The sequence below is a fragment of the Trachurus trachurus genome, assembly GCF_905171665.1.
Source record: "Trachurus trachurus genome assembly, chromosome: 3".
NCBI classification, from domain to species: Eukaryota; Metazoa; Chordata; class Actinopteri; order Carangiformes; family Carangidae; genus Trachurus; species Trachurus trachurus.
The window spans coordinates 26660785-26802670 of record NC_139893.1 but is presented as its reverse complement, the minus strand read 5'-3'; the positions used below and the strand labels follow the sequence as shown (position 1 = coordinate 26802670).

Here is a 141886-nt window from a genome sequence, read left to right as displayed (position 1 = left end):
TCTCTGCTGCTCCATCGGCTCAAGGTCGTTGGCCTCGACTCAACAGCAGCCATACGTCTGCTGCTGAAGGTTAAAGTTACCAACCACCACCCCCCCCCCCCCCCCCCCCCCCCCCCTCCTCTCCATAGCTCCTTGCATCCTCCTCTGGCTTCTCATGACCTTCTTTACGTCTTCATCTCTTTCTCTGCCTTTTGCCTCCTCCTCACCTCCTTTTGTGCCTCCTCGTTCCTCATCTGTGAAATCACAGCTCTGTGTTTCTTTGTTTGGTAAAACACATATTTTGATTGGACCAACACTAAAATCAAAAGTACTACAAAACCTACACTCAAGGAGCAAAACATCAGACCAGATTTGCACCACTATAAGCACAATGTCAGCCTCACATCTTTTGCAAAGCACACAGTGGATAAACACAACCATCAGGTGTACAGACACATGACTGCTTAATTGTAGACACACAAATCATGTTTAGGCACTATAAAAATGCAGCAGGTGAGTTAACCTGTCTTCAACCAAAACGTAAGGAGTCAGAAGAAGAGGAAGAGTGAGGATGAGAGGAGTAATCCACAGAGGAGAAAGTTGTATATTCATCAGATTTTTTTTTCTTAAGAAACTGCAGGCCATGGTGGGGACAATAAGCCCTCCACCGGTTTCTGACCTCACCTGCACATTGCTTTTATTTTTTTATAATACAGTATTTTATGTTGACCTGTGTTATGCACTCCACTGTAGTAGCATGTAAACTAATAATGTAATGTAAATAATAATAATTTTATTTATAAAGCACTTATCAAAACAATGTTACAAAGTGAAGTGAAGTGGTTCTACAGTAATTCTGAAAACTCCTCGTTACAGGTTCTGATTAGAAGAGTTGTCACTGAGATTCATCTATTTTGTTTTTTGATACTCTGTGTGTCCAGGGTCAGAATAAGGATCAGGATCTGCATCAGGGCCGATTTTTTATTTTATTTATTTTTTCAAGGTTTAGCATGTACTTTTACCCTTTCTTTTCTCACCACACACAAGATCTAGGGTAAAATGCACGAGGAAACGGGTAAAATCACGCCATGCAAACAAGTGGTATTTTTGTTTGTGTTGCAAAGGTTGAGAACAGATATGATTACATGAAGAACTTCTTTTTTTTCAGGGCCTTTATTTACGTTGAGTTGATAGACAATCAGCCTGACACATGTGGACAGATGTTCAGGCCTCCACAGGTTCTTTGCTTTTAACCAGCGTCCAGGAACAGGGTCCTACATCACATAACTCTCGCTCTATTTCTCCCTGCATGTCCATCCACTATCCAGTGTCACCTGGAAACATGTTTGTTATGTTGTACCAGTCTCTCGTCTGGTTCTGTTTTCCCGACCACTGAATCACTGTATTCCCCCGAACAGACACACCCACAGCTGCACTGAGTCAGAGCACAGCCCAGCCAATCAGAGAGCTGCAGATTAGCAGCTGCAGGTTTCCACAGGAAGTGAACATTTAAACCAAAGACAGTTTAGAAAAGTATCTTTGTTTAAACACTGCAGGCCTCACCCACAGTTCGTCATTCCACTCCTCTGACCGACTCTGGATCAGTTCCTCACGCAGTCACAGGTCAGTTCATCTTCTGTGTCAGTTGTCTGCTGCTTCACTTATCCCTCCTCATCTTCACTCACTCATCACATCCATTGATCATTAACTGATGACTGACTGAGGGCTGATCAATGGCTGACAACCGACTGATGACTGATTGATTATTGAATGATGACTCGCTGCGGTGACAGGTGCAGCAGAGCATTCAGGCCTCTAGACGTCGTCCTTTCGTCTCTCTGACTCTTAGAGATTCTGAGGCCTTTGATTATTAATCTTTTCTTGATTCTTTCGTCTATTGCTCGTCTTTTGTGTCCTCAGGTAAGACGTCCTCTCTTCTGCAGCTGATTGGATGCATTTTCTTTGAGACTTTAAGAAGTGAACTCTCTTTATTCACTTTCACTTTACCTGAAATGACCTGAGATGAAGAAGAGCTGACGCCTCAGTTGTTGCAGCTTCTTCTTCTTCTTCTTCTTGTTCTTCTTCTCCTTGATCGTCTTCTTCTTCTTCTTGTTCTTCTTCTCTGTCCGCGGGTCACGGCGCAGCAGCGTTTCACCTCCTCAGCCCTGAATGTCGTCATGGACTGATAACGACGAGATGCCTGAAATATTAAAGAGACGACGCTGCTGCTCACAAACTCATGACTAAAGCATTAAGAGCTGCTTCTGATCTGCCTCTGCAGGTCTGAGGCAACACACTGCAACCTCTCTCTCTCTCACACACACACACACACACACACACACACACACACACACACACACACACACACACACACACACACACACACACACACACACACACATTGTAACAAGAACATGAGGAGGAGGAGAGGAAGAAGGAGGGAGGATAAAAAAGAGGATAAAAGCTGCAGAGAAGGTGAACTGAAGTGGAGGAGTGAGAGGAGGACAAAGTGAGGAAGAAAAATAACTAATAAGTAGAAAAGAGAGAGAAGGTGGGAAAATAAATTAAGGAGATGGACAAGGAAGGAAATGTGTATATTATGATTAAACCCTCCCCAAATCAGTTGAAGGCAAAGCTTCTCTCGATCTCTCTCTTCACTGAATTCTGATTTAAATCGCAAAACCTTTATTGACAGTGACAAACGGCAGCTGACTGCGTCTCTGTCAGGATGAGGAAAGCAGGAGGACCCAAACGCAGGAGCAAACACAGGTAGGTACTTGCAAACTGATGTTTAATACTTAACAGACAGGAACAGAACACCATGACAACAAACAATAATCCGACAAGGAATTGAAAGACACACAAGACTAAATACAACAGAACTAATCAAAGTAACAAGCAACAGGTGAGGAGACAGGAGGGCAAAGAAACCTGATTGGTGGAGACACACAAGGAGCAGGGCGGGGCTGACGAGGTGAAACACAGGACAGGTGTGCAAGGAAAATGAGGAGGGAAAACACAGGAAGTAACACTAGAACAAAATGCACAAGAACAGAACTACAAAATAAAACAGGAACTGAAGAAAACAAAACAACAGAAAACCGAGCCACTAAATGGCGGTAGACCCAAGGCCATGACAGTCTCAGTCTGACCCTGGTTCTGATCCTCACACTCTCTGGTTAGCTCCAGGTTGGAGGTCAAGAGGTTGTGAGAGGGACTGTTTCTTCCTCCTTGTAGTAGTAGTAGTAGTAAACCTTTATTTTACCAGGCAAGAATTGCTAAGAATACATTCTTATTAAGGCAATGGCCTGGTAGGAGGTGAAAGACCTCCTAAGGGGAAGGGAGAGGGGGAGTAACATTAAAATATAGACAATAAAAGCACATACAACAACAGTGACACAAAAGAAGAAAGAATAAAGACATAATGCAATGACATACCACAGAATGACAGTTAGTTTGACGTACAGTGACATACAGCAAGTTAAGTAAGGACAGAGACACTAAAAGTAAAAACAGTGATACTAGACAACCATAAATGAGACAGTAACAAAACAACAACAGTAACAGACGGTGTTAGTGAGGTTAGTGAGGTGACAGGATCAGAGAGAGTTTTGGCTGGGACAGCTGCAGGTATACTTTATGGATTTAGTTATGACATGTTTGAAGGAGTTGACAGAGGTAAGAGTTTGTAACTGTAAGGATTTTTGGAGTTGATTCCAGCTGTCGGCGGCAGCAACCTGGAAGGAGGAACGGCCCAGGGAAGAGTGTGTCCTTGGGGCATTTAACAGAATGAGAGGGTCTTTTTCTCTGAAGCAACATCATGACACCTGATGTAGCAGATATTCTAGCGGTTAAAGACCCCCTCCCATGAAAATCGTGTTTTTTGTGCTTTTCACATGTTCCTGTGGCATTTTTCTTGTGTTAGAGGACATATCAGCAGAAAAGGAAGTGAAAAATTGCATTTCTGAGTTTTTCTGCCTTCAAATTGCTGTGAACCAATGGCAGACGCAAACTGGCAGTTTCAGGGAGACTGGAGCTGACGTGTCACAGCTCCAGGGGAGGGCACTAGTGCTACAAGCTCCCGCCCCGCTCTGTATCTGGCTCAGAGGTGAAAGGCTTGGCAGCTTGGTGTAGCTGTCAAGATATAACAGGTATAGCTCACCTGGTACAGCAGCTTACACCATGAGCAAGGACTATATTCCAGTCTGGGATTGAATCCCAGTGTGCAGTTTTACGCTAAACGCGCTGAATCGGTAATTGTACAGTGTCCAGCTGTCAACGAGCGGGGGGGTGGCTGGGCGGGTGCAGAGCAGCGCAGTCTCCGCCCACCCTCCAGAGGTGCATTGCTAATGAGCTGTTGGTGCTGTGCAGAAGGAGAGCCCTGGGAAATGGCACGGGTTTTGTGATTTTGGCTAAAAACTTCATAATCACAATTTAAAGACCATAGAAAATGTTTTAAAATAACCAAAAAGGGTCGCGGGAGGGGGACTTTAAGAGATGCAGGTTCATCAACACACCCAAAGGTTAATATATAAACGATTAAAGCTGGTCAGCGTCCTGATCAGCTGATCCATGGCCTCTGGAATCATCTGGATGTGCTGCAGCTACATGCTGAACCCTGGTTGACCTTGGCTTTACCTCTGACCTCTCAGTGCCATTGGGTTATAAAGCAGGTCAATGTAGAGCTGAGAGATTACTTCTTCATGACTTGTCTCACACTGTTCGCCTCCACCACTTATATTAACCCTATGAGCCCAAATCAGCTTACAAACCAGTTGACCCCTGTGTAACTCCTCTGAGTCCAGGTTAAGGTGCAGAGTTCTTGGAAATCACTCGCTGTGTGCTACCTTTAATCTGACTGCAGCAGTCATATGCTCACACTGGAGCTGTGAAAATGTCACCTACACAAACATGCCACTGTGGATTTCCCATCAGCCCCTGCAATCACATGCTCATTTCCCTCACTTTTACTGCAGATTAAGATGGTGGAGGGGATAATCACAGATCAGGCGGCTCCTTGTTACTCAGCATCATATGGAGAACATACACAACCAAGTAATCAGTGGAGGAATGGCAACACTTACACTATCATCATCATCATCATCATTTAACAGCACAGTCATGCAGTTACAATAAAACCTGTGATTGACACAGTGATTTACAATGTAATTTATGTAATTTACTGTGACTTACAGTGTTATTTACAATTTGATTTACTGTGATTTATAATGTGGTTTACAGTGTGATTTACAACTGGGAGACGCTGTGATAACTGAGATGCAGTCTTTAACATTCATTCACAACGTGACAGTTTGTGCTTAAATTGATATTTCAGTGTTTTTGAATTGCTAAAATACTAAATTCCCTTGTCTGACCCAAATCCCCAGTGGCCTAAACCCATTTATTGAATCCATCACTTTTGGGGTGAATCCATAAACAATTTTCAGCAGTTAGACACAAGTTGCAAATCTCATATCACCTATTTGCAAAACTCTAAACACAATTGTCACTCACTAAAACACATTGTGCACTGTGATGTACTGTGATGTATAATGGTAAACACAGGTATAGTAAGTGTGAACAGTTTTGCTGATGATGAGATGAAACCAGACCAAGTCAGAGTGCTCAGGTCGTTGAAGTAGAATTTTGATATACTGTATATATAAAGAGAAAGAGAGAGATTGATAGATTTTTTTTTTTTTTTTTGATTGGCTTGTTTATGATCTAAAAACAGAGTTTGATTTCGACTTTGACCACAGATAAAACTTTTTTGAGGTTTGTGTTTGGTTTTACAAGAAGAGTCAGAGGTTCAGTGAAAGTACTTTTTATTAGTTTTGTGTTCACAGTTTTGATAAAAGCATAGGAGCTTTCAAGAAATGTGTGTTACAGTTTTGAAACCTTGAAACCTTCCATCCTTATCTCTAAACTGTAAACACAAAACCCAATTTTCAAGTTACATTCATACAGTTTTTCTCAATTGCTAAGACACATTTCTTGAAAGCTGCTCTCCTTTTCTCTAAACTGTGAACACAAAACCCAATTTTCAAGCTACATTCACAAAACCTCGGACTCTTCTTGCAAAACCAAACTTTCACCTCAAAACAGTAAAATCTGTACCCAAAACTGAACTATGTTGTCAAATCGTGCTCCGAGTCAATCAAAATTAAAAACACTACTGAGCAGTCACTAAACACTACCTAGAAAAATAGAAAACACAATGCTCAGCACATGAAGCTGTAGAAATAAATGTCTACCGTTCACTGTAGGCTAAATGCATGTTGCAAAACAAAAAACCTGCATTTAGCACTTCTCTCCTTCCCTTTCTTTCACCCTCCTCCCTCCCTCCCCAAATCCATTTCATCCCCTTTTCCTTCCTTCTTCTTTTTTCTTCCCAGTTCATCCCTGCTTCCCTCGTCCTCTCTTCTTTCACCCTGTTGTCTCTCATCTTCTCCTCTTCCTCTCCCTCCATAAATGCATGTTGCAAAACAAAAAACCTGTGCATTTAGCACTTGTATGCAGTAGGCCTACATAAAAAATAAAGTACAAAAATATACAAATTAGAAGTGCATTACTCAGCCACAGCATTGCAGTATTTCTCTGTACTGGCTCAGGCCACAGGACTTCATCCTGAACTGGTTGTATATACTGTATGTGCCCTCACATCTTTAGCCACAAGTGTGATCAATTTTGAGTTGTTGTGTTCAACCGGTGAAACCTGTGCTTTAGTTGTGTTTGACTTTTGCCACCTGTGCTCAGCATTATGCAACACAGGTGCATCACAATGAAAATGTGTTGGTAAGTTGTGTCTAAACAGGTGAAAAGTGCTGATGGTTTTGCCAAAAGAGTGACTGATTCAATCAGTGGGTTCAAGCAAATGAGAATTTGGTTCAGACAACAGGGTTTAGTGTTTTAGCAATTGAGAGAAACTGTAAAACCTCTGACTCTTCCTGCAAAACCAAACTATTGCCTCAAAACAGTTCAAACATTGTTGTCAGATCAGACCCTGAGTCAATCAAAATGGAAAACACCACTAAACAGTCGTTACACAACATAGAAAAAAGGAAAACACAATGATCCTATCATAAAGCTGTATAAATAATTTTCATTGTTCACAATAGGAAAATGCACTTTGCAAAACAAAACAAAAATCCTGTTTAGCACTTCTACTAAAAAAAAATAAAAATATAAACAGGAATCACATTAAAACTACAAAAGTGCATATGTAGCGGATGTGCACTCACTCCACCCATAAAAGACGTGCTAACCAACCCGCCAAGTGGTTGTCAACCTCTTGGCGAAGAGGTTAGTATCGTCGCCTCCGGTGTGGGAGGTCGTGGGATCGAACCCCACCTAGGGCAGGCCGTGAGAAACACAACGCAGAGGGCCAGATCGACATCGGCTACACATACAGTATCTACTGTACAATTATTCGTCTACAGCATCATGTCGACGTGCTGGGTCAGGCCACAGGACTTACTTACTCTGCCTCTGCCTCTCTGATTGTTTCTATCCATAATGAAACTTCAACAACCAGGCTCCCTGGACTGGCTCATATTGGTTTCTTCACATCATTAGCCACAAGTGTGATCAATTTTGAGTTGCTGTGTTTAAGTTGTGACACCTGTGCTTTAATTGAGTTTCACTTTTGCTACCTGTGCTTACCATTATGCAACACACGTGTATCACAGTGCAACATGTGTTTTAGTGGGTGAGAATATGTTTGCAAGTTGTGTCTAACTGGTGAAAAGGTTCTTGAAAATTGGGTGGCCAATTCAATAAATGGGTTCAGGGCACTGAGCATTTGGCTCAGACACTAGGGTTTTATTTAGTGTTTTAGGGGCGGCAGTGGCGGCAATGGCTCAAGTGGTAGAGCGGGTCGTCCAATGATCAGAGGGTTGGCGGTTCGAATCCCGCTCTGTCCCGGTTGCTGCCGTAGTGTCCTTGGGCAAGACACCTTACCCACCTTGCTCCTGATGGGTCGTGGTTAGCGCCTTGCATGGCAGCTTCCGCCATCAGTGTGTGAATGTGTGTGTGAATGGGTGAATGCAATGTACTGTAAAGCGCTTTGGGTATCGTTCAGGTATAGTAAAGCGCTATATAAATACAGACCATTTACCATTTAGCAATTGAGAAAAACTGTAACAGTTGTGATTGTCTTTTTGATTACAGTTTTTCTCAGTTTTTAAAACACTAATTCCTGTTGTGTGAATCAGATGCTCAGTCGTCTAAACTCATTCACTAAATCAAACATCCTTTTGACAAAACCATAAACAATCTTTACTGTAACTAGTAAGAATATTTGCAGACCTAAGTCATTCTTTTTGCAAAACTCACATTTGTCATCTGTTAAACACAATGACTCACATTTGATTACTCTTGTTTCTCATGATGAGACAACCAATATAAACCAGTTCAGAGTGCAAGAAGGCGAAGAGCAGTCATTTCTGATGACATTCGGACTACTGTCATAGATTGTGTCCTTGTGCATGGCATGACAATAAGGGGGCAGGCCAAAGGGTTCAATCAAACATTAGTACAGTAGATTCTCTGTGTCCACCATAATCCAGAGACAAGGGAACCATGCCATACAGGGGTGGAAGGACACCTTTGTCCACACCCCAGCAGGAGGACACTGTAGTCTAGATGGTCAATCAAAACAACTAAGTGTAGGGCAAACATAGCTGAAGCTCAATGACTGCGTGATCAATTGTGTACAGTCTTTTCTCACCCTTTACAGTGCATTATAGGCAGTAGACTTTCATTTGTATTCATTTATTCAGGATGGAACATTCTTTTTTCACAGTACTTATAACTATAGTTTATAGTTTAAAAGAAACAACACCAAAAAAACCCTCAAGCACGATTGTGAAAACAGGGCCCGGTTTTTCAAACACTACACCCAATATCTCAAATCTTTTGCAAAATGGAACACTTACTACTCTTTACACACTAATCTGTAAAAAACACAATTGTGTTACCATATTGAAACACACACATTTACAGTTTTGCTCAATTGCTAAAACACAACCCTGTTGTCTGAGCCAAATGCTCAATGCCATGAATTAATTTATTAAATTGGTCGCCCGTTTTGCAGAACCTTTTCATCTACTAGTTAGACACAACTTGCAAACATATGCTCACCCACTAAAACACATTTTGCACTTGTGTTGCATGATGGTAACCACAGGTAGCAAAGGTGAAACTCAATTACAGTTTTTCTAAATTGCTAAATTACTTAAAACTAATTTCTGTTTGTGAATCTGTTGCTCAGTTGTCTAAACTTGTTTACTGAATTGAACATCCTTTTGACAAAACCATAAACTATCTTCACCTAGTAAAACACTATTTCAGTCGTTCCTTTAGCAAAACTCTAAACACAATTCTCATACAATAAAACACAGTTGTCACTGTGATGCACTTGTGATGCATAATGGTAACAACAAGTGGAAAAACATGAACATAAATAAAACACACGTGTCATCCGTCAAACACAACGACTCAAAATTGATCACACTTGTTTCTCATGATGTGAAAACCAATAGTATAAACCACTGTATTACTGTCATGTTCTTGTGTATGGCATGACAACATTACATTACAGATATTTTGCACATTCACTTTGTGTAGAATTGCCATACTGAAGTGGGAGGACACCTCTGTTCACACCCAAGCAGGAGAACATTGTAGTTGAGATGGTCCATCAAAACAATGCCATTACGCTATGCGAAGTGTAAATAGGACAAATGTAGTTTGTGATTTTTTTGCATATAGGCTGTAGCCTTGTATTTCAGAATGATGATGAACATTTTTTTTTTCACAGTATCTGTTTATGTTTGATCCAAAATCTGTTAAATCCACAGAGTTGTGAAATCTTTTTTTTTTCTTTAGTTTTGGAGACAGAAAATGCATGTGCAATATTGTAGTGTGATCAGCAAACACTTCTCCATGAGCTACATGCCCTGAACACTGTGTTTTCCATTTTTTGGTGTAGTGTGTAATGAATGCTCAGCAGTGTTTCTATTTTGACCGATTAGAGCAATATCTGACAACACTGTTCGGTTATGAGCACAGGTAAAACTATTTGAGGCGATGGTTTGATTTTGCAAAAAGAATCTGAGGTTTTGTGAATGTAGTGTGAGAAAAGAGTTCTGTGTTTACAATTCTGAGAAAAGGACAGGAGGATTCGAAAAATGTGTTTCAACAATTGTGAAAAACTGTAAAGCACAGGTGTCACAACTTAAACACAGCAACTCAAAATTGATCACACTTGTGGCTAATAATGTGAAGAAACCAATATGAGCCAGTCCAGGGAGCCTGGTTGTTGAAGTTTCATTATGGATAGAAACAATCAGAGAGGCAGAGGCAGAGTAAGTAAGTCCTGCGGCCTGACCCAGCACGTCGACATGTTGAATAATTGCACAGTAGATACTGTATGCACTTTTGTAATTCTAATATGTGATATATTTTTTTAGTAGAAGTGCTAAACAGGATTTTTGTTTTGTTTTGCAAAATGCATTTACCTATGTGAACAATGAAAATTATTTCTACAGTTTTATGATATGATCATTGTGTTTTCGTTTTTTCTCTGTTGTGTGTAACGACTGTTCAGTGGTGTTTTTTGTTTTGGTTGACTCGGGGATCTGACAACAATGTTTGGTTTTGAGCACTGTTTGAACTTTTGAAGCAATAGTTTGCTTTTGCAGGAAGAGTCAGAGGTTTTGTGAATGTAGTTTGAAAACTGAGTTTCGTGTTTACAGTTTAGAGAAAAGGATGGAAGGTTTCAAGAATAAACAATCACTAATGTAGTAGGACATGGTTATTAGTTACAGTGATACAATACAGTAATAGATAACAATCAGGGACTGAGTCCCTGGTTTATGATGAGAACAGATGAATCCGTGTTAAGGACTTGGTTGGACAGTGTTGATAGTTTTATTGATCAGGTCCTGCTCAGTTTGTTTTACTGTGAATCTCAGTGGAATCGGCTATAATGAGCAGACAGCGACACCTGGTGGTCACAGAGGTGTGTGTGTATGTGTGTGTGTGTGTGTGTGTGGGGGGGGGGGGGGGGGGGTTAACTCTCTTATATAATGTTCATCACCCTACACCACCTCATTTTACCATCAGTGCTTCATACTGTACATATCTTTATTTTTTTTAGCATGTTTATAGGAGCCCCCCACCTCCTTCCCGTCTGCTCAGCACAAATCAAACCGCACCCTGCTGATGTCATGATGATGTCATCAAGTCAGTTGAACAACACAGACATCAACACCTCGTTTTCATATTATCTTTCCCCCTAGATGAAGCAGCCATGGCTCCAGCCCGGCTGCGTTTCGGCTCCGTTCCGGCTGTGGTCCGGTTCTGTCACGGCTCTTCCCCGGAGTGCTGCTCTGGCTTCGCTATGGCTCTGTCCCTGCCTGGTCCTGGCTCCTTCCTGGTGCTGCTCTAACTTGGATATGGTTTTGTACTGGCTCGGTCCAGGGTCCATCTTCCTGGCTCAGACCCCTCCCCTTTCCTGAGCTGATCCAGCTCTTTGCAGGTTCAGTTGGTTTAAACCCCCTGAAGTTCAGTAGAAGCTCATCTTACAGAGAGTGAGAGGCTCAGTGTTTTCTGTTGCAGTTGGGGGGGGGGTCTCAGATTTGGATCTTTGTGCTGAGCAGTGAGGTTTTATAGATCACTTGGGGGGGGGGTCAGTGATTCCAAGTTCAAAGAAAACAAATGACAAACCGTTGTGAGCTTTGGGCAGAAACTGGATCTCTGACACTTTAGCTCCTTTGAGTCTTAGGCAGAGTTTTATGGGCCAGTGAGGTCACGACCCATCACAGTCCATACCAACATTGTCATGTGTGGAGCCTTTCCTGAAGCTGAAACACCTCAGGAGCTTCAAAGTCTCCTGAAGATACAATCAGAAATACTCAACTGTGTCTGAGTCAGATCCAACTCACTCACTGATACAAAAATTAAATAATAGAAAATATGATCAAAAACGAAAACAATAATCTTACAGGTGAATTGGCACCTGTGTGAACCAGAGGACTTGCTAGACTAGATGAGATTGCTCCACTGTCCTCGTCTTAATGGGTCCAAATGAGATGTGATCAATTCAGGTTCAGGTGTATGACTGGTTTCCTTTAGTGGGTCAGACATCTTATAGTTTTGTTTTATATTCCAAATCTGTGTTATAATTTCTTATTGCTGGTCTGCAGTGTTTTATTTGTGTGTCTTTATTTTTTCATTGATTTTATTTTTGCAATTAGTGAGGAAATTTAGCTCCTCCTTCATGTAGGCTATTAATTAGTCGGCCATATAACATTACATTACTTTCATATATAAAATATAATGTTTAAAAAATGCATTATCATTGTAACACAAAAATATAGTAGGATAATTGAAGGTATATTAAAGCAGAATTAAGCGATCCGGTCGTTTTGGCTAACTTCTTGTCAGCCGATGGAGTTAGCAGTCCCCGCCCTCGTCCCTACATCACCGCATGCACGCGCATAGACCAGAGCGGCATTTTTATGCAAATGAGAATGACTGATGCATCCTGGGTAATTTAGGGGCAGCACCCTGCATTTTTAAATTGCACTCAGTGGCTTTTTGTGTTTTGATGGAGCGTAGACTAACAATCAATTTGAATGTTTTATTTTTTGTTTCTTTTGTAGCACTATGTCTCATAATTATTTTGACACCCTCTTTGAAACCCACCGTTCACGCTATCTTGAAGAATTACAATTAATATAATTAATGCTCATTTAGCCTCCCACAATGATCAATGGCCGCACACAGTAGCCATAAATTTCTTACCCAGACATCTACACGTATTTGGTTGAATCACCGGGTAGGTTTTGGCTAAGTGTTGTGTGTAAATAGCCTGTTAATAGCCAACTTTTAGTTAGTTAGTTTGTCAAGCCAGTTAGGCTGAACTTTTCAATGGAGGGATGCCGGGCGCTGCCCCATTTTTTTTTTCATGGGCTGTTTATTGAGTTATTTAAGACACTGCTAACGGCTAACGGTTAGCCCAGCTAACGTTAATCTAAAATGTAATGAATGGAGTGTCATGGCGACACCCAGCGTCTTTCTCCGGAAAGTGGTGGATTACCCAGGATGCATCAGTCATTCTCATTTGCATAAAAATGCCACTCTGGGCTATCCCTTGGCTGCACACACAGAGAGGACCGCCCCTTTATGCCGCTCTCTCTCCTCATTGGATAAAGGTTGTAGGATTCTCCTCGGCTTACAGCAGAGCAGAGTGACTGACAGACCCGTGTTTCGGACCAAACACTTGCTGTCGGAAGATATAACTATTTAAGACTTATATTAACACAAACAGTCCGACACTTGCTGACACTTGCTGTCGGACCAAACACTTGCTGTCGGAAGATATAACTATTTAAGACTTATATTAACACAAACAGTCCGCTTACTTCTGCTTTAAGAGTAATTAGGAGCATACTAGTCCCTGAACTCGGCAGGACCTCACCTTTCAACCATGGATGTATTATATATTATCTTTCAACCATTACAGTCTATGCTTTCAACTCACCCACTCAGTTGGTGGCTGGTGGCTGGTCGTGGCCCTGCCGCCCCCTGCTGGACACAGTCCGCTCACACAGCTGCTGCGGTCTGAAGGTCTGAAGGCTGCTCTGGGGCAGGGGCGGGGTCAGACCCACTGACCAATCACAGCCGGCCTGGAGCGTTACCAAGGAGACGGCGTACAGGGCTGGGAGACGGTGGACGGCAGCAACAGCTAAGCTAACAGGCTAACAAGCTGGCTGATGGACAGCTGTGTCGCCAGCGGCCGTAAATTATTTAAAATGATCAATCCACGTAAAAAATTAACCGTCACGGCCCGTGTCTGAGTCACGGCTCTCGGTCACCGTTTAATCGTCTGTCGGCGCTGGGGCTCTCATGGCGGCGGCGGAGTCCGGCTGACGAAGCTAAAGCTAGACGCGGTGGCTAGTCCGCTAATCAGTCAGCAGACCGAGTCGTTACCGTGCTGTCAGCCGGTGAAGGGATCCTGTGGTCGGTGAGCAGAGAGCCAGCTCCTCTGTGGCTGCAGCCGAGATGGATGTGAGTTAACAGCTGGACTGGGACGCGCTGACCCGGGGCTGTGGCTCTCTGGACGGAGTCTGGGTGTTGAGTCGAGCCGAGCCGAGCCGTTCCCTCCAGTAGCGACAGCAGCGGCAGATCGTGGTCGTGAGACCGGGGTACGGCGGGGCTGCACGCCGCCGGTCAGGCCCGGACTCGGGGATGAATGAAATGCAGCGGAGCGCACGGCCCGTTAACCCGAGCTAACCAGGTGAGCTGCCTCTTACACCTGCTCAGATGTGAAGTGCTGTGAGTCACCCCTGTAGTCTCCTCATATTGAACTTCATGTTATTAACCACAGAGTTAATTGATTACCCATTTCCTACCCAAATCAGTCATTGTTTGATCTATAACACGAAAAACTGTAATTATCCCGTTATTCACATATAATCAGTTCCCACTCACCCTCTCCGGTGTTTGAGGAGTCACCACAGACCTTGAGAAACTGATAGTCTTGGTTCCAATGAGAAATAACGTGAAGGATCAATTGATGATGAGAGCCGATAAGTGAATCAGCCAGCTGCCCTGACCTGGACCATGGGCATGGCGCCGCTGCTGCTGTTGTCAACTCTGAGGTGAACACAGAGCAGACCTCTGGTGTTGTGTGTGTTAGTCAGCAGGATGGACGTGTGCAGTAGGAACCCGAACCGCACAGCGCCGGTGGGCGAGGACGGCCCCCAGCGAGCCGACGTGCCGCTATGCTCCCGGACCAACGGCTGGAGCTGGCCCCCACACCCCTTCCAGCTGCTGGCCTGGCTGCTCTACGTCTACTTCGCTGTCACCGGCTTCGGCGTGCTGGTCCCCCTGCTGCCCACTCACTGGATCCCTGCAGGCTACATCGTATCCTTTAGACTGATGGGACCAGCAGGACCCCCAGAGGACAGAGGACAGAGGACAGGGTCTGTGACACTGTCGTAGACAGAGGGAGGGTCTGGTGGTACTGTATGTGTGGTTGAAAAGGTGTGAAGATGTAGATGATGTTGATAGGTGTCACAGAAAGTCTGGTGGGTTGGACCTGTGGGCTGACTGGTGGGTTAGTGGACTGTTGACACACTGACTGCAGCTGACTTTATCCTCCCAAGTGTTTGTGTTTGAGTCCTGACCTGTGTATCAGTGCACTGGCATCACGTTTGTGTGTCACCTGTGCGTTCACCTGTTGGCCGTGTCCATCGACCCGGCCGACTACAACGTCAGGACCAAGAGCTTCAGAGGTCCTGTGCCTGTGTTCGACCGCTCCAAACACGCACATGTCATCGAGAACTGCCACTGCTACCTGTGTCAGGTGGACGTGTGAGTCAGCCACACCCACACACACATACTGAATACACACTCAACACATCACACTCAGCTCAGAGTTAGTTTTTTACCAAACCAGTGACTGACTTGACTGAAGCTTTGACAGTGAGAGCGTCCAGGTGTTTTTACCTGGAGCTCTGTTACTTTGCACCTGAGGGAATGTGAGCTGTTTAGAGACACATCTCAGAGGAGGACAGAGTTGCACACACACGCACGCACACACACACACACACACACACACACACACACACACACACACACACACACACACACACACACACACACACACACACACACACACACAGTGTCTTGAGCTTGGAGTCCCAGGGTTGATGTTGTCAGATGCTGTCCTTGCTGCATTGGAGGGTTGAGGGAGCATAATATGCAAGTAGTCTGTGTGAGTGTTGTGGAGCTGCCGACTCCATGTGATCTACTACATGATGTTAATAATGAAAGGAGGGGGGGGGGGTGAATCTCAGAAAAACAGGTCAGTGGGCTGCACCTCCCCCACCCACCACAAGAAGTGGGTCAGAGGAGCCAACACACACTGACTCACATACTACATTACCCATGCACCTCAGCAGCTTTTCAACAGATACAATGTTAATAAATACTGACCTGTGTGTGTGTGTGTGTGTTTCAGAGGACCGAAGTCAAAGCACTGCAGTGCGTGTAATAAGTGTGTTGCTAACTTTGATCATCACTGTCGGTGGCTCAACAACTGTGTGGGCAGCAGGAACTACAAGTGAGTTACATGCTACAAATGTGTTCACACACACACAAACAGACACACATACATATTGTTGTGTGTTCTCACTTGATCTGCTCCAACCCCCCACCCTCCTCTACATCTACCTGAGCAGCTAACACTGGGTGGCTGGGCCTCATTCCTGCAGGAGACAAAGAGTTCACAGATGATTTACATAATATAGATCTATAGAATTAGTATATACATACGGTACATATAAATACATCTTTTCACCAGTCTCTTCCTGTCAACACAGTTGCAGTACCTTCACTGTCCAGCAGAGGCCGGGCTGGTTCTGCTGCAACTGCACATTCACATCACTGAACATCTGTAACAACTCAGTTAGTAGTACTCAGTGTAGAACTAGTCATGTGTAGAACTAGTAATATTGTGTTTCCTCACCACAGGTTGTTCCTCCACAGTGTGGTCTCAGCTCTGGTTGGGGTCTGTCTGGTTCTGGTCATCTCCTCTTATGTCTTTATCGAGTTCTTTCTGGACCCGTCCAAACTCCGCACTGACAAACACTTCCTGGGTGAGCCCCGACCTCTGCTTCTGATCAGTGTGGTGACAGTGAAGTCTGATATAATCAGGTGCAAAGCAGCTGAAGGTACAGCAGACCGTGTTCATGTTGAAGTCCCTCTCTCTGCCTGTGTGTGTCCTCAGTGAGGAATGAGACCGGTGTGTGGTTCGTCTTCCTCCCCGTGGCTCCGGTCCGATCAGCAGCAGCTGTGATTCCTGGTGTGGCTGCTGTCACCATGGCGCTGGGTCTGCTGTCCTCAGGGCTGCTCAGTCACCTGCTCTGCTTCCACATCTACCTGAGTACGCCCAGCCTACACCTGTCAGCTCAGCTTCACCTGTCTGTCTGTTAACCTGTCTTTTTACCTGTCTGTCTGTTCACCTGTCTGTGTTCATCTGTCTGTGTATTTACACTCTGTGGAAATGTGTGTGTGTGTGTGTGTGTGTGTGTGTGTGTGTGTGTGTGTGTGTGTGTGTGTGTGTACAGTGTGGAACAGACTCAGTACCTACGAGTACATCGTGAGGCAGCGCCATCGTCACGACCACAGGACCTCAAGGAAGCCAGGACCAGTGAAGGAGATTGCAGTTTCTTCAGTTGTCAAGGTAACAGATGCCTCTGAGACTGGATTGGAGACGGGTGGGGGGGGGGGATTGGTGGTGGGGTGTGAAACCTGGTCCTGAGTGTCTGTTTCGTCCCTGTTAGGATATGGACTACTCGGGGACTCTGGGCTACACCAACCCTCAGCTGGATGTGGAGGAACCTACCACTGTCTCTCTGCAGGGGGAGGCAGAGTAAGTGCCCCCCACCCTCCCTGGTCCTGATGGTCTGATCCGTATTGCAGAGTCCAGCCCTGCTGTGATTGGCTTAGGCCAACTGACCGGGTCCCGACACGTCTTAGTAAACAGTCGTTTCATAACAGTGAGGCTGGACCTCCGTCGCCACGGAGATGGTTCTCTGTGCTGTAAACAACATGTACAAAATGAAATTCTTTGGCTATGACTTCCAGGAAGCAAACAAAGTGTGTATTGTGTGTGTGTGTGTGTGTGTGTGTGTGTGTGTGTGTGTGTGTGTGTGTGTGTGTGTGTGTGTGTGTGTGTGTGTGTGTGTGTGTGTGTGTGTGTGTGTGTGTGTGTGTGTGTGTGTGTGTGTGTGTGTGTGTGTGCGAGGGGGTGTATTAGTCTAACAGAAGGTCTTCATAAATAACTCCAGTGAACCAGAGACTGTATTTACACAGCAACCTCACAGCAACCGAGGGGGGGAGGAGGGGGTTCTCTGTAGATCTGCACTGTCCCAGAACCTGAACCAGAACCAGAACCAGAACCAGAACCAGAACCATAACCAGAGCCAAAACCTGAGCAGTGCTCCTGGATCATCACAAAGAACAACAAACACATTAACACAGTTTCCATTGATCTGTTGATGTCTGTGATCTTACTAAAACCTAATAATCAATTGATAAATGACAGTATTGACCCCGTTCACTATATAACAGTGAGATTACAGACAGATTACAGTGACACCTACTGTCCAGAAAAGGCATGTTACAGTTTTTCTGAATTGCTGAAACAATTGTCTAAATTCATTCACTGAATTGCACAGGTAAAACTATTTTGAGGCGATGGTTTGGTTTTGCAAAAAGAATCTGAGGTTTTGTGAATGTAGTGTGAGAAAAGAGTTTTGTGTTTAAAATTCTGAGAAAAGGACAGGAGTATTCGAAAAATTGTGAAAAACTGTAATACACTGAGACGTCTTTCACTGAGCCAGTCACAGTTATTCATATTTTCGTGTGTGTGTGTGTGTGTGTAAGGTTCTTGGCTAACGGCAGAGTGAGGACTGTGACGAGTCCCGTTCCTGAGGAAGAAGGTCCACCCACCATCTCTGCAGAGCTGAAACCAGCAGCCCACACACACCGACGTACACAGGTACACACACACTGATACACACACGCATGGTACACACACAGACACTGATGCACACAGTTACACGTACACATGTAAAGCTCATTGTCGTGTTTTCACAGAAAAAGAGGAGAAAAGTTCATAAAGTTCCAGCAGAGGTGATAAGAGAGCGCTGCCCGAGTGCAGTCCCGCCCCCAGGTACACACACACACACACACACACACACACACACACACACACACACACAAGGGGTCTCATTCATGAAACGTGAGCAGCACAAATTTGTCGAAGCACTCATAGAATAGAAACGTATCGGCTCCGCCGCCGTGCCGGAGCAGAGCCACCGCTGTTCCGCATCCAGTGGAATTTGCCCGTTACTCTCCCTCTTTCGTTTTTTAGTCTCCTCAGACAAAACTTTTAATTTCTTTGGTTTTCTTGCTGCTTCTGCCATGATAGTGGTAATCTCACATCAGCGTTCGCATCGACTTCCGTGTTTTTAACGAATGGGGAAAGGGGGAAGTGACTTCTGCCGTAAAGCAGTCGGCACATTTGTAGTTTTTTGTGTGGAGGGGTTCCTACCATCTACCTCGAAGCTGCTTAGTGCCAGTGAAGGCGATACCGACCCCCCCAGGCCATGACAGAGGTGTCATTCAACCTGTTCTAAGTCGATGTACCATCACAAAAGTTCTGAAAATATTATATGAAGGTTGAAAAGTTACTAAGTGTTGGTTTAAACATGATAAATAATTAGAAATATTTGGAGAGGGACAGGTTTTAGGGATTGGACACGCGCATACGCATTAAGGCTCCATCTAATGATGACAGTAAGCTGATATATGATATCAACCGGAAAAACTTTCATTCCATAAATGTGCAGCTGATTTGCAGTGTGTGTTGTTGCTGTGTACATACGCTTGGTGGACGCACTTCTTCCTGTGCAATAGCGCAGTTGGCACTGGTTTGGATGGAGTTGTGAGAGACGGCTGGTTCAAACTGTCTGTACAACTTCATGTGTTGATGCAGCGATGCTTCTCTGCAGCAGACAGCTGAGACTGAAGAAGAGCTTCCTCTTCCTGTTTTTCAATTCAGTGGTTTTTTAAATCGAGGACACTTTATTCACGACACGTGTTACTTCCCTCCACGCCATGGGTTGGTCTTCATGATCTTACACACATGCTTACGATCAAATCTGAGATTCCCGCACCGTTCATGAATCCGGAGTAGGGTTTTATGTGCAAATCTACACACAGATTTGCTAACGTTTCATGAATGAGACCCAAGAAGAGCAACTGAGCTGTTAGCAGCAGGCTGACTGGATCAGAGGACTGCAGCTCTCTGTCAAAGGAAGGTGTAGCTGTGGTAACAGATAGCAGGTGTGAACTCAGTCAGTACGTTTACATGCAGAGCTTAATCGAGCTATGCTCAAAATTCGATTTTGGCGTCAAGTCGGACTTCTGTCCTTGTCTCAATATACATGCAACTGAGAAAACCGAATAACTGATGGGTCCGCCCCCTCATGCGCCGTCACCTGTTGCTTCAGCGGGTTAATACGCCCCCTGTCCTGTTGACTTTTCTGTCACCTCGTAAAAAACTGAATATAAACAACTTAGTAAGCTTATTAATAAATTCTCAACTGCAGTTCCCGACCAGACGCGCCAGTCTGGGCCGGATTCGCGCTGAGAATAGGATACGGGCTCTCTCTCTCTCTCTCTCTCTCTCTCTCTCTCTCTCTCTCTCTCTCTCTCTCTCTCTAATAAAACAATCTGGCTGGTTGCGCTGTGTTAAATGCATTGAATCGGCGCTGACGTTGGGTTTTTTCTTTACTTTGCCGGGTTTGGGCGGCTTCTCTGCTCCACTTGGTGCCGTCTCTACGGTTCTGGAGCTTGCGCACATGCATTGTCCAGTTATACTCCGACTAAGGTGTTTACATGACGGAGAAAATCGAATTCCAATCGCATTGTCTGGGTGTCTTAATCGGAGTTCTCCAACTCCGATTTCAGTCGGACTAAGGTGTTTACATGCACTTCAGTTGTCCAGTTATAGTCGGATTAAGGCAATAATTCGTTTTTTTTCAAGTGTCATGTAAACGTACTGAGTGACTCACCTGTCCTCAGGTCAGTCTGTCACCGTAGGACATCTGCCCCCCACTCCTTCTTCTGAAGGGTTTACAGAGGTGTGTGTGTGTTGTCATCCTCCTGCAGAACCTGGCAGTCTGTCCTCTGTGTCTCTGGGTCAGCGACTTCCTTTCCCAGCATTCCCTCTGAGGGCCTCCCTGCCCCCCCTTGGCCCCCCTCCGGGCCCGGTCCTGGCCGCAGCCCCCCCTGCTGAGTACCACTCGGACTCTGCTGAGTCTCTGGAGGAGATCCCGGTTGCGCTGGCCAAGCTGGGCTCTTCGTCCTCTGCTGCTGCCGGAGATGTCTCCTCTTCTTCAAACAGAGCACCCCCAGCCTTCCCCCTGCCCTCCCCCCAACCCAGGACTAAAAGGAAGGCCCCCACCACCCGTGCAAATAAGAGCTCAGCGGAGCTGAGGTTTGAGATGGCGTCCATCCAGCCGCCCTCTGTGTTTGTCAGTCGGGCCAGCGGAGAGGAAGTCCTCAGTCTGGGCAGGAGACCAGCCGGGTCCAGACCTGGCTCCAGACCCACCTCAAGGCCCGGTTCAAGGCCAGGGTCCAGACCTGGGTCTCGTGCATCTCTTGGCTCGGGTGCAGCCTCATGGATGGAGCGATGACCTGACTTTTATCTTTCTACAGAAACGTACAACTGTCTTTAAATCACCCACTTGTATTTAGAAGGATTTTTTTATCTTGGACTTTTACTTTTTAATTCTGATGCCAAAGGTGACTTCCTGTCTGTGCACAATCTTTATATCTGAGGGACATTTGTTACCTAAACTATGTCAGCTGTTACTTTGTTTCTCTGTTGCTGTGGCAACACCATGCCCCCCACGACACCACCACCACCACCACCATCACCACAACACACACGAACGCACACACCAGGAGAAGCTCCTCTGCATACACAAGAACCAAGACAGAATCTTAAATACATAAATCAATAAATGCCAGTGATCAAACTTTGAATGAATAAATTAAGAAAAGTCACATTTCACCAAAAACTTTAATTTATTTATATTTTTTTTATGTCACTATTTTTTAGAGAGCTCCTCCTCACTCTGTCTGAGCAGTGCATTAATCTCCATGATAAGCTAAGCTAGGCTAAGACAACCAGCTGAGTGAACGAGGTGTCTTGTTGTTTTTCTTCTGTTTTTTTCACCTATTGCTGATTTTACCTGTTTGACAATAAACAAAGAAAACGGATCAGTTTCCTAGTCATCTGTCTCCACCTGCTGGACCTGGTCCCAGTTCTGGTCCCAGTCCTTGTTCCAGTCCCGGTGATGTGCTGGTCCTGGTCTTGGTCTTGGTCCCAGTCCTGGTCCAGGTTCTGGTCCTGGTGATGGCCGTAGTCCTGGTCCTGGAGAACTGTTACTGGTTCTGGGGGATGGGGGGGTCCTGGTTGAAGTTCAGTTTTATCAATATGGGTTATATGAATCCCTGCTGAGTTACCATGGCAACATGCTGGTGAAGAAGTCTGCTCCGGACCAGGCTATCTGTCAAGTTTAGTTGTGTGTCAAAAAATGTCTGCTAGGTAGAAACTCATCAAATACAACTACAAGTGAGAACAAAAATTCGCATTAACAGAGTTCTTTCTGTCTTCGAGTGGTTGTAAAACGGTCAAACAAAAAGAGAGAGACCCACACCTGTACAGACCGAGACACTGACAGACACCTGACTCTACTGAGACTAATTCAGCTAAACTCACATCTCCAAAGACAAAAACAAGACTGATGGACCACAGAAAAATATGTACGTTATCTTATGTCCTGTAATATATAAAAATCTAATAAAATGTAATAGCCAATGAAGCACCCTGAGTTGTTGTTAAACTCTCCAGTAAATCACATATTTATTCAGATTCATCTTCTCAGGCTAATGAGTAGCAAAAATATATATTTCAGGTCAGATCATAAGACACTGCAGACATAGGGCCAACAGTAAAATAACAAAAGGCTACAAAGGCAATATAATCTCTTGGGGGTCCATATATTCTGACTGGCTGAACATGAAGAACTGGGGGCAGCTGCTTCTTATATTCCCACTGCAGAGAAAGCTCCAAGTGTGGATAAACTGACATTACATCTAGAGTCTTAACATCACATTCTCACTAGAAAAACCATAAAAAGTTTATAAAACGAGTGTATACTGCTGGGAAAATGGAGATGTATGAGTCATGATGTAGAACTAACAGTGGCTGTGTAGCCTTTGGAAAACCAAGCCAACTCTTAGAAGTTTCTTTTTTAGGTGATAATATCTTATCTGATCTTGTTCCTTATACAGCTCCATCAGAACCATTTCCTCAGCTGCTAAAATGTATCTCTCTCTGACTCATTTGATCATTTTTTCGTTCATCCTTTCATTTGGAATTCTCATATACTACCTCCGGTCCGTGCACAAAGTGAGACTATGCAAGTGAGATCAAGAGCAAGTCTGGACTGCGTTAGTGGAACGACTGGAGGCTTAATTTGGAGATGGTGCTAGTTTAAACCTTGCTTTTTAAGGTGAGCTTGGCTTTCTTTAGCAACGCTGATGGAATACGTCCTGGTCCTGGTCCTGGTCCTGGTCCTGGTCCTGGTCCTGGACCCGCAGGCCAACCCACAGACCATGGACCTGGACTATTTCCAGCAGTGGATTAATCCATGTTTGGTAATGTGTGTGTGTGTGTGTGTGTGTGTGTGTGTGTGTGTGTGTGTGTGTGTGTGTGTGTGTGTGTGTGTGTGTGTGTGTGTGTGTGTGTGTGTGTGTGTGTGTGTGTGTGTGTGTGTGCGCGCAGTGCATGTGCGTTCTACTTGTCTGTTCTTTTCCATGGTGCAGCTCAGTCAAATCTTTGTTAATTGATCAGTTCATTAGATGACTTCACAGCTGGGATGAGCTGCTGCAGCATGTGGAGACAAATTAAACCTAATAAATCAAATTGATCATCAGGCTTTTATTTTGACAGGCTGATAATATCTGTGTGTGTGTGTGTGTGTGTGTGTGTGTGTGTGTGTGTGTGTGTGTGTGTGTGTGTGTGTGTGTGTGTGTGTGTGTGTGTGTGTTGTTGTTGTTGTAGTATGTCATCATCCCTCCACAATGTGAGGTGGGGTTGCCTCAGCAACAGGCCACGACAACATCATAACAGTATCAATCAAAAGGAGTGGCAATGAGAAGCATGCCCCCCCAACCCCCACCCCGCCTCCAACCACACACACAGACACACACAGTCAACATTTCAACGGAGCAGCTCTCCCTATGTTTGCATATATTTAACATGTTTTGATTGGTCACACACATGCACATGAACTTAGCAGTGTTGAGCAGTGTCAAAGGTCAAACACCTTTGGTGACGGGTGACCTCAGGTATCGTTAGCTAGTGAGCTAACAGTCTTGAGGATGACCTCTGTGTGAGTCTACAAGAAATCCACTAATCCACTAGAAACGCTGTGAGTTCAGCAGCACGCTAACCATTAGCAACTAGCAGTTCCTCTCCTGACCACTAGAGTGTCTCCTGCAGTGAGTCAGTGTTTACATCCTGGTACAAACACAGTTTTGATCTCAGCTAATTATAGAACTCATTTATTAACCATTGAAGGTATGGACTGAGGACGGGGCCACTTTGACTGACAGCAGCTTGAGTAGATGCACTAAATCTCAGCTCCACAAGCCACACCTCTGTTAACAAGTTTGGATTTGCTGGATAAAGGGCTGGAGTCAGACACAAGGTAACTTAGGGTCAGGGCAGGGGTTAGGGTAACCTTACGTGAACCCTGACTCCTGTTTCTCAGAGTCAGCACCTGCAGGAGTAGCGTCAGGGTGGGACTCAGGGTGGGAGTGTCAGTGTGAGGCTGCGAAGTAACCAGTGTGAACCAGCAGATCTGTTTGTTGGCTCTGGTCATGTGACTCCGTCCTGATTGCTCTGCTCTCTGGGGACAGCCCCACCCCGCCCTAGCTCAACAACATGATGTCATCCTCAAGTCCTCCCACACTGACAGCTGCTTCCTGCCGACACAACCGCTGACATGAGGTCATTTCCTGCTGCAGACACACACACACACACACACACTAAGATGATCATTGTTCTTAACCTCAGAAACAAGACAAGCTGTTTACCCTCAAACTTTGTGTGTGTGTGTGTCTGTGTGCATGTGTCCATATGTGTGGGTGTGGGTGTTTTCACAAAGGTCGTCATGGTGATGGGTTGGGACTGTTTGTTCTGCAGACTGAACAACAGAGTTTTTGTCTGATCGGAGCAGCATCGCAGGTGAGCTCTGTTGCACCTGTGGCCACGCCCAGGTGTGATGTCACAGTGAAGTGGAGCACGCTGTGACATCACTGGGGCCAGGTGGGGGTCTGCTGGTTTAGGTCCGACCTGCAGAAACACGGTGGGGGCCTCTGACCTCTGACCCCCAACTCCAGGAGCCCACAGGAGCATGCATGGGCGCCCTGCTCCTGTCAGCCTCCTCCTCCTCCTCCCTCCTCCCAGTGTTTTATTGCCCTCCCCTGATGTTGGACAAGATGTCGTCATGGCGACGGGGTAAACAGACGATAACAAGCCCTCGGCACTCTGAGCTCATTTGAATCGTGCAGCGGCCGCTCAGGGTCAGAAGACGGGAGACAGAGAAGAAGAAGAGACAGACAGAGGAGAAAAAGAGGGTGACAGAGAAGAAGAGACGGACGTAGGAGAAGAGAAGACGGACGGAGGACAGAGGACAGACAGGTAGGACGCAAATTCAAGAACTAAATCAGTCAAGTGGACCAACGTCATGCTGGTCCACAGGAGGAGGAGGGTGTAATTGATCATATAATCTCTAAATGCATATGATGATGATGATGATGATGACATGAGTACTTTATAATAATAACTGTTTTTATTGTAGTTGATCAACTTTATGACTCTGTCTATAAAATGTCTGATGATCATGAGTCAAACGATGCAAAACTTAGATATAAAAGTTTATGCATGATGTACTCACAGCTCACTATATGTCCATATTATGAACACAATCGCATTTTAAGATTAATGAGAAAAACATATAAATATGCAGATTTCATATCTGTTCAATAACCTGGAGAGCAGTGCACATCAACATGTACAATTCTCATATGTTATAAACAGGACACTGCATTTACACTTGCCTCTTTGTGTGTGAGCATGCATGTGTGTGTGAGAGTCATGCACATGCACCTATTGATTAACGAGTTGACTTATCAGAGAATAAGCTGATTGGTTCAATTTGTTATTTAAGGGTAATTTAAGGACAGTCAGTAAGTCTAGGTCTCAGTGTTTGCAACAAACACAAGACTGTGTGTCTATGTTGGTGTTTTGGGACCAATGCATTATGGCCTATGTGGCATTGTTCACAAGCTGAAACCTATGGAAGCAGCAAAGACATGACTTACTTGTCATGTCTTTGCTGGTGTCGGTCTTTCCTCTGAGCTCTGGTCCTTTCTCGACTACGCTGTCTTCTTCTCTTCCTCCCACAACTTCTCCTTCCTCTGCCATGACGAGCACACTGAGAATAATGAACTAGCTGGCTTCTTATAGGCAGAGGTGTTGATGTTGGTGTGTGACATGTTAACATGAAGCCATATGTGTTTTTGTAAGAGAGTGCTGGGCAGGCAACCAAAGTTATCAGCAATACCAGGCCATCTGTGTCAGTCGTATGGGCCATTCTCTCTGTTACAAGACAATGACACTTCTAAATTATTTTGAAACTTTATCACTTTAAGGTGAAATAATTAACTTTAATTAAGCTATGAAACAATGACAACGACTAGAACACTCTTAAATCACTGATGGTGCATTATCTAAGTAGAGTACTGTGATCTTCCAGCTACCTGCTGGTCTGGTTTCATCAGCTCCTTCCTCACTTCCTGCTTCAGGTATCTTCCATCATGGCGACGAATACAGACATGGAGCAGCTTCTGGACACGTTCAAAAAGTTCGCCATCCACGGTGATTCCAAGGCAACAGGGGACGGGCTTAACGGGAAGAACTGGGCCAAACTGTGTAAAGACTGTAGAGTGATTGACGGCAAGAATGTCACCGGCACGGACGTGGACATCATGTTCTCTAAAGTCAAGTCAGTCTCACACACACACACAGGGACACACACACACAGGGACACACACACACACTAATAACAATAAGAGTTATGTGTCACTGTATGTGTATGTACAGGCAGAAGACGTCCCGTCACATCTCCTACGAGGAGTTCCTCAAGGCCCTGGAAGACTTGGCTCCAAAGAGGTTCAAGGGCCAAAGTAAAGAGGAGGCAGTGCGCTCCATCATCGGCCTGGTGGAGGGGGCGGAGCCAGCCAATGCGGGCGTGACGGTGAGAGGAGGAGGGACTTATTAAAATGTCCTCACTTCACTCAATGTCGTCACCTGTCTCACCTGTCTTCTGCTGTCCTCTCTGCCCTCAATGACCCCACCTGTCCTCACTGTCTTACCTGTCTTATTACTACCCTCATTGTCCTCACTGTCCTCACCTGGTTGATTAACTTCCTGTCATCTGTGTCTGTCTCCATCAGAAAGTGGCAAAGACAGCAGCCGTGGACCGACTCACTGACACGTCCCGTTACACAGGCTCACACAAGGAGCGCTTCGATGAGAGCGGGCGGGGCCGTGGCCGTGGGGGACGGGAGGAGCTTGTGGAGAAGACCGGCTACGTGGGGTCGTACAAGAACGCTGGGACGTATGACACCAAGATGAAGGCTGACAAATAAGGAGGGGGTCGTACAGCTCCTACAGCACTTATTCTGGATCAAACCTTGAACTTTGAACACTCTGTGTGTGTGTGTGTGTGTGTGTGTGTGTGTGTGTGTGTGTGTGTGTGTGTGTGTGTGTGTGTGTGTGTGTGTGTGTGTGTGTGTGTGTGTGTGTGTGTGTGTGTGTGTGTGTGTGTGTGTGTGTGTGTGTGTGTGCGTGTGGATATGACAGAAGTGATGCAGAATTGAGTGGTGGTCCAGTCCGGCCTGGTCTTGTTTAGACACTTGTATAAAATATTTTCCTATAAAAATCTACAACCTGACAGATTGTTTGAGTCACTCCAAAATAAAGTGAGAGAAAAATTATTAACAGAGACGTGATCATACATGATGTGATCCTGGAGAAGTGACCTCATTTGCAGCTGCGATGAGGTCACTTAACTGTCTCAGCGAGAAACGTGTCACATAAAATTTTATTTATACATTAGTGGAAATTATAACTGGTTTATAACTACTGCTCCGGACGTCAACATATAAATACATGTTAGTGTGTAGAACATGCTGCACTCCGTCACGTGACCTTTGGGTCACATGACTCTGCAGCAACTTCTGGATCCATGTTGTTCCTTCTTTCTGTGGTGACTGTTGAAGCTCTGTGGCTGCAGCTGAAACTGGAAGTGATATCATCATCAACCCAATAAAGACCAAAACAAAAGTTTGTGTTATGTCTCTGTTGCTCTGGTTCCACCGCAGGAACCTTGGAGATATATACAGTTTCAACCAGAGGTTACACAGTTTAGAAAAAGACAAACACACACACACACCTTTTCTCTTCTTCAGGTCTGACAGTGAAGTTGAAGGAAACCTTAGGGCAATAAGGATCCAATTTTTTTATATTTGTAAATTGTCAGAATAATGACAGAAATAATTTTTAGAGAATTTTTTGGTAACCCTTTAATTAACAGGCCGTTGCTTACGTGATAATGTCAAGAAATAGCCAAGAAATAACAATTAATTGCGTAGTTATGTCAAGAAATAGCCTAAAAATAACGGTCAATTTCATAGTAATGTCATGTTTTTCATAAAGGCAAAAGATTACCTATGCTTTTCATGCTTTGATTTTTTTGGGAAAGGCCAGAATTTTCCCCCCCAAAGTCCTTACAATTGACTGTTGTTTCTGGCCTATTTCTACTCAATCAATCATTATTTCTACATTCTACATTTCTATGAAATTGACCGTTATTTCCACACTATTTCTAGACATTATGGCGCAATTAATTGTTATTTCTTGGCTATTCCTTGACATTATCACGTAATTAATGGCCTGTAAATTAAAGGGTTACCAATTTTTTTTTAATGATTTCCATCATAGTCAGACATTTACACACACACACACACACACACACACACACACACACACACACACACACACACACACACACACACACACACACACACACACACACACACACACACACACACACACACACACACACACACACACACACAGTGTCAACTTGACCCTTCAAACAAATTTAAAGCATTTCATAAGACATGTTTTTGTTTTTTTACTTTCCTGCAGGGTTTTACTTTTCCTGCAGGGTACACTTGGTTAGTATTTGGTAAAGCCTTCCACAAGTTTTTCACAATATCTTGTTGGAAATTTGCCCATTTTCCTCCTGACACAACAGGTGGAGCTGAGTCAAGTTTGTCGGCTGTTTTGCTTGCCTTTCATTGCCACCCACAAATCTTCTATAGGATTGAGGTTGGGGCTTTGTGATGGCAAAACAGGAGATACAACACAGATGATCCGACAGAGGACAATGGACAACACAGAGGTTAAATACACAACTAGAAACCAGGCACAGGTGGGGGAGTCAACACAGGTGAGGCACATTAGGTAATCACAGCAGGGCGCACACAGGAAGACAGGACACTGACTTCAAAATAAAACAGGAAATCAAGACACAGACCATGACAATCAAAAGCTTCCAAAGCCAAAACAACACAATGTGGAATTCTCCAAACTGTTTAACGTCACAGTCAATGTAAAACACTTACAGTAGCCTATGTGTATGTAAACTTCTGGTTGCAACTGTATTTATATACTGTATATTATACAGTATTATATACAGTATAATACAGCATGAATTACAGTGTAAACATTTTTATATATACGTTTATTACACCAGTTTATTGCTTTGTGTGCAGGCACCTTCTTCGTCCGTCCAAACTGATGCAGAGAGAAACTTTCTAACTTCATCAATATCAGCTCAGAGTTGAGATTCACTAGTGTCACAAACCCTGAAAGTCACTAATGGAGTGTTCACAACTGGTCAAATATTTGTAATTGATTGGTGAACTATTAGAAATAACTACTCTCTCTTTCTCTCAATTTTTTTTTTCAATTTAAATTTGCTTTATTGGCATGACTGTGATATACAATATTGCCAAAGCTCTCTCTCTCTCCCTCTCTCTTCATATCAGTGTCCATAAGGAGTTTTCAAAGGGTCTAACCAGACCTGTGGTAGATGAGACTGGACGTCTGGTCAGGACTCTCTCAATGACTCGGTCAAACTCCTGAGCAAGTGGTTTGATGACCAGCACCTCCAGGCAACATGTGTGTGATATTGAACTACAAGCTGCCTCTGATGTGTCATAAGTCTGTGACAGTTTTGTGTCAGTGGTGAATGTGAGTATGCAGGCAAGTTTATTTAGCCCATTTTTCTAGTTTGTCTCAAAGGGTTTTACACAGCAACATAACAACATCCTCTGCCCTAAGACCCTCACACGGAAAACTCCCAAGAAAACCCTCAACTGGGTGAAAAACAGGAGAATCCTCAGGGTGAGCAATGTAAGAGGGATCCCCCGTGCAATAGAGTGAAGCATGATGAGTGGTCACTGAAGCAAGCCCTGTATGAATGCAGCTCAGTCATCCTAATCCCTGAGCTCCCCCTCCTCCTCCTCCTCCTCCTCCTCGTCCTCCTCCGTCACAAGTCTGAGCTGCTCTGAACTTCACCTGCAACAGCAATGTCTGTACAACCCTCAACCTTACATTGAATGTAGAAGTGATGTCAGTGAGGATGTGACGCCCACAGGTTTGGATCCTCTTGTTGCTCCACAGTGGATCAAAGCTGCAAAGACTGTTGATGGTCAGAGGTGACTGATGATTAACTCCTTACATGACCAGTCAGCACCATCTAGTGGACACATGGTAGAGCTGACAGGGTTCCTGCCTAAGGTCTCTCTCTCTACTACTGTATACAGAGCTAGTGTGTGGACAGCTGGACAGACTGTCTCAGGAGGACATGGTTTAGGTTTTCCAGGTCTCTTGGGTATGATTGTGTGGTGTTTGCTGGGTCTTGTACCCAACAAACATCACTCATGTGATGTGTCTTGAGAACATGTTGTCCAGAGCATCTCGTAGCAACACAACACTCATGGTAGGCTACTGACAAAGCACAACAAGGTTTGACCCACATTGACTTTATTTTTAAAAATGTAGCTCCTGTGATTTGCATTACACTGTGATTAATCGTGCAGCTCTCATTTATATGACTGAAGAAACAACACGGTCTGTGTCAGCTGTGTGTGTGTGCGATGTGTGCTCTGATGCGTGTCTCATCACTTGCTTAATGTTTCTCCACCGTCTGAAGAGGATGACCCACCACATTCAGCAGATGGCCAATCACACAGCAGCATCTCAACAGGTGTTCAGTACCTGGTTGCATGCACATGCGATGCCAGCAGGTGGAGCCCTGCCCCTGGAGTGAGTTCTGGAGGCAGTGTGTCCTAAAGTGGATTTACCTTCAATCACCATTTATTAAATCTGCATCCATTAAAGAGCCCTGCCCCCCCATCCTCAGAAGCATCCACTAATCCTGATTACAGAGGGAGGACGGGGTCTCTGTCTGCCACATCCCACCCAGAGAGACGCCTGAACGCATCAAAGACCAAAGGCTGCGGGATCACAAGAGACATAGAAGACAGAGGGGAGGACGCAGAGGAGACAGGACAGAGGAGGAGGACGAGGATGAAGGTGGAGGACAGCTGAACTTTGTCAACATGGACAACAGAGGGAGGAGAGGGACAAACGGATCCTTCAAACACTCGTCCATCAAACGCAGTGCATCATCTGGATCACAGAGGGTAAGACTCACCTGAGACTGAGACTCATGTGACTGAGACTTAGACGTATCTGCATTTAAGGGGTGTGCCATTTCTAAGTAACAAAATAGCCTTTAACACTTGGTTTTGAGGGCTACTAAAATTAGGAGTTGAGCTTGAGGGTTGAGAGAGGAATTGGAATTCACCCTCAGACTCTGAGACTCAGCTGAAAACTGAGCCCAGAAAAATGACAACCCTGTCTAAGTCTGCTCAGACTCAAGTCGACTCAAGTGTCTCAGACTTTAGTCTCTCAAACGTCCTCCTCCTCTGATCATGTGACCTGATCAGGGGACTTCAGGTGAGAACATGACAATTGTTGAGTTTTCATGTGCCAGTGTCTCAGTGGGGGAGGGGTTATCTTCATCATCCTCACCACAGCTCCTGCTGTCATTAAACACATCTGTGATGAGCCTTAGTCTGCGCCGTGGTAAATACACTAATAAACTGTGAGTGACAGATTAAACGCTCTGGGTGGGGTGTGGGGGGGATTATCAGTGTTGTAAATGAGATTAATGTTGTTTAACAGGAACTTTCACACTGAGCTGTGACATCACTGACAGGACAGTTGTGGACCTCTACACAGTACTGTGTACTTTTACTACGCACTACTTTATACGTCTACTGCACACTACTGTGTACTGTGTAATGTTACTTCTTGTGTTATATGTACAATGTATGATGTTAATGTGTACTTCTCTTCACTACGGGGTGTTTCTATTACAAGCTACACATACACCTCGCTCAACAGTGAGAAAATAGGTGGAATTTAAACTCAGCTCTGTTCATCACCTCTCATGTGAACGGCTAAGGTCAGTGACTGATGATGATGATGATGATGATGATGATGATGATGATGATGATGATGATGATGATGATGATGATGATGATGATGATGATGATGATGATGATGGTAGTTCATCGTTCATGTGAAACAGACAATAAACCCAGGGATCATGTAATGTTCACATGTTAATCCTCCTTCATCCAAAGTGCAGGAATTTATCAAAGTGCTTCAGAGAACACACACACACACACACACACACACACACACACACACACACACACACACACACACACACACACACACACACACACACACACACATTAACACATACACAAAGTCATTAGTGGTGTATGGATTGAAACACAGAAAGTAGATTTCAGGGTCTTGTTTGTGTGTGTGTGGCCCCTGCAGGATTAGAGTGTAAGAGGATTGGATGCATAAAGAAATGGAAAGCTCCACTCTCCCAGTAATTAGCCAGATCTGCACACACGTGAACATTTTGATGTTTCAGCCGCTTGTGGCCTGAAAAAGACCAAAGAAGAAGAAAGAAACAATGACAGCAGCAGCTGCTCTCACGTATCATCATCAGTCTGTATCATTCTGTCACTGTCTTCTCAAGAGATCTACTGACACGCTGTTGAAACATCATCAGACCGATCAGTGAACCAGATCCTGCTGCAGTGTGTCTCACTAGAATATCTTCCTCATGAAGATCAATCCTCACCCCTGACCTCTGACCTCTCTGCAGGCTGCTCTTCACTTCCTTACTTCCTGTTTCCTCAGGTCCACAGAGTCTGGATTGAGAGGACGTTCAACAAGAGAGAATGTGTCCAGATCATCCCCAGCAAAGATGCCAGCAGGTTAGGCCTGCCTCACTGATACATGGAGAGTCAACAGTGACTCCCCCTCCTCACCTGAGACCTGACGGCTATGAGACGTGGCAGCCTGTGGACCTGTGATGTCTAAATCGTCTTCTCTGTTGTTGTTCAGGTGCAGCTGTGGTCAGCTGCTGACACAGCACACCGCCGTCCCCCCAGGAGCCAAAGAGGAGGGGGCCCCGCTGGTCCAACTGGAGGTCCAACCTGCTGAGAAGTGGACCCCCCTCAAACATACCCAGACCTCCCCCACTGACGCCTATGGGGTCATTGAGTTCCAGGGAGGGGGGCACATCAACAAGGCAATGGTACCAAACACACGCATCTACTGTGATGGTTTGTCGTGAGATTCATCCATGTCACTGTAAACAGCTCCCACCCTCTTGCTCCACCTCCTCTTCTTCCTCCTCCTCCTCCTCCTGCAGTACATCAGGGTCTCCTATGACTCAAAGCCGGACTCCCTGCTTCACCTCATGGTGAAGGACTGGCAGCTGGAGCTCCCCACACTCCTCATCTCTGTCCATGGAGGTCTGCAGAACTTCGACCTGCCACCCAAACTGAAGCAGGTGTTTGGAAAAGGTCTGATCAAAGCTGCTGTGACAACCGGAGCCTGGATCTTCACTGGAGGAGTCAGCACAGGTACCATAGTCAGCCGTGGATCCAGATCCAGATCAGTCCTACCCACTGGTCCTGACCCTGTTGGGCCTCTGTCTTTCAGGAGTGATCCGCCATGTTGGAGATGCTCTGAAAGATCATTCGTCCAAGTCCAGGGGGAAAGTCTGTGCCATAGGCATCGCACCGTGGGGAATCATCGAGAACAAAGAGGACCTGATTGGGAGAGACGTAAGTCCAGTTTAAACCAGGCCAAACTGGACTGAAGCAGACTCAACCAGGCCAATCTGTATTACAATGAGGACTGTGTTCTTCTCGTTCTTCAGTCCAGACTTACCGGTGGTTTGTAAAACAGTAACTTGTTCCTCCCACCTCTGATTCCAACAATCTCATGTGTTTCAGGTGACTCGGCCCTATCAGACCATGTCAAACCCACTCTGCAAGCTTGCGGTCCTGAACAGCAGCCACTCCCACTTCATTCTGTCTGATAACGGGACCAGTGGGAAGTATGGCGCTGAGGTCCGCCTCCGCCGGCAGCTGGAGAAACACATCGCCCTGCAGAAGATCAACACACGTGAGTCATGTGACCTGTTTACATCAAACCTGAGCAGTTTGCGGCAATACCAAATACATTCATCCTCAAAAGTTCTGATCCAGGTCCAGATTCAGGCTCATCAGTTTTGGACTCACCAATCATGACACGTCATGTGACCTGTGGGTTTCCCTTTGTCATCCTGTGCCTGGAGCTGAGTGTGAGGCAGAGACGGCAAAGGGCGGCTCAGCTGTCACCTTTACTGCAGCCACGAGGAGCACAGCTTAACACAGCCCCACCTGCTTTCAGTCTTTATGCTAAACATCCTCCTTCCCGTTTTTGTGCCAAGCTAGGTTCACACTTTGCTCTGCTCCCAGTTTTTAAGCAAAGCCAGGCTAATGTTCCCACATGTTTGTTTGTCTTTGTGCTAAGTTAAGATAACGTTTTCATCTACTTCCTGTCTTTGTGCAACAGTTTGTCCTGTTCTCTGTCTTTATGGTCAGCTTGGATTATGTGATCATGTTGTTTCATTCAAGTGAAAAGACACTAAATGAATTTAAATACAATTACTGTGATGTTTGATGACTGTAATCAGGTTTCATAGGTCTGGGCTCTGGTCCGGATCAGGGGCCTCATGTATCAATGTTGCGTACGCACAAAAAAGTGGCGTACGTAATTTTCCACGCCAACGTTCAGATGTATCAAAAGTGAAATGACCGTGGAAAAGTGCGGTGGCCCACGCCAACTCCATAGCTGGCGTACGCACGTTTCTACAGCTATTGTTCCTTTGGCGACACTTAGAGGTGAAGCTGTGAAACTGTTAATAATGTGAAAACAATTAGTCCTCAGAGTAATGTGCACATCAGAGACACATTTATGAACAACCCATCCACGTGTTGCAATTAGATAGGTGGATATAAAAGCACGCGCAAAGTGGTACCGTCAGCTTTAGTTTTAAGATATTGCAGATGCTGCAGTGCGAAGTGAATGTACAGATGCATCACATATTAACAAACATTGTGGCGAGATGGCTGGTTCAGCGCACGATTAATTCATTCAGCATAGTTGGGAACAGATTACAGGCTGGCACTGCAAAGTAAATGTATTTGTTTAATTGTCCTATAACCCCCGATGCACACTGAGCATGTCCGCCCAGATATCACACTGTCAGTGACTTTCTTTTTTTGCTGGTTAAACTACACACACTAAAGTACTTAATGTCAATAAACACATGCGTAAAGTTGGACATGTGTCTTGATCAGCCTCCCTGGCGCACTTCTGCATTTATTTACTACGCGATCTGTGTATAAAAAAAGGCAAATGACAATCATAAATCCATTTCACATAATTTAATTATCGAGTACATTGTCTGCTTTCATTTGGGATGACAGCGGTCCTCCGCCTCACGTTCACCTTTATATAACACACACACTCTCCCACCCCCTTTGTGCTGGTGCCGGAGGACGGCAAAAAAAAAAAAAAAAAAAGATGTTTACACGGCTCAACTTTATCGAGGAGCACCTTCAACTCAAATTTGGTTAAATTGCTGTTCCTCACAGTTTTTCATGGTGTTATCTGACCGTAAAGAGAAGGGAATCTTTGGTGCAGGCCTGATTTACATTGATTTGCATATTTAAATGGAGGCGTGGACAGGGAGGAGTTCGGCACTTCTACATGTGCGCTCAATTCCACGTTGATTGGGATGTACAAAGGAAAAGTGCTTGGATCCATGCGTACGCACACTTTGATACATCAGATTTTCTTTGTGCGTACGACAGTTTCTGGATTCTGGCGTACGCCATGTTTCAGTATGAAATCCACGCAAGTATTGATACATGAGGCCCCAGGTGTGCGTCATCCTTACAGATTCTCTATGTGTGTGTGTTTATCAGGTCTCGGTCAGGGGGTTCCTGTGGTGTGCCTGATCCTGGAGGGAGGTCCTAATGTCATCTCCATTGTGCTGGAGAGTCTAAAGGAGGAACCTCCAGTTCCTGTGGTGATCTGTGACGGCAGCGGTCGGGCCTCTGACATCATCTCCTTTGCTCACAGATACTGTCAGGAGGACGGGTGAGGATCTCAGTCTGAGAGTAGACGCCGCAGAGGTGTGAGCAGGTGTGATAGGGATCCCACCTTAATTGAACAGACTGCAGTGTCCTGATTCTGGATCAGTTTTAATCTCGGACTATATATTCTGATTCTTCTTTTTAATGTTTCTTGTGACGTTTGAAACATCACTGAACTATATCAGAGCCTGCATGACAGATGTGACAGATGTGACAGATGCAGAAGATGTGACAGATGGTCCTCACACCAAATCCTAACCATGACCTATGACCTTTAGGGTCAGTAGAACGGTGGCTCAGATTAGTGTGGGGATCCTGACTTCCATCCTTGGCTCTGACAGTGAGACTTCAGTAAGTTTAGTTCTTCAGTTCAGACTGTGAGATAGAATTGATTCTGACTAAATTAAGACTCCAGCTCAGTTCAGCAGAAAATGTTTGCCTGTGGGAAGACTTCAATAGTTACAGGAGAAAAAAGAAAATCAAAACTCTCTCTGACAAACTGACAATCATATGTGTATCCTGTTGCCACTGACTGTTACCACACTAACAGTGGTCACAGGCCTGAGTTAGTCCCAGGTGATGGAAATGAGCAGGGACTGACAGCAGAGGAGGAGGAGTCAGGTTTCTTCCACCTATGGTGCGTGTTTCCTTCAAAAGATCTCACTTGTGACCTCAGTGTAAACCAGGTCACTATCTGATGTGATCTTAGTGGGCGCCCAGTACGCTAGAACATCCTGAGGCCGCCGTCCACCGACAGCTAACCGGAGCGTCTGTGTGTCTGTCATAGGTTGGTGAGTGACAGCGTCAGGGAGCAACTGCTGGTCACCATTCAAAAGACGTTCAACTACAACCGCACCCAGGCGCAGCAGATCTTCACCATGGTGATGGAGTGCATGAAGAAACGAGCTCTGGTAGGTTGCCCCCACACACACCCCTCTCTTCCTGTCTCAGCCAATCAGGACCCAGGGGGTGGAGCCAGCGGTCCAGGCTGATTAAACCTGCTATGAGACCTTGGCCATCCTGACATTAACATAATGATAAAGGTTTGACCTTTGACCCCAACTGCAGCTCTTAGTGCAGATTGTTCTGTTTATTTAATCCTACAATCCTCTGCTTCCTCCCGTCGACAGCTGCAGCCAAACATTACATCACCTCATCACTCTAAACGGTCACTGTTAGATGAAAGCTGCAGGTCGATGGCTCAGATCAGGTCCCAACCATGTTCCAGGGTTCAACTCATCATGTATCTGCGGCTTGTTCTCTTCTGAACCACATGTTGATTGTGTTGTGTTGATGTACTTCCACAATAAAACCAACAGACTACTAAAATAACCTGTGTGCATGGGGCAGCTGCTCCACCACAGCTGTGTACCTGTGTTACTACAAGAATGGCTGGAGCGGTGTGCGTCTCACAGTGCGTGTTGTGTTGTGTAGATCACAGTGTTTAGGATGGGCTCAGAGGGACAGCAGGACATCGAGATGTCCATTCTCACAGCTTTGCTCAAAGGTAACTAACGCATGCACATATACCCACACATACTCACAGACAGTCACAGTTAACACCTGTGGTGTTTGTTTTAGGCACAAACGCATCGGCTTCTGATCAGCTGAGCCTGGCTCTGGCTTGGAACAGAGTGGACATCGCCCACAGTCAGATCTTTGTGTATGGACACCACTGGCCTGTGAGTCCACCTCACTCATCTACTGATCACTGATGATCAGTCCTGTTTCAGAACCAAAGCTCAGTGGCAGCATCACATCTAATCATCTCAGTAAAACATCATGTGTCTTTCTCTTTCTGCAGCCTGTCACCACCTTACCCCCCGACCGTCCTAAAAGCCCCTCAGCCCAGAGGGCAGGGGGAGGTGGGGCCGGGGGAGGGGGAGGAGGGAAAGGGAAAGCCAGAGGGAAGAAAGGAAAAGGAGGCAAAACTAAACCTGAACCACCAGAGGAGACCGACCCTCGTAAACTGGAGCTGCTCAACTGGGTGAGGCTTGTCTTGACTTGTCGCATGCTGCCACCTCCTCCACTGATCAGCTGTCTGTCAAAGGCAGGAACAAATTCAACAGAAAGGTTCTCAGGTGTAACAGCAGGGGGCAGTACCGACCAGTCACAGCACTGGGTTTAGTCTCACAAATATTACAGGGGGATGAGTGACAGATGTCAGTCATTTCAACACAGCACAACAGCTCCACAGTTTCTTCAAGTTAGGGTGGGGATGATGATGATGATGATGATGATGCTCCTCCCACAGGTGAACTCTCTGGAACAGGCCATGATGGACGCCCTGGTCCTGGACAGAGTGGACTTTGTGAAGCTGCTGATCGAGAATGGTGTAAACATCCATCACTTCCTGACCATCCCCCGCCTGGAGGAGCTCTACAACACGGTGAGACTCGTCCCCCTGCAGGCAGGAGTAGACAGGTGAACAAGGTGATGTCTGCTTCAAAGTAATGAAACAAAGCTTTAAGCTTTACCCTCCATCTTCTCACTGACAAGAGAGTTGATACGCTCAGAATCCGTCATCTCTGATCTTAAATTAAACCTCTAGTCTCAGTCTCATGTTGCTACAACATAATGGTCAGATTAACGTCAGATGTTCACATTCAGTCAGTGTGTAAAGCTGTCGACATCACAGTCCCTGTCTGGTTCTGGTTCTACAGAAGCTGGGTCCGGTCAACACGTTGCACTTCGTGGTCAGAGACGTCAAAAAGGTTAGTGATGCTTTCAATGCAGCTAAAAATCAATCAATCAATCAATCAATCAATCAATCAATCAATCAATCAATCAATCAATCAATCAATCAATCAATCAATCAATCAATCAATCAATCAATCAATCAATCAATCCTTTTTCCTGATGGCCAGAAACAAACACAAAAGTTTGAATCGCGCATAAACAGCATGGACTGGACACTCAGTTTTTCTCTCTCAGCTGCCAACATTTACTTCCTGTTGACAGTGAGAACAGAGTGAGAACCAGGTCATGAGCAGGTTTGTGTTTCAGGGAAACCTTCCTCCAGATTATCAGATCACACTGATCGATATTGGATTGGTGCTTGAGCTCCTGATGGGCGGAGCATATCGCTGCAATTACACCAGGAAGAACTTCCGGACACTGTACAACAACCTGTACGGCCTCAAACGGGTGAGTGACAGAACTCAGAAGGAACACAAAGGGAACTCAATGGGAACACAATGGGAACACAATGGGGACACAATGGGTACACAATGGAAAGTCAATGGGAACACAATGGGAATACAATGGGAACACAGAGAGTTCAGTATCTGAAGCTGCTAAAGTTCCAGGACCAGATTATCTAACCTAGCTATTTCCTTCTTGCAGCCCAAAGCTCTGAAGCTTCTTGGGATGGAGGTAAGTTGGCAGCGTTTATGTGTCACTTCCTGTTGTCCTGTCTCTCTGAGTCTGACACGTGTTCTTGCATCTGCAGGATGACGAGCCCCGTTCCAAGGGGAAAGGAAAGAAGAACAAGAAGAAAGAGGAGGAGGTGGACATTGACGTTGACGACCCTGAGGTCAGCAGGTTCCAGTACCCTTTCCATGAGCTGATGGTGTGGGCAGTGCTGATGAAGCGCCAAAAGATGGCGCTGTTCTTGTGGCAGCGAGGGGAGGAGGCCATGGCCAAAGCCTTAGTAGCCTGTAAACTGTACAAGGCCATGGCCCATGAGTCATCCCAGAGCGAGCTGGTGGATGACATCTTCCAGGATCTGGAGAACAACTCCAAGTGAGTCACACACAGGGGTCAAGGGTCACAGGGGTCAGGGGTGCGTGGTTATGATGTCATGCTGTTCACTTTTCAGGGAGTTTGGGCAGCTGGCCTACGAGCTTTTGGACCAGTCGTACAAACATGATGAACAGGTTGCCATGAAACTTCTGACCTATGAGCTGAAAAACTGGAGTAACTCCACCTGTCTGAAGCTTGCCGTCGCGGCCAAGCACCGAGACTTCATTGCCCACACCTGCAGCCAGATGCTACTGACGGACATGTGGATGGGCTGCTTGAGGATGGGCAAGAGCAACAGCCTGAAGGTACTGAGGCTCTGCCACAGAAGTCCACAATGATGCTGGAGGTGAAGTGACCTGTGGCTGGATGAGGAAGGTGAAGGTGACTTACCGACTCTGGATCAATTCCTCACTCAACCACACGTCACTTCACCTCAACCTCACCCTCAATACACCTGAGATCAGCACCTATCATTATTGATAATTTATTATCTACCTCACATTAGCTCTACATGTGTGCAACCTTCAGATATCACCTCATCAGTGGGATAACTGATGTCAACTCATTGTTTCCCTAACTAACAAGTTCTCACAGTTTACATTGTGTTAACTTTGCATGAGTAAACATTGTTTGAGTAAACATGGGAGTATTTGCGACACATGTTTCGACACAGGGGCAGATACTGATTCTATTCCACTTTCTTTGTGCAGGTGATCCTGGGAATTGTTTTTCCCCCGGCGATCCTGCTGCTGGAGTTTCGTTTCGGAGAAGAAGCTTCATTCCACTCGTCCAGGGAGGGCGTGGACAGCAAGAGCAAAGATGACGACAACAAGTCTAGCAAGGTACAGGAGGGGGAGGAGCCTATGTCAGTTTGTGTTGTCAAGGTCATGGTTCTAACGAAGCCTCTGTTTCAGGACGCCGTCTCCAATGTGGATGCCATATCCAAGAAAGGTGACGAAGAAGAAACGCAGAGCAAACAGAAGAGAGGAAAGAGAGTTCCCATCGGTAGGAAGATCTACGAGTTCTACACTGCCCCCTTCACCAAGTTCTGGTTCAACACGGCAAGTCCATTTTGTGGTTTGTGATATCAGCTGGTGTTGCTATAGTGATTTGAATCAGCAAAAACAGACTTTTACTGCCATGTGCCAATGTTTTTAGTTATTCGACCCATCATAATGTCATCATGTGAAAAGAGGGAAGAGCTAGGTGAAATATAATAAACCCACCCGGATCTAGACAAGGAAGACATAATTGAAAGGTTAGGAATAGGATCATGGCAAACTCTGATTGACTATTTAGACCTAAAGTCAGCTGATTATGTTGGTGGGGTTAGAGAGGGAGGGCTGATTGAACGCTCCACCTCTAATCATCATGTGACCTGAAGGTGAAGCCACCCGTGTGTGTCCTTAGATCTCCTACCTGGTCTACCTGATGCTCTACAACTACATCATCCTGGTGAAGATGGAGAGATGGCCATCTCTGCAGGAGTGGATTGTCATCTCCTACATCATCACTCTGGGCCTGGAGAAGGTCCGACAGGTAAACAGCAAAGCCCCCCTGAGCACAGTCAGGGGTTCAGGCGTGGGTTCATTAACCCGTGGTGACATGATGACTGATTATTCATCAGCTGTCATTATCCTATTTGAGTCATATTGATTCATCTTGAAGGACAGTCCTTGGTTTCCATGTCCTGCTGTGACACACACACAGTTCAGACCTCACCTCAGTGTGTTGTAGCGTAGAAGCCTCTCCCTAAATAGAATAAAAGGTTGGGCGCCAGACAGCAGAATAGTAAATTCAAACTGTCACTTTTATATTATGATTTCTATGTTAAACGATTACTTCATAAGGGAGAGAAAACCCAGCAGCTCGCTTCCCTGCTACACAAGTCACATCACATAATCAACCAAAATCAAACACATCAAACTCAAGGAGGGTAAGGATGGTAAAGTAAAGATTCTTATTTTCAGTCAGACAGCCATCAATATCATCATCATCATCATCATCATCAAAACAGTTTAACGAATTAATCAGATCAAGCAGGATAAATCAGGAGGTAAAACAGTCAATTCACAAAACTTAAATTAAACGTAAATATGCAGACTGTTTCCTTAAATAAAGTCTCTGCTTAACTGAAGTCCAAGAGGGTGTATATATGAGCGTGTGTATGTGGGGAGGGACAGGGGTTGGTATGTGAGTCTTCAGGGGGCCAGTCCGTTCCGGGGAAGGAGAGGGAGTGTGGGAGTGAATGCAATTCAGTTCAGTTCAGTTCATAGGCGTGTGCATGTAGGTGTGTGGGGGAGGGAGAGGGGAAGAGAATCCAGTTCCGGGCAGGTAGGAGATGGGGTATGTGTGTTTCAGGTAGGGGAGAGAGAGGGAGAGAGAGAGAGAGCAGGAGTAATTCTCAGGTCAGACAGGGAGAAGCCAGGAGAGTTTGGGGTAAAGGGGACTTATCTGCTGATACAGGGGTACACGGTTGTCCTCAGACCCGGAGAGAAAGCCACGCCTGAGTCCGAGCAGTGACAGATCCGCCTGCTCCAGGGATTCAGTTCCTTTTCCGGAGTCCTGGGTCCACGTACAGATTCCTCAGCTTTCCTCAGTTAAAGTCTTTTTTTCACTTTTACTTTAAACTCTTTTCCTCCTTTCCTTTTGTTCTCACTTCTTGTGTTCAGACCTCCTTCCTCCTTTCAGTCTCTCCTTTGTTTGATTTTCCCGCCCTTGTTTGATTTCTAACCTCCCTTCCTCCTCCTTACCAGTGATGTCATCTCCTGCTTCCTTTCACCTTCCTCCTTGCTACACTCCTCCTCCCATCGACAAGACCACGTCTAGTGGTCGCACAGAGTGTTACTCCAAGAATCCGACGAAATCCTCCTCCTCTGTCTGAATTGATTTTAAATCCGATGGGCATGTATCAGGTGAGAGTCTGATGTCTGGTGTGTGTTGCTGACTGGATGTCACCCCTGTGCTCAGATCCTTATGTCAGAGCCAGGGAAGCTGAAGCAGAAGGTGAATGTGTGGTTGGAGGACTACTGGAACATCACAGACCTGGTGGCCATCTCTTTCTTCCTGCTGGGGCTACTGCTGCGGCTACACAATGAACCCTACATGGGCTACGGACGCGTCATCTACTGCGTCGACATCATCTTCTGGTACATCCGAGTCCTTGACATCTTCGGGGTCAACAAGTACCTGGGGCCCTACGTCATGATGATCGGCAAGATGGTACGACTTCATGTCGTGACACTGCACATTCAAATCAGCAGTGAACATGAAATCATGGCGGGTTTATGTCCTGCTGATGTCCTGCACAGAAGAATCGGGCAGAGGACAGTCCCTCTGGTATCTGATCTGTTGTCTCTGGTCCCTCTGATCCCGCCCCCTTGGCCCTGGCTCCACCCCCTCAGATGATTGACATGCTGTACTTCGTGGTCATCATGCTGGTGGTGCTGATGAGCTTCGGTGTAGCTCGGCAGGCAATCCTCCACCCTGACGAGGAGCCAACATGGCGTCTGGCCCGGAACATCTTCTACATGCCGTACTGGATGATCTACGGAGAGGTGTTCGCTGACTCCATAGACCGTAAGACTAGAGTCCACCGTAAGACACAGCTATGTCCTCTGTCCTGACCTGTCCTCACTGCCCTCACGTGTCCGCACTACATTCACTGTCCTCCCGTGTCCCCTGTCCTCCCCTGCCCAATATGCTTACCTATCCTCTGTCCCCAACTGTGCCGCCCCCCATGGGCCCTAAGACGAGAGTCCACTGTGAGACACAGATACATCATCTGTCCTCACTGTTTGCTGTCCCACCAGTCCTCACTGTCCTCACCTGTCCTCCTCCTTACTCACTCACTTTTGAAAACATGTCTCTGTGTCTCTGTTCTCTGTCAACTGATGGTAACGTTGTCTCTTTTGTCTCTTCCTGTCTGCCATCCACTGTTGGACAGTTTATGCGATGGAAATCAACCGTGAGTGTCTGAGCTTTATTTACAGCAGCAGGAAGCTGTTTCCTGCAGCTGCTTTATAGTAAAAGCCTCTTTCAGCAGGCGGTAGCATTAGCATGTTAGAATTAGCAGCTGGAGAGTTACGTGAAATCAGTGGCAACACCATGAAAAATTTGACTTAGCGGTCAGAGGTCAGTGAATGCACCACAGCTGATTCAGAGAATTATGACCATCTGTCAGGTTAGAGGCTTTTATTGTGAAGGCAGGACTTTTATTTTTTTTCCGATGATTAGTAAAAACACAAACACCGCTAATAAAGTTTTGTATGTGTCCAAAGTCAGGACACACTTTGACTGTGTGTGTGTGTATGTGTGTATTCAATTCAGCTCCATGTGGAGACAACATGTATGATGAAGACGGGAAGAAGCTTCCTCCCTGTATCCCTGGAGCCTGGCTCACTCCGGCCATCATGGCCTGTTACCTGTTGGTGGCAAATATCCTGCTGGTCAACCTGCTGATCGCTGTGTTCAAGTCAGTCACACACACACACACACACACACACACACACACACACACACACACACACACACACACACACACACACACACACACACACATAAAAGCTGAAAAAACATTTTCTCCCTCTCACACTGGAATGAAGAAGACGACCTCAAACTAACCCGTGACTCCTCCTTCCACCTTGCAGCAACACCTTCTTCGAGGTCAAGTCCATCTCCAACCAGGTCTGGAAGTTCCAGCGTTACCAGCTGATCATGACCTTCCACGACCGTCCCATCCTGCCCCCACCCCTCATCGTCTTCCCCCACATCTACATCGTCCTAAAGAGGTTGTGCTGCCGTTGCCGCCGCAAGCCAGAGGGTGACCGTGACGACCGCGAGAGACGACTCCGTAAGGCTTCTGCCCTTTCTAAACTAACCAGTTGAAATCAACTAGGTTAAATCAATCAGTTTAAATTTGTATTTATTTATTTATTTATTCATTCATTTCGGACATGTTAGTAAAATCAGACTTCATCACACATCATGTCAGTTTAAGTAATACAGCAACATGGCCAGTCCAAAGTCCCCCATTTGGGGGACTGGCAGACTTACAGAACAGAGCCTCTACAGCACTAATTATGAAAGAATAGCCATATTTCACATCAAATTAAACAGCATAAGCTGGTCGACAACGTGTAAAAACCATGTTTATATGACCCAAACACTACTCAAATAAACAACTAAACATCAAACTTCATGAAGCACCTCTGTGTGGACCCAGTCGCCACATTTCTGACTTGTATACTACTGTGCATTATGCTCGAGCCCACTACAAAGATTGGAAGGATACATAGCACCCGCGGCTACACAGAAGCACGGCAGAGAGAGAAGCCAAAAACGAGCAAACAGACAGTGACACAGACACTGCTTGGCCAAAACATGGCTGTAAATTTCATCTTACATTTGCTGTTTTGCCATGAAAAGTTTGTTTTATGGGTAAATCCTATATGTCTATGGGTAAATCCCATGGATCTAGTATGGTAAATCCACAATATTTCCAGTTTGAACTTTGACCGGTGTTACATCGGTCCGGACGGGCTTTAGGAGCGGGGAACCTTTGTGAGCGCAGCACACAACAGCCTGCGCGTCACACATTTCAGGATTCTGCTGATTCTGATTGGCTCATGAGAAGGATTCTGATTCTGATTGGCTGCCAGTAGGCTACTGTCAATCACATCAACGTGGGTATAGCCTCATTCTATTGGCTCTAACGGTTCAAATGAGCTGTCAATCACTCGAATCAACCAATCCGCCGCAGAGATAGAGGCAGGCGTAACTGCATTAGTTTATGCAAATTGTGTGAAAATAAAGATGAAACAATGGTTTATAGTGGCAGGTGGTTCCAAGCTGTGCCAAAAATTGACATTTTGGAAAGCTCAGCCTGGATATTTTGTAGTAAAATCTCAATAATTTTTTACTGCTTCACTTTATCAGAATCAACCATTGCAGAGATAATATATTGTACAATCATTTGATAGAGGTTTTGTGCTTTAGTATCATTCTGAAGGACACTCATCCAAAATATGATTTTTTGGGGGGGGGGGTTAATATTAATTTTATTAAATTTTTTCTGTGTGCTATCGTCATTTACTCTTCACCAGTAACACATATACTGAAATTTACACATCTCAGCAATTTCTAAATTGTTTCCCTTTACTATGACACCAAAATTATTCAAATAGACCTGATGGTTGCAGAGAGATATACTCATTATATTATGGATATGCAATTTTCGAGAAAAGGCCTAGAAAATAGGCTTGGTTTAACACGTTAAGTGCCCAGCTCAGACACCTTGGTTACTGGTGTTTTTCTTCCTAGAGCTGGTTCTGAGCGCTGAAGAGCTGAAAAGCCTCCATGAGTTTGAGGAGCAGTGTGTGGAGGAGTATTTCAGAGAGAAGGACGATCAGAAGCAGTCGTCCAACAATGAGCGGATCCGAGTCACGTCCGAGAGGTCAGAGGTCACTGCACCTACATTCACATACACACTAACACCACCTTTTTCTACAACACTAGGTAAACTTTACAAAACAATAAAAACAGTCGCTGATCTTCAGGTTTTTCTGTTGCGTTATGTGTATTTCTTCCTGTCTGAGTGATGGAAGACTGGTCTAGGTCACTGATGATTGTGGGTTTAAATATTTATTGATCCATATAGAACAAACATGATACTGACTGTGATGACAATAAAGAAAGAACGTTGAAAGAAAAACTGCTGATCTCTATGTTTGTGTGCCTGACTAAGTGATGTCATGATACTGGCTCCTCCTCAGGGTTGAGAACATGTTCATGTGTCTGGAGGAAGTGAATGAGAGGGAGCAGTCAATGAAGGCTTCGCTGCAGACCGTGGACCTGCGCCTGGGTCAGCTGGAGGAGTTCTCTGGCCGAATGATGAACGCTCTGGAGAAGCTGGCGGGCATCGACCACGCCGACCTTGTCAGGTCACGTTCCAGAGGCTCGTCTGTCTGCGAACCTGCCTTGCTGCGACATGGCAGCATCAACAGCGCTGACGGCTACAGTCTGTACCGCTACGCACTGGACCACGATGACCGCACGTCAGTGTCTGGGGACACGGAGGGACACGACAGGAAGGCCCAACTGAGCCCTGACAGACCAGGAGCAGGAGCAGGAGCAGGAGCAGGAGCAGGAGCAGGAGCAGGAGCAGGAGCAGGAGCAGGAGCAGGAGCAGGAGCAGGAGCAGGAGCAGGAGCAGGAGCAGGAGCAGGAGCAGGAGCAGGAGCAGGAGCAGGAGCAGGAGCAGGAGCAGGAGCAGGAGCAGGTGAGAGAGACAGAGACCAGATGAGAGGGTCCATGTAGAGGTTTGTATAGCTTAAGGACAGAGGCACAAAGAGGATCCTGTGAAAAGGCTTTAATGGTGGCTGCCTGTTACTATACATAGTATATAAACGTCACATACATATAAGTAAAAAATACACGTGTATTTAGTCTTTCTGTATGTTAATATTGACAGACACAAGTTTTTTTTCCAGTTAAGACCACGATGTGAGCTCTCATCTTAGAGTCTGTCAGTTTCAGGTGACGTGGCGGAGTTCGGCTTGACCCTGGAGGTCAGAGAACCACGGGAAAGGGCTCAGTCTCTGTCCAACGTGGACATCCTCATCTCCCCCTGCGACCCAGACATCAGACCTCACAGCACCGCTACCCCGCCTCCATCCGAGCAAACAGGGGCAGAGCCATGGGGGGCGGAGTTAGAGAGACCGCCGGAGAAGAGCCGACTGGAGGCGGCCGTGTCCTTTCCTCTGGAGAGGTCGAAGGTTATGCAGTATTTGTCTTCTCCGACCCTCAGTAGCTCCTCAAACAGGAAGTCCATCAGCAGTATCATCTACAGCCCTGCCCATCAGAACCAGGGGGGGGTCACCGCCTCAACCCCCTCCACATCTCCAACAGCGATGAGGGAGCAGAGCGGAACTGAGACAAGTCAGGAGGCTAACGAATCCAGGATGGACAGTAATCACGGTAATGGCAGCAGGGAGGAGCTGACAGAGCAGCTGCTGCTGGGGGAGGACAGGATGTACCCCACCCTCCGCTCTAAGAGCCTTAACACCAACCCGAGGAAGACGAGGGTGAGGAAAAACGAGGAGACACCTCGATCAGCCAGTAGCGTCAAAGACCTGGTGTCAGCCTTCAGCGGGGAGGGAGCGGGTGGGACGCAGTCCAAGACCGCGTTCAGAGACTCAGACTGATCCTGATCAAGGGTCTGTGGTTGATCCTGATCTGAAACCAGATCTACCAGGACGAGCTCCAGAGAGAAGTTCAGTTTCTGGTTCTCTTTTTTTTTATAGGATGGTTTTTGGGCATTTTTGCCTTTAATTGACAGGATAGTGGAGAGAGAGAGACTGGGGAAATGACATGCAGTACAAATCGGGAAATAATTCAGCGATCACTGCATTGGACATGCTCTTCATCATCATTTCAAATGAAACAGTTTTAGATATTCTATATATTGTATATTTTAGATATTCAATTATTTATAAAATGTTAGGAATAATATAAATATTATCAGAGATCCTTAATGTGTAAAACTGAATTAAAGGGAATTATCTAAATAAAGAACTGAAGCATCAAATCTTTGTCTCTGACTCTTCATCCAAAGATCAGTGTCTCTTTTCCTGCAACATTGTGCTGAGTTTGAGGATTTCAGGACATCACAGCGTTAGCAGCAGTTAGCAGAGAGGAGAACAGGGAGTCTGGTCTTTGTCTCAACACTTCTGGATGATCGAACTCTACGACCTGCAGGACGAGGATACACAGAGATCAGTGAGTTCAAACAGAGATTGCAAAAATGTCAGAGAGGTCAGCTCACAAAGTTACTTTGACCAGATTGATCAGTGTGGAACAGGCGGTACTCACCTGTCCGTGGTGGAGGACCAGGACCCGGTCTGCCTGCAGCACAGAGTGGATTCGGTGAGCGATGGTGAGGACGGTGCAGTGCTGGAAGCTTTCTCTGATGGTCACCTGCACCAGAGAGTCAGTCTCTGCATCAACAGATGCAGAGGCCTCGTCCAAGAGGACAATCTGCTGGTCAGAGAGGTAGACAGACAGGTGAACAGAGAGCCGAGCAGACAGACAGGTGGACATAGAGCCGAGCAGACAGACAGGTGGACAGAGAGCTGATCAGACCTTGGAGTTGTGGAGCAGAGCTCTGCTCAGACACATCAGTTGTCTCTGTCCCACAGAGAACGTCCCTCCGTCCCCCGTCAGCTTGGCCTGAAGCTTCCTGTCCAGACTGGACACCTGGTCAAAGAGAGGAGTCAGACAGGTGATTAGCGACCCATGAGGAGACACCTGAGCATGGACAGAGACGGGGACAAACGCACTGCGTCCTTCATGTAGGTCTTCTCCAGAGCTGTCCAGATCTCCTCGTCACTGTGGACACTGAACGGATCCAGGTTGAACCTGCGGACCAGTGGACACTCAGACACCTGTCTCTGACCATATGACAGTGATGATGTCTCAGGAGCAGCTGGTTACCTGACCGTCCCTGTGAACAGGATGGGGTCCTGGGGGATGATAGACAGTCTCCTGCGCAGGTGAGACAGGCCGATGGATGTGACGTCCACTCCGTCAATCAGGATCCGTCCTGCAGCCGGTTCAACCAGTCGGAACAGAGCCGTCGCCAGAGACGACTTACCTGGGCCACGAGGACAAGCGGTCAGGTCACGTCATCACCCGACTTCACCTGACAGTCTAACGCTTACTTTACATGATCTCACCAGAGCCCGTCCTTCCCACAATGCCGAGCTTCTCCCCAGCTCTGATGTGCAGGTGCAGCCCCCTGAGGACGACAGGTGAGTTTGGGTGGTACCTCATCTCGTAGTCCTGGAAGGCGATGTCTCCTCGCTGAGGCCACTCCTCCGGCGCCTGGTCCACCGTACCCGAGCCCTCCACCCCGCAGCCCTGGATCACAACCAAGACCGCCACGGAGATCAGACTAGACCGGAGCAGAATGGCCTGGACCACCAGGACCCTGTCCAACACACATGATGACCCCCCCCCCTACTGACCCTGATGTACTCCAGCAGCCGCTCCACAGACATGAACCGGACCCCCACCTCCATCAGGGACTGAACTAGATACTGGCTGTTACTGGTCAGCTGGAGACACACACACACACACAATTATATCTCATCTATCTCAGGTTCCACAGATGTGGTCACATGTGGTCAGGGGGTCTCACCTGGATGATGTAGCACAGGGCGAGGGCTTTCATGGAGGGGCTGCGGATATCGTTGGAGCTGAAGATGATGAGCAGGGCGACTGGCAGTGACATGACAGCGCAGAGGGCATCGACGAGGAAACACAACCACCGCATGGAAAAGTGAAGGAGCAGGAAGTGGTGGGCGTTCTCGTCAGAGAGGCTCTGAAAGCTGCAACACGCACACACACACACACACACACATCCTTGTAATGCTATCTTTGTGAGGACACTCATTGACATAATGTATTCCATAGCCCCTTACCCTTACCCTAACCTTAACCATTACTCTTAACCTAAATTAAACCTAATTATAACCTAAAGTCTTATCCCAAGTCTTAACCCTTGGAAAAAGTGAGGACCGGCCAAAATGTCCTCACTTCCAAAAATGTCCTCACTCTGTTGGTTAAAGACTTGTCCTCACAACGTAGTAAGTACAAGAGCACACTCACACACACACACGTCAGCTGAGGAATCAGTGGGCAGAGTCGGACACAGGACAAAACCAACAACAGCCTCCTGACAAACAAAGGCTGTCACCAGAGTCCAAACAGCGGACACAGATTACAGGATGGGGTGGACAGATGTTAGACAGGTATCAGGCAGATGTTAGACTGGCGTTAGACGGGTGTTAGTTTGGTGTTAAACAGATTTTGGACAGGTGTTGGAAAAATGTTAAACAGGTATAAGGAAGGGAGGGATGTTGGACAGATGTTAAACAGATGTCCAAGACTTCCGGGTTTGGACATGGAGTGGTAGGCTGCGTGGCATCAGAGCTCTCGATAGTCAAGTGTAAAACTCCCCGAAAACTCGAATAACTAAAGCTAGAAATCACACAGACTTTAATGTGAACGGGGAAAAGCTGGAATGGGAAGGAAAACAAGACAAACTCATACTAAAAACACGACGACAGACGAAACGGAGGAACCGCTAGCTAACCGTGAAATGGAGGAAGACGGCGGCCATGACACAACACACCTCACTGCAAGTGAGGCGGTCATGGGGTCAGACATTGAAATCATCAGCAAGGAGATAAGGGATTTAAAAACAGAAATAAAAGATGCCCTTCGCTCATTTGGTGAAACGCTGAGGAGCGACGTGAAAAAAGACTTGGACGATTTCAAACAGGACATAAACCAACAACTTGCTAAAGTCGCCACTGAGCAGCAACTACAGAGCGGTAAGATCAACGAGGCTGAGTCGCGGATTGAAAAGCTGGAACATTGGGCACAGGAGGCTAACAACGCTCTTATCATTTCACTGCGAGAACAAAAAGCCCTGCAAGATAAGTTAACTGATCTGGAATCCAGATCGAGGAGAAATAACCTCCGTATCTACGGAGTTACGGAGGGAGAAGAGGGCGAGTCTGTGGCCAAGTTTGTTCAAGACCTGCTTAGACGTGAACTCCACCTGCCGGAAGATTTTAACTTCAAAATTCAAAGAGCGCATCGGTCACTTGCACAGAAACCTGCAGACGGAGCCCAGCCGAGACCCATCATTGTGAACTTTCTGGAATTCTCCACTAAAGAGAAAATCCTGAGAGAGGCATGGAGAAAGAAAATACAGCTGGGGAATAAAGTCCTGTCATTCGACCACGATTACGCGACAGAGGTTGTGCAAAAGAGAAAGGAGTATAACGCTGCGAAAAGACTCTTGAAGGAGAAAGGCGTCCGGTTCCAGACGCCGTTCACCAGGATGAGGATCCATTGGGAGACGGGAACTCGAGTCTACAACAGCGCCGGGGAGGTTAAGCAGGAGCTAGAGAGACGCGGACTCGCAGAGAAGACACCGGCGACACCGACGACCGCGGCGGCGGCGGCGGCCGGGCTGGAGTCACGGCTCCGCTCAGCCATGGAGTGGCAGCGTAACGAGGGATCCCGGAGGAGCTACTCATCAGCAGCAGCACGAGCCAAGGAAAAGCTGCAAGAGTACCGAAGATTCTTTGATTAAAGATCACTGATTACATAATGAAGCCAAACCGGTAGGAATATTCTGATAAAACCAGTGTTTTTAGTTGTCAGAATAATGGCTACGATGCTATTCCTATGCTAAAAGAAAAGAGACTATCTGAGGTCTGGGTTACTTAATTTTCTCTTTAAGTTCTAACGTTGGACTCATTTAGAATGACTATAACCCTCACTGTAGGTCCTGTCATTTCTAAGTTAGGCCCCTCTTTACCTAAGGGGGTTTTCCCTAGATCCACCAACGGGATCAGATCGTGGGAGGACGGAAAGATCCTCCCCTACTGTTTGGAAGTTCACCTGTTATATTTGACCTGTTTGTTTCATGCCACTGTTTTGGCATTGTTAGTGGGGCTACTGATGTTTTCTTTTGTCTTTTCTTTTTGCAATAAGTGATGCAGAGTAACAACGTGAGAATAGCGTCCTTAAATGTGAATGGGTTAAACAATGTGATTAAAAGAGGAAAAGTAATGGCAAAAATTAGGAAAGAAAAAATTCAAGTGATATATTTACAAGAAACGCATCTAACTCAGCAAGAACATGATAAACTGAGGAAATTTGGATTTAAAAATACCTTTTTCAGTTCATTTAAGAAAGGTCCTAAGAGAGGAGTCGCCATATTAATTTCCAACTCTGTTAATTTTGAACTCATTAAAGAAATAAATGACAAAGAGGGGAGATATGTAATAGCAAAAGGGAAATTGGATAATCATTTAGTTACTTTGGTCAATGTCTATGTGCCACCTAACTCTGATAGAACATTTTTGAAATTATTGTTTGAGATCATAGCCCAGGAAAATGAAGGAATTCTAATATGTGCGGGGGATTTCAACATGATTCTGAATACTAGACTGGACACAACTAATAACAAGAGAACTAAGACTCATCTATCGAAACTTGTCAACACCTCTCTAGCTGAATTGGGGATGTTCGATGTTTGGAGAGAACTCCATCCGTTAGAGAAGGACTTCACACATTATTCTGCTCCACATTCGGAGTACTCCAGAATAGATTATTTTTTTATGAACACAATAGACAGATATAGAGTAGAGGAATGTAAAATAGGGGTAACTGACTTATCTGACCACAGTATTATTTACCTCAATATCCATCTAACTAGGAGAAATAAAAATACACTCTGGAGATTAAATGTGGGTATGCTGAATAACCAGAAAACACAGGAGGAGGTTAAGAAAGAAATTAAATGCTGCATTGAGGACAACCTAGACAGCCCAGTGGATCCTACCATACTTTGGGATACGGTAAAAGCTGTAATGAGAGGGAGGTTAATAGCGAGGGCAGCTTACCAAAAAAAGACTAGAGAGGAAGACTATAAGAAATTGGTTAAACAATTAATAATACTGGAACAGCAACATAAAAATTATAGCTGCTGCGCAGCAATGGGTCGGGTCCGGGCTACTTTTGGGCATATTTAGGCAATTCTGAGCAACAAACAGGAGAATAGGAAGACAGGACAGTTGACCTTAAAATGTTCAATTTGCATCAGTTGAGGATTGAACCCACAACCTCTGGAACCAAGGACCGTTGTCTACCACACTGAGCTAATTGACAAGTGGCAGTGCAACAGTGGCTTCACAAGTTGAGTAAACCATTCACTGTCGCGCAGGCAGATTTGAAACCACAGTAAAAAGAAAAATCAGTTTTTGAGGTAAAATAATGATATGTATTTGTAAAACATCTACTGTGACTCTAAGATGTTAGGAGCCTTCGCACATGGTCCAGTCCAAGCTATTTGGATTTTTAAATTTAGAGACTTGCTGTGATGCCACCATTAGGACAATTGTCTTGTATTTTGTGTTGAGGACAACTGACATTTTGATCTGTCATCATCATCATCATCACCCTTGCTGGGTCTCGAACTCACAACCTCTGACACCAAGAACCAGCTCCTAACTCGCTGAGCTAATTAGCTGGTAGTGAGACCTGCTGTGTAGCTTCATTTATCCACTCAAGTGAGTCAGTGCCCGGGCAGCTGTTGTGAACGCAGATTTCAAAAATGGTCAGAAAATCAGAAATTCTGTTATCTAAACAAAAATCTGTTAATACATAAATTGCATCTAGACAGCAAAACAGCTTGAGGACATGTGACATTTTGATCTGTCATCATCATCATCACCCTTGCTGGGTCTTGAACTCACAACCTCTGACACCAAGAACCAGCTCCTAACTCGCTGAGCTAATTGGCTGGTAGTGAGACCTGCTGTGTAGCTTCATTTATCCACTCAGGTGAGCCAGTGCCCGGGCAGCTGTTGTGATGAAATGGTCAAAAGTCAGAAATTCAGTCATCTAAACAAAAATCTGATAATACATAAATTGCATCTTGACAGCATGGAAATGTTGGTGATTTGTTTTTAATAATAAGTGTTTTGCTTCATAAGAGAAAATCTGATGTTTAAAAATTCCACACTCACATTGACTGCAGTTGTTCCCATGAGAGCAGAATTCAAAATGTTCTCAAAAATTCAGTTTTTGAGATAAAATTCTGATATTTGCCAAACTTCATCAACCATGACTCCAGAATATTGTCATTTTTTTTCAGGAAGTTTGAAAATGTATTTAGCAAGAATTTGATGGTATATGTTTACAGTACTGTTTACAGTCAAATGTTTTCATGCACTGCAGGCTCAATTTTTGCTTAATCAAAAATCCGAGAAACAAGTTTTGTGGAGGACAGTCTGGAGATGCTCTGTAGCAAGTTTGGTGACAATTGAGCAAAAATTGTGGGAGGAGATACATTTTAAAAGTTTTACAGTTATTGAAAAAAACAGAGTGATGGACTTTATAATTTGTAATAAGTTTAAGTGGACAAAAGTTTCAGCAGTATTGAGGCTACATTGTGGTGAAGTTTCAACACTGTAGCATCTACCGTTGGTTTGGTAGGAATTTTTAAAGTTTTTAAATTTAAACGCTTATTGTGCCCCCCCTAGGAGGGGGGGGCACATGTCCTTGGAGTTGAGTGAATCTGGCATGGGACTGAACCTTTGTGCAAAGTTTGGTGAGTTTTCGCCCATGGGAAGTATGACTTCCTTGGAAGAAGAAAGAAAGAAAGAAGAAGAAGAAGAAGAAGAAGAAGAATTCCTAGGAATACAATAGTGTCCTGTCAGCTGCGCTGCCCGGACCCTAATAAAAAAGATGATCCGGCTTTACAACAAATAATCAATGTGAGACGGCAGATAGATGACATCCTAAGTCAAGAGGTCGAGAAAAAACTAAGATTCATTAAACAGACCTATTATGAATCTGGATCTAAGGCAACTAAATATTTGGCAAGAAGACTTAAGGTCCAGCAAGCTTCTCACACAATACATAAGATTAGAGACCCTGTTACGAAACAATTACTGTTTGAGCCCGAAGAAATAGAAAGTGTTTTTAAAGATTACTATGAAAACCTATACACCCAACCCACAGCAAAAAGAGAGTGTGAAATGAAAGAATTCCTTGATTCCTTGGACTTGCCTGCTATTGGAAAAGAGCAAAATAAAAAATTAATTTCCAGCATTACAAAAAAAGAACTAGATGCCGCAATTAGTAGATTAAAATCAAACAAAACGCCAGGTAGTGACGGATTCCCCAGCGAGTGGTATAAAACATTTAGGGAGGAATTATCCCCGCTACTTCTGAATTCCTTCAACCAGACACTGACAGAGGGCAAACTGCCTCCCTCTTGGAAAGAGGCCATAATCTCAGTTATTCCAAAGCAAGGTAAAAATAAAGAACTTTGCGAATCCTATAGACCTATTTCAATCCTAAATGTGGATTATAAAATTTTTACTTCAATAATTTCCAAAAGATTTGAAAATTTTATGTCTGACTTGATAGACGAAGATCAGTCAGGTTTTATAACAGGTAGGCAGACTCAGGATAACATTAGACGTATTCTGCACATGATAGATCAGATCCAAAGACAAGGCCTGAGAGCAGTACTAGTGAGCCTCGACGCAGAAAAGGCCTTTGACTGTGTCAATTGGAGGTTTCTGTATCAAGTTTTGGGAAGACTAGGGATTCATGAACAAATTATACAATGTATCCAAGGCCTCTACCAAGAACCAACAGCGAGGATAAAAATTAATGGACACCTAACTGACAGATTTATTTTACAGTGAGGAACTCGCCAAGGATGTTGTCTTAGCCCTACTTTGTTTGCTATATTTATTGAGCCGCTGGCACAATTGATCAGACAAAGTAACAACCTAAAAGGAATCCATATAGAACAGCAGGAGCATCGGATAGGGCTCTTCGCTGATGATGTTATTGTGGCTCTTCAAGACCCAGATAGAACATTTCCTAATTTGATGTCGATATTAGAAGATTACGGCAAATACTCTGGCTATAAATTAAACATAACAAAAACACAAATTCTTACACTAAATTATTCCCCAGGTCGAGAAATTAGAGAAAAATATAAAATAAAATGGAATTCGAAAGTAATTAAATACCTGGGTGTGGTATTGGCAAGAGACCACATTAAAACATTTGAAATTAATTATAAAAACATTAACAATAATATCAAGACAGATATCGGGCGGTGGTCTGCTTTTAACATGGACTTTGAGACACGAATCGAGGTAATAAAAATGAATGTGGTACCGAGACTGTTATATCTTTTCCAATCCATCCCACAGATGATTCCAGAATCACAATTCAGACAGTGGGATACACTTATTTCTAGATTTATCTGGGCCGGTAAGAGACCGAGGGTCAGGTATAAGACACTTCAATTACCAAAAGAAGAGGGGGGGCTGTCCTTGCCTAATCTGAAACAATACTTTTACGCAGCTCAAGTAAAGTTCCTGGTTTCTACATGCTGCCCTCTATATCAGGCAAGATGGAAAGACATAGAGGCCCAGATGGAAGGTTTCCAGATTCAGGCAATATTAGGGGACATGGGAAACAAATTGGCTCGACAAAGCAAAAATGAAATTATTAAACAAACATTGACAATATGGAACAAGATGGTAAAAGAATACAATATGGAGGGAGACATCAAATTATTAATTTGGCCTGCTCTAGATCCCAGATTCGAACCAGGAATCAGTGATGCTGGATTCAGGCGATGGTGGGACAGAGGCATCACAGCAGTATGCACAATAACTCATAGAGGGCTCTTAAAAAGTTTCAGTGAGTTACAAAAAGAATTTGGGCTGGAAAACAAAGATTTTTTTCGTTACCTGCAAATTAGAGATTTTTTCGATAAAAGAATCAAACCAACATTGTCCAGAGAGGGCAATACAGTGATAGATACTCTAACTGAAGCCTATAAAAAGAAGAATAAAAAAATAATATCTAAAATATATCAAGGCCTTCAGAAACAGAATGGGATCAACACAGGATACATTAAAGCAAAATGGGAGAAAGAACTAAATATAGAAATATCAGAGGAGGAATGGCGTTCTATGTGGAGTGCACAGCATTCATCTACAAGTTCAACGAAGTGGAGAATATTTGGCTGGAAAAACTTGATACGTTTTTTCATTACACCTCTTATAAAAAGCAAATTCTCTCAATCACAAGAACAGTGCTGGAGGCAGTGCGGAAACATGAACGCTGATCATTCCCATATATTTTGGCTATGCCCAAAAATTCAAACCTTCTGGGGTCATGTATGTACTACTGTGACAAAGATCCTGGGATACACAATCCCTAACAATGTGACGGTCCTCTATTTCTGTGTCCTAAATGAAAATGTGGTTCTTAAAAATGACTGGTATCTGTGTAAAATACTGTTGATGGCTTGTAAAAAAGTTATAACAAAATGCTGGTATAAAACAGAACCTCCAAGCATTAACCAATGGATGGACAAAGTGAAGGAAATGTGTTTAATGGAAAAGATGACTTTCTCTCTCCGATCTAGAGGAGCAACCTTCTCCAGGAAATGGGAGAAATGGACTGCTTTTATCAAAACAATTGAGGACACTACACACTAATCAAGTAAAGACACTGGACATTATATATAGGTCTTTCAACTGAGGAGCCCCCATGTTTTTGTTTTTGTTTTATTGTCTTGACAGTCTGTTGTCAACTTGTTCATTTCTGAAAATACTAAATAAAAAGTATCAAAAAAAAAAAACAGATGTCCAAAAGATGTTAGACAGATGTTCTTACAGCTGTGTGTACTGCTGCGTCTTGTCGTAGACCTGGATGGTGCTGAGGCCACGAGCAATGGAGGAGAAGAGAGAAACACATGGAGAACGACTCACGTTCTCCATCTTCTTCAGCTCAAAGACGTTTCTCAGGAACATCCTGCAGGTGTTCAGACAGATGTTCAGACATTATATCAGATGGAGATAATCAGTCACGGTGAAGTTTAAGATTATTTGTGTGTGAAGATGTATCACTTTCTAGCTCCGCTATGACTGAGAGTGTCCTAATCAGCTGATCGTAGCTCTTTTATATCCAATATCTGGTCTCTGGGTCTGGTACTCACCACAGGAGCAGAGAGAAGAGCGAGATGAGGAGCAGCACCGGCAGCAACATGACCGGGAAGATGATGGAGTTGACAATGCAGGCGGAGATGGCCAACAGGCAGAAGATGATCAGAGCATTCAGGTTCTGAGGCAGCAGAGAGTCCAGCTCGTCCTGGTACCTGGAGACACAGCTGAGGAGGCGTCCGATCGGGGTCTGGTCAAAGAAGCTCATCGGACTCCCCAGGATCTGAGGGAAGCAACGACCAAACAGCTGATCACGGGGCCCGGACCTGGACCTGGACCTACATCTGGACTCGGATCTGGACCTGGACCATCTCACCTTTGTCAGCAGATTGTTGTGCAGTGTGGTGGCGGCGTGTGAAGTGACCTTGATGAAGCAGAAACACTTGAGAGAGCAGACGCCGAGCACGAGGAGGATGATGATGATGAAGATCAGCTGGTAGAAGCCGAGGTCGCCGTTCAGCGTCACGTTTCCTCGCTCTGACGCCGTCGCGTTGCCGACCTGACGGGACGACACAACAACTCTACACCTGCACAATAAAACATCCTGACAGATTCAGTGTGTGTGTGGGTGTGTATGTGTGTGTGTGTGTGTGTGTGTCTGACCCCGGGACCCTTGGATAGCCAGTGACAGAGCCACCAGTAGCTCAAACCCGTGTTGGTGACGAGGCCGATGAAGATGAGGAGGATGAAAAAGCCGACACAGAATCCTGCAGGAAAGTAAAAAAACAAAAACATGTCTTATGAAATGCTTTAAATTTGAAGGGTCAAGTTGACACCGTGTGTGTGTGTGTGTGTGTATGTGTGTGTGTGTGTGTGTGTCCGTGTGTGTGAGAGAGTGACCTCTGACCTCCTGCTGCTTTAGTGTACTGCTGGAAGGTTCTCCATGTGACCGGCCCGTGTGTGTCGTTCTTGTGGCCAATCAGCTGATGGGCGGCTTCAGAGAACAGATGACATCATCAGGAAATGAACATGTGACCTGCTGGATGTTACCTGTCCACCACTACAGTTTGTGTGACATGACAGACAGTAAAGACTCACAGCTGATCGCCATAGAAACAGACGACCCTGGGGGTCAGTGAGCCACAAACATAAACCTCACCTGTGCCGTCAGGTGAAAGTGTGTCTGTGTTCTCATCTAACAGGTCAAACGCTGTGAAGAGCCAGAGAGAACACATCATCAACAAGAGACGGAGACAAATATGTGAGAGACGACCGTCACAATAACTCAAATTAAGGGGGAGGGGTGCAGGTCAGGACTTCCTAAATGGTTCAGACTTGACAATGTGTGACGGCTGAAGCTCTCTGCTGCAGACACAAACTGTTACACACACACACACACACACACACAGAATTGGGTACCTGGATTGACGATGCCTCTATCTATGTGACCGTTCAGCTCCACCCTCTCCTTCTTCTCTTCTTCCCAAGGCTAAAAGGTAGAGGGTCAGATTGGACAAGTTGAGACACTAGGATGTGTTGAGTGTCGTCCTTCAATAATACAAAACTTTTTTCAACCTGTTGTTGTCGCAAAATAGGGGAACGGAGGCTGCAGAGATTTATTTTTGTGTTTTTAATTTCCCTCCAGTGTCATAGCTGATCACAAGGAAATAGGAGAACAGCAGCATCTCCCTGTAACTGATGTTACACCATCTGATGATCAAGACAGTCAGATGGTGGGCCGGGGTCTGTAGGCGTAGTCAGCCAGAGGGCCGTGAATGTTGTAAATAGTTGTCAAATCATGTAAAAACTGGAGCAATTTTGATGAAAAGATAAAAAATACCAACAGAAGTTTTGAAACTAGATGTTCTTTTGAAATCTTTAAAAACTCTGTTCATTTTTTTGTTATCACTGTGATTAACCAATGAGAGGGAGGGTGATGTTGTTGCTGGTGGGCTCAGCGCATACATGTAACTAACAGGCTGCATAGAAGAATAAAAGCAAAGAGTCGAGATACAGATGGTCAATCTGCAAGTGATGCATCACTGAGTGGAAAAACACAAATTTAATGTTTTTCAGTTCTGTACACCATCAGGTATCAGGTCTTACTGTGCTCTGCTCCCTCAGGTGTTTGGTGATCTGCTCAGCGTAGTGTCCCTCCATCTTCATCAGATCCAGGTGATTCCCTGTTTCTAAAACTGAGCCGTCCTTCAGGACCAGGACCTGGTCACAAAACTCCAGGTACTGATGGACACAGAGAGACAGAGACAGTGATTCTTTACAAATATCAGAGGGAGAAAACTACAACTACAGACTGACTGTGATTATGAGGTGAAAAGGCAGGAAAAGCAGCAACATGAGGCTGAATGATCTGTCATTTTAGTCATTTTGTGTTTCCGTCCGGGGTTGTGTAATCAGGTCTGGGGCTGTTACTTACCCACTGCACTTACTAACATTAAAGCTCAGAAGAACCAACATTACTGATTAGAGTAGGAAACACATTTAAGCTTTAAGTACATAAAACATTCATTCATGATCCCACCTGCAGCTGGTGCGTGACCAATATGACGGATTTCCCCTGCAGATCCTTCTTGATGCACTCCTCAAAGATATGTTTCCCTATGTGGGCGTCCACAGCGGACAGCGGGTCATCCAGCAGGTAGACGTCTCTGTTGGAGTAAATGGCTCTGGCCAGACTGATCCTCTGTTTCTGACCCCCCGACAGGTTCACTCCCTGCTCTCCTAACTGAAAACACAGTTACAGTGAGGATCTTCACTGCTACCTCCGGCTGAGTCCGTCTGAACTCCTCTGCTGTCAAATGTGAATGTTTGCTGAAGTTTCTGTTCATCATTTCAGCCGAACTTTACACTAGAAAAACATGCTATTTCAGATTTCGTCAGTTGTGTCACCTACTTCACTGCTTTTTGTTTAAACACAAGTTCCAAAGCAAAGTGTGAAAAATGATTAGAAATTAAGAAAACAAATCTTACATAACATATTGTTGCTGTTCTGTAATTATGAACCATTTCTAAACTGCTGTGTTGTAACAGTCCTAACAGAGTCAGTAACAGATCAGTTTCTCACCATAGTCTGATCGCCATGAGGCAGAATTTGGAGGTCGACCTCCAAGTTGCAGCTGCTCAGGACTCTGCTGTACCTGCAAAGCACCAACACATCATCACTGCAGACATCCACTAATCTCTTTACAGTACAACAGGAGGATAGTTAATTGTCTTTTTGTTTCTTACCTGGAGTGGTCCAAAGGCTCCCCCATCAAGATGTTGTCCTGGACAGTCCCATAGAAGATCCAGGCCTGCTGAGAGGCGTAGGCAATTGATCCATCAACTGAGACTGATCCCTGATGGAGGTGCATCTGTAAGACAACAACAGGATGAGGTATCTACCTGATGAGGTCTGTACTTTCTACTCTAAACTTTATGAGGTTTGTACTTGCTGAGGTCCAACGAGTCCACAGCAGCAGAATCACATGCTGACGTCTGTGTCAAGTAACTCACCTGTCCTAACAGACTGCAGATCAACGATGTCTTTCCACTCCCGACATTCCCACACACACCCAGCAGTTTGCCCTGGTCCACAGAAACAAATTATTATTAACGTACAGTACCTATCCATGAGACCGTGGTGTTCGCCAGCTAAAAACATCTGTGTACAGTTGAAACCACTCATCTCTGCATTGGTCTCATATTGTCAGATGGACTAGACCTTTATACTGGGATGTAAACACCAGTAGGTGACAATGTGTCAACAAGAGACACAGAACCTTCCAGTCCCAGGGTCTGGTCTCTGACTGGGACCAGGTGAAGGTGGGCACTGCTCTGTAAACCAGGATGAGCTGCAAACATCACTGTTATCGACTCAGACTAGTGTCTGATTCCTCATACATCGCTCAGAGTCAAGAACTACAAGACCCTCAGCAGTGTCACCTTGTCAAGAGTGAAGGAGATGCTCCTCAGGGTGGGCATGGCCGCACTGCTTTCCTTCTGCAGGTCACCCACGTCCTCTGGTTTCATCCAGGACAGTGTGGCCTTGTCGATGATGATGGCTGCTGATCTGAGGTCTGTCTCCTGGATGAGGTATGGCTCGGGATTCTCTATCAGCAGTAACCTCTGCAGCAACCACACACACACACACACAGAAATGTGAAGGTAGACCGTGAGTTGTAGATGAGTAGTAGGTGTCTTTTTTTCATGAACATCATCTGCATAGAAACACTCAATTGCACTTTAAAGTCACTTCTGCAGGTCAGGGGTCAGTTACCTTGAGACGGGTCACTGACACGGCAGCTTCGGCCAAGACCTTGACAGCGGTGGGCGACATGGACAGAAGGAACCTCATGCTGTTGAAGATGGTGACAATGGGAAAAGCCTGAAGAAGAAAACGGCTCGGGTCAGTTCGCTCCCCCCAGCAGTAACGAACAAAGGCCCCGCCCCTTCAGCAGGGAGGAGACACGGGTGAACTCACTGTGGTGGTGCTGAGGGGGAAACCCAACCAGGTGTGAACGAGGAAGGTGCAGGAGGCGGCGATGATGGGGACGAGGGGGCTGATGGTCATGCTGAAGTTCTGGATGAGCGCCGCCTTCTCCAGGATCCTCCTCTCAGTGGTCCTGATGTCTGACACACACACACACACACATTATCACTCCAAAAATAGGAGCTTGACCCTGAAACCAAGTCCTCAGACAAAGGTCTGGACCTGTGTGTCTCTTCTGGTTCAGGTTCCTGTCCAGGTCCAGGTTTCAGGACAGTGATGAATGACATACCTGTGATCTTCTTCTGGAACGACTCCTCCCACACGTACATCTTGATGAGTTTAATGCAGGTCAGGACCTCGGTAATTGTTCGCACTCGACAGTGTGTGACAGCTGAGGCTCTCTGTTGGTACATGCTAACAAGCCTGGCAAACACAAACTGACACACACACACACACACACACACACACACACACACACACACACACACACACACACACACACACACACACACACACACACACAGAACTGTTTTAGGGTCTGTCGTCCTGTGTTGTTGTAGTAACAGAAGACTTGAACACCTGGTTCCAGTCCCGATGCCAAGCAAAGCTAACAGCGTCTTGTGTCCAGAGACCTGCAACAGGATGAAGAGGAGGAAGATGAGGAAGCCAACGAGGACGGTGTAGCCCAGAATGTAGCAGCAGTAGGTGGAGCACATAAGGAGCAGCAGAGGGAACGGCAGAACCAGAGGACCCAACAGGACGGCCTCAAAGATACGGTAACTGTCCGAAGTCAGGACTTGGACCTTCTGCCAAACAGGTAGACAGACAGAAAGAGAGAGAGAGAGGTTGTTATATGTTGTCAAAGTAAAAGTCCTTATGTTATCAGAAAAGTATTTTCAAAGTAAAGGTTCACTTCTGACTGTTTTCACCTCTGTATGCCTGTATATAGTAGCTATATATACGTACACCTTCTGAATATGAAGAAACTGAGAGTTCACAAAGTCTCCTCAGAGAGACAGATAGAGACAGATAGAGACAGGTAGAGACAGACAAGTGGAAACAGACAGGTGGAGACAGACAAGTGGAAACAGACAGGTAGAGACAAACAGGTAGAGACAAACAGGTATAGATAGACAGGTAGAGACAGACAGGTAGAGACAAACAGGTATAGATAGACAGGTAGAGACAGACAGGTAGAGACAAACAGGCGGAGACAGACAGGTATAGATAGACAGGTAGAGACAGACAGGTATAGATAGACAGGTAGAGACAGACAGGTATAGATAGACAGGTAGAGACAGACAGGTAGAGACAGACAGGTATAGATAGACAGGTAGAGACAGACAGGTAGAGACAAACAGGCGGAGACAGACAGGTATAGATAGACAGGTAGAGACAGACAGGTATAGATAGACAGGTAGAGACAGACAGGTATAGATAGACAGGTAGAGACAGACAGGTAGAGACAGACAGGTATAGATAGACAGGTAGAGACAGACAGGTATAGATAGACAGGTAGAGACAGACAGGTAGAGACAAACAGGCGGAGACAGACAGGTATAGATAGACAGGTAGAGACAGACAGGTATAGATAGACAGGTAGAGACAGACAGGTATAGATAGACAGGTAGAGACAGACAGGTATAGATAGACAGGTAGAGACAGACAGGTAGAGACAAACAGGCGGAGACAGACAGGTAGAGACAGACAGGTATAGATAGACAGGTAGAGACAGACAGGTATAGATAGACAGGTGGAGACAGACAGGTATAGATAGACAGGTGGAGATAGACAGGTAGAGACAGACAGAGGGGGAGGCCGGTAGAGACGAACCTGTCCCACAGAGACTCCACTGAGTGTCCTCAGGGACAGGATCTTGTTGAAGCCCAACATACAGAAACCGGCCTTCAGCCGTGTCCCCGTCCTCAGGTTCAGGGCCCAGCTGAGACCCAGGCAGCCCACCCTGAAGATCTCCACGGAGACCACGGCCGCACACAAGGCCACGCCCCCCAACACAGACGACATCTCTCGGTGTACGACGTAGCTGAGGATCTCATGGACCAGAACGCCCTGAGAGGACACAGAGGGGACAGTTAGCAAGACCTGAGAAGACACAAGGACAGATGGGTCATCACAGAGACACAGGTGAGACACAGATGAGACTCACTGAGCCGACAAACAGAGCCAACATGAAGAGGACAGAAACGATGAGGGCCAGAAGCAGTCGGTCTCCCTGGAAACGGAGCAGCACTCGGGTCAGAGACGCCTTCTGAAGACCGACCTCACACACCTCCTCTTCCCAGAGCTTCTGAAGCCTGAACACACACACACACGCACACATTTAACACGCTTCCTCTGAAACCTGAACACACACAGTGACGGTGTCCCCGTGTCCCACCACCTGTCTCCGTTGACAGCAGCGCCGTCCGCAGGTGACAGACAGAGTGAGCTGAGGTCCAGCTGCTTCCTGGACATGGACCACATGACCGGGCTCATCCAGGACATGGTGCTGAGGGACAGGACGCCCGCTTTGTCCAGAGGACTGGACCTGGACACCAAACATACAAGAAATCTCATCTGGGGTGTCCTCGGGGTCAATCAGCTGAGCAACTGTGATGTCACTATCACCGTCCGTCACGTCTGAGGTCTCACCTTGATCCTGCCGCCATCTCCGATTGGCTGGTGAAGTCGGTGGGTGGAGCTGCTGGTGCTGTTTTACCGCCCATCCTGCTGGGACAGAGACAAATCTCAGACCGGTAAGACACACACACCACACTGTGTGGGGGCGGGGCTTAGCTAACAGGGTCCAGTGTGTGTGTGTGTGTGTGTGTGTGTGTGTGTGTGTGTGTGTGTGTTAAACATCTGTAGCATCACCCAATCAGAGGTAGTAGTCAGGAAGTATCTTGACATATAAAGGAACTTACCAAAATAAAAGCTGCAGCTGGAAGTAAAAAAAAACATTTATCAGTAAATATTTGACAGCTCCACTTGGTGAGAAGTTGAACCAGTGGGACCAGTTTGAACCTGTTCAAGAGTGGGACAGACCCCCTGAGCACCTGAGTCCACGGTCAGATGCTCATGTCCCACAGCTGAGAGCAGCTTATGTTGGCCTATAGCTGCCACAGTGAGAGTGTGACCATGTCTCAGTGTGTCTCATGGTTCACAGCCGTCGTGTTAATGAAGAAATCTGTGTTTGAGTTGAGTCAGACTGAATCTTCTTCAGTGAATTCCTCAAAGGAAGCATCATAAAGAACTAGTTCATTCAATGCCAAAGTGGCCATCGGTGAAGATACTGATCAGCTCAAAAGGAAGTTTGTTTCCTCAGCTTCACCTGATCTCAGAGCAGTTGACTGACTGACTGACATTAGCAAAAGACTGACACTGAAAGACACATTCTTTAAATAAATCTGGAGCCATGTGTCAATTCACCACAGATCCTCCAATCACATCAACATAATGTGTTTTCAGTAGAAACTTTATTTGTCAAAGCTGCTTCTGTCCTGGGACCCGAGCACAAACACTGAGATCTCACAACTCCTCTCTGTTGCTTTCACTGCTGCAAATGATGAGTTTCAATCTATAAAGTTCAAATGTAAAACTTGAATGTATCTTTAAACTGAGATGCAGCTGGTGTTTCTCTGCTGAAAAACACTGTAACTGTTATAATCACTCAAAATACAGAGTGTCTTAGAGAGATGAGGTTGATCACATGCCCAAAGCTGGTTGTGTGAGTGACCATATTAATTGTCACTTGTGAACAGGTTGATACCTAATGCAGTTTTTAATTAGTCAAAGACCACCAGCTACTTAGTTCCAACAAACATGAGACTTTAGTCACAAAACACACAGAGAGATTCATACATTTGTAGGAAGGTTAGAAGATGAAAAGCTCAGGTGTTGGTAGCAAAGCAGCAAGTATAGAGCTCCTTGCAGTGAAATTATTAGAAAGTAATCAATGTATTAGCCTATTAATTTTAGCTGAGCTGTTCCACCAGCTTGATTTCTTGGTGTTTTAGTTTACTCTTTCAATACAAAACTATCAAATGCCTTGGCTTGAATTATTTCATATCAGCTCTCTTGTCAAATTGCATCTTTATGTAGTACCATATTTGGACATAATTAGAAAATATGCATGATTTTAAAAATATGTTGTGTGGTTAAGTAGTGGTAGCGATTTAGGCCACAAATAAAATCTCAAAAAGAGCCAACTAAATCCTTGACTGCTATGACCTGTTGCTGAGCGGATCTGAAAAGAAGCTGTTTCTCACCTGGATGCCCGCTCTGACGTCACTGCTTGTCGATCTGATGCCACTGCCACTATCTTACAATTCATTAATCTCGCTGTTGTTAATGAGATGTATCACCTATGACCTGTAACTGCCTCTGCCCCGTCGCATCTCACGAGATATGTCCCTCCAGGAAAAAAGGTCCAGAAGATCAGAGGCTGTAACATCGCGGCGCACTTTCCTTCGTGTCACGTGGAAGCTACTCGGTGTGAGCAGCTTACACCAGCCGGGTCCTCCTGCTCCGGGTCCCGTCGCTGAAGTGGACTTGTCTCGCTCTGTTGAAGCTGCTGTTGGACATGCTCGCTTGTTGCCCTGCATCTCTGAGGGACTGACAGTTGCTTCCTCACAGACTCGCAAACACACAAACACGTAGGCTACACAAACACACACACAAACCCCGCCACGCCCCATCCTCCTCCTCAGGGCCAATCTGCAGAGAACAGTTACTACCTGTTGTCAGAGCCATCGGCAGGTAAACAGCGTCAGAGTGAAAACTCATGTTGATTATAACCCCCAGGTCTGTTTTTATATTCATGTTTGACGGTTTTAATAGTTCTTTTTCTGGAGCTCAGATTATCCCTGATGTTTTATTCTCACATCAATTTGCTACAGGGTGCAGGTCACAGGAACAGGGTGAATATGCAAACTTCACACAGAGAGGCACAAGAATCAAACCCAGACCTCTTTTGCTGAACACAACACATTGAAACTATTGGTTATAACCACTGCTCCATGTTGCCCTTGTCATTATGTTTTATATATTTGTTTGTACAGATGTAAATGTAGATGTTGCCAGATGTTGATCCACCTGGTGGTCAGATGAAGACCAACTTGTAGACCCATTTATAATGTAATTATTATATTATGTATCTATATAGTACATATTACTATATCCATGCCCAAGAAGAACAGAAACTTCACCAGTACATTGGTTTCCCATTTCTCCATCTCAACTCCACCTCCTCTTGTGCAATGCATCATGGGGACAGTGCTGGCCATCTGGTTTTGGTGGTGTCTCCTCGTCTGTGATGGTTTCCACACACGTGGATATGTTGTCCACAAACACATCATCATTACTGTGCGGAAGCAAACGCCTCACAAATTGTGTCACAGCAAACATGACAGCTTTATACATGACACATCATGTAGTTTTTTACAGCTTCAAACATGATAAGACATATATATATATACATAAAACAAAAACAGACACTGCGTTTGAATCTGAAACACTTTAAAGCTGTTTTTTAAAAATATAATCTTATTAATTAACCCTAACACTTTAATGAACACAACTATAAATTAATGATCGTTCTCCAAATCAATCAGTCAGAGGAGAACAACATCAAATCTTTAACTTATCTATGACATTTTCATTATTAAATATAAAAGAATAAATAGACAGGGGGTAAAAGTAAAAAAAAAAAAAAAACTTTTTAGAAACAAAAAAAAGCTGCGTTTATTGTCCTTATTGGAAAAGATATGCACATAACCTTAAAGGTTCTGGCTAAGAAAACAGGACGCAGCGAAACACTGCTAATTTTAGTTAGTTAAAGCAGAAGTGAGTGATCCGGTCGTTTTCGCTAATGCTGCGTTCCAGGCAGGCTTTTGAAATCGTAAATTACAGCTTCAAGTCACATCTTACGACTTTGTAGCGTTCCAGGCAACCCACTCGTGTTTTTCCGACCTGTTTTACCGGTGAAAGTCACTATAACGGCCACTCGTAACTTCCGACCGGTGAACTCGTACCAGATCGAACTGGTACCACTTCACGGTCGGAAAAATACGAGTTTCCTTGAACGCACCATAACAGTCCTCGTCGCTACGTCACCACATTCACGGCGTTCCTTGGCTGCACACACAGCCCTGCATGCCGTTCTCTCTCCTCATTGGATAAAAACTGTAGGATACGATAAATGTTTTCTCTTCGGCTCAGAGCAGAGCAGAGTGACTGAGAGACCCGTGTTTCAGACCAAACACTCTATGTAAGTGATTGCTGTCGGAAGATATAACTATTTAAGACGTATATTAACACAAATATATCACTCACTTCTGCTTTAATGAACTTTGGGCGCTTCTCCACCCAGACGACTACTGCATCATGTCACTGTCTGTTCTGTAGTCATGTGGCCCAGCTCATGCTAAAGACACGGCCCCGTCTCCACCGGAGGAAGTCTCTGTGTTCCTGTCATGTGTCTGATCGCAGCTACCGTACTTCATATGTTGGTGGTGGAGTGCGTGGTGGAGAAGTTCTCCATGCGGAATCGAACCACCTTGCCCTGGGGCGGCGGCGGGTACAGGAAGTGACAGGTGAAGACCTGGCGGCACGCCTTACGAAAGTTCTCAGACAGGAAGGCGTAGAGAATAGGATTAACGCAGGAGTTCCCGTAGGACAGACAGTGGGAGATGATCCGGAAGGCGAAGGTGGCGTCATTCAGCGGGAAGGAGCCAAACTCCACCCACATGGCGATGATGTGATGAGGCATCCAGCAGATGGCGAAGGCGGTGACAACCAGGAGGACGGTCTGAGCCGTCTGCGGAGACACAAGAGATGTCTGAGACTATAGGGGTGTTTAAAGGGATAGTTCAACATTTTGGCCAATTCGCCTATCACCATAATCCCTAGTCATAGCAGTAGGTTCATTACCTTTAATTATCGGTGCATGTTGTTTTGAGATCAGCGGGGCAGAGACCAGAGCTGCTCAGTTAACACAATGGAGGTGAATGGTACAGGACCCCTGTCCTTCAAATACACAATCCAACAACTCCAAAACGCTCTTGTGGAGAAGTTGTGACCTGCACATTCACCACGCTATGAAATAGTTACCTCAATTGTGTTCACTGAGCAGCTCACGTCTCTGCCCCCTGGATCTCAAAGCAACATGCACTGACATTAATTAAAAGTATAGTTAAAGGGATAGTTCACCCAAAATTCAAATTTCACTCATTATCTACTCACCCTCATGTCGACTAAGGGCTGGGAGTATTTTCAGAGTCCTCCGTGCCTTCTCGGAGTTACTCGGAGTCCGCGCAGCAGTATTTGTCCATATAATGGTTGTGAATGGTGCTCACTTTTCTTCGTCCAAAAAGACACACCAAAAAACATCCAAATACCTCCATACTGCTCGTCTGTAATGTACTTCTTGTATTGAAGCCCCGACATGAGAAATTGTTCCGAAAAAAATTAAATAAGTCTATATTTTAAGCTTGTTTGTAGCGGAAGCTCCCAGTGTCTCAGTTCACTGCTCTTCCTGTGTCAGTGCAAATCTCGTGTGATTTGCACTGATCGGCGGAACAATTTCTCATGTCGGGGCTTCAATACAAGAGGGACATTACAGACGAGCAGTATGGAGGTATTTGGATGTTTTTTGGTGTGTCTTTTTGGACGAAGAAAAGTGAGCACCATTCACAACCATTATATGGACAAATACTGCTGCGCGGACCCCCCATAACTCAGAGAAGGCACGGAGGACGACATGAGGGTGAGTGATAATGAGTGAAATTTGAATTTTGGGTGAACTATCCCTTTAACCTACCCCTATGACTATAGGGATTACGTCAACAGGCGAATTTGCCAAAATGTTGAACTATCCTTTTAAGGAGCATAGGAGTCTTTAACGTCATTACAGTCACACACACACTTCTGAAACTCCACCATCAACCTCCCAGCACATGAACGATACTCCACTCCAGTGGCCTCTGGTTCACTGTCATCTCCTCAATGAAGCTTTTCACCTTCCACCCAAAAACGTGATCCCTTTCACCTGCACTGACACCTGCCCCCCCCCATCAATAGAGTCGTGCTGGACGTTGACTGAGGACAGTAGAAACAGAAGAAACAGCAGAAGGCGAGTGGACTCTGTCTCAGCGGATGTTTGGACGGTGAAGCTCTTGAAGGGTCTCCTCTATTCTTAGTCCTCTGTCTAAATATTTACCCAGCAGCCTTTGTTCCAACAGCTACCCAGAAACTGATCCCTGATCTGATCTAGGCAAGGCAAGGCAAGGCAAGGCAATTTTATTTGTATAGCCCGTTTTTACAAACAGTTTGTCTCAAAGGGCTTTACATGGCATCGTAACAACATCCTCTGTCCTTAGACCCTCACATCGACTGAGGAAAAACTCCATGGAAACCCTTTTAACAGGGAAAAACAGGAGAAACCTCAGGGTGAGCAACAGAGGAGGGATCCCTCACCCAGGACGGACAGACGTGCAATAGATGTTGTTACAGACAAGAAAACAGTTTACAGTTTGTCACAGAATGTGCGGAATATGGAAATGTTAGCAGGGGTTGATGAAGGCATCTAATGCAGACTCCTGTGGCTTGGGGGTGGGAGTGATTAAATATTAATCAGTGAATCATTGTTTATAAGGAGGAGGAGAGAGGGAGGAGTAAGAGAATGGGTAGGGGGACGAGGAAGAGAAGGAGGAAGAAGAGAAGGGGAAGGAAGACAAGGTCTGTACCTTTCTTTTGGAGCGCTCGGACTTCTTTGACATGTTCTTCATTTTTTTATGAAGATGAAACAAAACCTAAAAAACAGACAATAACGTGTTACTGTTAATGACAGTTGCATTTGTTGAGTTATTTATTTAGTTATTGATTATAGCCTACATCAGGTTGACAGCAGTTCAGGAAACTGCTCATCGTTTTGACTGAAACTCATCTGAAGATAAAAACTGAACAAATATTGATTTTTAATCAAAACACTAACACACTAAGACAATAAACTGTCTCAGTTTATTACTGGGTAGTTGGTTCAGACACACACAAACACACACCTACTGTAAAACGTCCACCTTCCTAATTAACATATTGTTTGATTAATTAATAAACTATTGATGATCAGCTGACATTGTCCCACAGTCTGAATTTTAGCTTTACATGCCCGTTGTCATGGATATAAGCATTTCAGTTTTAGATGATTCAGATCATTTAAGATGAACAGTGAAGTTAATCTGTAAGCGAAAAACAGCTGACGCCCCTGTTGATTATCGTTTAAGTATTAAGACGATTTTGGTATCGATACTTCTGTCTCTCCTCTGACACCTCCTCGCTGAGTCGGTGCGCGCGCGCTCTTGCCGCGGGTTTTTACGCACGGCTGAACTTCCTAATTGCTGCTAATTTCGCCCTTTGCTCCCTGCCTGTATGATTCCAGGTGTGTGGCAGCCGCTGGAATCGAACCTGTGAACTGACCTTGGCGTAGCAGCAGCTGATGAGCAGCAAAGGCACCACGTATCCGATCAGCAGCAGCGTCACCTTGTAGCTGAGCCGGGAGGCACCGTACCACTGCTCCCAGCAGAACGTGCTGTTGGGGGCGTCGGGGTGGGTGGTGAGGACCTGGTGCTGAGCCACCGGCACCGCGCACACCAGCGACAGCGTCCAGATGACGCACACCCCGACCAGCGCGTTCCTGCGGCTCCGGACGCACGCGGACTTCTTGGAGTGCACCACGGCGATGTAGCGGTCCACGGACATCGCGACCAGCGTGAAGATGCTGACCAGCATGCTGACGGTGAAGAAGTAGTGGCCGAACCTGCAGACGAAGCCCCCGAACACCCACTGCGGCAGCGAGTAGATGGTGGCCTGGAAGGGGACGCACAGCAGCAGGAAGCTCAGGTCCGCCACGCTCAGGTTCAGGATGAAGACGTTGGTCGGGCTGCACGTGCGCCTCCCGCCGCTCCCCCCACCACCTGCCCCACCGCTGCCGTACCTTACCTTCCCGATCACCACCATCACCAGAGAGTTCCCCACTACACCCACCACGAAGATCAGCCCGAACACCACCGGCACGATCGCCGCCTCCGGCCCCGCGCCGTCCTCCGCTGCGCCGCCGCCGCGCGCCGCCTCGGAGCGGTTCGGCTCCAGGAGTTCAGCCCAGCCGGAGGAGCCGTTTCCCGGCAGCAGCATGTTGAAACGCCGCGGGTTAGAGAGGAAGACCGTGAGAGGCGGACTGAAAGACCAGGTCCATGATCCAAGTCAAACTCGTCCAGCCGAGTCCGGACTCTGGACAAGTTGACGGAAACATGTGATGTTTCCTGTTATGGACTGTCAAAATAAAACCACGTCACCAACGTTCAGGCCTGAACTCTGCGGTAAAACCAAGTTCAGGATTTTATTTTGTAAGGACGTGTTTGTACTTCCTGTTGTTTTCCTGTAAAGTCTGAAGTCTCCTGATAAGAAAGTGTAACAGGGTTTTATTACAGCTAATATTCACTTTATTAACCGTGGAACTGGTTTGAACTCGCCAGGGTCAGCGTACAATTAAATTAAATTAATTTAACATCATGAAACATAACGAGTGACATAATCACATCAACTGATCAGCATCAGCTTATTGATGAACCTTAATGTGTGAGAGAAGTGTTTACAAGACGATTTCATTTCCTATTGCATGATTTATGGTATCACCCACATGAGGGCATGTTTGTGTCATTTAAACAGCTTTGAGCTCAGTATAAACACACCCAGCAGCAACATATAGATGATCACACAATCACACACTGTCTCTGTAATGATCAACCGCACACACACACAGCTGCTGCTGTCTCAGCAGGAAGATGCGAGCACCATCTTCCAGACTTTGGACTGGAGGCTTCAGTTTCTCCACTGTGTCTCCAACAGTGAGTCAGTCCCCATACACCCCCATGTTAAAATCTCCAACTTCACAGAAGAAATAAACAGCTGTTTATAAAACTCAAATGTTTACACTTTATTAACCACTAAAGGTTTGGAGGAGGACTGTTGTTGTGGGGCCAGGCCTGTTTGACTGACAGGTGAGAGCTGTTTGTCATGACATACAGGTTACAGAGATCAGTCCCACTGTGTCTCCATCAGTCACTTCACTTCCATGATGATGATGATGATGATGATGATGAAGAAGAAGACTGTCAGCTATCAGAGCTGAGCAAGTCAGAAATGATAGATGAGGCTCTTGTCTACAGCTGCTTGTTAATTGACTAATTTCTCTAATTTTATTTCCTCCTCTTTCTGAGGAAGTTTGACAACAAATCAGATCATCACCGAGGTCACGGTCACAGCGCTTAAGTTCTGTTAAAGTTATTTTTTATATTAAAGTTATTTTTTATATCAGAGTGATTTGAAATGCAGGTGGTAACAGTATATATCACAAATATTAACTGATCTTTGTTTTGTTTTTTTAATAAAGAAAAATGCTTCTGAAGGGGTAAAACACTGTTATGCCATCTACAGTGCTCTTAGGACACATTTAACATAATACAGAAATATTTTAAGAACATTTATTGTGCAGATTTCCAAAATCGCACAAAAATGCCATCAGGTCACAAAGTCAAGTGATCATAATGATCACCTATTGGCAAGTCAGAGTTTCCAGCCAACCTTATATGTATGTATTTGGACTGTGGGAGAAGTCACACAACCCAGAGAGAGCCCACACAGGAAAGGACACACACACTCACCACAGACACCTCAGGCATTCTTACTTGGAGGTTACAGTGCCAACCACTGCGCCAACGTGCCGCCCTTTGCCATGCCCACACTCCTGCATTGCTTGCTCTATACGGGGCACAGGGTTAAAGTCAAAATCCATAAAGTGATGCAAATTCACACTGGCACACCAGCCACCCCGAGATAAAACCTGAACACTGTGTGGACCTGATCCAAGGTTAGGGTTAGGTCTGTATTTGGAGACTGTGAAACTACTGGCCAACAGTGAGTCAGCCTCCATAATGATCCCCATAGACTGTGTGTGGTGTGTGTGTGTGTGTGTGTGTCGCTGCTGCAGGCAAATGAGTTTTAGCTGAGAAGAACCATTAGAGAATGTCAGAGCACATTAAGCTGATGGAGGCAGAAGGAAACAACAACCATCAACCATCAACCGGGCTCGGGGCTCGGGGCTCGGGGCTCTGGGTCGGACCTGCCACAGGACCAGATAGGACCTGCTGACTCTGAACCACTAACTGATGCTGGATCAGTTCTTCTGTTTGAGGACACAGAGGCCAGAGTTTCTACTGAAAATAAGACATTAAAATAAAAATTAAAACAAAAATATCAACAAATAAAATTATTCTAATGAGAATCTTCAGTCATGACTCACTTCACCTGCTGTTAGTTTATTAATATCTGTGATTAATGACATTGATCACTGACCTGTGACCTGATGACCTCAGCTGATGACGTCACCAGAAGTCATCAGCTACTGTGTCATGTGACGATCTCTGCTGATTCGTGATCCAAATAACACATGTTAAATAATATACAATCTCTGATCATTGATATCTGATCAATACTTGAGTCAAAGAGACATTTACTGAAAACATCTACAGTATTTGGGAAGCGGTGGGGGAGGTGGCTGTCAGATATACATCTGTGTTTAGTTCAACTGAAATTGTCAGCTATGAGGTGTCAGAGGATTTATTGGGCTTTGTTTATTATTGATTATTGGATTTTTAGAACTGCCTATTGATATAATTGATTATTGAGTGACACTCCAAACCAGCATCATCCTGCTCTGATTACTTCTACATGCACACACATGATGGCGTGAGGGGACCCTCATTCTCAGAAGGCAGGGAGGACACACCACCTGTTTTTACTGAAACACTCAGCAGCCAATCAGCAGCCACCAGATGCCTCAGCCTGACCAATCATTAACCTCCCCAGCTGCTGATAATCCAAGTTTCCCAGAGAGAGCTGCTTAAGAAACCATGACCCCATTCACAGGTCTGGATCAGATTCAGATCATGTGTGGATTAGATGTGGATCTGGTGCGGATCAGATCTGGATCAAGTGTAGACCTGGATCCTGGTGATGAGCAGAGACACTGACAGGTTTTTCTCAGTTTGTTTTTTGGGAATTTGCTGCTCTGTGGCCTGTGAACTGCTCTGTGATTGGTCATATGCTGGAGCTGGAAACCCCACCCCTCCCACGTGAACACCTGGGGGCTGTTGCACAAAACAAAGATAGCAATTTAAGTCTGGATTTTCCTGTTATCCCAGCAACATGTAGTTAGTTTAGTGTGGTTGCACCAAAGCAGAAGCTTAATTTATGGTGTTGTACTGATTCAGTCATCTGTCCTGTCAGTCGGATCAGAAAAATGTGGTTCACAGTTATTTCATGGTCTTCTGTTCATATTCTGATTAATTTTTATTAGCACACATTTAAATATCACAGATAGTCAGAGAAGAAGCCTACCTTTATTTCTTGAATTGTAATGTCATCATAATATCTATTTTGTGATCACTATAGGCCAACTGTTATATCTACTGTATGAAGACTGCTGTTCACATCGTCGTCAGAAGTTTGATGAATAGTTTACATTGATTATTAGATGTTGATGATGACATTGTGTCAAGGTGGTTTCAATAACATCAGAGATAACTGCAAAATATGAAGTCCCATTCATGCTTAACTGGCCACAGAAGAATGAGCTTTATCAAAGAGAATGTGTATGTGTAGGAGACTTTGTAAACAAAAATTCCTTCTACAATATTAATGTTCAGATAAAATGACTTGTGATCACTGATAACTAATTACTGTATGTGCATTTAATGACCTAATAGGGGAAATCTTACTGTTTCAGATTATCTGTGATTGTATTATTATCAATTTAGAGGCCAAGTGACTTCTGTCCCAGACATATGAGCCTTTTATTCAACTCCTAAAATCAGTTTATTTTACTTCATTTTGTCTCTTTTGTCAGTAGATTTCTCCTAAATTTGCCAAAAGAAGTCAACATGCTACTGTGACATACTGTGCTGTGCTTGTTATCTGACCCATGTCATGTCAGGTATCATTGTAAAGCTCTCTCTCTCTCTCCTGAACAATGATGTGGGCTCCAAAAATGGTCATCTCCTCCATATCCGCAACCAATTGTAAAAGTACGATTTACATTAACAATCTATGGAATTTTACAGTAAAAGGCTGTTTTCTCAAAATGAGTTTTTCCTCAGACTCTGAACCAACCAACTGAAGCAGCACTTACAGACACCAAACCTTCCAGTTTTATTCCTGTCTATATTCTGAAGGTTTTTACAGAGGGGATTGTTTATCCATATCATTCAAAGCAACATTTTATTCCTAAAAACATGGCAAAATTTGATTTTTTTTTTTGGGCTGGTGACGGTATTTACAGAGTGAAAAAAAGAAATAGGCTATCTAAAATCCCCTCTGTAGAAACTTCTGACTCTAATATGTCAACAAAATAAAACAAGTATTTTGAAAGTGGCTTTTTTCAGATTTCGGTTCTGGAAATGTATGAAAATTAGCGCATCAGATATTGCCTCATTTACATATTTAAACATACAATTTGACAAAACTTGTAAATGGTGATATCTGTTATTTAAAATTTTTACCTATTCACCTGTAGTGTCTCCCCTCAAGACAGATCAGAGATCAGACATATTTAGAGATAGTCACACTTATGGACCATCCACCTTTAATGACATCACAGCTCACACTCAACTACAACAAAATCAACATCATTAATAACAACAATAACAACTGACGGCAACAGGAACATCACTGTCTCTCTGAACAACTTAAACAGGGAGTCAAACTCTCAGGGATCGGACTGAACCCATTTGAATCAGTTTCATGCTTTAGGGAAAATATCAACTTCTGGATTGACTTGTCTACAACTCTACAAAACACTGTCACTAAAACACACTGATGCACTTGTGTGTTTTAGTTGTTGTGTATATATTGGAAGCTAAACACACAGCTTCAACACAACAACTCATAACTGTTGATATATTTTGCTGATGAGTGTGAACAAGAGCTCATATAATAATGATCAGAGCAGCAGAGGAGAAAATATATTTACACAGTTCATAGAACTGACTGAAGTGTTGATTCTGGGTTCAGATCAAACTGATCTCAGGTCAGAATCAAACTGATTCTGAGTTTTGTGTTTCATACTTTGTCATCATCTATAGTTGATATTATGTTTCATGAACATGTGTATGTGTGGTTGTATGTCATGTGGTGAATCATCCACATGTTATCAACCATGCTGGCCAATCAGAGAGCAGCAGTGCAGGGCGTGTGACCCGTGAGAAGGACGATGTCGCCTCAGGTGTGATAACCAGCTGACGGCTGAGCTGGACAAACCAGCGGACTCTCTGATTGGCCGAGGCCCCATGAAGCTCAAGTATAAAAGAGCAGCTCAGTCTCAACTCAGCATCATCATCATCATGGCCTTCCTCTGGATCGTTTCCTGCCTTGCCTTCGTGAGCGCTGCCTATGGTGAGACACACACACACACACACACACACACACACACACACACACACACACACACACACACACACACACACACACACACACACACACACACACACACACACACACACACACACACAATCTTGTCACTGTCAGGTGGTTGCTAACTTCTGTGATCTGTGGTCCAATCAGGCTGCGGCACCCCCGCCATCCCTCCCCAGGTGAGCGGCTATGCCCGCATCGTCAACGGTGAGGAGGCCGTGCCTCACTCCTGGCCCTGGCAGGTGTCTCTGCAGGTGAGACTACAGACCTCAGCAAACAGCAAACCCTCTTCCCCTTCCTCCTCCTCTTCCTCTTCCCCCGTTTCTTCCTCTGTGGTTCAGTGACTGACTTCTGCTGTCTCCTCGCAGCAATCCAACGGCTTCCACTTCTGTGGAGGATCCCTGATCAACGAGAACTGGGTTGTCACCGCCGCCCACTGCAACGTCAGGTCAGAACAGCACACACACTCTCACGCACCTGGAGATGTCTCACCTGAGTCTGATCATCAGTGACAAACTGACCTGTGTTTCCTGCTTCCTGTTAGGACCTACCACCGTGTGGTTGCTGGAGAGCACGACAAGGGCTATGGCTCCAACGAGGCCGTCCAGATCCTGAAGCCCGCCAAGGTGAGAACCGCCCATCAACCAATCAGCTTCCAGAACACACCGTCCTCCCTCCCTAACACCACCCTCTCCCACCATCACAGGTGTTCACCCACCCCAAGTGGAACCCCCGCACCATCAACAACGACATCTCCCTCATCAAGCTGTCCAGCCCCGCCCGCCTTGGCTCCAACGTGCACCCTGTGTGCATCGCTGAGTCCGGTGATAACTTCCCCGCTGGCATGACCTGTGTGACCTCTGGCTGGGGTCTGATGCGCTACAACGGTGAGTCGCAGTCACAACAGGAAGAGTTTTACTTTGAAAAGTGCAGAGGAAGTGTGTCTGACGCTTCCTGTCTCCCACAGCTCCCAGCACTCCCAACAAGCTGCAGCAGGCCGCCCTCCCCCTTCTGTCCAACGAGCAGTGCAAGAGACACTGGGGCAGCAACATCTCCGATGTGATGATCTGCGCTGGAGGAGCTGGAGCCACTTCCTGCATGGTGAGGCCCCGCCCACCTTCCTGTCTCACCTGTATCACATTCACTGCTGTAGTTCCTGTCATTGTGCTGTGCTGCGTTGTGTTGATGACGTCATGACGCTGTGTGTCTCTCAGGGTGACTCTGGTGGCCCCCTGGTCTGCGAGAAGGACAACGCCTGGACCCTGGTCGGTATCGTGTCCTGGGGAAGCAGCCGCTGCTCCACCTCCACCCCCGCCGTCTACGCCCGCGTCACCGAGCTCCGCGGTTGGGTCGACCAGATCCTCGCTGCCAACTAAACACTCATAAGTGAACTGGGGCTGACCCGGTAGTCGAACATAAGAGTGTGAAAAGTGAACAAAATAAAACTGTAAAAAACATCAATTATGCATTTGAGCATTACTTTGTGTGTGTATCTGTGTGTGTGTGTTAAGAAACTGGTTAATATTCTGATCTGATCAGTTTTCCTTTATTAACATCTATTCATAAAAGTCATATCAGATCAATCCTGACTGATCAGCAAAGTTGTGAGAAGAAAAAGAAACAGCAGCCATAACTCAGTGCTAACTCCAGGTGGAGCAGTAACATACATTTCTCATCACATCCAACACCATTGTTTACCAATCACAGGAGCTCAACACCAGCCTGCAGGGACTGATCTGCATCATCTATCGATCTATCTATCTATCTATCTATCTATCTATCTATCTATCTATCTATCTATCTATCTATCTATCTATCTATCTATCTATCTATCTATCTATCTATCTATCTATCTATCTATCTATCTATCTATCTATCTATGAGTCACACCGAGAACATTAAACTGACCCAGAACCAGAACTGATCAAGGACAAACACTCTTTATTGACCCTGGACCTTCTGAGTCTCTGTGCCTCATCACCAAGAGAGTTGCTTTTGCTTTTGCTCTTTACGAAACAACCTTGACGTTTGACCTCACAGATTATTCAAATTACTTGGCTGACCTGATCGTCATCATCATGTTTGGGTGTCCTTGACGACAGAAAGCTTCATCCATCACACAATGTGTGTGTGTGTGTGTGTGTGTGTGTGTGTGTGTGTGTGTGTGTGTGTGTGTGTGTGTGTGTGTGTGTGTGTGTGTGTGTGTGTGTGTGTGTGTGTGTGTGTGTGTGTATTTACATGTTAGTACTTAAATATTTAATTATTATTATTATATTTAATCCACACATTTTAATTAATAATAACTAATACCAATAATATTAGTAATAATAATGATTCTAATAACAATAATAACATTTGCAGATTCTTATGTTGTTCATGTTAAGCTGAAGCTGCTGCTGGGAAACACACACATGTTTTAGCCTGGTGACCTTCAACACACACATAGTCAGCATAAACACACTGATCACACACTATGTGTGTGCTTGTGCACGTGTGTGTTAGTGTCACTTTGGGTTTTATCTGTGCTTTGATATTAATATTGATATGTTACAGTGATGTTACAGTTTTTCCTCCATTGGTTTGGCTCATTTCTTGAAACAGAAATTACATTCTCAAAACAACATGGACAAACCTCCAAACCACCACGGAACTGAATTTCTCATTCATCTCATCAAATTGCAAATGTCTCAGTTCATCTTTGCAAACGATTAAGTACATGTACTCTACAGTTAACACAACTTCCAAGTAAATAGATCTTGTTGATCTAAACTGATTGATTGATTCTCAGTCTAATGGTTGTTCTCTCCAAAACATGTCAGCATCATTTCATTGTATAAGCCATCACATGCAAAATAGTCTGTTCAATTGTCAAAATTAGTCAAGAACGTATGATTACCATACATGAACGGCCAGGAAGGAAGATGGTGACCAGGGAAGAAGTGTTAGTTGTGGAACTCCATCTTTATTTTCAGCACTGTAGAGACAAAGCCTAGACAAAAGAAAATGTGTACAGTAATCATTGTCAATGAAGGACTGGGCTAAGACTGAGAGGTGGACATGAGAGATATTTCAATGGTCCTCGCAATAGTAACAAAACATCTAAACATTTTGACTTGCAGTGCTCACACATTGCCAAAGGGACAACACATTTTGGGGGCACTGACAATTTATATGAGAAAGGAATTTAGTTTTGACATATGAGTGAACTGTTTTGGGAGAGATATGAGCTTTTGCAAGTGAGCTATGGTGTTGTGCTGAACTGTAAGACTGTTTTGCCAAATTATCTTATAGTTCTGAGAATGTAATTTCTGTTTCAAGAAATTAGCCAAACCAGTGGATAAAAACTGTAATATAGAGATGATGATGAGTTTCAGTAAAACATATTTTGTGTAAATTTAGCTCAGTAGGCTATCTCTCCCACAGTTGATGTAATAAAACAATGTAAAATGTAAATGTTCCAGTGTGAAACTAAAGAAACAGTGTTACGGTGATGTCATTGTTGTGCTACATTTTCACCTTGTTTCAATCAACATGAAAGAAAAATTAGAAAAATCATTTTATGATTGATTATGTATTGATGGTGTTCAAGACACTTTAATGACCTGAGAGAGAAACTCACTCTGATGCTGTTTTACATGTTATTTTAAAACCTCTGCAGGTGGAAACTCTGCGTCAGCTGCACCTGTCCACTCTCCCACCGTGCTCTGATAAGACGTCCCCTCCTTTCCTGTCTCGACCAATCACGTTGCTCTGTAGCTGTATAAATGCTCCCTGCTTCCACACTCTCACCATGATCACCATGGCCTTCCTGTGGATCCTCTCCTGCCTTGCCTTCGTCGGCGCAGCCTACGGTGAGACTTTACTGTAACTTAAGAGGAAGGCCTGCTGGGACAGAGGCTACTGTTACCCAGCATGCTCCTCGGAGAAGAGAAGGTTTCTCTTCCTGCCGGCAGGAGGCGCCGTGGCAGCTCAATTCTTTTAATTTTTTAATTTTTTTTTTTTTTTTATGTTTTAGCTCCCTTTAGAACGACACAATGCTGTTTGTCCACTGACATCAAATCATCAATATTCACATTTAACCTTCGGCTGTTGGTGTTGTTTTTCTTTGCTGATGATGTCATGTTGATGTTACCAGGTTGCGGCAATCCTGCCATCCCCCCTGTCATCACTGGTTACTCCCGTATTGTCAATGGTGAGGAGGCAGTGCCCCACTCCTGGCCCTGGCAGGTGTCCCTTCAGGTAATAACTCACACACACACACGCGCACAAGAACACACACACACACACACAAGCAAGTGCGTTTACCTGTGCTGTTGTTTCAGGATTACACCGGCTTCCACTTCTGCGGTGGCTCTCTGGTCAACGAGAACTGGGTTGTGACCGCTGCTCACTGCAACGTCAGGTAAACTCCTTCATCATCACCATCCTCATTATCATCATCATTAGTTTTGCTGTTATTAGTCTTTCACACGCTCTCTCTCCCATGCAGGACTTCCCACCGTGTGATCCTTGGAGAGCATGACCGCTCATCCAATGCTGAGGACATCCAGGTCATGAGGGTCGGCAAGGTGGGTGACACCCCAGCTCCCCTCACACACACAGCTTGGTGTCCTTATGAGTGTCTGTTGTTCGTAACAATGTCAACTCCTGTCAGGTCTTCAAGCATCCTCGTTACAACGGCTACACCATCAACAACGACATCCTGCTGATCAAGCTGGCTAGCCCTGCCACGATGAACATGCGTGTTTCCCCCGTGTGCGTCGCTGAGACCGGAGACAACTTCGCCGGAGGCATGAAGTGTGTGACCAGCGGCTGGGGCCTGACCCGCCACAACGGTGAGGTCACCTGCAGCACAGCCAACCAATCAGAAACCTCACTCAGAATGTGTGACATGATGAGTGCAATGCATGATGGTCAACACTGCTCTGTGACCATCAGTAGTTCACTCTGACAGAACAACATCTTGACATTCAACTTATATGTGTGTTTGTGTGTGTGTTGCAGCTCCTGACACCCCCGCCCTGCTGCAGCAGGCTGCCCTCCCTCTGCTGACCAACGATCAGTGCCGTCGTTTCTGGGGCAACAAGATCTCCAACCTGATGATCTGCGCCGGTGCCTCTGGAGCCTCCTCTTGCATGGTGGGTGACAGTGCTGCCAGTGGCGGCACTCAGGTTGATTACCTTGTGTTTGTTATTGTTTATTCATTTGTGTCTGTGTGTGTGGTGCATTCAGGGCGACTCTGGCGGTCCTCTGGTCTGTCAGAAGGCCGGAGCCTGGACCCTGGTCGGTATCGTGTCCTGGGGCAGCGGAACCTGCACCCCCTCCATGCCCGGTGTGTACGCTCGCGTCACCGAGCTGCGTTCCTGGATGGACCAGACCATGGCTTCCAACTAAGAGCATGTGAACAGAAAGCTTCCTGTGAACGTGTGAATGTCAACTTGATCATCAATAAATCATTAAACAGTAACTCTGAACCTGCCTGATGTCCTCTGTTGTATTAGCTCAGTTTAGCATAGCCTGTCCCCGGAAGTGGTTCCTGCACAATCTCACACGCAGCACTGTGTGACTCGACCATTAACAAAGTTGGTTCTGTTGGTTTAAAACCAGAGGTGTCTGTTCACTATTCATAGTATCACATCCACTGGCACAAACTTTGTGCATTCTTTGCACATAGAATAAGTTCTGTGGGAAGGACATTCCACTGACTCATGGCCACACATGAAAAAGAAGAGCTGCCAAACTGAGTTCTACGTTGAGGAATACTACACTCACCCCTCGTAACTGATCTAGTTAGACGTACTGTGTTTTCAGAGCAGAGTGTCACAAACTTTTTCAGAGGGGAGGCATAAGCATTATGAATAATTTTGTGAAGTAGACAAACATTTGAGTGTATAATCAAGTTTTCAAAGCTCAAAATATCATATTTGGCAAGTACATGGCAATGATGGCAATGATGGTAATGCCGTGTTTTTTTGGCATGGATCTTAAGACTGCTTTTGTACAATAACTCTCAATAACTAGTGGTTTTGTAACTGTTTTACATGCCTGAGACCAGGATGTAATACAGTACAAAAAAATGGGACTTAATCATTGCATTTAAATATGTACTTGATGCCTCAAGGGTGAGAGAATTTCTTATGTATCTGAAATTAGCTAAATTATATTTCAACGTATACTCAGCTTTTTGACATGCCCTTTAAAACTAAGTGTTGGATCTAACGTTACCCCCAGGTATTTAAATTGTTCTACGTGTTTTATTTTTTGCCCATTTACTACAATATCAGGGTAACTTTTAAGTTTACACCTATTTGTAAAGAACATGGTCACAGTTTTTTCCACATTTAACGTGAGGCATGAATTGTATAACCAGTCACTAAACTTGTTCATTGCCTTTGTTAATTTCACAGCCACCTCTGTTACATTTTTCCCATGAGTATACAATACAGTGTCATCGGCATACATTATAGTGTTAACATCCTGACAAACAGAGGGCAAGTCATTAATGTATAAACAAAACAGCAGCGGCCCTAAAATTGACCCTTATGGGACTCCCAGTGTGGATGCTAGAAATGGAGATAGTGTAGTAGCAAGCAGTTTCAGTAGAATGTTTCTTTCTGAAACCAAACTGCATTGGATGTAAAAGGGACTTAGAATCCAAATGTGCAGCTAGTTGCTCTGCTACGACCTTTTCAATGACCTTTGAGATGGCTGAGAGTATGCTGATAGGTCGGTAATTACTGACCACCTGTGTATCACCAGATTTGTGCAGCTTTTTGAACGCAGAAGTGGTCTTCACTTGTAGAACCCACAACTCCCCCCTTGGTTTCTGTTACTTCCTTGCAATTAGCAGAAATTTATGCCACGGCTCCACATAATGATTTGGGACAGAAACAAGCACAGCTCACTGCCTCTTTTGTTTGTTTGTTGAGGCGTAGCCTGTTAACATAGAAGAATAAATGTGGATAAGATTCACGCAATCTGGACACACACAGATCGGATCGGATCACTTGCAATATGTACTGTCAGTCAGTAAAATTGGATTCTGATCAGCAAAAAAATCTAATTTGGACTGCAATCCGAACAAGGCCAAACTGCAGTCACAGTTCCTTTTCATGCATTTGTTTCTCTGGACTGGATGGCTGTGATCCTTCATTATCAGGTTGTGCCAATAACTCAGTAAAAAACCTTGAGATGGTTCTAAAAGTACTGACAGGAAGTAGGAGGAGAGGATTGCATCTCTCTCAACATCTGTGTTTTCATCAGTGGCTCCTCCTCCTCCTCTATAGAAACATTAATGGTCAGGCACAATCGTATCTCAAAGCACTCTCAATCTGAAGGTCTACTTGTGGTACTGGAGTCTCTGAGAGTTGAATGGGAGGTGGAGCCCTCAACTATGAGGCTCCTCCCCTGTGCAGCCAGCTCCTGTACGGCCTCAGACTGTTGACAGATTGTATTTTGAGGCATCAGCCACTGAGCTGCTCACTAGAGGCTGACATTAGGGTTAGAAAAATTTGAAAATTTATTTTATGATTGATTATGTATTCATGGTGTTCAAGACACTTTAATGACCTGAGAGAGAAACTCACTCTGATGCTGTTTTACATTATTTTAAAGGGATAGTTCACTCAAAATTCAAATTGCACTCATTATCTACTCACCCTCATGTCGACTAAGGGCTGGGAGAAGTTTCAGAGTTATCCGTGGCTTCTCTGAGTTACAGCGGGTCTCGGCGTAGCAGTGCATGTCCATATAACGGTTGCATACCACTTGTCTTCGTAACAAAAAGACACACCAAAAAACATCCAAATACCTCCATGCTGCATGTATGTAATGTCCGTCTTGTATTGAAGCAAATTTGGACGGACCAGGGAGAGGACGGACCCTGGTCCGACCAAATTGGACGAACCAGGAAGAGGAGCTTCCGCTACAAACAAGCTTGAAATATAGACGTATTTAATTTTTTTTGGAACAATTTCGCATTTCGGGGCTTCAATACAAGACAGACATTACGAGCAGCATGAAGGTATTTGGATGTTTTTTGGTGTGTCTTTTTGTTACGAAGACAGTTGGTATCCATTTGCAACCGTTAGCCTATATGGACATGCACTGCTACGCCAAGACCCCGGGTGAATTCCAATTCTCCCCTTAGCCCTAGCCCTTGACCCTAACCCTTCATTTTGCGTGTTCACGTGAAGTGGTAGGGGTGTCCCAATTCTGGTTCAGACGAGGGTTAGGGGGAAGTGGTAGGGCTACCTCGCCCTCGAAACGGAGATTTTTCAGGGGCACACTACGGACCGAGGGCTATGGCAAGTTTCCCAGAATGCATCTTGCGGCAACCGGCAGCTGTTTTATTTCTCACTGCAGCGCTGTTATTACATCATTTTGTTAAGTTTTAATATTTTTTCATGCGAGAAAGTAGCTGTTTAGATCCCCAATGTGCGGTCGGTTTATCCACATGAGGCTGTTTAGACGTTTGCTCCGATGTTTTTCGGAGAAGTGAAGCTCCACGTTGGAGCCTCCACCTGTGGAGCAGATCAACGGCTCGTCACGGAGACACCACCCTGTCCGGAGAGCTTGTCAGCCGGCCAACCTCCCGACCTCGTCCCGGTAGAAAAGACGACCGCTAATTAACTTACCCGCAGGTTTTTAAAGGTTTACCGCAGCGTAGTTACATTCTTTTTAAGAGATAAATGCTGGTCTCATTGATGAAATGTAACAATTGTCGCATTAATTTGTTTGAATTAAAAGTGAAGCTTCATGTGTTTTGGACACAGGAGCAGCACTGCCTGGGGGATCTGTAGCCTACATACAGAAATCACCACATTTACATCAATAAATAAATGTTTTACAATGAACCGATCTGTCTTCATTAAATTTTATTTTATTTTATTAAGTTAACGTGGTTTTGAATAGAGGATTTGTGGCAAAAGCTTGTCACGTCTGCTTATGTGAAAGTGAGACTACTGATGACGTATGTGATTGTTGAAGTGGTGTCCCAATTCGTAGGGGTTGACTTTCAACCCTACTCCTTGTAGCTCCGTTTCAAGGGCAAGGGTTAAAGGCTAGGGGTAGGGGTAGGGATGAAAAATAGAATTGGAATTGGGCCCCCCTGTAACTCAGTGAAGGCACGGAGGACTCTGAAACTTCTCCCAGCCCTTAGTCGACATGAGGGTGAGTAGATAATGAGTGCAATTTGAATTTTGGGTGAACTATCCCTTTAAAACCTCTGCAGGTGGAAAATCTGCGTCAGCTGCATCTGTCCACTCTCCCACCGTGCTCTGATAAGACGTCCCCTCCTTTCCTGTCTCGACCAATCACGTTGCTCTGTAGCTGTATAAATGCTCCCTGCTTCCACACTCTCACCATGATCACCATGGCCTTCCTGTGGATCCTCTCCTGCCTTGCCTTCGTCGGCGCAGCCTACGGTGAGACTTTACTGTAACTTAAGAGGAAGGCCTGCTGGGACAGAGGCTACTGTTACCCAGCATGCTCCTCGGAGAAGAGAAGGTTTCTCTTCCTGCCGGCAGGAGGCGCCGTGGCAGCTCAATTCTTTTAATTTTTTAATTTTTACATTTTTTTATGTTTTAGCTCCCTTTAGAACGACACAATGCTGTTAAATCATCAATATTCACATTTAACCTTCGGCTGTTGGTGTTGTTTTTCTTTGCTGATGATGTCATGTTGGTGTTACCAGGTTGCGGCAATCCTGCCATCCCCCCTGTCATCACTGGTTACTCCCGTATTGTCAATGGTGAGGAGGCAGTGCCCCACTCCTGGCCCTGGCAGGTGTCCCTTCAGGTAATAACTCACAGACACACACGCGCACAAGAACACACACACACACACACAGGCAAGTGCGTTTACCTGTGCTGTTGTATCAGGATTACACCGGCTTCCACTTCTGCGGTGGCTCTCTGGTCAACGAGAACTGGGTTGTGACCGCTGCTCACTGCAACGTCAGGTAAACTCCTTTATCATCATCATTAGTTTTGCTGTTATTAGTCTTTCACACGCTCTCTCTCCCATGCAGGACTTCCCACCGTGTGATCCTTGGAGAGCATGACCGCTCATCCAATGCTGAGGACATCCAGGTCATGAGGGTCGGCAAGGTGGGTGACACCCCAGCTCCCCTCACACACACAGCTTGGTGTCCTTATGAGTGTCTGTTGTTCGTAACAATGTCAACTCCTGTCAGGTCTTCAAGCATCCTCGTTACAACGGCTACACCATCAACAACGACATCCTGCTGATCAAGCTGGCTAGCCCTGCTACGATGAACATGCGTGTTTCCCCCGTGTGCGTCGCTGAGACCGGAGACAACTTCGCCGGAGGCATGAAGTGTGTGACCAGCGGCTGGGGCCTGACCCGCCACAACGGTGAGGTCACCTGCAGCACAGCCAACCAATCAGAAACCTCACACCTGACATCAGAAATGACATGATGAGTGCAACGCATGATGGTCAACACTGCTCTGTGACCATCAGTAGTTCACTCTGACAGAACAACATCTTGACATTCAACTTATATGTGTTTGTGTGTGTGTTGCAGCTCCTGACACCCCCGCCCTGCTGCAGCAGGCTGCCCTCCCTCTGCTGACCAACGATCAGTGCCGTCGTTTCTGGGGCAACAAGATCTCCAACCTGATGATCTGCGCCGGTGCCTCTGGAGCCTCCTCTTGCATGGTGGGTGACAGTGCTGCCAGTGGCGGCACTCAGGTTGATTACCTTGTGTTTGTTATTGTTTATTCATTTGTGTCTGTGTGTGTGGTGCATTCAGGGCGACTCTGGCGGTCCTCTGGTCTGTCAGAAGGCCGGAGCCTGGACCCTGGTCGGTATCGTGTCCTGGGGCAGCGGAACCTGCACCCCCTCCATGCCCGGTGTGTACGCTCGCGTCACCGAGCTGCGTTCCTGGATGGACCAGACCATGGCTTCCAACTAAGAGCATGTGAACAGAAAGCTTCCTGTTTCAACTTGATCATCAATAAATCATTAAACAGTAACTCTGAACCTGCCTGATGTCCTCTGTTGTATTAGCTCAGTTTAGCATAGCCTGTCCCCGGAAGTGGTTCCTGCACAAACTCACACGCAGCACTGTGTGACTCGACCATTAACAAAGTTGGTTCTGTTGGTTTAAAACCAGAGGTGTCTGTTCACTATTCATAAGTATCACATCCACTGGCACAAACTTTTTTTTTGCACATAGAATAAGTTCTGTGGGAAGGACATTCCACTGACTCATGGCCACACATGAAAAAGAAGAGCTACCAAACTGAGTTCTACGTTGAGGAATACACCCCTCGTAACTGATCTAGTTAGACGTACTGTGTTTTCAGAGCAGAGTGTCACTCAGGGGGCATAAGCATTATGAATAATTTTGTGAAGTAGACAAACATTTGAGTGTATAATCAAGTTTTCAAAGCTCAAAATATCATATTTGGCAAGTACATGGCAATGATGGTAATGCCGTGGTTTTTTGGCATGGATCTTAAGACTGCTTTTGTACAATAACTCTAGTGGTTTTGTAACTGTTTTACATGCCTGAGACCAGGATGTAATACAGTACAAAAATGGGGCTTAATCATTGCATTTAAATATGTACTTGATGCCTCAAGGGTGAGAGAATTTCTTATGTATCTGAAATTAGCTAAATTATATTTCAACGTGTTACTCAGCTTTTTGACATGCCCTTTAAAACTAAGTGTTGGATCTAACGTTACCCCCAGGTATTTAAATTGTTCTACGTGTTTTATTTTTTGCCCATTTACTACAATATCAGGGTAACTTTTAAGTTTACACCTATTTGTAAAGAACATGGTCACAGTTTTTTCCACATTTAATGTGAGGCATGAATTGTATAACCAGTCACTACCGTGTTCATTGCCTTTGTTAATTTCACAGCCACCTCTGTTACATTTTTCCCATGAGTATACAATACAGTGTCATCGGCATACATTATAGTGTTAACATCCTGACAAACAGAGGGCAAGTCATTAATGTATAAACAAAACAGCGGCGGCCCTAAAATTGGCACTTGTGGGACTCCCAGTGTGGATGCTAGAAATGGAGATAGTGTACCATTCACTCGTACACACTGGTGTTGACCGCTTAGGTAAGATTTCACCCAGTTATGTACATTGATAGAGAGTTCATCATTTTTAAATTTATGTAACAGCACCTCGTGATTTACTGTATCAAAGGCCTTGCGTAGATCAAGGAAGACTGCTCCCACCACTCCTCCCTGATCTAGGCTGGTTTTAATTTCCTCAAGGAAGTAGCAGCAAGCAGTTTCAGTAGAATGTTTCTTTCTGAAACCAAACTGCATTGGATGTAAAAGGGACTTAGAATCCAAATGTGCAGCTAGTTGCTTTGCTACGACCTTTTCAATGACCTTTGAGATGGCTGAGAGTATGCTGATAGGTCGGTAATTACTGACCACCTGTGTATCACCAGATTGGTGCAGCTTTTTGAACGCAGAAGTGGTCTTCACTTGTAGAACCCACAACTCCCCCCTTGGTTTCTGTTACTTCCTTGCAATTAGCAGACATTTATGCCACGGCTCGGCTCCACATAATGATTTGGGACAGAAACAAGCACAGCTCACTGCCTCTTTTGTTTGTTTGTTGAGGCGTAGCCTGTTAACATAGAAGAATAAATGTGGATAAGATACACGCAATCTGGACACACACAGATCGGATCGGATCACGTGCAATATGTACTGTCAGTCAGTAAAATTGGATTCTGATCAGCAAAAAAATCTAATTTGGACTGCAATCCGAACAAGGCCAAACTGCAGTCACAGTTCCTTTTCATGCATTTGTTTCTCTGGACTGGACGGCTGTGATCCTTCATTATCAGGTTGTGCCAATAACTCAGTAAAAAACCTTGAGATGGTTCTAAAAGTACTGACAGGAAGTAGGAGGAGAGGATCGCATCTCTCTCAACATCTGTGTTTTCATCAGTGGCTCCTCCTCCTCCTCCTCTATAGAAACATTAATGGTCAGGCACAATCGTATCTCAAAGCACTCTTGATCTGAAGGTCTACTTGTGGTACTGGAGTCTCTGAGAGTTGAATGGGAGGTGGAGCCCTGAACTATGAGGCTCCTCCCCTGTGCAGCCAGCTCCTGTACGGCCTCAGACTGTTGACAGATTGTATTTTGAGGCATCAGCCACTGAGCTGCTCACTAGAGGCTGACATTAGGGTTAGAAAAATTAGAAAAATTATTTTATGATTGATTATGTATTCATGGTGTTCAAGACACTTTAATGACCTGAGAGAGAAACTCACTCTGATGCTGTTTTACATTATTTTAAAGGGATAGTTCACTCAAAATTCAAATTGCACTCATTATCTACTCACCCTCATGTCGACTAAGGGCTGGGAGAAGTTTCAGAGTCCTCCGTGGCTTCTCTGAGTTACAGCGGGTCTCGGCGTAGCAGTGCATGTCCATATAATGGTTGCATAGCCTACCACTTATCTTCGTAACAAAAAGACACACCAAAAAACATCCAAATACCTCCATGCTGCATGTATGTAATGTCCGTCTTGTATTGAAGCAAATTTGGACGGACCAGGGTCCGTCCTCTCCCTGGTCCCTGGACCAAATTGGACGAACCAGGAAGAGGAGCTTCTGCTACAAACAAGCTTGAAATATAGACGTATTTAATTTTTTTTGGGACAATTTCGCATTTCGGGGCTTCAATACAAGACGGACATTACATACAAGCAGCATGAAGGTATTTGGATGTTTTTTGGTGTGTCTTTTTGTTACGAAGACAGTTGGTATCCATTTGCAACCGTTATATGGACATGCACTGCTACGCCAAGACCCCGGGTGAATTCCAATTCTCCCCTTAGCCCTAGCCCTTGACCCTAACCCTTCATTTTGCGTGTTCACGTGAAGTGGAAGGGGTGTCCCAATTCTGGTTCAGACGAGGGTTAGGGGGAAGTGGTAGGGCTATCGCGCCCTTGAAACTGAGATTTTTCAGGGGCACACTACGGACCGAGGGCTATGGCAAGTTTCCAGAATGCATCTTGCGGCAACCGGCAGCTCAGCTGTTTTATTTCTCACTGTAGCGCTGTTATTACGTCATTTTGTTAAGTTTTAATATTTTTTCATGCGAGAAAGTAGCTGTTTAGATCCCCAATGTGCGGTCGGTTTATCCACATGAGGCTGTTTAGACGTTTGCTCCGATGTTTTTCGGAGAAGTGAAGCTCCACGTTGGAGCCTCCACCTGTGGAGCAGATCAACGGCTCGTCACGGAGACACCACCCCGTCCGGAGAGCTTGTCAGCCGGCCAACCTCCCGACCTCGTCCCGGTAGAAAAGACGACCGCTAATTAACTTACCCGCAGGTTTTTAAAGGTTTACCGCTGCGTAGTTACATTCTTTTTAGGAGATAAATGCTGGTCTCATTGATGAAATGTAACAATTGTGGCAGTCGCATTCATTTGTTTGAATTAAAAGTGAAGCTTCATGTGTTTTGGACACAGGAGAGCTGCCTGGGGGATCTGTAGCCTATACAGAAATCACCACATTTACATCAATAAATAAATGTTTTACAATGAACCGATCTGTCTTCATTAAATTTTATTTTATTTTATTAAGTTAACGTGGTTTTGAATAGAGGATTTGTGGCAAAAGCTTGTCACGTCTGCTTATGTGAAAGCCAGCAGAGATGACTGATGACGTATGTGATTGTTGAAGTGGTGTCCCAATTCGTAGGGGTTGACTTTCAACCCTACTCCTTGTAACTCCGTTTCAAGGGCAAGGGTTAAAGGCTAGGGGTAGGGGTAGGGATGAAAAATAGAATTGGAATTGGGCCCCCCTGTAACTCAGTGAAGGCACGGAGGACTCTGAAACTTCTCCCAGCCCTTAGTCGACATGAGGGTGAGTAGATAATGAGTGCAATTTGAATTTTGGGTGAACTATCCCTTTAAAACCTCTGCAGGTGCAAACTCTGCGTCAGCTGCACCTGTCCACTCTCCCACCGTGCTCTGATAAGACGTCCCCTCCTTTCCTGTCTCGACCAATCACGTTGCTCTGTAGCTGTATAAATGCTCCCTGCTTCCACACTCTCACCATGATCACCATGGCCTTCCTGTGGATCCTCTCCTGCCTTGCCTTCGTCGGCGCAGCCTACGGTGAGACTTTACTGTAACTTAAGAGGAAGGCCTGCTGGGACAGAGGCTACTGTTACCCAGCATGCTCCTCGGAGAAGAGAAGGTTTCTCTTCCTGCCGGCAGGAGGCGCCGTGGCAGCTCAATTTTTTTATTTTTTATTTATTTTTTATTTTTTATTTTTTTTATGTTTTAGCTCCCTTGAGAACGACACAATGCTGTTTGCCCACTGACATCAAATCATCAATATTCACATTTAACCTTCTGCTGTTGGTGTTGTTTTTCTTTGCTGATGATGTCATGTTGATGTTACCAGGTTGCGGCAATCCTGCCATCCCCCCTGTCATCACTGGTTACTCCCGTATTGTCAATGGTGAGGAGGCAGTGCCCCACTCCTGGCCCTGGCAGGTGTCCCTTCAGGTAATAACTCTCACACACACACACACACACACACACACACACACACACACACACACACACACACACACACACACACACACACACACACACACACACACACAGGCAAGTGCGTTTACCTGTGCTGTTGTTTCAGGATTACACCGGCTTCCACTTCTGCGGTGGCTCTCTGGTCAACGAGAACTGGGTTGTGACCGCTGCTCACTGCAACGTCAGGTAAACTCCTTCATCATCACCATCCTCATTATCATCATCATTAGTTTTGCTGTTATTAGTCTTTCACACGCTCTCTCTCCCATGCAGGACTTCCCACCGTGTGATCCTTGGAGAGCATGACCGCTCATCCAATGCTGAGGACATCCAGGTCATGAGGGTCGGCAAGGTGGGTGACACCCCAGCTCCCCTCACACACACAGCTTGGTGTCCTTATGAGTGTCTGTTGTTCGTAACAATGTCAACTCCTGTCAGGTCTTCAAGCATCCTCGTTACAACGGCTACACCATCAACAACGACATCCTGCTGATCAAGCTGGCTAGCCCTGCCACGATGAACATGCGTGTTTCCCCCGTGTGCGTCGCTGAGACCGGAGACAACTTCGCCGGAGGCATGAAGTGTGTGACCAGCGGCTGGGGCCTGACCCGCCACAACGGTGAGGTCACCTGCAGCACAGCCAACCAATCAGAAACCTCACTCAGAATGTGTGACATGATGAGTGCAACGCACGATGGTCAACACTGCTCTGTGACCATCAGTAGTTCACTCTGACAGAACAACATCTTGACATTCAACTTATATGTGTGTTTGTGTGTGTGTTGCAGCTCCTGACACCCCCGCCCTGCTGCAGCAGGCTGCCCTCCCTCTGCTGACCAACGATCAGTGCCGTCGTTTCTGGGGCAACAAGATCTCCAACCTGATGATCTGCGCCGGTGCCTCTGGAGCCTCCTCTTGCATGGTGGGTGCAGTGCTGCCAGTGGCGGCACTCAGGTTGATTACCTTGTGTTTGTTATTGTTTATTCATTTGTGTCTGTGTGTGTGGTGCATTCAGGGCGACTCTGGCGGTCCTCTGGTCTGTCAGAAGGCCGGAGCCTGGACCCTGGTCGGTATCGTGTCCTGGGGCAGCGGAACCTGCACCCCCTCCATGCCCGGTGTGTACGCTCGCGTCACCGAGCTGCGTTCCTGGATGGACCAGACCATGGCTTCCAACTAAGAGCATGTGAACAGAAAGCTTCCTGTTTCAACTTGATCATCAATAAATCATTAAACAGTAACTCTGAACCTGCCTGATGTCCTCTGTTGTATTAGCTCAGTTTAGCATAGCCTGTCCCCGGAAGTGGTTCCTGCACATGCAGCACTGTGTGACTCGACCATTAACAAAGTTGGTTCTGTTGGTTTAAAACCAGAGGTGTCTGTTCACTATTCATAGTATCACATCCACTGGCACAAACTGTGACACCATTCTTGTACAGTTCTCTGCACATTCTGTGTAGTGGCTATCTTACGTTCTCTTCTTTGTTCTTCATTTCTTGTTCTATTAACCACTCATGAGAGATGACAGGTGACCGTTTATACTCGTCGAGCTGCAGACAATGCAGAAGTTGCATACCTCGCGGTAAAACGACTGTGTTGCTCCGCCATGACTCATTTATTCAACACTTTTCTTTACATTCTTTTACAACAGCGCTTGACTTCCTGCTCTAGCTACAGAAGCCGCACAAGCCCAAACATCAACACAGACGGCTCAAAACTCAAATCACGTTCAAAAGTATTACTCCTAGTCAACATAAATCAGTGCAAATGACAAAACAATAATAAATGTTGCTTACATTCTGCCTTTGAAAAACTTCAGCATTCACTTTTCCACTTTTCACTATTTAATCTGAAATTAGTTTCCAGTGAAGACAAGACCAAATATACATGATGTCTTCACAAGCCAGAAATATGAAAGACGGTGGTTGATATATCTCAATGGTGCTACTATACTACTATGCTACAATACTAGAGCAGATCTCAAGACAATTGGAGGGACGCAACTTTATTTAGCAGAAACTTTTTACTTTTAATCTCAAACAAAACTGATCATACGCAGCCCTAAATGCCTCAGAAACACATTATCTAATGATGGACTGACTCTAAAGCCTTGTTCTCACTGTCACTCAAAATCACATTTTTAGCATTATGCAGATTGTATCTATTGTATCATTTTTTCTTTTTTGACAGTTTGAACAGCCAAAACCTACATGAGAAGAACCAATTAAAAAAAAAAAAAATCTGATTCAAACCACACATGGAAGTGTGTGGTTACTCTTGGTTACTCAAATAGGATTTCAAGTGTCTTTTGTGTAATTCGCAGTGTGACATGAACAAAAAAAACAAAAACAAAGCAAAGACGTAGTGCCAGAGAGACAGAGGTTAATTCATGATGCGTTACATGACCGACACTGGTCACAAATGCAGAATGTCTGCTCTCGCATCATGAAATGCAACATGCGATTGCACCATGGCAAAGGCTGCTTCCTTGCAATTAGCAGACATTTATGCCACGGCTCCACATAATGGTTTGGGACAGAAACAAGCACAGCTCACTGCCTCTTTTGTTTGTTTGTTGGGGCGTAGCCTGTTAACATAGAAGAATAAATGTGGATAAGATACACGCAATCTGGACACACACAGATCAGATCGGATCACTTGCAATATGTACTGTCAGTCAGTGAGATCGGATTCTGATCAGCAAAAAAATCTGATATGGACTGCAATCCAAACGAGGCCAAACTGCAGTCACAGTTCCTTTTCATGCATTTGTTTCTCTGGACTGGACGGCTGTGATCCTTCATTATCAGGTTGTGCCAATAACTCAGTAAAAAAAACCTTGAGATGGTTCTAAAAGTACTGACAGGAAGTAGGAGGAGAGGATCGCATCTCTCTCAACATCTGTGTTTTCATCAGTGGCTCCTCCTCTTCCTCTATAGAAACATTAATGGTCAGGCACAATCGTATCTCAAAGCACTCTCGATCTGAAGGTCTATTGTGGTACTGGAGTCTCTGAGAGTTGAATGGGAGGTGGAGCCTTCAACTATGAGGCTCCTCCCCTGTGCAACCAAACTGTTGACAGTATTTTGAGCTGGATAAAGTGAGATGAGTTTAATTTGGTGACAGAGCTATAGTGACTCATGACTCTTCATGATTTTTCTCAACTTGTTATTTATTTCACAACCAACATTTAAATAACACATAACAGCACATTTCTCTCAGCGTGACATCCTGACAGCAGGACATTGTCTGGCATGTTCAGGTGCGTCGGGGTGGGCAGGCGTGGCCGACCCGGCGACAGTAGCAGAATGCATTGTAGAAACGGCAGTAGCAAGTGTCGCAGGGGTCGCAGCAGGGCAGCGGGTAACCCAGGCAAGACTGCTGGTGAGGAATGCAGCGCCGCGGTGAACGCATAGCCCGTCCCTGCACCTGCACGGAGGCTGACGAGTCCTGGAAACACAACAGGTGTACAACAGGTCAACCACTCGTCTTTAGCTCTGTTACCTCCACTGTGTCTCGTTAAATCAGCCACACCCACCTCATCATAGGACCCTGTGTCAATCAGGAAGTGATCCTCCACTGAGTCGACAGATAGAAGGGTGGGGTCACGCATAGGGTCAGGGGCGTGGGCTCTCTCTGCAGGACACAAGACAACAGGAGAACAGAGCTGGTCATGTGACAGGGATGTGACACAAGAAAGACTCTGTGTGTGAACGGTTCTCTGTGTATAAACCTTCACTGTGATTAGACAGGTGTACTGACCCAGGTCGGACAGGTAGGCAGGGTCAGGGTGGCGACCATCATCTAACTGGAGGTTTCCGTGGACCAGAGCAGAGGAGAGATGCAGCAGACTGATGGAGCAGCAGCAGAGCAGCACCGAGCCCAACATCCTATCACCGTCACAGATGAGGAGGAGGAAGAAGAAGAAGAAGAACCTGCACCACAACTCCCACAATCCTCTGCTTCTCCACAAACAGCTGTTAACAGGGACAAACACACAAAGGTGAGCAATCAGCTGTTCATCAGCTGCCTGAGTTATCCAGACATTAATCTTCACACAAAAAAATACACACATCATATACACAATGTACACAATATACACACAAAATACACATGACAGACATCATATAGGACAGTATACACACACAGCACAACATATACACACATCATACAAACAGATACAGCCCATGTTCAGGCGACGTTCAACAGTCAGATCCCGGTCGTTGATGTTTAACCAGTTCCACAGTTTGTCCGAGTTAGACCAGATTGAGAACTGGAGACTCTCGACCTGGACCTGATCTGTTTCCTCCTGAACTTCTGGAGATCAGTCATTCATCACAACATGCAAACATCGCTTTCACACAGCCTGCCGTTTAAAGCTGCTGCACGCTGTAAACATATCAAATTACAGTAACAGAAGAATCTGCATCAGAGAGAGAAAGAGAGCGAGAGAAAGAGAGAGGGGGGGTGTAGAAGGGACTTACCTGTTGCTTGCTGGCACTGTTTCTCTCTCTTTCTCTCTGAGGGGATGACAGGAGCTTTAAAGACCCCGGAGAGGAAGGAGGTCACATGACCAGCAGGGGTGGGGGTGGGGGTGGTGCAGGGCATGGCCACCCTCCTCTCTGGGGTCTTTAAAGCTCCTGTCATCCCCTGCGTCATTCATCTACACTCTTTGACCTTGTAGAGAAACATCAGAAAGTTTGTAACGTGTCGTTTATCCAAAGGTCAGAGGTCAGTGTCACAGCTGAAAGGTCTGTCATTAAATTATGCAAATTTCCCAAAATGTGCTTGTGAGGATGTTCAATAGGACAAGATACACTGAAATGATAGTACCACCTGAATGTATATAATCCAGATAGATGTATGGAGTTTAAATATTATTCCTGTCTTTAACTTTCATTTATTGGTGGTTTTCCCTTCATTATATCTATTTGACACCTGTTCTATCCAGACTGTCGAGGTGGCTCTACAATAACATGAGGACCGATTGACTGAGGAGTCTAGTGTCGTACTGTTCATAGATAGTTCATATATATTGACAACAAAGTCTCTGAAGAGCTGCAAACTAGATAAGTGTCTCTGAATACCACTGATCTTCATTGGCGTACCAGTCCACATGGCCTAATTTGTGAGAGTTCTTCAGCCTAAACTGGAATAAAATCCCATACAAGAAGATACTTCGCAGGAGGACTTGTGAGTTTTACCTGTGGTCAGGTCAGCATGGACTCTGTCAGTGATTCATGTTCTCACTCGTGTTCATTAATCTTCTCTCTGTCCCTCAGCTGACTTCCTTCCTCTCTGTTGGACAGAACGTCCTCAGTCATTAACCCTGTGTTGGTTGGAGCTCGTCTCACTAATGTTCCTCGCTCTGGATGGTTAGAGACCTACCTCGTCATCCTCATCCTCTCTCCACAAACATGTCTGTGATTCTCTGAATTATGACATCACCTCTGCACTCTATTGATTATAGCCAATCAGCTGGAAATCCCTCTGATGAATTTGTTTGTCAGAACAACAACAAACATCTCACACACGTCCTGTCTCAACCTGACCTTGATGTTCCTCTGTTGGGCTGTTACCATGACAACGGTGAAGGCTTCACTATCATCACCTTCCTACTTCACTTCACCACTTTCCACCACCAAACAGTCTCCAGACCTGGATCAAGCAGAACCCAGCAGATTCTGCAGGAAGGACGGTGATGATGGTGATGATGATGATGATGATGATGATGATGATGACGATGATGATGACGATGATGATGGTGATATAATGGTGCGTTCCAGGCAGGCTTTTGAACCCGTAAGTCACGACTTCAAGTCACCAGTTACGAGTTTGTAGCGTTCCAGGCAAGTTACGAGTTACAACTGGGAGTAGATCGATCTAGTACGAGTTCACAGGTGGGAAGTTACGAGTTTGACTGTATGGCTACGTTCCAACGGGTAACCATAGGAACAGGTAGGAAAAACACGAGTTACGGGTTGCCTGGAACACACACCATTAGTGACGGTGGTGGTGGTGATGATGATGATAGCCTAATGATGATGATGATGATGATAATGATGATGATGTTGACGATGGTTATGATAATAATGGTGATGATGGTGATGGTGATGATGATAATGATAATGATGATGATGGTGATATTAGTGGTGATGATGATGATGATGGTGATGATGATAATGATAATGATGATGATGGTGATATTAGTGGTGATGATGATGATGATGGTGATGATGATGATGATGATGATGATGATGGTGATATTAGTGGTGATGATGATGATGATGGTGATGATGATAATGATAATGATGATGATGGTGATATTAGTGGTGATGATGATGATGATGGTGATGATGATGATGATGATGATGATGATGATGATGATGATGATGATGATGATGATGGTGATGATGATAATGATAATGATGATGATGGTGATATTAGTGGTGATGATGATGATGATGGTGATGATGATGATGATGATGATGATGATGATGATGATGATGGTGATGATGATGATGATGATGGTGATATTAGTGGTGATGATGATGATGATGGTGATGATGATAATGATAATGATGATGATGGTGATATTAGTGGTGATGATGATGATGATGGTGATGATGATGATGATGATGATGATGATGATGATGATGATGATGATGGTGATATTAGTGGTGATGATGATGATGATGGTGATGATGATAATGATAATGATGATGATGGTGATATTAGTGGTGATGATGATGATGATGGTGATGATGATGATGATGATGATGATGATGATGATGATGATGATGGTGATATTAGTGGTGATGATGATGATGATGGTGATGATGATGATGATGATGATGATGATGGTGATGATGATGATGATGATGATGATGGTGATATTAGTGGTGATGATGATGATGATGGTGATGATGATGATGGTGATATTAGTGGTGATGATGATGATGATGGTGATGATGATGATGATGATGATGATGATGATGATGATGGTGATGATGATGATGATGGTGATGATGATGATGATGATGATGATGATGATGATGATGATGATGGTGATGATGATGATGATGATGATGATGATGGTGATATTAGTGGTGATGATGATGATGATGGTGATGATGATGATGATGATGATGATGATGGTGATGATGATGATGATGGTGATGATGATGATGATGATGATGGTGATATTAGTGGTGATGATGATGATGATGGTGATGATGATGATGATGATGATGATGATGATGATGATGATGATGATGGTGGTGATGATGATGATGATGATGATGATGATGATGATGATGATGATGATGATGATTGTGTGTGTAAAGATAGTGTTGAGCCCTGTCAAAGATAAACTTCTGTTACCCTTTGGTTTCAGACAGTTTCTATTCTATTGATGATGATGATGGTGATGATGATTATGTTATTAATGTTGACGAAAATGATGAAGATGATCATGATGGTGGTAATAATAATGATGATGATGATAATGTTGATGGTAATGATGATGATGATGATGATGATGATGATGATGATGATGATGATGATGATGATGAATTGCCCAGTATTGGTGTCTCCCTGTAGGGACATGTTGACTCTGGTGCCCTCTGGTGGTTTTTGTCTGAATCACACTGACTGATTGAGTCTCCCTCACCGAACACATGACGGCTGAATGTCGGCTAACCTGTCTGATGAAGAGTCAGAGTGAGGTCTTCATCACCTCTGTCCTCCTCCTCCTCCTCCTCCTCCTCCTCCTCCTCCTCATCATCATCATCAGTTACAGGGCTCTCACGCATTTCAATAAGTGCACAGTATGCTCACATGACATTTCTCACGCTGAGAAGTAATAAAACTCCCCGTAGCGTACTAATCCATGAATGAATGACGTGAAGGCAGTTTGCTCTGCTTAGTCCATCCATCCATACAGCCAGCTGTCTTCAATTAGCGATCAATCAGCCAATCGGAAAAATGTAGCTATTTTCTTGCTGCGCCGGGTTAAATGTGAAAACAGGTTTCCACAGCGCTGCAAGCACGCGCTCCACGAATGCTCTGAATGCGCGTGCATGCACATTTCACACAGGTCGCATCAACCATAGATCTATATCTATGGCATCAACGGCCAACTCTGGTCGTCAATGCATTTTCCCATGATCGAGTACGAAAACAAAACCTGACAGGACAGCCCTGACCAGTCGAGTGACAGACCAACCCCTCTCTGTGTTAACAAGACACGCCCTCCATCAGCTGACTGGTCGGTGCTCTCTCTCTCTCTCTCTCTCTCTCTCTCTCTCCCTCTCCCTCCCTCTCTCCCAGACATCACTAGTCAAACACAAGCGATGCTCTGCTCCTGTCATCATCCGACCCGGAAATCAGGTGCAGTCTGACTGACGGTGACCCTGCAGCAGGGTCCAGTCCGGAGCTTTCGACCATGGTCTTCGAGTCTATGGTCAGCGACCTGCTCAACAGGTTCATCGGGGACTACGTGGAGAACCTGGACAAGTCTCAGCTGAAGATCGGGATCTGGGGAGGTGAGTATGATCCGCTGCTAGCTGGCAGCTGCCCCAGCGACGGGCCAGACTGGCTCCACAAACACCGCACTTTAAAACTCAGCGCTGTCTTCACCGCCACCGACGCCCCACAGGACGAGGCCGGGGGTCTACCGCCAATGCCCGTCATCTGGTCGTAATGTCGGCTTTGGTCTGAACAACAAACCAACCCCTGTTTCTTTGTAATGTGAACTTTAGTCGAGGCTCCGCCGCTGCTCCCGTCGCCACAACACAGGCGGAAGAGAGCACGTTGTCGTGTTATTAAACATGAGGTTGTGTTGATTAGAGGGGTCTTTAGGCCCAGGAAATGTTTGTCGTTGGAGGAAATGGTCGCAGTGACTTGAGAAACTATCCAGTCACGTCGTTTCAGTGTGACATCCTCCAGCAGACTCCTTCACTTTGAATGAGCAGATGTTTGGACGTCACACAGAGGCAGTAATTGGGCCAACATCACGAGTAAACAACCCCTCCCCGGTCCAACCACATACCCCCACCCCCCTCTTCCAACCACACTGTCATCAGACCAGGAAGTGGATTCAGAGGAAACAGGATGATGGATAGGATCTGAATTAATTGATACAAACGTGATTAATAATTAAAAACATGTTTATCCCAGTCTGTTCCACCTGTAATTTAACTCCGTCTTTTCTCCTACAACAGGAAATGTTGTTCTGGAGAACCTGAAGGTGAAGGAAAACGCTCTGGTGAGTCTTGTACCTGTTCACCTGTGGGAGGAGCCAGCCAACACAGACAGATAAATAATCATCTACAGTGCTGCTGCTGCAGTGGGAAAGTGAAAGTGTGTTTGTGTGTTGCAGAGTGAGTTTGATGTTCCCTTCAAAGTGAAAGCTGGACAGATCGGTGAGTAATGATCTGCATCACTGAAGCTGAATCACCAAACACAAACATCTGACAACTATCCAATGTAATGTGATGTAACTACAAGTAACTACAATGGATCAGCCGGTCTGTTGTCTTGTGTGCATCGACCACGAGGACTCGATCCTCAGGACTATGGCAGACCTTCAAAATTAAATCAAATTCTTCAAACTTCTAATAAAATTAAGTCTAGATTTAGAATCATGTACAGACTGGCCATGTGACAGAAGAGTCAGGGAGTATTTTGACATCGTCATCATCAGCATGTGTGTGAGAGAGAGATTAGACTGCTGCTGGCTGATAAGACCACATGTCAGTTAATGGCTGTTTGAGGTTCAACTGATTAATTTTAGAAGAAGTTGAATAAGAGTTTAATTCAGATTCAGTGCTGCCACACATACATAAAAGTACAGAACTGTCACCTGAGAGTCTCCCGTGTGTTTCAGGGAAGCTGACCTTGAAGATTCCCTGGAAGAACCTCTACAATGATGCTGTGGTCGCGACACTGGATGGTCTGTACCTGCTGGTCGTTCCTGGAGCCAGTAAGTGACCTTTTAAACTCTGGTCTCAAAGGACAGTTGTCCATGTGTGTTGGTGTTCAGACAGTCCCATGTACCACACCTCAGGACAGATCAGCTAATCTCAGACAACCAAGTGTCTCTGTCAGGTGACCTGGTCTGATACGGGAAACATCAGGGCCTTAACATCCTGTACTGTGATGACCTCTGACCTGGGACCAGTCCCGACTTTGAGGACTGTGGTTCCAGGCTCAGAGCCCGAGTGAGTCTTCACTGACAGGTGCTGACTGGCTGGTATGGTCTGGGGGCGCGGCTTGTTGTACATATTGTTGCACAGTGTATCACATGAAGGAGGGTGTGTGTGTCTGTATGTGTGTTGCAGCTGGATCTCAGCTAAAGAAAAGTCCATATAATGGTGAGTTCTCATGTTCTGGTTCAGTGGGGTCTCTCTCTCTCTCCATCCGAGCTGCATGAATATCCACATCAACTCTGTCGTGTAGCTCTGGTTTAGTCTGTTGGTCTCAGATGCTCTCTCATTAGTTTCTACTCTGATCCTGGAGGTTTTGCTGGTCCTGGTCCCAACGACACTTCTCATCCTATAGATCATTGCTAGTCTGGAGCAGGGTGGAGGTGGGTCGAGGTTTGCTAACAACCAATCAGACAATCAGACCAATCAGGTGTTGGTGTCGGTGTCCAACTCTGGACTGTGATTCAGAGTGACCTCTTGACCTCTTCCCTGGGACTGAAGTGGCTGCTGATACGACATGTGGTTCTGGCACCAGTTGGCCAAACACAAACTGGACTCAAGACACATGAAGAGTAAACAGTCTGTTTACCAACATAGCAAACAAGTTTCTTTTCGCAGGGAAAACCTGTGGGACAGCAGGGACAGCGTTGGGCAAACTATACTCGGCATTTCCTGTAGCCAGTTTGACCAACAGGTGTTTAACTGCCGCTGCACACACAGGTGTTAAGTAAAACTGTTGTTCTTCATTTCTCCTCAGCCATAAAGTTCGATGCAGCGAAGGAGGAGCGTTACCAGCAGGAGGCCAAGCAGAGGGAGCTGCAGCGCATCGAGGAGGCGCTACAGCTGGCTGCACGAAGAGGTGAGACAGGTCCACCTCTGGCCTTGGATCTCACACTGACCCCTGACTGACCTCTTTCACCTGAGCCCTCACCTGGTGTTTGTGTTTCTTGCTTCCCCTTTGGTTTCTGCTGTTGTGACCGATACACACACACACACACACACATACGCACACATACGCGCACACAGGAGCCTGTTCAGCTCAGATGTCATAATAAGACCACCTGTGAATTCTGTTAGGAGGGTCAAATCAATGTCTGGACTGATCAGGTGTGTTTACACCTGTGCAACATGTGAATACACCTGATCCAGACCTGATCCCCACAGACTGATGAGGTGCTGACAGGTGGATGGATAAACAGGTCAATGTATTAACTGCCTGTCTTTACTGTTCATGCTGCGTTTGCTGACAGCATCTCAGTCTGGAGATCTGCTGTTCGGCCTGGAGAGTGTGGTTTACAAGGAGCCGCACAACGGTAACACACACACACGCTCAGGTTCACATCCCATCAGACAATGTTGCCGCTTCCTGCTCTGTATGCATGAGTGTTTTGTGTGTGTGCGCATGCGTGTGTGATGCTCTGCTCTAACTTCCGTCTCTCTCTTTAACGCTGCCAAAGTCACTAAAGGACTTAAAAAACACAAAAAGCACAAAAAAGGCTTGAAGAAGCTGAAACGATCCAACGACAAATCAGGTAAGTGAACAGTAAGTGATGAGACGTTCTGGTTTACGCATGTTCACCGTAACTGCAGACATCAGTAGAGGGGACGGTCCTTCAGAGGACATGAAGAGAGTTGCAGGTCCTTCAGAGGACGTCAGTAGAGTGAGTGGTCCTTCAGAGAGCGCCAGTTGAGTCCTCGTCTCAGGTTTCCTCCTGGTTTCTGTTGGTTTCAGAGAAACCTCAGGAGGAGAAGAAGGACACGTTTATGGAGAAACTGGCCACTCAGGTGATCAAAAACCTGCAGGTGAAGATCAGCAGCATCCACCTGCGCTACGAAGATGACGTGAGTACTGATCCAAGTTCAGCTATGAGTCGTGGTCCAGGTGTGTAGAGTCTACAGTGGTGTTGTGACAGACAGGTGAGTCGTATCTCACTGTCAGTGTGACTGATGTGTTTCAGTTGTCAGACCCTCAGCGCCCCCTGTCTATGGGAGTAACACTGTCAGAGCTCAGCCTGCAGGTAACACAAAGACACACACAAACACACACACACACAGAGTTCCTACCTGTACCAGGCGTTACTGACCTGTTGCTGTTCCCCCTCAGACCACTGATGAGAACTGGAGGTCATGTATCCTGAATGAAGCAGCAAAGATCATCTACAAGGTGACGGACGCTCTGCTCGCTCTGTTTACCTGAGCCTTTCTCACCTGCTCATGCCTGAGGCCTGGGGGCTATTGCACAAAAGTGGAATTAAGATATATATAGGACCCCCTGGAAGACGAGATGATGCATCTCAAGGGGTTATCCTTAATAAAAATTTGAAATATCCAGGATAAGTGAAAAAGCCAGGCTTGACTAAGCCTCCTCTGTGAATCCTGCCTCAGTCCGTTGCATGTTTGCTGATCCAGGATGACTGAGGGTAGATTCGTCAAACCAGGTGTAAGTGATTCAGATCAGAGCGCGCACACGGCTTTCTGAAACAGACCAAGGTATCGGTCACTAATTTACTGATGAAGAAGCGGAAAAGACACACGCTGCAGCAAACCTTTCAGGGAACGAGCAGCTGCTCCTGCCAGAAGCTCACGAGTAGGTGATGGTTTAATTACAGCCGCTGTCAGAAAAAAAGCCAGAGAGTCAAAAGCAAATCAACTGAATGTGTAAGTGAAAAACCATACACTTTCTAACAGTGAAAGGTAATAATTACAATTCAGTTCGTCACTTAACATTGTTTCCAAATAAACATTTGTATACTTGTGTAGCAGAGTTAAATAATGTAAAACAAATACGGTCTAATAGTAATTATCACAGTTAATGGAGCTGGCAATAAATCCAGGTCAAATATAAACTGTGACTCTACTGTGACACGCCTTTTATAATCTGTGTTGCCGCGGTGATAAAGGTGTGTGACTAACACCTTTATCACCGTGGCAACTACATAATCATTTCTGATGGTGCAGTAAATTGTGCCTTTATTCAGATATTCAGGTGTTTTAATGAGCACTAATAAAAATTAGATTAGATGTGCCTCCCTGGTGCGTCCGCTTTCGTGCAACCGAGTCCCGACTAAATTCAGCCTGGAAAACCGGAAAATCCTTGCTTAATCCGCTATCTTAGTTTTGTGCAACAGCCCCCTGGTCTGCTACTTTAGCAATTAGCTGCTTGTTGCAGGTGAACCTGTGCAGGTAATTAAGGTCCAGTTGTCTCTGTGTTGCAGCTCGGCCGTCTTGACTGCCTCTGCGCCTACTGGAATGTCAACAGCCCCATCTTCTACAAAGGATCATGGGAGGACATTGTGGTGAGTCCATGCTGGCTTTTTGTTTGTCTGTTTCTAAAGCAGAACAACAACAACAACGAGGGATTGACCCCCCCTGCGACCCCCCTCTCCCTTCTCTGTAGGATCAGCTGAAGAGTGGGATCAGCACCAAGGACCAGCAGCTGCCTCACTATCAGTACAGTGAGTCTCCTTCAGTCAGTCCATGATCAGCTGATGTGTGATGTCATCAGGCTGCACCGGTGTGTGTGTGTACCTGTGTGTGTGACTGGAGTTTCATCTGTGTAGTTTTCAGGCCCATCTTCGCCTCGGCTAAAATCTGCATCAACCCAAGCGCTGAACTAGAACTTAAGTCTCCCAAAGTAAACCTTCACCTGGAGGTCCAGAACATCGCCATAGAGATGACGAAGCCTCAGGTGAGACTCAGACAGACAGGTGAGATGCCAACAAAACCACAGTGAAGTCAGTGCTGTGTTTTAACTGCCCCCTGTGTTGGTTCTGGGTCGTCTCTGCAGTTCCTGACCATGTTGGAGCAGTTGGAGTCTATCGACTGTATGGTGAAGAACGCCCCCTACAGGAAGTTCAGGCCTGAAGTCCCTGTTCGCACAAACACCAAAGTCTGGTGAGTTTAACGATGGTCCCGTTGGTGCCAACAGACACCCTCACCTGAGGAGAGGTCATGGGGTCGTTAGAGGATGATCCCGATCCGGAGGGTCTACCAGGGGGTGCAGCAGTCTTCCGTTGGAGTTGTAGCCCTGTTGAGCCGTGTTCAGTCTCTGACGTTCTGGGCTGTGCTTGTTTCCGTTCCTCTGTCAGGTGGAGGTACAGCTTCAACAGCATCCTGGAAGTCCAGATCCGGCGCTGCAGCCACATGTGGTCCTGGTCCAACATCAAGCAGCACCGTGAGAACCTGAAGGCCTACAGGACCGCCTACAAGACCCGACTACTGAATCAGAGCAGGCCCAGTCCAGACACAGAGCGGCAGATCCAGGTGCGTCTGGACGAACACATACACGTTCACGTCCACATGAGCATGCATGGTGAATGTGTCAGGGATAGAGGCTAGAGGTCAGGGTTCGGTGGAAGCGACCTTAGTCTGACCTGGTCTCTGCTGTCTGTCTCCTCCAGGATCTGGAGAAAGTTCTGGATGTCTTCAACATCACGTTGGCCCGCCAGCAGGCCCAGATGGAGGTAACCACGGTGACACTAGTCTGGGGTGTCCATACTAAGACGGACCTGACTCCACGTTAACGCGTGACCTCTTCTTTATCCAGGTGATCAGATCTGGGCAGAAGGTGGTGGCCAAGAAGGCGGCGGGGGGTCAGAAGCAGGGAGGGGGTTTCTTCAGCAGTTTCTTCGGGAGGAAGGCCAAGAAGGAGGAGCAGGAGCAGGAGGAGAGCAAGGAGGCAGAGAGTAAGTGACTGTTCATACTGATCCATAAACAGCTGGAGTGCCATCAGTGCGAACTAAGACCCTCCTCTGTGGTGCCCAGGTTCTGGACTGGATGAACTCCTGACGACCGAGGAGAAGGAGAAGCTCTACACTGCTATCGGCTACAGCGGGAGCTCCCACAACCTGGCTCTGCCCCGACAGGTACGCTCACCTGCTGACGTCCTGTGACTCATCCCCCAGCGCAGCCCTCAGGAAACACCTGACACTGTGTCTCTGTTCCAGTATGTTGCCGTCGTCGTCACCTTCCAGCTGCTGAGGACGTCTGTGACGGTCAGAGAGCAGCCCGACATCCCCGAGATCCTCAAGATCGAGATGCTCGACCTCAGCACCAAGATATCTCAGAGACCTGGAGCTCAGGCTTTCAGGTGAGTCCACCGTCAGCCGAGTCCACTGTTCGGTGTTAGAGTGTGTAAAAACATTGGTGCATTTGATGTGAATCTCCGTGTGGTCCTGCAGGGTGGAGGCGGCGTTGCAGCACTGGTATGTGACTGGTTTACAGCAGCAGGGGACGGTACCCTCCCTCATCGCCTCAGTAGGAGACTCCTCCTCCTCTCTGCTCAACGTTGTGTTTGAGTTGAACCCAGAGGAGAGTGCCGCTGACCAGCTGCTCAGAGTGCACTCTCAGCCAGTGGAGATCATCTACGACGCGGTAAACAGCTGATGTTCTGAAATGTCAGAAGATCCACCTGCAGGAACAAGTAATGACGTGAGGTCCTGGTTCTGCTCTCTGTGTCGTCTTGTTCTCCAGCTGACCGTGAACAGTGTCGTCGACTTCTTCAAGACAGGGAAAGGTGTGGACCTGGAGGTCCTGACCTCGGCCACGCTGTCCAAGCTGGAGGAGATCAAAGAGAAAACCGCCACAGGTTAGATTCACAAGATCAAAGGATTTAATGTTTTTTAATCCTCAGAGGACCTGAGTCTGAGTCTCAAAGGGTCTACATCCATCTGGATCCAGATCTAAAAGAGTTCTCGCTCTGAGACACTGAGGCCCTGATAAAGAACAAGAAGCTAATTGGTTATTTCTTTCTCATGTCAATGAAAGTGTGACTCCATTGGGCCAGATAGTTCTGGAGCCAGTAGGTGGCAGTAGTGGACAGTCTTTGCTTTGGTCTTTGCAGGTTTGTCTCACATCATTGAGACCAGGAAGGTTCTGGACCTGAGGATCGACCTGAAACCGTCTTACTTGCTCCTCCCAAAGTCCGGTTTCTACAAAGACATGTCAGATCTGATCATCGTGGACTTTGGCAGCCTCCAGGTCTGTGTGTGTGTGATTATTTGTCTTTCTGTGTGTAGGCTTATTTGAGTGTATGTGTGTGTGATTATTTGTCTGTGTGTGCGTCTGCAGTTGCACAGTGTCGAGCAGAGCGCCGTGGCCTTGTCCTCGTCCACCTCTCCCTCTTTGGAGGAGATCATGGACCGAGCGTATGAGAGATACAGCGTGGAGCTGCGACGGGTCCAGGTGCTCTACAGCAAGTCAGGTACACACACACACACAGTTGTTACAGTTGTCATTTGTTTGGTGTTATTTAAAGTGACATTGGAACATTGATCAAATGTATTTGTTAATACCTGCAGTGAGATGGATGAATGGATGAATGAATGAATGAATGCTTTATTGTCATTATACAATCTGTCCAATTAAGCCATCAGTGATGACACAGCAGGCCTCTGTGGTATGTTATCACATTACAACATCTCCCTCTACAAGTTCATGTTTCTGTAGGTTGCTAATGAAGTTTTGGCTTTTTAATTGTGCAGGTTTTTTTTTTTACTTACAGTAACATGAGCGTATTGTACTCGGGTAATCTTCAGATTATTGTGTCATCTCACTGCTCCCATGTGACACCTACGTTGAGACAAATGAAAAATGTATCTGTTACAAAGCATTTTTGCGATTGCCCTGGACCAAACCGTACACAGATGACCTGAAACGAGACCAGTGAACTGAACGGGAAGAATTTTTTCATGAACCTCTCCAACGTTGTGTGTTGTCCAGGGGAGGACTGGACGTCAGCTCGGCTTCAGGGCTCCTCCCTCCAACACATCCTGCAGCCCATGGACTTCACTGTGAACCTTGCCAAGTGCATGGTGGACAAGGACGCCAGGATGCCTAGGTAAATGTCGAACCAATGTCGTTTCACTCACCTGTCCCCTGTCCACTCACCTGTCCACTTACCTGTGCTCCAGGTTCAAGGTGTCAGGTGAGCTGCCCCTGCTGCACATCAAGATCTCAGACCAGAAGATACAGAACGTTTTGGAGCTTGTCGACAGCATCCCCCTCCCCAACATGGGCTCCTCCCCCTCCACTCCCACGGAGAAGGTACACTTCAAGTCCCAGTTAAATCTGACTGGGGTGGCTCAGGGTAATACAGGGGGATGTCAGGACTTCATATCTTCCCTGATGTCTCCATGCTTCTCTGTAGGTTCTGTCGCTGGCTGAGGTCCGACCACAGGGGCTTGGCCTCCCACCCTCCCTCCTTGGTCCCATGGAAACAGGTCAGAGCTTCTTGTGATCCGACTGGCTGATGAACACTGATATTGTTTCTTACTGTGATGTTCTCTGGTTGTGCTACTTTGAGACTCAGATTGTGTTTCTATGTCAGACTCAGACGATGACACCAGCGGACGCTCCTCGGACGACCTCCAGCGTTTGGCTCTGGACGAACTCACCGATGTTCACTTCACCTTTGAGGTCACAGAGGTGTGTTTGTCCCTGTTTTCAAGTCAGATGGTCATGGTCATGTGACTCACAGCAGGTGGGCGGAGTAAGGGAGTAAATCAGAGTGCAAGTCTGACGTATGTGGTGCATTCAGGTGCTGCTGGAGCTGACCCGGCAGGTGGACCAGGAGAAGACGGTCCTGTCCTTCAGCATCTGCCAGCTGGGTGCTGAGGGGAAGAAGAGGAGCTTCGACCTGAGCATCACCTCGTACCTGCGCAGAGTCACACTGGACTACTGCGGAGGTGAGACCGTTTACCTGTCCTATCTGTGAGCAGGTGGTCAGGGGGCGGAGTTTTTCCCCTGTGACCAGTCAGGGGGCGTGGCCTATTATAACTATGTTTTACTTTTCAAACTGATTTAGATGACAGAAAGGAACCTCTGCACCTGGTCAGGTCGTCAGAGCAGCAGGACTCCAACCTGCTGAGGGTGGAGTTCATCAAGGTGAGTTCACCTGTCCACACACACACACACACACACACACACACACACACACACACACACACACACACACACACACACACACACACCCCACTGCAGCTGACAGTGTGTCTCTGTCGTCACAGGCCGACCCCTGCGGCCCCAGCTTCCAGACTCTGTTCAACAACACGGAACAAACACTGAAGGTGGGTGGGGGAAAGGCTTCCAAGGCAACGGTTGTGTGTCTGTTTCATTTGAATCTTCTTGTCAAATGGTGAATATTTCAATGAACTATGGACAAACAGGAAGGGAGTGACCCTGGTCTGAGAGGGGGAGAAGCTAACTCTGGTTACTTGGTGTTTTCCAGGTGGAGTTCTCTTCTCTCCACTTCCTCCTTCACACCAAAGCTCTGCTGTCCACCATCAGCTACCTGAGCAGTGCCCTGCCACCGCAGCTCACCGCCGCCCGCGACCAGGACTCAAGGAAGCAGGTGGAGAAGACGGAACAAAGCCGGACAGGTGAGTCCAGACCGGTGTTCCTCAGGTCAGTCGTCTGTGAAGTTGTCTGTGTCTGACAGGAAGTGTGTCCTCCTGCAGCCGCTAAAGGAGCCAAAGATGGCGGCATCTTCACCTTCAAGCTGTTTGCCGTATTGGGCTGTTTCCAGGTGGAGGTGTGCGACGACAGCGGCAGCATCGCTGACATCAGAGTCCAAGGTACTGACAGGCTACACAGCAGCAGATGGGGATCAGGTGAGACATCATGAACTAACTCTGCCCTCGATGTCGCCGCCCTGCAGGAATCGATGCATCGGTCTTGGTGCAGGCAAAGGCCACGGAGGTGTTTGCCCGACTCAGAGACATCGTGGTCACGGATGTCGACCCCAGGACCGTCCACAGGAAGGTGTGGCCTGCAGATGCATCAGACCTCCTCCTGTCTCAGTCGCTTTCCACGCTGTAGACAGTGATAACCATGTGATGCCTTCTCTGAAAGCTGATTGGGTCTCGTTGCAGGCCGTGTCCATCGTGGGTGAGGAGGTGTTCAGCTTCAAACTGTCCCTGTTTCCCGGAGCGACGGAGGGGGAGGGCTACAGTGACATGTCCAAGGTGGATGGGAAGGTCACGCTGCGTCTGGGCTGCATCCAGATTGTCTACCTGCACAAGTTCCTCATGTCGCTGCTGGTCAGAGCACACACACACACACACACACACACACACAATTGATCAGTATCAGTTTGGTATCAGTCATCTTTTCTCTGATCAGTTCAGACTGAAAAACCTACACTTAAATATGACTGTAAATTCTCCATCGCAGCAATGACGATGAAGATGAGGATGATCACAGCTGTGTGGGTTTAGTCACAGGGTTCTTCTTCTGGTGGGGAAAAAGGGAGAAAACAAGAGAAACAGGAAACAGTTTGTTCTGTCTTTGGTTTTGTCTGTGGCTCTGTGGTTCTGTCTGTGGATCTGTCTCATGTTGATGTATTTGGCTCTTTCAGGCTTCTTGTTGCGTTCAGTGTCCGTCAGCGGATGAGGTACGAGCTTAGAGCTCAGCTCTGATCTCACCTGCTGCTTTAGCTTCACTCACCTTCAGCACCTCCATCACCTTCATCACCTGTTGTCACATTTGGATTCATCCTCTCTTTCCTCCTGTTGTCAGTGCCGATGTTGTTAAAACCTTAAACTCTGCCCATCTGAGACGAGCGTGTCGGAAGAAAAGCTACTGGCAGGTTGCGTTTGAGTCTGCTGCAACAGGTGGAGCAGAAATAGAGGGATGAAGTCAGAGCTCTCCTCCTCCATATGTGCTCCGCATCTCACACAGCTGCCATCATTAACCTCTCCCCCCATTCACACCGCCATGCCCCCGTCAGTCACATGAACTTTGCCTGTGACCTCACTTCCTGCCTTGAAAATAGTTTTGAAATGAATGAATTTGATTGTTGTTTCCTAAACCTCTGGAGCTGCTCTCCTGCTCAGGTCAGGTTCAGAAGAACCTGTTAAAGTAAAAATCTGAGGTTCATGTGACTCCTCTGGAGGTTTATGAAACAGAAATTAACCTGTACACTCTGGCTGGTACAGTGAACGCCTCACAGTGACACCCCCACTCCCATCTCTGTGTGGTTTCTCCTTTTGTCCTTCAGATGTTTGTTGACAACTTCCAGACAGCCAAAGAGGCTTTGAGCGCCGCCACGGCTCAGGCTGCAGAGAAAGCAGCGTCCAGCGTCCGAGACTTTGCCCAGAAGAGTTTCCGTCTGTCCATGGACATCAAGCTGAAGGCGCCGCTCATCATCATCCCTCAGTCTTCCACCTCCCGCAATGCAGTAGTGGTGGACCTGGGTCTGATCACGGTGGGAAACAGCTTCTCCCTGCTGCCTGCTGAAGGTTTCTCTCTCCCAGCAGTGGTGGAGAAGATGGATGTGAAGCTGACGCAGCTCAAACTCTCCAGGTAACAACTGGATCAGTGTCAATGTGTGGTGACCTCTGATCTCTGACCTGTTGACCAATGGCAAACTGTCCTCACAGCAGATCTCTGAGTGGACAGCGAGTCATTTGGACCTGATGGGTCTGAACAGAAGCAGCTGTTTCTCCACAGAACAACAAACTGAGCTGTTGTTCTTCTTGTGATTGTGATGAAGACCCAACAGAGACAGAAAGCTGAGTAAATGTCGAACCAATGTCGTTTCAGAACCACGCTGACGTCAGGCTCCTCTCAGCTGGATATTGAGATCCTTCAGCCAATCAACACGGAGCTGCTCGTCACCCGAAACCTGGCTGCCTCCTGGTTTACGAAGATCCCGGGAGTCCAGGTCCAGGGAGTCCTGCGATCGCTCAACGTAGGTGTCCTCTGTGCTGTGGTTGGAGCTGAGACTGTCGGTCAGACTGAGACATGCTTCTGTGCTGTGTTTCCATTAGATGAGTCTAGGTGAGGAAGACCTCGCTGTGTTGATGAAGATCCTGGTGGAGAACATCGGGGAGGGAAGTAAAGAGCTCAGCATGGACGTAAAGAGACAGGTGGCTCAAGGTAAGAGCATCATGGGAAGATTGAGTTAGGACTGATTGTGTCCTTGATTTTTCAGTCAAATGTGAAACCGATCTGTGTGGAGCAACTGACCAGACACTGATGCCACCTGTCCTGTCTTCTCAGGGAAGGCGGAGATTGCCGAGCAGCAGGTGGTGTCGCTACAGAGGGGGGCTGACGTGATGCCTCACATCAATGGAGTCCCGACTGAAAACACCGTCAACGTTCTTCTTAACTTCGAAATCGAAGAGGTACGGAGTCTGAAACCCGTGACACGTCCTTCAAGAACATCAGAAGAAGAACCAAAAGCTGAACCCCACGTGGTCCTCGTGGTCCTGTAGCTGCAGGTCTGGTGATGAATTATTTGTTCTCATCTACTTCATCTACTCTCTTGTCAAGGTGCTGCTGACCCTGAAGAAACCCAAAGAGGTCCAAGAGTCACCTTTCCTGCTCTTTCACGTCGCTCACCTGGGAATCGACACGAAAGTCAGGAAGTACGACATGTGTGCTACCATGTACATCAACAAGATCACAATGAAGTGCCTGGAGTTCAGAGGTGAGTCCTACAGAAAACTAGGGTGTCCTCGAGTGGTTCCCATGGTGTCTTGTAGTGGTTTCTACTCTTGTCTAGTTGTTTCGATTTCATTCCTTTGATTTCATCCTGTCTCAGATTCAAGTGGCGAGCCGTTGTGTCTCATCAGTTCTTCAGTGGAGTCCGGAGCTGAATTGCTCAAAGTGCAGTATTTCAAGGTGATGACATCACTAAGTCACAGTATATATGTTACGACCTGCGCAGGTGAACTGTGATTGGTCAGACCCGTGACTAACCTGATTGTGTGCTCTCAGGCCGACCGCTCGGGGCCCAGCTTCTCCACCACCTACAAGAATACCGAGCAGATGATCAACGTGAGTGACAGTCGATCCACTGACACACTGACACATCATCAGGTTTCATCTGTTCATACAGTGACCATGTAGAAGTCTGTGGGAAATAAAACCCAGGAAAAATGACTCTGACACAAGAAACTGATTATTGGCACTTTCCAGAAGGATTGAGTAACATCCCTGAATGAGGATGGAAAGCCTCATGAATGTACGTGAAGTCGTAACGCCACATGTTGTTCAGTTGTTGTGTACCTGCTCCCCAGGTGACCTTTACCTCGCTGGATTTAATGCTCCACACCGAGGCTCTGCTCTCAGCCATCAACTTCATGTCGGCCGCCCTGTCGTCAGGCAGTGTGTCACCTGTAGAGAGAGAAACCAACTTGAAGACGGAGGACAAGACGGTGTCTGCCAAGTCCAGTCAGTACAAAACACACAAACACACACCAAGCCGGTGAAGTATCTGATTGTTCAACTAGAACCTGTTAGCATCTTCATGGTGGTATTTCGTTGTGTTTCCCGTCAGCTGCCCTGGTGTCACCTGCAGACAGTGAGGTCATCGACCTGAAGGTGGTGGTAGCACTGGGAGCCTTCAATGTTTTGGTCTGTGACCAGAGCTGCAACATGGCCGACATCAAGATCCAAGGTAGGGTCGGGTAGCAGCTGTTAGTCTGTCACCACTGAGCCGACCTCAGTTAACTGACCGGTTCTGTCCTTCAGGGATTAACGGCTCTTTAGTGATGCAAGGACCTCAGACACACATAGCAGCACGCCTCCGAGATTTCATCGTTCTCAACGTGGATCCCAAAAGCATCCACAAGAAGGTGAGTCAGCTGTGTGACCTCCACTCACCTCAGACCACCGTGGAACGAGGCTTTGAGTGGTCCTACCTGGGCTAACTGTGTTCTGTAATGAGTGCTGAGCCATGTTGATCTGTGGTGACTTCCTCTCCTCCAGGCCATCTCCATCGTGGGGGATGAGGTGTTCAGCTTTGCCATGAGTCTGACCCCCAGCGCCACAGAGGGCGCCGGTTACGCCGACACTTCCAAGACGGACGGCAGAATAAAGCTGAACATGGGCTGCATCCAGATGGTTTACCTGCACAAGTTTGTCACATCTCTGTTGGTGAGTCCTTGTCCTCAATCCGCAGCTTCTTCCTCTCCTTTGACTTCGACTTTTATTTCACATCTGTTCATGTCAGTTGTATTGGTTTGATTCCTCCACACCGATGACAGTTAGAGCAACCATAATGTTTTCAGATCATCTCTCTCACTCTCATGGATATGACGTGTCAGTGATACCTTGAAGGAGCTTTTTCACATTTGGTACAAACAAACATTCACTCTTTTGGTTGCTAAAGGTCAGAAGTCAAAGTTTCAAAACACGTTTTAGCCACAACTCAAGATTTCATCCCAATCGTTAAAATCTTCTATGGCAACAGGACGTGAGTGGAACTAGTCTGAGACTCTGGTTCAATCGTGGTGTGACAGTTGAGGTTCCTGTCACTATGCCTCCAATTGATCATGTGCCCTGGCTACTTGGCCAAGGGGATGTCCCTTTGGGTGACTGGCAAGCGTGCATGACTCTTACCCGGGAGGTGTGGGTTCAATCCCCGCCCGGGCCCTCTTCACCTTGCCACATTCTGGCGTTGTTGGCAGGATCCATGTAGCACTAGTGGTGGGTCCATGGATTCCTAATGTGTGGCAGCCTGCGCGGAAGCACGAGGACGTGCTTGTGAAAAGAGGGGGAGAGATGTGACAGTTGAGGTTCCTGTCACTATGCCTGTTTGGCTACTTGGCCAGAGGGATGTCCCTTTGGGTGACTGGCAAGCGCACATGACTCTTACCCGGGAGGTGTGGGTTCAATCCCCGCCCGGGCCCTCTTCACCTTGCCACAGTGGCTTAAGGTTTGATTGATAAAACAGTTTTGATTGATAAAAATGTATTTTTTTTTAATATTTTTTTTTAATTCAGAACTTCACTAGCAACTTCCAGACGGCTAAAGAAGCTCTAAGTGCTGCTACGGCTCAGGCCGCCGAGAAGGCGGCGTCCAGTGTCCGAGACTTTGCCCAGAAGAGTTTCCGTCTGTCCATGGACATCAACCTGAAGGCTCCAGTCATCATCATCCCCCAATCATCTACCTCCCATGATGCACTGGTGATGGACCTGGGTTTGATCACGGTGGGAAACAGCTTCTCGCTGCTGCCTGTGGATGGATGTCCGCTGCCGGCTGTCATCGACAACATGAATGTCCAGCTGACGCAGCTTAAACTCTCCAGGTGAGTCACATCAACCCTCTGCTGCTTCTAATCTTTCTGTCAGTATATGAGTCCAGACAGAGACACCTGTTTCCTGTTGTCCTCCAGGACCTGTGTAGACCTGGTCCCAGACCAACCCCACATCGAGCTGCTGGAGCCGGTCAACTTGCACTTGAATATCAAGAGGAACCTCGCCGCTTCCTGGTACAAGAAGATGGCGGCTGTGGAGATCGATGGCGATCTGAAACCCATGAAGGTAGGAAGAGGAGCTGTGTGTGTGTGTGTGTGAGATTTTCTTTTGTTTTGGTTGAAGACCACGTCAGACCAGTACAGGAGCATTAGGTTTGTTGAATCTCTGATCTCTGTCTGAATGTTTCTGACTCCAGTTCTTGTCTTTACAACCAGTCCACTTGTAGACCACCACAGGTACAGTCTTTTCTGATTGTCTTTGTCTACAGCATCATCGTTTCTAGTGGTCGGACCCATTAGTCTCTGTAGACATCAGCTCCAGGACCTAGTTTGGGGCTAGACCAGCAGTTTGCCCTGTTCCCTGTCTTTGTGCCGAGCTAGTCTCAGTTCAAGCTGATGGACTTTTGAAAACCAGGGCAGTATATACTATTCTCTGCCCACAGGTGGAGCTGAGCCAGGACGACCTGAAGGTGCTACTCAGGATCCTGACGGAGAACCTGGGAGAGGCTGGCAGCTTGGAGCCCACCGCCCGAAGACAAGAGGGGGCCGGCCTGCAGATTCACGTGGGCGGAGACCCCCCATCAGGTCTGACACGCGCATGTTCACACAACTAAGGTCATGTATTTGGGTTGCTTTGGTCACGTGACCTGTGTGTCTGCAGGTGATGCTGGGGTGCCGACTGTGACCAGTGATGAAGAGGCTGATGAAGACCTGGAGTCCCTGAAGTTCAACCTCAACATCGAGGCTCTGGGTCTGGTTCTGTACAGCAGCGACCCAAAACTGGTCAGTCACGTGGTATAAATGAATGAGGGTGGGGGGTGGGGGGTGCTTCAGGATCAGCTGGTTTTGGTTTTGTGGATCCGCTGGTTCTGATGTTATTGATTTGCAGATCAGCTGGTTCTTGTATAATCGGTTCAGAGTCGGCTCCAGCTGACTTTGATATGTTTCAGGTTCCAGTTCAATGGCTCAGCTGGGTCTGGTATGTTTCATCCGGTCTGGTCCAGGTTCAGCCTGGCGGTGTTTGTAACTGACTGTTGTTCCTTCTTCCTGCAGCCGCCAGACCTCCAGCACCAGCAGCACCTCAGACTCGGGGAGTTCACCCTCCACCTGCTGAAGACCTCGGGGCGGGTCATGGCCCACGGCAGCATGGAGGTGACCACCATCCTCACCTCCTGTACACTGGACGACCTGCGGACTGGCATGGAGAGGGTGACGTCACGGTAACGGGCCCCCGCCTCTCTGCTCTCGGATCGATTGTTATCCCAAAGCTTGTTTATGAACCCAGCCTTTTGTTGTCATGGTTACAGGATGGTGAGGCGAAGGGACGAGGACAGCTCGGAGACGATGATCGATGTGACATATCGACAGAGGGGTGGCGAGCGGGAGCTGGTGGCCGTTCTGCAGAAGCTCTACCTGTGCGCCAGTGTGGAGTTCCTGATGGCCGTGGCAGATTTCTTCCTGCAGGCTCTGCCACAGAACGGTGCTCAGACTGCCACCGCTGCAGCCGGTGATAAACTACCCCTGAGACAGACCGCCGAACCTCGGGCCGATGCCAGGACCGGTAAGTATGACACCTGAACACAGACACAAAGGAGTGGAGGGGTTCTGCACCAAGACTAGTTTCGACCACTGAGGTAAAACACTGGTCAGTGGTCAGGCCTGATTTACTAAGATCCCAGATAAGGGGCACTAAATTTGCCTGCTCCTGGTAAAATTTTGCATGTTTGATTAACGCACTCAAAACGAATGATCTACTAAGAGTAACCCGCAAACGGCAGTATTTAAATGGAGAAACACCCATATTTGCATATTCATTAAGGTAAACGTGCTTAATGGATTGCGAGTGCTATGTTGCCTATTAGAGAAAGGCAATCCTCGGTGTGTCCGGTTAGTAGATCAGCTTCAACATGTGTTTGCACACGTTTTTCCACACGCAAACCTTTAGTAAACCGGTATCCTTGGTGAGCAATCTGACAACCTTATGTCGTAGGTATTGACTCGTTCACATCATGTTGTCACAGCCTGCAGGGGACTGCACCTGTCCTATAAACTGCACTTAGACCGCTAACACCTTTTCTTGGTGATCTGAATATGACAGCATTAATGCATTCCTCAATGAGACACAACAACAGGGGTTGTTCTACCTATCTGATGATTCTCTCTGCCTCCTCCTCAGCAGGTCCGTCCCTCAGGACTCGTCTCCGGGCGGTGGTCGTGGACCCGGAGGTGGTGTTTGTAGCCAGCCTAATGAAGGCGGACGCCCCCGCCCTGGTGGCCTCGTTTCAGTGCGACTTCAGCCTGCAGGAGGAGGACGATGGCACCCAGGACATGAGAGCCAACCTGAGGGAGTTGAAGGTCCTTGCCTGCCCCTTCATCCGAAACCAAGGGGACAAGGCTGTCACCACTGTAAGATCATGTCACCACATCGGCTTCATGCGTTCCCTCATTGTCACTGATGTTCCTCATCTATGGGCTCTATGCACAGCTCCACTACTTCCTGAACTTAAGGCTGCTCCTTTGTTTCCTGTCTTACATTATTGGACAAACTGATTAACCCAGGTGTGTCTGAGTAGTCACAATGGTCAGACACACCTGGATTAGACAGGAAATAAAAGAGCAGCCTTACGTTCAGGAAGTAGTGGAGTTGTGCATAGAGCCCATTAAAGAACAAGTGAACCCAACACCTGCTGTCACTCATCGGTCTTTCTTTGTCCCACAGGTGTTGAGACCCTGCTCAGTCGCATTGGAAACCAAAACCCACCCTGCCCGCCCCTTGAGTGGCTCTGTGACAGTGGAAGAAGTGATTGTTAAGGTGCGTTCACTGACCCAAAGACAACACGTTTAAATCAGAACCACATGAACATGAATGAATGTAAAGACGAGCAGTCAATGAAGGTGTAACCACTTTCTCCGTCCCACAGATCTCTCCCTTTATCCTCAACACCGTGTCGACCATCACTGCTGCCATGACAGCGAAGCAGCGTGACGAGCAGAGTCGGGTTTCCGAGCCCAGTGTGGGCGACCTGTGGTCCGTCATGAACATCTACAACTGTAACTACTGGTTCCTGGGGGTGGAGCCTGCCTCGGAGGTCACAGAGAGCTTCAGAGAGCAGGACGGTCGCAACGAGGGCGAGAGCTTCACCGCTGAGGTCAAGGTACCGGGACATCTAATGTGTCTGAGCCCTTTAATTCACAAACGCAACTCTTTCCTGTTGATGAGGTGTCGTTGCCCCCCCAGGTCGTCCAGGTAACACTGGAGTCCGGTCTTGGTCATCGGACTGTCCCTCTGCTGCTTGCCGAGTTGTCCCTCAGCGGGACGGCCAAGAACTGGACGTCTCTGCTGCAGCTGACAAGCAACATCACGCTGGAGGTGAGGACGACCTGTCCCTGTCATCCTTGTCCTCTCTTCTCACTTGTCTCCACTCCTGTGTCCTCACCCATTGACGCCTGCTGTCTCTGCAGGTGAATTACTTCAATGAAGTCCATGCAGTCTGGGAACCTCTGATTGAACGAGTGGACGGAGGCAAACGAAGATGGAACCTGGAGCTCAAGGTCAAACTCTCTAACTGCTGTCTCTGTGTCTCTCCATGATTAATGCCAGTGTTCACAGTCTGGGTGAAGTCCAGGAGCAGTGATTTGTGGTGGGCTGCTGTGGGCAGCAGTGTTTGCAGAGCTGCAGTGTTTGTGTGGAGGAATATGATCATTCACCCAGTGGGAAAATAGAACCAGCAGAAAGAACTGGAACCACAGCTATCACTTTAAAGGGGAACTATGCAGGTTGCATTTCCGCTGTTTTGCTAACCCTCCTCCTGGCCATGTGCATTTGTTTACAACAAAGCTGACAAGAAATCAATCAATAGAGCGGTACATACGTTATATATCATATACGATGTTACGACATGTGTATATGTGTAATATTATCCGTCATAAACATAGACTGTAAAAAATGTGGACGTAGCACCGTGACGTCACCCATTGGTTTTGGGGAGTCGTTTTTGTGACTCAAATATGGCGGCCTGAACAGCGCCATGTTGATTTACCAGCCAAGAACCCGCCCACTGGCCTTGAAGCAGCTGTCCACGGAGCTGCTCGGACCTGTCACTCAACGTTTCTGTGCCCTAATTGGCCAGAATTTTAACCTAATAACAGTAAAACAGTAAACCCCCCTCAGAGTGTGTGCGGGGGTAGAAACTATCGATTGAGGAAAAAAACGTGCTGACACCAGGCTTTGATCATGTTTATTGAGGATGTAAAGTCGGCGATTTTAACATGGGGGTCTATGGAGAATGCTCCCTTCTGACACCAGCCCCCAGAGGAAGCCGAGGGGATTGCAGTTTTTTGAACGCGGAAGTGAGCTTCACTTCTCAGACCCACAACTGCCCCCTTGGTCATAAACAAGAGATTACGAGTTACGCGGTGTGCAGAGATGAGAACTGGGACACTGGGGCGGCTCCGATCTTGCAAGGTTGGTTTTCAGCAAAGAGACGCGACGTGGAGGACAGAGTGCCTCCATTCTCCCTGTGACAAGTTACATGTCATTCATTAAACCATCACAATTACTGCAAAGCTGTTAAATTAAGGTAAACATGTAGCAGCATAGGTAAGCTACAATTCCTACATAGTTCCTCCTTAATGTGTGATGACGTGCCCCCCCCCCCCCCCCCCAAACAACTGCTCTGTGGTCACACCTGGTTTCAAACACACTTGGTGTAATTTGAGTCACAGCAGCCAACATTACCTGATGCTTCATCATCCCACTGTGAGGCTGGGAGCAGCCGGTCAGATCTCACCTGCTGTGTCCTCACCTGTCTGATGACCTCACTGTTGTCATTTGTCCCTGCAGGTAAAGACCAGTCCAGTCCAGGACAAGAGTCCAGTCCACGGAGACGACTTCATAGTTCTGCCTGAACCACGCACATCTGTCAGCATCTGCTCAAAGGACACCATGAACATCACTGTGTCCCAGAGCAGCCTCAACGTCTTCTACCACCTCAGCAAGGTACCGCGCCAGTGACATCATCACACCTGTGACCCGACCTCGTCAGGTGTGATGATGATGTCAGGTCACAGTTGTAGTTTGACGCAGCAGACTGATGATGTCACTGCATGTTTTGACCAGGTGTTCTCGGAGGTCGCGGCCTCCAGCTGTGACTCCTCCTTAAAGGAGAAGGCCCCCTTCACCATCAAGAACAGTCTGGGGATCCCACTCATGGTGCAGCACAGCGCCAACCTGCGGCCGGTGGGAGCGGCGCTGCAGGGGAAACTCCACGAGCTGGCAGAGGGGCGGTGCCTCGACCTGGAGCACTCGGTGTTCGAACCCTCTTCACGGGGAAAACTGTCGGCTCTGCAGCGGCAGGAGAGCTGCCTGTTCCACCTGACCATGGGTTAGAAACCTCAGACGCCCGCTTCCTCACCATCCGCTGTCCGTCCTTTTGGCATGCATCTGAGTAACTATGTGTCTCTGAACCTGCAGTGCCTTCTGGGTACAGTGAGATCGCCAACATCGCCGTGGACAAACCGGGACGGCGTCTCTACAACATCCGCGGCCCAATGCTGCAGGAAGCCGTTTCTGTGCTGCTGCAGATCGATGCTGCCGAGGGCAACAAGGTCATCACCATCCGCTCGCCCCTGCAGGTTTGTCTCCACAGTCTGAGCATGAAGACGTCCTCATCTGTCTCTGTTCCTCCATCTGTGTCTCATCTTTCTCTCTGTCTGTCCTCATCGTTCCGTCCTCAGATCAAGAATCACTTCTCTGTGCCGTTCACCATCCTGAGGTACTGTCCCACATCCCGGACTCTGCAGAGCGTTGGACAGGCTGAGCCAGAGACAGAGTTTCATGTTGCCTTGGAAACATACAGGTACCATCACACTGCCTTGCTCAGAGGCGGGGGCTGGGACATTTTAAAGGACATAACAATACACATCTGCTTCATGTCTTCGGCTGTCAACCTTAAAACAGAGGCTTCATTCATTCAGCGATTTAACAATTTAGAGCGACAAGTTCCCTGGTCAGAGATTGGAGGCGGTGACTCTCAGGTTTATTTAGCAGACAGACGTCAGGACAGGTCTCTGTAGATCCTATGGCAACAGGTCAAGGCGCTGCCACAGGTGTTGATGGTCTGTTGTCCCTCCAGGTGTCAGCTGTTCGTCCGTCCGTCTGGTCCTCTGGAAGGACATTACGCTCCGTCCGCCACCTGCGTGGCCTGGAAGGAGCAGGTCCATCACAGCTCAGAGGTGCGCTCGTTGCTGCAGTGTCCCGCCACAGAGAGTGGCCTCTTGCCACTGATGGTCAGCACGCTCGCCGTCCCCGATGACCTCCGACATATCGCCAGCCACGGAGAAGAGGACTGGGACCCCGCCTACGTGATCCACCTGCATCCGGTGGCCACACTACGCAACCTGTTGCCATACACCATCCGCTACATGATGGAGGTAGCAACACACCCACACACTAGGTTATGTTAGGTTAGCTTAGTTTAATCTAATCTGGGGCCTGTAATACGAAGCAAGTTCAACATTCCCAGGGTATTTTCCAGTTACCCAGCTTCACTTAACCAAACAATCGCGGTCGCCGGTCACACAGCGGTGGTTATCAACTCTGTAAGTCAACCCAGAGCTCCCCAGTCTAGGTATGAAGGGCTGGTGTTTGCAGCATCTGAGAACTGATTGATCAGGAGGCGGTGCTTTTATCCCCAACAATCTCAATCTCGAGCATAACCTCCGAACCAGGTTAGCCGTTCAGTGTAAATTACTATGGAGATGTATCCCGTTGTAGTACGGAAAACCCAGCGCTAAAGCTACCTACCAAATCCTGCTTCGTAGTACAGGCCCCAGGTCTATTGTGAGGTTTTTCTCTGATTCAATCCGGTTTAATGTAATTCAGTGATTAATCTGATTTGATCTGATGTAATATTGTTTAATCTGATGTGTCTGGTCTTTCTTCCTTAGAGCTCAGCGGACTCCTATGAGCTCCCCGAGGGCAGTGTGTCAGACCTGCTGAACGCTCGTGTCTCAGGTGAGATCGTGTCGTTGGTGCTGATGAGGTATCAGGGCCGAGACTGGCACGGACACATTCGCGTCACGCAGGACATGCCAGAGTTCTTCGCTGCGTGTCTCGCCTGCGACTCAGATCCCGACATGACGGTGGACGTGAGCATCCACGTGACGAGGACGTCGAGTCGCCTGCTGCTGTCGCTCTTCAGCCCGTACTGGATCATCAACAAGACATCACGAGTGCTGCAATACAGAGCGGAGGATGTCAGCGTCAAACACCCGGCAGACTTTAGAGACATTATCCTGTTCTCCTTCAGGAAGAAAACCCTGTTCAGCAAGAGCAAGGTGAGACCAACATCTGGACGGTACAGTCCACAAAGATTTAAAGTCCTAAGTCATAGATAGGCGGTACAGAAGATGAATGAATGAATGAATGAATGAAAGTTTAATATCTTAACAGAAGTTAGAGCAGAGAGCTTTGTGGTGTCATAGTAATGGCACAAACTCAGTGTGTTTTTTCTAACTGTGTGTTGTGCGGTTGCAGCTCCAGTTGTGCATCTCCACCAGCTCCTGGTCTGATGGTTTCTCTCTGGACACCGTTGGGAGTTCCGGCTGCGTTCGCTGCCCCTCCAACAACATGGATTTCCTGGTGACTGAAACCCTGACTTCTTATTGAGCTTCTGACTGAGTCACACAGTCTTCATCTGTAGACGCTCCAGGTCGAAAGACAGATTACCTGCTGATGAAGACGTAGTGGGATGTGGTCAAAAGCTCTACGGAGTATAAAATCCTCTCTGTAACAATCAGCTTACTCTGAACTGTGTGTTTGTGTGTGTGTGTGCGTCCATCCAGGTGGGCGTGAGCATCCAGATGAGCAGTTTCAACCTGACCCGGATTGTCACCATGAGTCCGTTTTACACACTCGTGAACAAGTCGTCTTTTGAGCTGGAGGTGGGAGAGGTCACAGGCCACGGCTCCACCAGGTGGCACTACGTCGCCTCCACTGAGGTGAGCCAGTTGCCCAAGATGCGCTGCTGTGAGTGCTGCCCTTTTGATCGTGGGTGAGGAGACGTCAGGGTCTGTTTCACCTGTGTTTGTGATGTCACACCTCCTGACATCGACCAGATGGAGCCGTACTCTCTGTACGTCCAGACCCGGAGCAGTAACGGCCACAAGTGTGCAGCAGGACTGAGAAGTACTCAGAGCAGACCACACTTGTTGTTCTCACACTGTTGTTGCTCTTGCTATTGTGTTACAGTGCCTTCCTCTGTGGCCAGAGAACGGCTCGGGGAAGTTGTGTGTCCGTGTGGTTGGATCTGACTCCACGTCCAAGTTCTTCTTCTTCAACCAGCAGGACAACGGCACCCTGCTGAGCCTGGATGTGGTCAGTGTCTGTTCCACCAATTACAGGCCAGTTTACACAGTTCAGTGTGTGTCAGGATTCCTCATGTATGTGTATGTGTGCATGTGTGTGTTGTAGTGTGGCGGGATCATTGTCGACGTCAACGTCGCTGATCACTCCACCGTCATCAGCTTCAGTGATTATTATGAGGGAGCAGCTCCCGCCCTGCTGGTTAACCACACGCCCTGGGTTAGCATCAGCTACAAGCAGAGGTCGGTCCACACACACACACACAAACCTGCTGCTGTTCAGTCCAAACGTCTCCTCTGCTGATGACAAACTGTGGACTCTGTCTCTCCCCAGCGGCTCGGCCGTGGTTCACGAGCTCAAACCGGGTCAGGCTCAGCGGTTTGTGTGGGACGACCCAGCAGGAGTCCGGATGCTCAACTGGAGCTGCATGGAGCATGGAGGAGACCTGGACCTGCTGAAGGTCAGTGCTCAGTGTTTTCACAGCCAGGCTGGTCCGGGTCAGGTGTAGGAACACGGTAGCCTCGTAAACCAGCCTCTCCCGGAAATGCATTTCATTTCATTTCACAGGGAGAGTCTGGCCTCATTCATGGCCTGAGACCCTCAGAAGGCCGAGCCGCTCAGATTACTGTGATTGACACAGCACGTTGGCCAATCAGGGACCGACTGGTGCGACTCTAACCACAACAAACATGGCGGAGCTATCTAGCAGTAGCAGCCTAAAAACAGCAATAAGGGAAGTTCTTACTGAAATACCATCCATTACAGCAATTAAACAAGAGCAAGAGTCGGCACTTGTTGAGTTTCTTGAAGGAAAAGACATTTTCGCTGTTCTTCCAACTGGATTCGGCAAAAGTTTGATATACCAACTTGCTGATTGGCTGAATGGGGTTGTCTGTCAACGCTACTACTCCCGCCCAGCTCCCGCCCACCCCATACGCTTACAGGGGGAATGAGCCCAGACTCTCCCTGTGAAGTGAAATGAAATGAAATGCATTTCCGGGAGAGGGTGGTTTATGAGGCTAGAAACACAGTTCACTCATGTACACACTTTTTACATGCTGCATCCCTCTCTCTCACACACACACACACACACGCACGCACGCACACACACACACACGCACGCACACACACCACAGCCAACCCCTGACTCTAACAGTCTGCCTCTACTGGTCCAGGACGATGTGGGTCAGTTCGCCTACGACAGCCTGTCTCAGGTCCACTGGGTCTCCTTCTTGGATGGACGTCAGCGGGTGCTGCTGTTCACCGAGGACGTCGGCGCGGTAACGAAGGCCCGGCAGGCAGAGGAGCTCGAACAGTTTCAACAGGAAGTGAAGGTGTCGCTTCAAAACCTGGGACTTTCACTGATCAGCAACACCAACCGTCAGGAGATTGCTTACATTGGCATCACCAGGTAAACAACAACAACAACAGGTGCTCAGGTGTGTGTGTGTGTGTGCATGTGTGTGTTTTACAGCTTGTGTGTGTGTGTGTGTGTGTGTTTTTATAGTTCAGGTGTGGTCTGGGAGATGAAGCCAAGGAACCGCTGGAAGCCATTCAGTCAGAAGACCATCAACCTGCTGGAGAAAACCTACCAGAGTCAGCTGAGTGGGAAGACGGAGGGGGGCTGGGTCAAACTGGACTCTAACCTGGAGGTCAGAGGTCAACCTGCACATGAAAGCCTGAATACAAACATCCAGAGATAACCACATTATTTTTGTCCAATGAAATGACTGCGTGTGTGCGATGTCATCAGGTCAACCTCGGTGGAGCCGTCATGATGATGCGTCAGCCGTTCTCCTGCCCGGTGAGGAGGAACTTCCTGTCTGGGATCCAGGTGGAGTTCAAACAGTCGCTGCACCAGCGCAGCCTGAGAGCCCAGCTGCACTGGATGCAGGTAAACACAATCACACACACCTGAACACACATGCATGTCCAGAGCTCACCTGTGTGACTGACGTTATGTCCGTGTGCAGGTGGACAACCAGCTGCCAGGTGCAATCTTCCCCATCGTCTTCCATCCTGTCCCTCCTCCCAAATCCATCGCGCTGGATTCAGGTGAGCGACCTTTCTTACCTGCTTCTTTTGTTCGAGCGAGTTGAGGCTCTGCCTTCTCTCTGGTTGAACTGGTACAGAGCTCTTCCTGGTTTCCTGAGGCGCTCTCCGTTCTCCAACTGTGCTCACCTTCAAAGACAGAGAAACATGTTTTCTGTTGCAGGGTAAGAGGTGTAACAGGTGGACAGGTGTTTGAGCCGATGAAGCTACTTTGATAATGATCAGAAGTGATTCTCATTGATCGGATAGATTAAGTGATCGGTTTGATGTCTGTTGTGTCATGACGTCATGATGTTGTTGTGCCTCCACAGAGCCGAAGCCGTTCATAGACGTGTCCATCATCACCAGGTTCAACCAGCACAGCAGCGTCATGCAGTTCAAGTAAGTAAGAACCACTATACTATAGCTGAGGGCGCTAGTCTCACCTGGTTCAAGCTCCTCAGTATCTCAGCGTGTTCTTTGGACAACTTGTCTCACCATCTGACGAGGTCCTGGTCCAGGTTCACATCCTGATTTAGATCCTGGTTGGAGTCCAGCTCTGCACCTGGCTGAAGAAAAACTGACAGACCCTGTGGTATTTGTACTCCCAGCTGTCAACCGTGGCCTTGGACCCTCATCCCTGCTGCGTCTCAGTGTCCCTGAGTCGCCTTGGGGCTCGAGGAAACATTATGGGTTGTCCTGGTGATGGACCTCTATTGACTTAATCAATTTTCAAATCTCAACACACATCTATTCAAACTTGCATGTAGTCTTAGTCCAATCCTCTTTTTACTTTGATTTTATAAACTGTTACCTTGTTTTATTCACTATATAGATTTATTGTTATGTTGATCTCAACTCTTGACCCAACACTCTGTGACCTGCGACTGATTCAGGTGTTTGTGTACTTCAGGTACTTCATGGCTCTGGTCCAGGAGATGGCGGTGAAGCTGGATCAAGGTTTTCTGGGAGCCATCTTGGCTCTGTTCACCCCTGTTACTGACCCCAAGGTCGATCGACAGAAGGTAGAGCAAGGCAGCAGGTTGACGGTGTGACTCTTTGACACATGAGCAGCACACGAAGGGTTAACCTGACATGTGTTTGTGTTCCAGTCACGTCTGATCGAGCGAGATCTGCAGCCGCTTCAGGCCGAGCTGATGGAGGCGTCGCTCAGCGATGCGTCAGGACTCAGCTTCTTTGAACACTTCCACATCTCACCCATCAAGGTGCAGACAAACCTCACACCTGTTTTACACACCACACAACTGTTCCTCTTCACCTGTGTAAAACCTGTTCACTCTGCATCCACCAATTAAAGTATTGATCAGGTGAACAAGTCAGAGCCGTTCAGGTGGTTCAGGTCGGTCACATCTGGTTCATTCAGTGTTTCCTGCCCGAGAGACCTGGTGGTTGCTTTCTCTGTCTTTTCTGTTTACTATTAATGTTTAAAATGAATGTTCATGCTCCAGCTGCCGTCTCTGGTTATTGATTATTAATTGTTGATTATCGGTGTTCCAGCTCCACCTGTCTCTGTCTCTGGGCTCAAGTGGAGACGACTCGGCTGAGGAAGCTGTAGCTCTTCAGTCTCTGAACCTGCTGCTGAAAAGTATCGGAGCAACACTGACTGATGTCGACGACCTTATCTTCAAGTGAGAGAGACAACAACACCACAATAATTGATTGATTGATTGATTGATTTTTATTTCACACACGCACACATCATCTGAAAACAACAACGAAACAATATCACAACAATAATATTAGAACAACAGCTAAACACACAACAACTACAACATAATCTGATTCTGCTCTCTTTGCCGTCTCTCTGGCAGACTGGCTTTCTTCGAGGTGAGGTACCAGTTCTACCGCAGAGAGAAACTGGGCCGTGCCGTGGTACAACACTACACAGAGCAGGTAACGTTTACTGCCTGTGGTGAATGTGAGTGTTGAGGTTTATTCTGTGAAACTGAATGCGTTTCTTCTGGCTGCAGTTCCTCAAGCAGATGTATGTACTGGTCTTGGGTCTGGATGTCCTGGGAAACCCATTTGGACTGATCCGAGGTCTGTCTGAAGGGGTAGAGGCTTTCTTCTACGAACCTTTCCAGGTAACATACACACGTGTGTACACACACACAAACACACACACACAGGTAAATTAATGTGATTACAGCTCCGCGTGTCTCTGTTTAACTGATGTTTGCGGGGTATGATGTCAGTTCAAGGGACAAACAAGGCATTCAGGAATATCTGTAGCTTTGATTGCGACTACATGAAACTAAATGTAACAGACACAAAATCACATGACCTGTCTGTGTGTGTGTGTTTGTCAGGGAGCCGTTCAGGGTCCAGAGGAGTTTGCTGAGGGTTTTGTGATCGGCGTACGGAGCCTGCTGGGTCACACTGTTGGTAAGAAACCGCTGCAGTTCTCAAATGTCCGAACATTTTCACTTCTTCAGTTGTTGGAGCTCATACTGTAGATCTGTAGTTTTTCCAGGTGTGGAGTCAGAAAAGGTTAAAAAAAAAAAGGTGTCTCTGTGTCTGACATCTTCTCCCGATGTCCTCCAGGTGGCGCTGCAGGTATGGTCTCCAGGATCACAGGGTCAGTGGGAAAAGGCCTGGCAGCCATCACCATGGATAAAGAGTACCAGCAGAAACGCCGGGAGGAAATGAACCGGCCACCCAAAGACTTCGGAGAGAGTTTGGCCAAAGGAGGAAAAGGACTTCTGAAGGTACCGGCACCGGTCTAGAGCTCAGGTGCTGCTTCTTCAGCTGATGTGACCTGATGTTTCTGTCTCTGCAGGGGGTCTTGGGTGGAGTCACTGGCATCGTCACCAAACCTGTGGAGGGTACGTTCCTCTTGAAATCGGCCACAGTAGAACCTCTGACTCCCAGATTGTAGTCTTCATGCTCACTTGAGACAGATTTGATGTTCGTCTTGTTATTTCTCTCTCTCTCTCTGTAGGGGCAAAGAAGGAGGGGGCGGCCGGTTTCTTCAAAGGCATCGGTAAAGGTTTGGTGGGCGTGGTCGCTCGTCCAACCGGCGGCATTGTGGACATGGCGAGCAGCACGTTCCAGGGCATCCAGAGGTAAAGTGGGCAGCGTCTTGTTGAAGGAGGTGGAGCCTGATTCCCACATGTTTCAGTGTCAGTGATGAACGATGGATATTACACTGGTTCACCCAGCGATATGGTCAAGGGTCAGGGGTCAAGGTCTCTCTGTCTGTCTGTCTCTCTCTCTCTCTCTTTCTCTCTTTCTATGTAAATATTATCTGCCATTCACACCAGTGTAGCTGCATTTATTCAGTGGCCTGCAGAGCCACAGAGCTCCATCACAGAGAAGCGGTGCCCCCAGTGGACATGAATCTGCTCCACATGTGACTTGATTTAATGGGAAACTGAGAGATTTGAGCCAGGACTTCAGAATAAAAGTCTGCTTTGATGTTGTAATAACACTGAGATCCTGCGAGTAACTGCTATGTGTTATATATGTGTTTATATATGTGTTATTCGTGTGTTATAGAAAAGATTGTCCTGTAAAACACTGCACACACCTAAACTGACCCGACAGTAAAAAGACAGAAGCGTCCATCAGGGTTAGAGAGTGAGGTCCCTTCAATCAAGTTGTGTCTTTTAACTCTTTGAACTCTGACCCTAACATGGAGGTCGCTGGTCCTGAACAGGAAGGTTTGACTCTGTTGCTCATTGGCTCTGAAACTGTGGGAACAAGGTTCAACATCCTGAAATTAAAACGTCGGCCGATGAGGAACTTTCTGTGTTGTGTTGTTGTGTCTCTGTTCTTCTTCTCGTCTTCTCACTAATTCTCTGCTTTTGTTTTCCGTTGTTGTCACTGTTGTCATTGGTGTGTGAGTATTTACACGAAGCCTGTTGAAGCTGAGCTCCTCTAAACACTGTTTATATCAGTCGCGAGCGTTGACGTTGTCAGGTGACGTCGGCTCGTACCGACCGTCCTGAATCTGATCTCAGAGCAGCAGAGGAGGAGGAGCTCAGCTTTAACTGTGCGTTTGCATGTTGCTCGTCCTGCAGCAGACAGACGGTAAGTCGCTGCATCATGTTGCTAATAAAAACGTGGCGTCTTGAACTGATTCATGCTCATCACATCGCCCTCCACTAACTCTGCTCCCAGCCCTGCCCCTCTGTAAGACACGTCCCCAAGCTTGTTGCAGCATCGTGAGTGGAGAAGTCGTAGTGGAGGTGTTGGGTGATGACAGTTCGATGGTTCAGTAATTTACACCAACCGTATTCTTTCTAGCGCCTCCTCGGGAAGTAGGTTGTATACTATAGGTCGGGTCTGAACCACACACTGTAAATAAGGATGAACATCGCCTTTGTGGCTCCACCCACAGGTTTCTGAAGCTCACAATGAGCTGCTCTATGGGTGTATTATTATCTCTAAATATTAATAAATACTGGACTGTAAAAAGGGATGAGTAGGTGGAGACTGTAGGTGTACAGGGGTGTGTGTTTCATTCTTCTTCTGTGGTTCAGTATGCATTTTTATGTCTCATGGTAAAATCAAACTCCGGATTTTAATACATTTGTCGTTGCCTCGAGAACCTGCTTCTGTTCCTACATTCCCCAGCAGCCTCAGTAATCTTCATCCTCCTCCTCTGTATGGAGGACCCATCTGTCATGTGACACATCAGTCAGTTCATGATAACCTGTTGAATGTTACTGTTTCATGCTGTCACTCTAGAGGTCATGAAAGGTGAGAAATCGACAGCATCGTGTGCTTTGAAAACTGAATGTGCTTCAGATCTGAGCTTGTGTCGGTCTGTGCTGTCACATCACTCGCTGAAACCCGAGCCCCTTGGACCATGAGTCTGCTGGACTATAAGTCCACTGGACCACAGGTCTGCTGACCCCCAGTCCTTACATCTGGACTCAGATTTAGCTTCATGAGGGCAGCTGGACCTGCAGCCCTCCACGCCCCTGGAAATCCTCTCTAGGTCTGACTGGTTAGGACGTCCAGGTGTGTCACTTGTTGTTAACTCCTGGAGAGGCAGTGAGATCACATGAGTCATGATGTGCATGGGTGTAAAACGAAAATGTAACTACGGTTCTATGTATCCCGAATGACCGCCAGAGCTCTCTGTCACTCATGTGCTCGCGAGACGATTCTGTAGGATATGATCCTCAGTTGACCTGGGGGTCATCCAGGGATCACAGGTGACATTGTTGGTAATAAATACTCGAACTGCGCATGCGCAAAGGGGAATATTCAGTGCTTAAAGCGGCTCTGGCGGTCAGCAGGGATGAAATAGAACTCCCTGTTGGGTTGTAGACCACTTCATGTCTTAAGTCATGGTCCAGTTTGAAGTAGATGGATCTTTCTCTTCTCTGACCCAGGTCTTGTAGACATTGGTGGATTGCCTCGAAACTCTAATGCACACAGATCAGTGCTTACTCGTACTCGTGTGGTGAACTCAGAATGTCCTCAGCCGGTCCAGCTGCCTCCATAAAGATCCTGGAGACACCTTTAGCTGGATCAACTGAATCTTCACAGGAGTCCAGTCCTCAAGCTGTCTCCATAATGACATTCATCCTGTTAACATTTATCATGTCACTGTTAATCATGTTAACAGTAACGTCCGTTATGTTAACATTCATCAGTTGAACATAATGCTCTTCATCACGTTAAGTTTTATCACGTTAACATTCATCAAGTTAGCGTTCATCATATTAACTTTCATTGTGAACATTTATGTTTTATCACGTTTATTACGTTCATTACTTTCATGTTAATCATATTAACGTTCATCATGGGAACTTTAATTGTGTTAATATTCATCGTGTCAAAGTGCATCACATTAACATTCATCAAGTTAGTGACAGTTTCATCACATCATGTGAGGACCTGAGTTTAAATGGGCAGAATGATGCTTTCAACCAATCAGAGTCATGTACTGTCACTCAGGTGGAGGTACTGTAGGTGAGGCGGCTTTAAAACACATAAATGACATTTGTGTGTGTGTGTGTGTGCACGCAGAGCGGCAGAGTCAACAGAGGAAGTGACCAAACTTCGTCCAGTGCGTCTCATCAGGGAGGACGGCGTCATCCGACCCTATGACCAGACGGAGTCGCAGGGTTTCGAACTTTTCCAGGTTTGATCACTTTGATTCCTTAACAGCATGATGTAATTCCCTGTGAGTGAACAGGTGTGATCTGTTTATACACATCATTGTACCAACCACTCATCAGAACATGGGATTTAAACATGTGGGGGGAGAGGGGGGGTATAGATGACGACCACATGGTAGTCAACGATGGTTCAATCCAACTATGACACTTGTTATATCAGATGTATTAAACAATATCAAACAACCTACCACAACAGATAAAAGGCAAACAGGCACTGTTGATGCTAAAGATCCTAAAATGCTGTAGCAAACTTGCAGGCGAGAGCCATGGGTATAGCAGCAGCGGTGACGATGCATCACGTTCGTTTGCACCAAAATCTAATGTTTCTGAAATTAAGTTGTTTCAAACAGTTGTCAGGGAACATCTGAACATCTGTCGGTCATCAGCTGCATCAACCCCACTCACGCTGTCCAATGAGACTGAAACAATCATAGAAAAGCTAAACCAACTACTCACCGTCTTTAAACAAAGGTTTTAATTAGTAATTTAGTCAAGTTAAGTTAACTTTATTCGTATAAGATATCTAACGGCTGTCTACATTCAGTTCAGACCAAGTTTAGATTTAATTGAATCATGTGGAAGTGAAACAAACAAGATCTTGTGTTTGGGATGTTAATGATACATTTTAGTAAAAACACCAACATCCTTAACAACTGTTACAGTCTGGAGCCTGTCGTTTGTTCTGGAGCCTTGTTTCTAGTTTGTCTAATCAACCAGAAACAGAAAACAGTTGATGCAGTCGTTCTCCAGTCAGATAACAACCATGGCAAAACCACTGACCTCAGTAAGAAAATCCAAATGGCCAGGCAATCCTGATGAATCTGAGCAGTTTTGGTACCAACAACTCACAGCAGACCTTCCACTGGACACAGGGCTGGACACCAAGCAGAGACCTTTACAGAGACTCACCTGGACAAAGAAAAACACTTCTGCTCCAGAGACATTAAGGTGTAACTGTTTGGACACGTCGCTTTGGTTTGGTGACACAACCATTAAACCCTTTATCGAACACGGTGGTGGGACTGTATGGTCCACGGATATCAGTAACATGAACTCTGTAAAGGAACCATATGAAGAGGATCAAGTCAAACCTGTTCTGGAGCACCTTCATACATGAGCATGATCAGCCCAAGAAATCAGAGTTTGGACCTTAATCCCAGCAAGAATTTGTTGAGGGAACTTAAAACCACAGTCCTCCAACCTCAAAAACCCAGAGGCTGTAGTTAGTCCCGGTGGGGTTGTGCCAGTTCATAACCCATAATAACTGTTTAGATACAGTAGCTGTGTTGGGAACTAGAAGTCGGTCGGCGTTACCAGCGTGTGCATTGGCCGTCTGCGCAGTGTGCCATCTTATCAACAACTAATGACACAAACAGACATTTTCTGAAGCTTCTCCTCCACAGCTTGGTCAGGGTCTGAGCTGTGGACCCCAACTCCCAACCTCTAACCCTCTAATCCCTAATCTAAGATAACCAGCACATCCAGACATCAAACTGTGAAATGAAACTCCTCAATTCAAATCATCTTAAACATCAGAACCTAAAACAAGAGACAATAACAAATTCAATTTGGCAATTTGGAATTCATAGACCTGCGAGAGAATAATGAAATATTGGTGAAGTTGAGGCTCTTTCCACAGTTTGACAGTTTGTTTTCTTCATGATTGTTGTTTTGCCTGAGACTGTGTCTACTGCATAAGGGTTAGGGTTAGTTTCTTTTATCTTTGTAGACTCTTCTTATCACTGTTTCTAACCTGCTGTCTTCTTCTTTTTCTGCTTCTTCTTCCTCTTCGTCTTATCCTCTTCTGTGTTCGTGTCACATGCAGCCAGAGGAGGAGTGAACAGGGTTTGGTGGAGCATCCATGGCGTTAAACTCTATGAATGTTGCTGGTTATTTCTCATCCTGGTCTTCTGATCATTTATTGTTTATTGAATCATAATGAATATATTATGAATATGGCGCTGAGATTTATATGCATGACAAAACTAATATCTCCTCTCATACCAAATATTTTTACACTTTTTATTTTATTAGTGTTTTTATTTCTGCTTATAAATAATTGTTTGTATAATAGTTTTTGTTTATAATATGTGATAAATATGTTTATTCCTGTTGATGTAGCAATATTTTTGTAAGCAACTTAACTTATATATGAACATGTATGTGGTAGTTCTTATTTGTGTGTGATGATATAATCCCTCAGCATGACCTCTGACCTCCAGCTCTGTGGTGTTTATATATGTGTGTAACTTCAGTGTGTAATAAAACAGTTGTCCTTACCAAACTGGTCACATACATATGGGGGGGGGGGCTGAGCTGCTCAGGGTCACAGCAGGAAGTGAGAGTTGTGAAAGTGAGGTATAATTGGGCTGAAACCGACGTGGACTCGAGGTGGATGTAGCCGAGGCTCAGGTGCGGCTTAATCGATTCCATCCTCAACACACAGAGACATAGAGATGACATCATCCGAGGGGGCGGAGTCTTAACATTTGTGTTTGTGTTGCAGCGTTCACAGATCAAACAGCTGGACGGTGAGGTGTTCAGAGACCACTGCCCGTATCCTGGACAGAGGAAGACCACCATCATTGTCACCAACAGGTAGAGAACAGTCAAACACCTGAGACTCCAGCTTCTGTAAAACAGTTTATTTATTGTGTTGTTGTTGTTGCTGTTGTGCAGGAGGGTCGTATGTGTGAAGGAGATCGACTTTGTCGGTCATTTTAACAAGGAGTGGGAGTGTTTGTTTGAGAACTTCTATCGTCCTCCGGCTGTGACGGGATCTGAGCTGAAGATCTACTGCAAGGTACAGAAATATGAACCTGAAGAAACATCTTAAATAAACCCACAAACTAACATGTGTGTGTGTGTGTGTGTGTGTGTGTGTGTGTGTGTGTGTGTGTGTGTGTGTGTGTGTGTCAGGAGCAGCAGAAGTTGAAGCTTCCAAAGAGAGACGAGGAGCCTATGAGAAAGGTTCAGCTCAGAGACTCAAACACTGCTCAGGTACTCCTGTAATTTAGCGTGTGTCATGTCGACCTCATATTTCTGTGTTTTAGCCATTGCCTCACCTGATTGCCTTGGTTACCTACAGGCACTGCAGGCAGTCATATCAAACGCCCAGATGGCGCAGCAGCAGCACCGCATGGCACGACAGAAGTCACAGCGCTTCCTTAAACTGGACAACAAGCAGTGAGGTCATTTCCGTTCAGCGGGTCAGCGGGTGTTTTTTTAAATGCAGATGATGTTTGTTTAAAAAGTGGGACTGCGCTTATCACATCTACTCAGCTGTAACCGTCCAATCAAGGTGAAGCACATGATCAGCTGTGGAACAGGGTTAGGGTTAGGGTATTAAATTGTGAGCGCGGCCTTTACTCTGTTTTCTGTTTAAATCAATTGTGGGATTGAAGTTTTCACTTCCTGTTTACAATTGCAACCAAATGTCCAAACTGAGATTAATGCTGAGGTGATCAATGCTGTAAAGATTTTAGGTGTCCATCGTCAAGGTGACGATTATGTTGTTTTAAGTGTGAGTATTTCGCCCCTTGTGTTGTGCGTCACCTGCAGGCTGCACTGCCACAAAATGAAGCCATGAAAATGACACATTGCACTAAAAGAATATTCTGATTAATTTCACATGTTTATGAATGATGTTTATGTTTCTACAGTGAAATGTTGTGATTGATTCAGTTGAATCTGAATTGTGGTTGGGTTATCAGTTTGACCTGTAACAACTGATTAAACATAATAACCATCTGGAGCTGGACTGTTTCTTTAAGGGACCACTTTGTGATCAGAGTGTCCTCACCATTGTTGTCACACACCTTCATACCACAGAAACTCTCCTTGTTCATACAAGCTGTGCGTGCGTGTGTGTGTGCGTGTGTGTGGTGGGGTGAAGCTCTCTGCGTTCAGGCTGCAGGGGGGCCTGTAGGTGGCGCTGAGGGCCTGGGGGGGTCCAACTCCAGGAGAATCAACTCAAGTGGTTTTAACCTCCCATCCGGCCATGTTGATATTAATGTGTGTAACAGCTGTTTACAACACAAATACACAGTAACACATACACACTGTGAGGCAGTTGCTCTGCAGGGCATTGTCATGGCAACAATAAACACAGGAAGAAGGTGATGACGATTATTTCCAGATGTTGGATGTTTCTGCTGACTCAGACAGAGCCAAACCCTTTGATTGGTTGTTTTCTGACCATAGTGTGATCTGATTGGATGTTGTGTCTAACAGTGAACTGACCCTGAGTCAGTGTAGAAGCAGCCCTCATAAAGGAGGGGGGGGGGGGGGGGCTCCCATTGCACCATGGGTAGTTTTCTCTCAGTAATCTGACCTGAGATCTGCTGCGGTTGGCACGGAAACATCTGGAACCTCAGATCTGCTGCGGTCGGCACAGAAACACGGAAACATCTGGACCAGCTTGATCAGAGAGAAACAGACCTGAGGTCAGTTTTCACCCTGCAGAAGAGAGTGAAGCCTACTCCACTGTTTCTCTCCTGTGACTCCATTGTGTCTCCACTGTTACTCTACTGTGTCTCTAATGTCACTCTACTGTTGATCTGCTGTGACTCTACTGAGACCCTCCCCTGTGTGACTCTACTGTGTCTCTATTGTGAGTCTACTGAGACACTACTGGGACTTTATTATGTCTATTGTGACTCTACAGCTACTCTGTTGTGACTCTGACTCCACCGTTTCTCCTCTGTGACTCTACTGACTCTACTGTGACTCCACTGAAACTAATGGGACTGAACTTTACTCTAGTGACTTTCTTTTGTGACTCTACTCTCTACTCACTGGGTTCAACTCTTCCCCCCGATTAATTAACTTAGGGATATCTGTCAGCTGATGAACTGCTGCTCATCCTGTCTCCACGGAAACAGAGTCTGATTAATGGTATCCATGACAACAGATTGATGATCTCCTGTTCCTGCACAGCCAAGGCAGGAAGGTAGGACTGATGACATTCCCACAGGTTATCATCATGTGACGACTAAACGTCTGTGGGAACTGGGAACAGAGGAGGGGGAACCACAAAGTACTTCACTGTGAAATCCTTAAAAACTGAACCGTCTTGTGAAATCTGGCAGAGTCTGAACAAACTGAACAACACAAAATAAACAGTGACACAAATATACAATGACTGATCAGCAAGGATATGTGTGTGTCAGGTAAACAAATACGGTAGGCTTCAGATTGAAGATCAAAGTAACATCAAGTTTTCAGTCCTACAGTGGTGGTTCACTTGTTACCAGGATAAGTTACTATGGTAACAGATGCTGAACTCATCACCTGCCCAGAGCAGGTTGGCTTCAGAGGATCAGATCTAAACTAACTGGCCAATCAGATCCTTGGAAACATTAAGACATTATTTCTACTGGATTTTCTTACAATTACAATAACGATACTTTATTAATTCAGGTAGCTATTACAGTTGTAGTAGGTAGTAAAAACATGATAAAAGTGAAAAGTTAATGGGCTTCACAGGTTACCATTATGACCAGTGTCTGGGTTTGTTGAGCACGACACAACCGGTGTCTGTTTTTATTGTTTAAACTGCTGTGTGTGTGTGTGTGTGTGTGTGTGTGTGTGTGTGTGTGTGTGTGTGTGTGTGTGTGTGTGTGTGTGTGTGTGTGTGTGTGTGTGTGTGTGTGTGTGTGTGTGTGTGTGTGTGTGTGTGTGTGTGTGTGTGTGTGTGTGTGTGTGAGAGAGAGAGAGAGAGACAGAGAAAAGTAAGTAGCATAAGTTCTCTCTCTCTCTCTCTCTGAGTGCATGAACCCATTCAGCAAGATGCTGTGTTGTGATTGGTCCAGTGATCGGTCACGTGACAGATTGTTTTGATCAGCTGTGTGAGGTGAATATCAATCATTGGCTCAGTTGCTTCGATGGATTTATAATGTAGTAAAACACAGTCAGACTGTGTGGGGGAGGGGTGGGAGGGGAGTTTAATGACTTCCAGCTGCAAAGCAGAGGGGACGTTTGATTTCTACACACTCAGAAACAGTTTGACCTGCTGAACATTTTGCACAGGAAGTGGGAAACTCAAAAGCCTGAGTCAAAGTCACAGTACAGTTCAGTAGGTGATAAGGATGAGGATGATAATGAAGATTAAGATGACAGTTGTGTCTCTCCCACCTGAGTCTCAGCAGCTTCTCTGTGGAAAGAAAAAGATCCTTAAGGAAGTAAAGTAAACAAAGAGGTGGGGTGGGGGGTGGAAAAAGTAGAGTGAGGGCCCCCAGGTATTTGCTCCGCCCAGTGGCTGTTGGCTGCGTTTAGATTGGCTGCCGGCTGCAGACTAAACTAACTGAAGCTGTTTGTGTTTAAAGATGTGAACTCGATCGACCTCTGAACCTCCAGCTGGAAACTGTAAACACAGCCCCACCCCCGCCTGTTGCCCCAGCAACACATGTCACATCACCACTTGTATACACGCTGTCAGTTCAGATCTCCATTCATTGTCATCATCATCATCATCATCATCATCATCGTCATCATCGTCACCACAATCATCAGCAGGTCAAACTTTCTGACTTGATAAGATATTTACCTTTATTAGTCCCACGATGCAGAAACAGCCTGGTAGCACGAGTGTGAGACACTGAGACAGGGATGAAGAAGGAGAACGCTAGAGAACTGAGGAGAGCACAAAAAACACAGAGAAAACTAGAAAC

The 141886-nt window shown here is 46.2% G+C and overlaps 11 protein-coding genes across 13 annotated transcripts; 8 read left to right on the top strand and 3 right to left on the bottom strand.

Moving 5' to 3' along the window:
• Positions 1 to 13723: 13723 nt before the first annotated feature.
• On the top strand, positions 13724 to 21672 carry zdhhc1 (zDHHC palmitoyltransferase 1). Its single transcript, XM_083969296.1, has 11 exons — positions 13724 to 14284; positions 14687 to 14913; positions 15188 to 15363; positions 16013 to 16114; positions 16525 to 16649; positions 16781 to 16936; positions 17121 to 17236; positions 17337 to 17425; positions 18442 to 18556; positions 18655 to 18730; positions 20734 to 21672. Exons 2-11 carry the CDS (start codon positions 14695 to 14697, stop codon positions 21258 to 21260), a joined length of 1701 nt encoding a protein of 566 aa, XP_083825422.1. The 5' UTR covers positions 13724 to 14284; positions 14687 to 14694; the 3' UTR covers positions 21261 to 21672.
• A 3483-nt stretch (positions 21673 to 25155) lies between these two features.
• tppp3 (tubulin polymerization-promoting protein family member 3) lies at positions 25156 to 27998 on the top strand. Its single transcript, XM_083996422.1, has 4 exons — positions 25156 to 25342; positions 26509 to 26708; positions 26807 to 26960; positions 27160 to 27998. Exons 2-4 carry the CDS (start codon positions 26521 to 26523, stop codon positions 27352 to 27354), a joined length of 537 nt encoding a protein of 178 aa, XP_083852548.1. The 5' UTR covers positions 25156 to 25342; positions 26509 to 26520; the 3' UTR covers positions 27355 to 27998.
• A 3376-nt stretch (positions 27999 to 31374) lies between these two features.
• LOC311008150 (transient receptor potential cation channel subfamily M member 1-like) lies at positions 31375 to 48317 on the top strand (the record flags this gene model as incomplete). Its single annotated transcript, XM_084001585.1, has 28 exons — positions 31375 to 31485; positions 33071 to 33147; positions 33278 to 33470; positions 33588 to 33801; positions 33881 to 34005; positions 34177 to 34348; positions 36199 to 36373; positions 37157 to 37280; positions 37804 to 37876; positions 37951 to 38051; positions 38174 to 38356; positions 38624 to 38758; positions 39033 to 39083; positions 39376 to 39516; positions 39715 to 39744; positions 39821 to 40113; positions 40190 to 40418; positions 40824 to 40955; positions 41028 to 41174; positions 41524 to 41652; positions 43084 to 43335; positions 43518 to 43692; positions 44060 to 44080; positions 44443 to 44587; positions 44763 to 44965; positions 46435 to 46567; positions 46887 to 47266; positions 47650 to 48317. The coding sequence occupies exons 1-28, from the start codon at positions 31402 to 31404 to the stop codon at positions 48315 to 48317; spliced, it is 4785 nt and encodes a 1594-aa protein (XP_083857711.1). The 5' UTR covers positions 31375 to 31401.
• Positions 48318 to 48771: 454 nt separating this feature from the next.
• Positions 48772 to 65894, bottom strand: LOC311008149 (ATP-binding cassette sub-family C member 12-like; the record flags this gene model as incomplete). Its single annotated transcript, XM_084001584.1, has 29 exons — positions 48772 to 48864; positions 48985 to 49149; positions 49255 to 49368; positions 49452 to 49530; positions 49606 to 49765; positions 49848 to 50031; positions 50139 to 50228; positions 50312 to 50501; positions 58414 to 58551; positions 58736 to 58962; positions 59056 to 59238; positions 59343 to 59446; positions 59587 to 59673; positions 59839 to 59889; positions 60099 to 60168; positions 60786 to 60920; positions 61219 to 61422; positions 61762 to 61834; positions 61926 to 62050; positions 62193 to 62264; positions 62622 to 62804; positions 62956 to 63063; positions 63160 to 63308; positions 63458 to 63569; positions 63801 to 63974; positions 65002 to 65238; positions 65336 to 65483; positions 65567 to 65716; positions 65821 to 65894. The coding sequence occupies 29 exons, from the start codon at positions 65892 to 65894 to the stop codon at positions 48772 to 48774; spliced, it is 3879 nt and encodes a 1292-aa protein (XP_083857710.1).
• Positions 65895 to 69667: 3773 nt separating this feature from the next.
• galr1b (galanin receptor 1b) lies at positions 69668 to 73356 on the bottom strand (the record flags this gene model as incomplete). Its single annotated transcript, XM_083997976.1, has 3 exons — positions 69668 to 69985; positions 71913 to 71978; positions 72643 to 73356. 3 exons carry the CDS (start codon positions 73354 to 73356, stop codon positions 69668 to 69670), a joined length of 1098 nt encoding a protein of 365 aa, XP_083854102.1.
• A 5260-nt stretch (positions 73357 to 78616) lies between these two features.
• On the top strand, positions 78617 to 80147 carry LOC311008222 (chymotrypsin B-like). The gene is made up of 7 exons (XM_084001701.1): positions 78617 to 78672; positions 78841 to 78944; positions 79059 to 79138; positions 79235 to 79316; positions 79397 to 79577; positions 79658 to 79791; positions 79905 to 80147. Exons 1-7 carry the CDS (start codon positions 78621 to 78623, stop codon positions 80064 to 80066), a joined length of 795 nt encoding a protein of 264 aa, XP_083857827.1. The 5' UTR covers positions 78617 to 78620; the 3' UTR covers positions 80067 to 80147.
• A 2342-nt stretch (positions 80148 to 82489) lies between these two features.
• LOC311008233 (chymotrypsin A-like) lies at positions 82490 to 84084 on the top strand (the record flags this gene model as incomplete). Its single annotated transcript, XM_084001715.1, has 7 exons — positions 82490 to 82541; positions 82826 to 82929; positions 83013 to 83092; positions 83180 to 83258; positions 83345 to 83525; positions 83695 to 83828; positions 83923 to 84084. The coding sequence occupies 7 exons, from the start codon at positions 82490 to 82492 to the stop codon at positions 84082 to 84084; spliced, it is 792 nt and encodes a 263-aa protein (XP_083857841.1).
• A 3979-nt stretch (positions 84085 to 88063) lies between these two features.
• On the top strand, positions 88064 to 89683 carry LOC311002853 (chymotrypsin A-like; the record flags this gene model as incomplete). The annotated part of the gene is made up of 7 exons (XM_083994408.1): positions 88064 to 88115; positions 88385 to 88488; positions 88572 to 88651; positions 88721 to 88799; positions 88886 to 89066; positions 89239 to 89372; positions 89467 to 89683. 7 exons carry the CDS (start codon positions 88064 to 88066, stop codon positions 89626 to 89628), a joined length of 792 nt encoding a protein of 263 aa, XP_083850534.1. The 3' UTR covers positions 89629 to 89683.
• A 4095-nt stretch (positions 89684 to 93778) lies between these two features.
• Positions 93779 to 95485, top strand: LOC311005526 (chymotrypsin A-like; the record flags this gene model as incomplete). The annotated part of the gene is made up of 7 exons (XM_083997960.1): positions 93779 to 93830; positions 94123 to 94226; positions 94360 to 94439; positions 94527 to 94605; positions 94692 to 94872; positions 95042 to 95175; positions 95269 to 95485. The coding sequence occupies 7 exons, from the start codon at positions 93779 to 93781 to the stop codon at positions 95428 to 95430; spliced, it is 792 nt and encodes a 263-aa protein (XP_083854086.1). The 3' UTR covers positions 95431 to 95485.
• A 2023-nt stretch (positions 95486 to 97508) lies between these two features.
• On the bottom strand, positions 97509 to 99975 carry agrp (agouti related neuropeptide; the record flags this gene model as incomplete). 2 transcript variants are annotated; one of them, XM_083998075.1, is made up of 4 exons in its annotated part: positions 99455 to 99975; positions 98013 to 98227; positions 97789 to 97886; positions 97509 to 97700 (listed from the first exon to the last, which is right to left on the bottom strand). In XM_083998075.1, exons 2-4 carry the CDS (start codon positions 98137 to 98139, stop codon positions 97509 to 97511), a joined length of 417 nt encoding a protein of 138 aa, XP_083854201.1. In that variant the 5' UTR covers positions 98140 to 98227; positions 99455 to 99975. The 2 variants fall into 2 exon arrangements, with proteins under 2 accessions (XP_083854201.1, XP_083854200.1); XM_083998074.1 differs by lacking the exon at positions 99455 to 99975 and having other exon boundaries at positions 98013 to 98451.
• A 2628-nt stretch (positions 99976 to 102603) lies between these two features.
• On the top strand, positions 102604 to 138933 carry vps13c (vacuolar protein sorting 13 homolog C). 2 transcript variants are annotated; one of them, XM_083999410.1, is made up of 84 exons: positions 102604 to 102796; positions 103475 to 103518; positions 103633 to 103675; positions 104140 to 104235; positions 105216 to 105317; positions 106191 to 106300; positions 106417 to 106476; positions 106563 to 106622; positions 107674 to 107754; positions 107856 to 107913; positions 108019 to 108146; positions 108246 to 108352; positions 108547 to 108721; positions 108859 to 108921; positions 109005 to 109143; positions 109223 to 109323; positions 109405 to 109547; positions 109639 to 109831; positions 109931 to 110045; positions 110301 to 110437; positions 110528 to 110660; positions 111179 to 111296; positions 111370 to 111502; positions 111606 to 111678; positions 111786 to 111883; positions 111996 to 112143; positions 112263 to 112342; positions 112465 to 112524; positions 112686 to 112836; positions 112915 to 113031; positions 113115 to 113218; positions 113329 to 113496; positions 114456 to 114760; positions 115001 to 115148; positions 115228 to 115336; positions 115460 to 115584; positions 115733 to 115889; positions 116004 to 116083; positions 116180 to 116239; positions 116482 to 116635; positions 116742 to 116861; positions 116936 to 117039; positions 117173 to 117340; positions 118189 to 118493; positions 118581 to 118728; positions 119105 to 119246; positions 119323 to 119444; positions 119715 to 119881; positions 119969 to 120222; positions 120841 to 121067; positions 121381 to 121473; positions 121583 to 121816; positions 121900 to 122031; positions 122124 to 122213; positions 123505 to 123660; positions 123781 to 124045; positions 124135 to 124295; positions 124398 to 124519; positions 124796 to 125093; positions 125610 to 125999; positions 126199 to 126303; positions 126507 to 126662; positions 126913 to 127038; positions 127135 to 127268; positions 127360 to 127486; positions 128202 to 128437; positions 128534 to 128678; positions 128780 to 128920; positions 129000 to 129081; positions 129390 to 129459; positions 129971 to 130082; positions 130170 to 130283; positions 130576 to 130706; positions 130890 to 130971; positions 131049 to 131162; positions 131388 to 131463; positions 131623 to 131786; positions 131858 to 131903; positions 132020 to 132143; positions 135064 to 135178; positions 137722 to 137813; positions 137895 to 138018; positions 138135 to 138215; positions 138304 to 138933. In XM_083999410.1, exons 1-84 carry the CDS (start codon positions 102697 to 102699, stop codon positions 138403 to 138405), a joined length of 11073 nt encoding a protein of 3690 aa, XP_083855536.1. In that variant the 5' UTR covers positions 102604 to 102696; the 3' UTR covers positions 138406 to 138933. The 2 variants fall into 2 exon arrangements, with proteins under 2 accessions (XP_083855536.1, XP_083855535.1); XM_083999409.1 differs by having other exon boundaries at positions 120838 to 121067.
• Positions 138934 to 141886: the final 2953 nt, after the last annotated feature.

Bases quoted from the DNA above. Each gene is read 5' to 3' on its own strand.
- tppp3 (XM_083996422.1), top strand. From the start codon at position 26,521: ATGGCGACGAATACAGACATGGAGCAGCTTCTGGACACGTTCAAAAAG. The intron at 26,709-26,806 runs GTCAGTCTCACA...GTGTATGTACAG, and splicing joins ATCATGTTCTCTAAAGTCAA to GCAGAAGACGTCCCGTCACA. The intron at 26,961-27,159 runs GTGAGAGGAGGA...TGTCTCCATCAG, and splicing joins CAGCCAATGCGGGCGTGACG to AAAGTGGCAAAGACAGCAGC.
- LOC311008222 (XM_084001701.1), top strand. From the start codon at position 78,621: ATGGCCTTCCTCTGGATCGTTTCCTGCCTTGCCTTCGTGAGCGCTGCC. The intron at 78,673-78,840 runs GTGAGACACACA...TGGTCCAATCAG, and splicing joins CTTCGTGAGCGCTGCCTATG to GCTGCGGCACCCCCGCCATC. The intron at 79,578-79,657 runs GTGAGTCGCAGT...TGTCTCCCACAG, and splicing joins GGGTCTGATGCGCTACAACG to CTCCCAGCACTCCCAACAAG.
- zdhhc1 (XM_083969296.1), top strand. From the start codon at position 14,695: ATGGACGTGTGCAGTAGGAACCCGAACCGCACAGCGCCGGTGGGCGAG. The intron at 18,557-18,654 runs GTACACACACAC...GTGTTTTCACAG, and splicing joins ACACACACCGACGTACACAG to AAAAAGAGGAGAAAAGTTCA. The intron at 18,731-20,733 runs GTACACACACAC...ATCCTCCTGCAG, and splicing joins GAGTGCAGTCCCGCCCCCAG to AACCTGGCAGTCTGTCCTCT.
- vps13c (XM_083999409.1), top strand. From the start codon at position 102,697: ATGGTCTTCGAGTCTATGGTCAGCGACCTGCTCAACAGGTTCATCGGG. The intron at 131,904-132,019 runs GTACGTTCCTCT...CTCTCTCTGTAG, and splicing joins CGTCACCAAACCTGTGGAGG to GGGCAAAGAAGGAGGGGGCG. The intron at 137,814-137,894 runs GTAGAGAACAGT...GCTGTTGTGCAG, and splicing joins ACCATCATTGTCACCAACAG to GAGGGTCGTATGTGTGAAGG.